We start from the raw sequence: 144,179 nt of genomic DNA, 5'->3' as shown, positions 1-144,179 counted from the left end.
TTAGTCCAGTCCCAGTTAGTTTTGGTCAAACTGACTTCACAGCACGTCCTTATTTTCATGTGTCCAGCTCACCATGCTAGAGGCCGGATGTTTCCGAGGCCTGGCGTCCTCGCTGCGCTTCCTGGACCTGTCGTCCAATCAGCTCTCGACGCTGGACCCGGTTGCGGTTGGGGGACTGCGGGCACATGCCAACCTCACACACAACCCCTGGCACTGCGACTGTAAACTACAAGTGTGTGTGTGTGTGTGTGTGTGTGTGTGTGTGTGTGTGTGTGTGTGTGTGTGTGTGTGTGTGTGTGTGCGGGCCTGCGACTCAGTTCAATAAAGGAGAGAACACACCAATATGGAATAAGCAAATGTTTATTGGAAAGATTTTGGCAGCAGTTTAGCAAAATGGCAAAGGCAAAATTATGGCAGAGCATTATTTTGGGGATTAGACTCCAATAGCATTTATTGAATAATTGAGACCTGAAATGAAGCAGAATATGGCAAATGAGACTTTAATTTAGACAGCATGAAGCAACAGGGGAAACTACGATTACTTTGAGCAACCACCACCAGCTATATGCAGAATGACGATTTAGGAAGCATGAAAGCGAGATGGTCGTCTAAGACCTGAGGTTAGCAAGGCTGGAATTGACCTTGCATTTAATGGCATGGGGCAACCAGCTATACTGTAGAAGCTGTATGCAACTGTTATAAGGCGTGAGCCACCAGCTATATGAAGCTGTATATGCCGATGATCTTAGGCATGTGCGACCAGCTATATGACGCTGGATATGCAACTGTTCTAAGCATGAGCAACCAGCTATATGACGCTGAATATGAAACTGTTCTTTAGCATGAGCAACCAGCTATACGACGCTAAATACGAAACTGTTCTTTAGCATGAGCAACCAGCTATATGACGCTGGATATGCAACTGTTCTAAGCATGAGCAACCAGCTATATGACGCTGAATATGAAACTGTTCTTTAGCATGAGCAACCGGCTATATGACGCTAAATATGAAACTGTTCTTTAGCATGAGCAACCAGCTATAGCCTATATGCAGCTGATCTTCGGCATTAACAACCAGCTGTATGAACTTGAAGCTGTATGTGCAACTATTCTTAGCATGAGCAACCAGCTATGAAACAAGGCATGTTAAAGCTGAGTGTGACGAATTTGGACTCATGAAGCGATATTTAGAAAGCAAGATAGCCGACTGAGACCAGAGGCCATTCATTATTTGAATCTAATGGCATGAGCAACCACCGCCAGCTATATGAAGCTGTATATGCAACTGATATTAAGGCATGAAGCTAGTTTAAACAGAGATTGGCAAAGTCAGACGCATGAGAGCCATCAAGGCCTGAAGCAAATTTAGCCAGAAATGACTTAATAGCATGAGCGACCATGATCAGCTATATGTAGCTGAATACGAAATTGATCTTAACAAATAGGCTATACGCTGAAGGCTTCGGTGAGATATGCAGCAAAGCCAACCATAGCAGGCTAACCTGAGAGATATCCCCCAAAAACCTATAAAAGGAGCTGCATAATGAGCAGCTGAAGACCAGAAACGGTCTACTAAATAACAGCTTGAGTTCCCTATGCAATCTGCCTCTATTGAGCAGATTGAGAGCCGATTTGAAACGCACCAATCTTGATGCGACAAGGTGCCATAAGGCTTGAGTGAGCCGAGACAGCATACTTGAATATGCAATACTAAAATAAAGGGCAGAATGGTAAACGGACACTGAAACCTAGAAGTTGCTGCGATTGAACTTTGTGGCACCAACAAGCAATGAATGACATACATGAAATACCAATGAGACTGATTGCAGCTGATGATTATAGCATTGACATGTACTGTATGCCACAGAGGTACTGTCGTTAATGCATTGATTAACGACAGACAAGGCCTGGCTGCAAACCTGACCAGTCCAGCATCCGAGATGAACGGCACTCATTTCCCATTAGCATTGATCATTCACCATGCAGGAAGCCAGACATGGAAAGGAAGCACAAAGCAGAATATCAAAGAATGCTGATGAATAAGCATTATTATGATCATTGAGTCCGGTAGCTAATTTAGTGCTCTGCTTTAGCATGGCCATTATGTTGGCAGCAGACAGTGACTTTATCTGAGGGCTATTAGCATTGACGTTGGCGGGCTGCATGACTAACCTTTTAGCAGTTTAAGCATTAGTTGAAGTGAAGCTGAAGGAGCAATGCAGTCGCCATGTGCTAGCAGATGCAGCAAAAGCTGAAGGAGCAATGTAGTCAGCACGTGTTAGCAGGCTCTTGACTAACCTTTTGCAGTAGTTGAAGCAATAGCTTAAGCTGAAGGAGCAATGCAGTTGGCAGTGTTATCATGACTGACCTTGTGGTAGCAGCATTAGAGGTTGATGAGATGTTTAGCAGGCTGGCAGCAGGCTGAGAAGACAGAACCATGGCAGGAGCAGTTGAAGTAGCGTAGCCGAGATGATTAGTGGGCTTGCGGCAGGCTCAGAAGACAGACTTCATGGGAGCAGCAGTTGAAGTAGTGTAACCGGGATGTTTTAGCAGGCTTGCAGCAGGCAGAGAAGACCGACCTCGTGGCAGCAGCAGATGAAGTACCATAGCTGAGATGATTAGCAGGCTGAGGAGACTCATGGCGGCAGCAGTTGAAGTAGCGTAGCTGAGATGATCAGCAGCCTTGCAGCATTGCAGCAGGCAGAGAAGACCGACCTCGTGGCAGCAGCAGATGAAGTAGCTGTGATGTTTGGCGGGCTTGCAGCAGGTTGAGGAGACTCATGGCGGCAGCATAGCGGAGATGATTAGTAGGCTTGCAGCAGGCTGAGAAGATGGACCTCGTGGCAGCAGCATAGCTGTGATGATTAGTGGGCTTGCAGCAGGCTCAGAAGACAGACTTCATGGGAGCAGAAGTTGAAGTAGCGTAGCTGAGATGATTAGCAGGCTTGCAGCAGGCAGAGAAGACCGACCTCGGGGCAGATGAAGTAGCTGTGAAGTTTGGCGGGCTGGCAGCAGGCTGAGGAGACTCATGGCGGCAGCATAGCTGAGATGATTAGTAGGCTTGCAGCAGGCTGAGCTGAGGAGACTCGGCAGCATAGCTGAGATGATTAGTAGGTTTGCAGTAGGCTGAGGACAAAATGCATTCTGAAATAAATAGCAGACCTGTTGGCACAGAGGTAGCATTAGCTGAGGATGCAATGTAGCATAAGCATGACTAACCACATGTTAGAAGCAATAGGATGAGTAGCATTAGCTGACTGAGCAAAGTAAAAGCATGCACATGATAGCTTATTTATATGGTTCACTTTTATCTAGACATCTAACCTGAAGCTGCATAAGCAAAGCAGACTCGTTAGTCGTTACCCAACCTAACCTGAGATGATGGCAGCTGATTTAGTGGCATCTGGAGCATGACCTGAAATGATTAAGAACGCATAGCAGCAGGATTGACTGAAATGATAAGACTTCATGAGAGCAGCAGCATTGCCTGAGATAAAACTACATGTAAGCAGCAGCAGCATGGCCTGAAATGATAAAGACTTCATGAGAGCAGCAGCATGGCCTGAAATGATGACATGTTAGCCGCAGCAGCAAGTGGAGCATGACCTAAAATGATAAAAACATGTTAGCAGCAGCAGCATGGCCTGAAATAAAAAACACGAGTTAGCAGCAGCTGAAACATGGCCTGAAATGAAAGATCAAGTTAGCATTGGAACATGTTTCCGTCAGCACTGACTGTGGCATGACCTCAAATGGTAAACATATTATGGCAGCTGAAACCTGAAATGAAAATATTTAATAAACAGCTGCACTTTGATAGCTCACAGGAGATTAATTGACTCAAGACAGACATGCATGCAAATCAATCATTGCCTCTGCTATCTCTTGATATAAAACTGGGGTTACCTTTGTAACCTATACTTTTAGAGCAGTAGCTCTAGCTGTGATATCATGTAAACAGCAATAAAGGTAGAATTGAAATTGCAGGCATGAGTTAAGAATTAGCTGAATTGTAGGCATAATATAGTGGCTATAGATAGCATTAGCTGCAGGCATGACAGTATTAATTAGCTGTATAATATTATGCAGCATGGTAGTTAGCATTAGCTGGATTGCAGGCATGATACATAACGTTGGCTGAAGCAGCAGTAAGAGCAAATGGCAATTTTTTGAATAATTCATGATAGCAGTAGCCTACAAACTGTTGAAAGCTGGAATTGAGGCAACCATTGCACCTGGGAGGAATGAAGTCAGCTTGTTGGATTGGAGTAGGCTGCAGGAGGCTGTTTGATGAGAGCAGGCCGCATGGAGGAAGTGAGGTAAAAGTCTTCGAGAACAGCAGTTCTGAACTTAGCCCAAGCTAAAAATATTTGAAAGAGGGCAGGCAGCTAGTGAGCTGCCACTTGTGACTGAGTACTGAGTGTGTACGCCACGGAGCACAGAGAGAGCACATCTTTCTTGTTGCAGACTGAAAGGAGAATGGAGAGGTGTCAGAGGCAGAGATATTTAAAGGCGGAGTCGAATCACCCGATTGGCTGCTGCAAATTTCTAGGATTTGAGAACAGATAATGATGAACCACGATAGTGCTGAAAGGCCGAATGAATGCGTTGGTTAAGATCTTCCTTATTGAACCTACGCTAAAAGCTACATTGAGTAGGCAATCAAATCTGTGTGCATCATCATGTATCTCTCTCCCTGCCAGTTATCGATGCCCCAGTTGGATTTGGACCCCTCCTCGCTGGCCGAGGTCATCTGCCTGACCTCTGACCTTCCTGATCTGGGTACATTATCAATCCTTAAGTTGTATGTCTGTCTCAATGTTAACAGAACTACAATAGAGGGTATGCGCGTGACATCATCATCAAACCAGGAAGTTATGCGGGAACGCCTACTGAGTGCCAGAAAATTACAGATAATTCCAATATGATTGCATTAAACTACGTTAAACGATGTTAAACTCACCTTGCCACTCGATTTGCCATTCGCTTTATGCATGTGCATACGCTCTATAAAATAGTGGCACATCTAGTATCGAATCTTTTGTGATGTCTACTTCACATAAATGAATACAACCAGTAGTTGTCCTCCCCATCAGCACCAGGGTCTACATTTCTTAATGAAAGAGTAGCGAGACCACCAGCAAATAAATATATTGTATTCAAATATACAACCATTCAGCTTGGGTAAAATTGCATTGTATTAATTTAAAAAATTCCTGTAGTGTAGGTTTTAAAAATGCTTTTGTGAAATAAAAATCGGGACTTGATCACCCCCCCCCCCCCCCCCCCCCGGCTGGGTCACCCGAGTGAGGGGTATGATGTTTGCGAGACCTGAAACCCCGATGACCTTGGGATACATCACTCAGGATACGTCCATGGGGCATCCAAGCGATGTATTTTCGTTCTCAATATTGATTTTGACTGGACTTGTTTCCAGGTGCAGTGGGAGTTCCGTTGGTGCTGCTGGCAGAGGACTGGGACCTGTGCATTTCTCTGAGGAGGACCACAGACGTGGCCATGCTGGTCACCATGTTCCTCTGGTTCTCCATGGTCATCTCCTACCTGCTCTACTATGTACGCGCCAACCAAGAGGACACACGGCGTCACATGGACTACCTGAAGTCACTACCCACTGGGCATGTTTAGAAACTAAACAGATTGCAAGGAGAGCTTTGGCGTAGAACACCATCCCACATCCCAGGTTTGCTGACAATGAGGTTGCACCTTCCACGTCCAACTTTGTTTCTCATTACCAAGAGAAAAGAACAGAAGAAAACTACTTGTTTTCGTAATAGTTTTAAACTAGGTCTCTTCCCTTATTGAGACGGCCCTTTATAGGGATGTGACCTGCAAGTCTGCAACCAGAGGTTGCATTATTTTTTACTTATTAAGTGTTGTGAGATTGCCAATTTATTTTAATTTTCCTTCCTTTTCTTTTCTTTTCTTTTCTTTTCTTTTCTTTTCTTTTCTTTTCTTTTCTTTTCTTTTCTTTTCTTTTCTTTTCTTTTCTTTTCTTTTTAAAAAGTTTCAAAACTAAGTTTTGAAAATGTTTGCCTTCCAGTGCCACAGGTGGATACCAGTTTTGGCCCTCGTTGCCACCGAAGCCCATTATAAATAAAATAAATAATTTGTTAAGGCTCATACATAGTCTGGATTTACGGTGGTTAGGTGACCACCGAACTACAACATGACGTCACGAGCCACGGTGAAGAGCAAACCACCGCCACCGCTCCAGCCCATCTCTCTGTTTTTACTCACCACCGCTCAATGTTATTTCAGCTCCGGTGGTCAGCTCACCACCGGAGTGGTGGTCACCTCATCACCGAAAATTCAGACTATGAATAGGCCTTAATTCTATTGTGCATGCATCACCTGAACACCAGATTAGAGGAATTTTCGAAATCTGCATGAAGTAAAACATTTTTTTCCCAAAAAGGCGTCCAAAGGTGCCAGTGGCAACGAGGGCGTCACGGGAAAGGTGTCCAAGGGCGGCATGTGGCATTGAAGGAGTTTTAATGGCATACCCAAAAGGCATACCCAAAATAGGGACATGATCTGATACAAACCTACACTCAACACTCTTTCTTGTGCTAGTCCATGTTGATGTGCCTAGTGGACTATTGGGGAAAGTAGCATCATTCTGAAAGCAGTGAAGCTACCCATATCTGGTAGTGTAACGACTCATGTTCCCTCATCTGTAAAGATGTCATGAGCTTGTGGTGGCTAAATAGAGGTAAAACAAACAACACATATTTTATTCGCTCCATTTGCCAGAAGTGTACCTCCCAGCCCTGGAACTACTCCAGAACTACTCAGTTCTGGAGTAGTTCCAACGGATTGTGTGCCCCTGGTTTTTCCCTAGTGGGACTGATTGAGGGTAGCTACTGGGACGTAAGTCGGGACTTGATCACTCCCGGCTGGGTCGCCTGAGTGAGGGGTATGATGTTGCGAGACCCGAAACCCTGTTGACCTCAGGATACATCACTGAGGATACGTCCCAGGTGCATCCATGCGATGTTTTTGTTATAGCTGTTCCCAACGGGTGGGATTCTCTCCTCAGATGATGATAATGTGGAAGTGTTCAGCACCGCCTATTGAAAGCCTTGAGGATCAGGACATAACAAACATGCTAAATGTTCACCTCACTTGGTAGTGTGAAATGTCCCTTTATATGGCATGCTGTTTTATGTCTTGGTGTTTTTGCGTGTGTGCAATTTGTGCATGCATGCAAGTGTGTGTGTGCGTGTGTGTGTGTGTGTGTGTGTGTGTGTGTGTGTGTGTGTGTGTGCGTGCGTGCGTGCGTGCGTGCGTGCGTGCGTGCGTGCGTGCGTGCGTGCGTGCGTGCGTGCGTGCGTGCTTGCTTGCGTGCATACGTGTCAACCACTTTCAGCGCAACAATCTATCCCTCATCTATAATTATAGATGTGTTCAACGAGCCAAAGAGCACAGTGGATTGAAGCTAGCTCTATTGATTTACAGATAATTAAACAGAGACTTTTATTTCACTTCATTAGTCTGTGTTTCTTCAGAAAATAATATTAAATAAATAGATAACGTTTTAATGACAGTCATTTGTGTTCCCTGGGGCATGTTTGCTAATGGGCCTGTTGTGCATAGATAGGCTGCCTGGAGTTTGAGTCCCATCTCATACTGCATGAGTAAAGTGTTTGTAACATTGGTGATGTTTATGTTTTTGGTAATAGCTGTCCCCTTTACACACAAATGTTTCCTTGCATTCCTTTCTTCACTTGATCAACAGCCTGTGTTCAAAGCAGAGCCACTGTTTAGAAACGCTCAGCTGTGTATAGCTGCTTCCCCCTAGCTGTCTGTCACTTTTCAGCACTGAAGTGGTTCTATCTGGAAGAACAGCAGAGATGTGGCTATTTGATTAAACAAAGATGCAGTGCATTTTCAAGTTTAAATTGTATTTGTCTGCATTTTTCGCCCCCTTCTTATGGTTCTTTCTGATAGTCTTTCTTTTTGGCCTCTGTCTCTATTGTTCACTTTAAATTCTGACCAATGTTCACTATCTGTCTTTTCTTTCTTTCTTTCTTTCTTTCTTTCTTTCTTTCTTTCTTTCTTTCTTTCTTTCTTTCTTTCTTTCTGTCTTTCTTTCAGTTATTTTATTCTCTATGTATCTCTCTCCTCTTCACTCTCGCACTCTTTCTCTGCCTCCCCTCCTATCTAATCACCCTAATGGTGTTGTGTACCACTATTATTCTACTGATTATCCTGTGTAATCAGCGCCTGATGGTCCCCGGCTGCAGCGTGAATAAAACATGTTTTTGACTGAAAAGGCACTACAGAAAAGAACAGACCTTTCACACAAGCCATATTCAGATGAAACAGTATGGAAAAAGTAAACGCATGTTACCAATGGCACTAATTGGTTCCATTTACTGTCTATGAATGGAACCATATTTAGTCAGGAACAAAGAGAGACCATTAGCATACACCTGGTTTACCCTAGCATTGCATGTCAAAATGGCTGTTATGAACAAGAACCTTCTGTGTTTCTTCCTTTTCTCATGAGTTGTTCCTCACCCAGTTGAGTGTATGCTAAACCAGAAACCAGTGGTTGGCTCCATAGTATCCCCAGATGACAGCGAAGTGACAATTTAAGAACTTTTAGACCCAAAGAAAGAAACTGAAAAAGACCATTACTGCATCAAAAGTAATCAACAAACTTTACTATAAACATTTCTAATATTTGCCAAATTGTCAAATAATATAAGGAGGCAAACATTTTGAAGGTAGCCGATCTACTAGCTCGAGTTGAGCTTGTTGTTGAACAGCTAATTTCACAATATGTGTCTGTGTGTGGGTGTGGAACTGAGTAAAATTAAATGTAATGCCTGGACGTTATTTTGGGGGGTTGCAGCCAGAGAAGGTTGAGACTGAGCCACGTGCTCTAAACTAAAGGACGGGGTGTTATTTATTTCCCTTAAAATGTGGGCCTGTAACCCTTTCAGACTGTATACAGAATAACACCGTGTCTGGGTGACACAGAACATATTTGTCTTCTCTCTACTCTACTCTACTCTACTCTACTCTTCTTGTGCCCTCTCCTACCCCTCTCCTCCTTTTCTCATCCACCACCCCACCACTCTTTTCCTCTGATGTCTCCCACAATTAGCACTTGTGTGGTTTCTATAGTAACCGGTGCTCCTTCCCTGGTGTATCTCACAAACTCAATCTGCTCATCTCATCACCCTCAACAGAGGTTAGAGTAGACAGTTACATAATGGTGTTAGGTCATTCCACTTCTGAAACTGACAAAATAAGATGGTTCAAGACCGTCTACGGAGACTGTATTTTTTTCAACTGACAGCATAGCCAAAGTAAAATATAATAAATACTTTTTTCTTTCTTTTATATTTTCCAGTTGTTGCAAAAGAGACTTGGACAGAAATATGACTCAACTCTCTACGAAAACTATTGATTGATTGATTGATTGATTGATTGATCATTTTACTAAATAGATTGATTATAGTCTAAATGTTATTCTGTATTGTTGTATTGTATTACAATTTTTTATCTTATTACACACGTATGCACGCACGCATGCGCATGCACACACACACACACACACACACACTCCTTTTTTCTGTGGTCTGGAGTTTTCTCTGGGGTTTGGAAGCCTTTTGAGCTGCAATGAAAACAGGCAAAACAGTGAAAAAGGTGACATCTGCTGGCAAATCCAATTGACATATAGGGATTTGCATCACAAACAGCAGAGCACTATATATATATATATATATATTAGTGTTGTAGTTCTCGAGACATGGTCTCGTCTCGAGACCGGTCTCGAGACCAAATTTTCGTGGTCTCGGTCTTGTCTCGTTCTCGCGTTTCTCGCCTTTTTTTGTCTTGTCGTCTCGTCTCGTTCTCGCTCCTCATTTGTCTCGGTCTTGTCTCGTTCTCGGACCAATTGTCTCAGGTCTCTTCTCCCACCGAGACCACTGGAGACGAGATGCAAAACGTTCTATTATATCAACCCGAACCCGATCGCAAGGACAGAGAGTGAGAGGAGCCCATTCAGGCATTCACATTAATTAAAGACAGCGCTGCATGACGTTCATATAGGTCCAAAGAAGAGCACATGTTGATGTTATTAATTATGATTGATTTGATTCATTATATCATGAAATTATATCAGCCTCAGGCAATGGGCATAAATAAATAAAGTGTCGGCTGGGAGGCGGAGAGTTCATGCAGCGAAGAACGGATCGTTCACGGAAGTGACCGGATCAGTTTCGTTCACCAAAAAGAACTACTAGCCAATCTACAACTCACAACGCGTTGCACAGCAGCGCGACCGCGACATTATGAAGATCGCCTCGGGTTAGTTTCATCATGAGAAGAATAAAGAACCACCACCGGTCTGACGTTACATCTATACCTAAAGAAAGTAAAATCCATCCATCGTCCACCTTATGTGATCATGTCAGCCTGTCAGGCTATATAATAAAAACGATCATGTGCAAATCCTTTGTTGTATAACGTGCATGCATGCCTCATTGTTGGTTCACTACCGATTTATTTACTACAAGGCTCAAACAGCAGCAACCAAAACCAACTAATAAACTATTGTTTTAATTTGAAGGTGAGCCATAGCCCATAGCCATTATTCTGAAAGGTTTTGGTCGGAAACTGTCAATCTGAGTGACAGTGATTATTATGCTTGATATTTAAAATAAATATTTGAATGAATCATGCTGTGTAGACAAGTATACCTAATTTTGAGCTGTTCCAAAGTAAAATCTATTTGCAGTTTTCAGATCAAGATTGTTATCTGTACCTAATAATACTACCTATCAAATAAGAGGGAAAAATGGTCTTGGTCTTGGTCTCGGTCTCGACCCTCCTAGGTCTTGGTCTTGGTCTTGGTCTCGGCCCCCTAGGCTAGCAGCGGTCTTGGTCTTGGTCTCGGTCTCGACCCCTCCAGGTCTTGGTCTTGGTCTTGGTCTCGGCCCCCTAGGCTAGCAGAGGTCTTGGTCTTGGTCTCGGTCTCGACCCCTCCAGGTCTTGGTATTGGTCTTGGTCTCGGCCCCCTAGGCTAGCAGCGGTCTTGGTCTTGGTCTCGGTCTCGACCCCTCCAGGTCTTGGTCTTGGTCTTGGTCTCGGCCCCCTAGGCTCGCATCGGTCTTGGTCTCGGTCTTGGTCTCGACCGTCCTAGGTCTTGGTCTTGTCTTGGTCTCGCTTAAGGTGGTCTCGACTACAACACTAATATATATATATACAAAGATTTACGTAAGTCTCAGGACTTGATCACCCCGGCTGTGTCACCCGAGTGATAGCCTTGGTCCCATACTTTCAAGGCCATCCATAACCTCACCCCCCCCCCCCCATCTGTCTGACTCATGACCTTGTCCACGTCGACATTCCCACCCGGTCTCTTCGGTCTGCCTCCTCCGTCAAACTAAAAGTCCTCCCAGCCCGTCTGTCCACCATGAGGTCAAGAGCTTTCAGCCGCTCTGCCCCTCACCTCTGGAACTCCCTCCCCCCTGACATCAGAAACATGGACTCTATCACCATATTCCAAACTCACCTCAAAACCCACCTGTTTAGGCAGGCTTATGACTTGACCTGTGTTCTGCTTTTAACTGTGTTTTGTACTGTTTTTAACCTGTACGGTGACCTTGAGTGCCCTGAAAGGCGCCTTATAAATAAAATGTATTATTATTATTATACACTTCTATATAGCCAAAAACAGGAAATCATCATCATAAAGGAGGTAAAAAAGGGTTTTATCCTCTGTACCTTCCTTGGACTGTACCGATTCTGCAATCTGTTATTAATACAATTTTAAATCAAGCATTCACTACATCAGAGCCAGGGGATTTACTAGCCATGGTTCATGACTCGCATATGAGTCATGGCTTAACTGCACCCTGTTTTTGGCGCTCGCTACATTTACAACTTTTACCGTATATATAAACATTCAGATTTCAAATATAAAGTACCGGTACTCACAATTTGTCCCACGGGTGTTAGTTAGTTGCAGCACCAGCGATTAGAATTTCTGCATCCCGCGTTGTTTAATAAAAAGCATTTTTATCCGAGCTGTTATTTTGCCATTGGCTTTCAACTACGCGCCCCTATCGGTCGGGAGGAGGGTGGCACTCGGTGTGTTCGATATATGTACGCTGACCGCCCTGCCAATACAGACTAATAGGCGAGTGCGCTCCCGGTGTGAAACTGTGAATTTCCCAAACGAACCCCGTTTGAAATAAGTAGTCGGGGCGCTCGGACAAAAATGCTTTTTATTAAACAACGCGGGATGCAGCAATTCTAATCGCTGGTGCTGCAACTAACTAACACCCGTGGGACAAATTGTGAGTACTTTATATTTGAAATCTGAATTTTTATATATACGTAAAAGTTGTAAATGTAGCGAGCGCCAAAAACAGGGTGCAGTGAAGTCATGACTGTCATGATAATCATCATGGCAGTCATGTTTCAGGGCTAGGGATTTACTAACAGAAAACATTAACGAGTGAACACAAAACGGCTGTTCTTGCAGCTTTCTTATCTATTTTTTTTTGTATTAAAATACATAGTTTTATTATGGTAGGCTGCCCACTTTGGCACTTTGACTGTTGAAAGTGATTTGGCTGCTATCAACATTTGACTCGTTTCGTCTAACGTTGAGCTCCGTCGTACGTTGGTGTCGTGTGTTGGAAGAACAACCCGATCTACAAGCTCACAGCGCGTCGCATACTGTGACCTTGTAGATCGGCTGTTTTTCAAAGAGCAGTGACGAATCAGGCTTTTCTATATCGGCTAGTACGGCCTTTTTCTCCCACCGTGCAGTGCGCGAACCACCCCACAATAGTTGCCAGTCATTCTGAGAGCCGAACAGCGAGTGTGACTTGCAGAAACAACATAACAAAAACTGTCAAAGTAGGTTTAGTTGTGTTATTTTCTTTTTTTTAATAACACGGTTTTTTAAACACAGTTGACCATGAAGGAAACAACCGCCAAGCGAAAGGAGAAACCTAAGGACTCCAAAGCCGACAAGACCAAAGATTCGGGCCCCGACCCGCAGGATGTGGACATGCCGGAGGAGGACGCAGCCAACGCGGTCAAAGCGCCCAAGGAGCTCGACAGCCTGACCCTGGAAGGTAAGCGGTCCCGCCGTGCGTGTGGTTGTTGTTGGCAGTTAACGATGTTAAAGACATGGTTATGGTTAACCATTATAGTGACCGAAAACTGACGTTCAGCTAGTTAGCCTAGCCAGCTAACGAAGCTAAACGAGTGTATTGGATGTAAACATTAAGTTGTCAGTAACGCGGCTAGTTGTCTGGTGCTGTTGACCATAACAGAAGCCGAGGCGAGTTAAATTGCTCGGCTGGCCAATGGCCATGGTAAGAGTCTTAGGTTTAATATTATGTGGACATACTACTTCTAAGTTGCAACAACGTGAACAAAATCACAATTTGTCACAGTTGGTACCTCTGCTCTGAGCTCACAGTGATTTGTGTTGTGCCAGTGACAGTGTTGTGATAGAAATATATCTAGTGTGTCTCTCTCGTTGATGTGCCACCTAATTTATTTTGTTAAAATAATACTAGTGATACAGATCGAAGCCCCTCCGTATCTTTAGTAAACAAAAGGCCAGCTACCAAATACCAATCTGGAGAGAGATACAAGATAAACACATTCAATTGCAAAAGATGTGACAACTCAAATGAGCACACATAATTTGAGCTGGAACACTATAAAATGGAAGCTGCTAAATGGTCATTTTGGAGTCTTCTCTCCTGATTGGATAAAATTGGTTTACAAACATTTATTTTGTTTTAAAATTAACATGTACTGTATTGCTTGACTCTTTAACTCTTATTTTTAGACGCATGATGTGTTGATGTTGTTTACCCAGTTACTTAGTTCCGTTTACACTATTTACATGACCATGCATGTACCCTCTTGATGATGTTTCAATAGGGTTCATGCAATGTCTATTGTCTAGGCCTACATTTTGGAGAAACATATTTTGTGTGTGTGTGTGTGTGTGCTAAATGCCTGGCTCTTTCCCTGTCTTCTTTGCGCTTGACCTTTGCCTCACACTTTCATCTAATTTGCTTTTCTTACTTGATCACAATTTATTTTCTCCTCTCCTCAACCCATTTCATTGTACATCGCCCTGTTTTTCTCCCCTCCTCCCTCTCTCCTCCTCAACCCATTCCATTGTACATCGCCCTGTTTTTCTCCACTCCCACTACCTCGCCAACACACACACCTCCTCATCCACCGTTCCTTCTTCCTTCCCCTCACCCTCCCTCTGTCCTCCATCAGACATCAAGGAACACGTGAAGCAGATCGAGAAGGCGGTGTCGGGGAAAGAGCCTCGCTTCGTGCTCCGTGCGCTGCGTGCTTTACCCTCCACCAGCCGCCGCCTGAACTCCAATGTCCTCCACAAGGCCGTGACCGGCTTTTACACCAACAACGCCACGGCCAAGGACTACCTGCTGGGGTTCCTGGAAGAGGTGAGGGGCGCCGCTGGATGGCCTACCCTAGAACCCCCTTTTTACACCTGCCATTTAACCACATGAACCTTGGCGCCCCTCTTTTGGGGGAGAAAATGAAAAATGAAATGGCAGCTCCAACAGATCAGACTGAAGACTCACCTTTTCAGACCCCACGTTAACCTGTAGTACTTACCCTAGCTAGCCTCAACGACCTTGCCAGGCTTATGCAAAGGCTAAAAATGTAATTTAGATGGCATGTTATGTTTGTAGACAGATGCCAGGTCATTGTTGACCCAGCATCCTATAGTGTTTATAGTTCCAATCTACAGATTGTTGATTTTCTTTGGATATTATACTGATTCTTATGATCCTAGAGGACAATTTCTATGCATTTGATATTACCTTGATATTACCTCTACATGTCATGCTCACTACAAGTTGCGATGCAACACAATACAATTCATCTCCATCAATTTGTCCATCCGTCCATCACCCTTTTTCAATCAACCTATCGCGCCACTTTTCACTCTTATATGAATCCATCCATGCTTCCTTTACTTCTACCTGTGTCTTTCTGTCCATTCATCCTCCTGTTTCTCTTCCTAGCCCATGGAGACAGCTGAAGGAGAGGTCCTGTTCCGTCCCAGGACGGGGAAAGCAGCGTCCACTCCTCTCCTGCCAGAGGTTGAGGCATATCTGCAGCTCCTAATGGTGGTCTACCTCAACAACAACAAGCGATACACAGAGGTGTGTGTGTGTGTGTGTAATAATTAGATAATCTGTGAACTCACAACGCGTTGTTTGCATGCCCAGAATCGGGAAGCGTGTGTTGTTCTCGTTAGCAGATGGTGTTGCACAGGCAGGAAACACTGTTTTAGATTTCAGAATACATGTCGGTATCTCCCCTCCGTAGGCCCAGAAGGTGTCAGACGACCTGCTGCAGAAGATTGGCTCACAGAACCGCAGGGCTCTGGACCTGGTAGCGGCAAAGTGTTATTATTACCATGCACGGGTCTACGAGTACCTCAACCAGTTTGACACCATCCGCAGGTACACACACACACACACACACACACACACACAGGATCTGGATCCAACATTGAGGTACTCTCAGACTTACATTCCTGTAAGGTTTCCTTTGGAACCCCTATTGGATTTGTTATGGGGAACTATTATGGGAAGGAAGGAACTGGAATTTCTTAAAATCCTAAAGGATACCAACCCTACACTGTACACACACTTTTCAGTGGAACTTTATAGAGCAGGGCACGCTGCGAGGGTACAGGAAGAATCCCCCATACATTTTTCCATAGTCGTTTCAAATGTCACCATTTGTCAAATCGGCTGTTGGCTTTGTACGAGGCTTACAGGCCTTTTAAATAAAAACTTTTTGAAAAGTCTATGGAATAAAGAATGGGGAATTATCTTCTGGTTCCCTCATCGTTCTGAAAGGGGGCGGGACTGCGATGCTCTATTGTAAAGAGTACTCTCTCTGACTGTCCCTCCTCTCTCCCCCTCTCTGTCATCTCCCTCCCTCTTCCAGCTTCCTTCACACGCGCCTGCGCACGGCGACGCTGCGCCACGACGCCGACGGCCAGGCCGTCCTGTTGAACCTGCTGTTGAGGAACTACCTGCACTTCAACCTGTACGACCAGGCCGAGAAACTGGTGTCCAAGTCTGTGTTCCCTGAGCTGGCAAACAACAACGAATGGGCCAGATACCTGTATTATACTGGTACGGGGGGAGAGGGGATACCTGTATTATACTGGAACGGGTGGGGGAAGAGGACAGATATCTTTATTATACTGGTACGGAGGGGGAGAGGACATATACCTGTATTATACTGGAACGGGGGGGGGGGAAGAGGACAGATCTGTATTATACTGGTACGGAGTGGAGAGGGAGGACGTGTATTATACTGGTAAGGAGGGGGGGGGGGGGCAGATATCTGTATTATACTGGTACGGAGTGGAGAGAGAGAGAGAGAGAGAGGACATGAGGGCAGGTGATCTATGCAGACGGACATATTGGAGATCTCCACCTGCCGATACATCTGCCGTAGGGCTAAGAGATACGAACAAAATAAATTTGACAAGATACCGTCATCATCAATACCGTCACTATATTGTATTTTTTGTGACAGTTGTCTTTGTACCGTTCCAAAATTGTCAGAAATAGTAGATCTATACGTGTGTTGCAATGTGTTCTGAGCTATTTCTAACAATTATTGAAAGTACAAAATGACGCTTATGTTAAAACTAGGAAAAGATTACACCTTTGACATATCATGATATTATGTGCAAAAACACATAAGAGGAGCTCAAAAGAGCTCAAAGGAGCTCTTGGCATGAGAAGCATGCGTTTAAATCACCAAAGCAAGTATCAAGAATGGCTGTCACAGAGGGGAAATACCTAAATTGAATTAATCAAAACAGCAGTGCGTGATGGATAAGAACGCAAGAAGGTAGCATATCAACAAATCTTTGAATATAACAGACCTACAAGCTCATGAGGTAAGAGCTTGTTTGATAACTATTTTTATAAAGGGCTTTTTCCTTCAGTGGTTACATTTCTTCAGTATTGGTACTATTTAATTCTCTCTAGGTCGTATCAAGGCCATCCAGTTGGAGTATTCTGAGGCGAGGAGGACTCTAACCAATGCTCTGAGGAAGGCTCCTCAGCACACCGCAGTGGGCTTCAAACAGACGGTCAGTACTATGCTCACTCATTATGCTCACGTTGCATGTATCTACAAGCCAGACTTTCCTTCACAGAAAATAACGTGATACCCTACTGAAAAACGGTCATGTACACTACAGTTAACATCAGCGAGCAACAAGACTGCACGACTAATTAGGTCATTAGGTGGCCATAAGTCTTTGAACTTGTCTAAATCTCCTAGCCTACTACTAAAACCACCCCCCACCCCTTTACCCTCTATCTGTATCCCTGTCTCGGGGTCTCTCCTTCTCTATTTCAGGTCCATAAGTTGTTGATAGTGGTTGAATTGTTGTTGGGGGAGATTCCTGACAGACTGCAGTTCAGACAGCCATCGCTCAAAAGATCACTCATGCCTTACTTCCTTCTCACACAAGGTACACACACACGCATACACACTCTCCATAATGTCCCAGCTACCCAGAATGATTTAATTGACAGTGTCTTTGTATTTTTGTGTGTGTGTAGCTGTGAGAACGGGGAACCTGTCCAAGTTCAATGTGGCCCTGGAACAGTTTAATGAGAAGTTCCAGACAGACGGGACATACACACTGATCATCCGACTGAGACACAACGTCATCAAAACTGGTAGGGTGTGTGTGTGACTGTACAGTGTCAATAGGTTTATGAAAATAGCAGTGTTTATAAATGTGTGTGCTTACCCATACATTTCATCAAAACCATGTAATCAATATAGCCATAACCAAGGCTTTGACTACTTTCACTGTAAACTATGAAATGACTATGACATTTGCAATAGCCTAATGGAAGCACTTTCTCTGTGTGAGAGAATGGTATGATTTATTGAAGGCCTAATGGATTAGTTAAGAGTTTGGTTAACCCCATTTTGGTGTTAGCATTATGTTATGCTTTAGCTATTGAAAAATAGCAGATCTACAAGCTCATAGAGCGCCACCGAGTGGCGCGCTACGAGCTTGTAGGTCTGACATAGACTGACATAGAAACATAGCTTTTTCAGAAAACTGTCAGGATGTAGAAGACATTTTTAGAATCTGATCTCAGGTCAGAATGGGTTAACTTGTCTTAAATTGAATCAACATTGTGTTTGATATATTCATTTGTAGGATTTCTTGTTGTAGAAAAGTCTTTGACCCTTATTTATGTCCAAATGTATGATAAATGTTCTCCCTGTTCTCTTTCTCTCTCTGTGTACATAGGAGTGCGTATGATCAGTCTCTCGTATTCCAGGATCTCGCTGGCAGACATTGCTTCCAAACTACAGCTGGACAGTCCAGAGGATGCAGAGTTTATTGTGGCCAAGGTAACGTACTCATTCACATGCAGACATCTTTAGTGACATCTTCTGCTTAATCCACGAATGCGTACAAATGTATTTCCCAACAACAATTTGGGTGACAAATCCATAACGTTTTTTATTTTGGGGCGCATTCCTGTCACAGTCGTACAAATAACTAGATTGTGCAAAAGAAGTATATTACTACTTACTACTCTGCTATCAGGACACATTCTAATTCTGAATCATCTCCCTCTTCCTCTCTCTCAGGCCATCCGTGACGGAGTAATTGAGGCCAGCATAAACCATGAGAAGGGTTTTGTCCAATCTAAAGAGACCATGGACATCTATGGGACCAGAGAACCCCAGCTGGCGTTCCACCAGAGAATTTCCTTCTGTCTGGACATCCACAACATGTCTGTCAAGGTCAGTGCTCGCTCTCTCTCTCTCTCTCTTGTGCTCTCTCTCTCTCTCTCAATCACGCACACAGTCACACACTATCTCATAAAGCCAAACGGACATGTAATTTATTTTCCAATATTCAATGCCAAAAACAATGAAGTCGTTAATCGCAATGTCAAATAATCGCCAAGTACCGTTTCATGATCATGGCAAACCTAGGTGTTTGTCCCCTCATGGTTATATGCACACTCAGGGCCCTAGCTTTCACGCCGTCTTATCCCAAAACTTGGTAGCCATATATTTTACTATTTTTAAAAGATTTTAACCATTTTAAAATGTTTTTCAAAATAGTAAAAAAAGGTAAGGGGCTCAGTGTCCCATGTCTTTTTATGGTTCGGATCCTGTCAGTCCAGTCTCTTTTCATGACCAAAGATAGTGGATTTAGAAAGATCGGCCACCCAATTGTAGGCACTAGAGAAATGGTTCACAAACTGCATACAGATACAGAGGGAAAATAAAAGTAGATTTTATCCTGATGTGTCTCTGGAGAAAAGAAAGTGTCAAAATGTTCAGAATATTATGTGGCTTGTGGGGATTGGGTGAGGGTCCAATATTTAGTTCAGTAAACATGGGGTTATTAAGAAACTGTATTCACGTTCACTCCCATCGGAATGAATACACTCACCTAATTCCGGTCTCCTAAAAAGGCGAGACGGCTTTTTATCTTGCCAGTATGCATGGATTAAAGTTCTCAGTTACTTGCCACAACTGATTTCAGTCATTTAGATTCTATGGAATCTTGTAGATTTATTATTTTCGGTTATTATTTTAAGATTAGAGGATTTTATGTGGTCAAACTAGCAATGTGTTCAGAAGCATTTTCCATAACTTGCATGTTTTGTATAAAAGCAAAGATTAAACCCTCAATATGGGATTTCTTCACCTGGGTGGCAGTATGTAGAAGAAAACATCATCATTTTTATATACTGTGTTAATTGTTTAGGAATCGGCACTAGTGCATGGGGCTCCTTTCATATTGTTTCACAAATGGCACATTTGGACATGGTCTCATTACAAACATGTTTAGTCTTTATTTTTGCTTTAATCCATGTGTTTCTCTGTGGCTTGAACGTTGTCTCCCCCTGCAGGCCATGCGGTTCCCTCCTAAAGCTTACAACAAGGACCTGGAGTCGGCAGAGGTGAGAAAGCACCATAATGATCCCACGGGTACAATGTAGGGCTGCAATGGTTAATCAAGCTAATCATTTTAATTGATTTAATAAGATATTGGTGTAGACCAGTGGAAAAATGAGGGGGGGGGGGGTGTACTCGTGTAGACCAATGGGGGACTCCACTTCATAGTGTTTAAGTGGTTAAAAACCGGATGTTGTTCTATCCAAGAATGATTGTTAGGGCCCAGGCCGTAGCGTAACGGTCTGGGCACCGGACTGGTAATCCAGTCGCAGTGTGCCGCGGGTTCGACTCCCGGACCCGACACGGCCTTTACTGCATGTCATCCCCCAATCTCTCTCCCGTTTCCTGTCAGCCTACTGTCTGTCCCTTCAAAAAAAAATCAATAAAAGGCGTAAGCCGCAAAAAAATATCTTAAAAAAAAAAAAAAGAATGATTGTTAGAGGTGAAAAATGTGTAACCTTCCCTAGCCCAGCAGAGCTCTTGATCATATGCAGGGGGTTTAATGGCAGATTGCCTTTTTATGGCGGCCCACTTGGGACAAAACACTGGAGTGTAGCGATCAAAATAAGCAATTTAGCGCTAAACCCCTTGCTTACTCTCGGACCTCCGGTAACGAAGCTCCGGCAACGCAGCTGCATCTGTTACAATGAATAGTGGGTGTGTTAGGTTTAGGTGTGCCGTGCGCAAAGTACTTTACATGGATTGTGCATTACAGTAATTCACACACACAATCATACACAAATGACGGAGGAAACCATGAAAGGCACCAACCTGCACATCGGGAGCAATTAGGGTTTCAGTGTCTTGCTCAAGGACACTTCAAGCCTGTGATCGTACTGGGAACCTTCCGGTTACCAAGAGTAAACAGCTGATGCTATTAATTAAATTAGTTGCTGCTGTTTTTACTCTCTGACACATCTGTCATAAGAATCCATCATGTCCGTCTGTCCCCCACCCACTGTTATTCCTATATGAATGTGTTTTAGCATAATGGAAGCAGCGAGAGACTGACCACTAGAGGGCAGTCTTGAACTTTTGACATGCAGGGATGGAGACTATTGGCATGCTTTTATTTAATTTAACTATGTTTAGTTTTTTACATCACTGTCATCTTTGAAAAGGAACAGATTAACAGTGAGGTTGAAATGGAACACTTTGCTGATATTTAACCTCAGAATTAGTTTACTCACAGTGGTGGTACTGTACCACATTGGCATTATTCTTAGTAACTTTCTACCTCTCGCTCTGGAGCACTTTAAAAGAACAATCTGCATAATGCTCTGTTATACTCCACACAACGATTAAAAGCATTCTGATCTGCAGAGTAATACAAGATGCTAGAAAAAAAGGCAGCGATCCGAGCACTCCAAGGTAAAAAATGAGGAGACGGTGGGTAAAAATCAAGGTACATTTATTTTTTGAAAAGTTAAAAACAGCCAACATGTTTCGACTTTCGACTCACACGAGTCTTCATCAGGGCCCATCAGTACCTTGATTTTTATCCACCCTCTCCTCATTTCTAACCATTTTGTTCGGATCGCCGCCTTTTATTCTAGAATTCCAGTGCCACGGATCTTTGTAGCACCAGTCCACTTTATTTTTTTACTTTTATTGCACCTCCATCGAGCACCTGGTTGACTCTCTGTCGCAATACAAGATGCTGTTGGGATTAGGGCAGGTGTCAACCTGCCTCTTGGTCCGATTTAATGTTTTCAAACAATCGCTGAACTGCTAAAACGGTGACTATGAACAAATTAAGTTAAGACCTGCTGTGTTCCTTGTTCAGTCAGGGCCAATGTTCTCACCTAAAACAACATATCGTCTGACGTCTGTGTCAGGTGGAAACCTCATATGTCCACTTGTAAAAAAATAAATGTATTTGAGCAAGGCAACAGAAAATGACCAACGCGTTTCGACCTACAAGGTCTTCGTCAGGGTCTACTGTTACTTTTCATAGCAAACGTAGCAGATCTACAAGCTCGAAACGTGTCGCTTCTCGAGCTTGCAGATCTGTTACTTTTGATGCTTCCGTGTGACGCTGTTGTATGATCAAGTAGGGCGTTCATTTCCAGGGAAAAAACTGTTAGAATATGGAGTTAAGATATCATTTTTTTTCCTGTGTTTGTGCACATGTAGGAACGCCGTGAGCGCGAGCAGCAGGACCTGGAGTTTGCCAAGGAGATGGCCGAAGATGACGACGATAGTTTCCCCTGATTTAGTCTGCCAATGTAACGTTCTCTTGGAGGGGGAGGTTGGGGGTGGTGTCACGATATGTGTTTCTGTGTCCGTACTCAACCGTTAGTAAACTACCCACAGTCCCTTGCTTCCTTTCACAGAGGTGTGTTTTATTTGGCACGTGTTCCTGCCTTGGTGCCTCACTGACAACCGTGCACCCCCCAAAAAAGAAGAAAAAAATGTATAAACTAAAACTATGTATTCTCCTCTCCATAGTATTTGGCAGAAAATAAATAAATGATGTTCTTTTCTTTTGTCTAAATTTGTTTGCCCCTTTTGTGATTATTAAATTTTTTATTCTACGTTTTCATACTAGACTTTGAGGACGCAATCAAAAGGTGATTGTAATCAAATACCAGGTAATTACATTGGATCACAACCATGGCCAATGAGCTATATGGCGTTGAGTCGTCATAATGGGGAAAAAGAAACTTGTCAAGAGAATGTTTATACAGTGGTGGTAGGTTGCAACGCTCATCGCTTTTGTAGTTCAATACTTGGGTCGATTTATGCCCACGCTGCACCAATTGTATGTAGTGTTATATCCAGGCCCATATTTAGCAAATATTTCAGAATGTTTGTTTGGAAAAACACTGAAGTTTGAGAAGAACTAAATTGGTCCCACTGCAGAGTAGGACATAAGGTACTTTATGCAGCATTACTTTTTTTTTATCCCTTTTCAAACCACTGCAGGACTGGTGCTTTTTTCTCAAATGTGGCTATTATCCAATGGCTTTGCAGAGAGTGGGACGGCTGTCATCACCAAGATGTGTTTGATGTCAATCAAACTACACAAGTAGGTCAAGATCAGGTTAACCTGTCACTCACTGTCTTTGCTCTTTACGCTATGCCCAACGGAGGGGAAAGTCTCACCTCAAAGTCGGCTCTAACAATGGGAAATTATTACAATGGTGTGAAGGTGATTCAGGAATTATGTTTTTACTTTTGAGAAACCTAGTAAAGTAGCCTATATTCTACTGAACTTTTAATATGACTATGTTTGATGGGAACAATCATGTTATCACATGTGGTGGAAGATAATACTGTTTATTACTCAGTTTTCTCTGTGATTTTACATACCTGTAGACGCTGACTGGCATATTTTAACATCTGATCCTCAGTTGCACAATTTTAAATGTCCCCGCTGGAAACCTGTGACGTTGAGTCTATTCAGACCTGCTTCCTCCAGAATGTACGTCACAGCGCATGCTTTCCCCAAGAGGGAAATTACCTACTATATGTGGCGTGTGAATCGTGTGCCCTTAAGAATTGTAGAACATGGTAGCCCCATAATGATGATTGACGATGTTAAAAGTAAAACGCTACTTGGTCTATCTATGCCATTACATATCACTGACTAGGATTTGAGCAATCTGGGAACCCATCTGCAATCTGTTTTGAGAGATTAGGATCTGAGCAACAAATTCTGTGCTTGTGTATGGAATGCCAAACTCAAACCCTCAAAGCGCATTTCTTTGAGGCTGGTCATTCCATTTCTGCTCCCTGTTGCATAGACTTAAAAAAGGTTCAAAGATAATGGGATGATTTCAACAGTTTCCTTTGGAAAAAAAGAGGATCACCGTCTTTTAGCGCTAGAACACTAAACTTTTGAACAATACATGGAAACTTGAGGTACTCTTTAATATTTCATCATGACTTTCCACAAAAACAAAAAGGGCCCTATCATGGGGGGCATTGGTAAATGTATCATTTAAAAAATGATAGATGAAAAGAAATGGAGCCGGAAACTCTCCTTTGATCCACCCATTCCTGGGACATGTGTGAATGGTGCAGTGTAAAAAAGAAGCCCATTGTGTAAATTCACCCGAACACCTGCATGTAGAAAGAAACTGGCATGTGGGCAGGGAAACTCACATTAAAAAATCACACCTATGTGAAATGAGGGGGGCGCTCTTATCATCTTACAACATGATGTAAAACTGAAACAAACATTGACACAAAAATTATCTTTATTGTCAATGGCGTTTTTAAAACGAACATTAATCCTGTATAGGAGGGAAAAATATTGACTCCTCATTGGCCGTGGGGGGTTGACCGGCTGTCACACGAGCAGTGCGAGTGTTTATTTTTATTTATTTATTACCGATGGCATTGGAAGTCATGTCTCTGTCAGTCCCTCCTGGTGCATGCAACACCACTGACCACATTTATTTCTAATCTTATCATCATTAGCCGGCACCCGGGAGCAGTATGGGTTGGCACCCCAGCCTGTGTCTTCTGGGGGAGGAAGCCCAAAAAACACCTTTAGGAGGGCCATTATAATCTAGCCTGGGTAAACTCACTCCCCCTGCTGGACAACGGAATGCAAATCTGGAGAAGGGGGAGGGGTTTACCCATGCTAATTATAATCCACTCCTGAATGAAGTGCCTGGTGCTGGGAGTCTGGTGCAACGCACAGGTCATGGGCCTGCTGAGAGCAGGAGTGCACCTGGTGAGACGTAGGAGGGGCCCGGACAGGAGTCAACCCACAGAGCCTAGTCCTGCCACGTGGCAGATTGATGCTCCTCCCAGTCCCGGTCGAGTAGTTCCGGAGCAACGAACTGTGTCATTGGTCTTTCCCTAATGGGATTGATCGAGGGTAGCTACTGGGACGTACATCGGGACTTGATCACCCCGGCTGGGCCACCTGAGTGAGGGGTAACACCCCAGGTGCATCCATGCAATGTTTTCTTTAGTTCTGCTAAATGTATTTCTAATCTTATCGTCAGTAGCCTGGGAAGCATTCCTTTTCGGGTTTATGTATTTTAGGGCCTACCCAATAAAGGCCTATAAGCGGCATATGAATCCGACACGTTTCTTCAAGTACGTCTTGGAATAATTTGTTTGGTATATCTATTTTATTCCAACTCGTAGCGTCATGCAAGTCTAAAAACAAACGGGCCCAAAACAAAAGTGATGCTGAAAAAGTCGGAAACCACAAACGGGTATAAGAGTTTTTACCATCCGGTCTAGACCAGATCACACGACGATTTCGATACAAACCAGGCTTTCCTCCAAGGCTTTCCACCGAGGTGATGCAAGGTTACAGTGTGCGGTTGGTTTAAAAATCCATCAAGATAGAATTGACAGCATTGATGACACAATGCACATAAATCACTTCTGACGAAAGAATAGCCAGGCCCGGAAGCAACCCACACACAGTGCATATAGAGCCTTCAACACCTGCTGCTAACATCTCACCAGCCGTCCTAAGCCCCCAGTGGGGCCAGTAGCAGCATGCCACTTGGACACAGGCCGTGATTCCCGTAAACAGTATGTGCATCTATGTATTATTAACAGTGTGTCTCAGCCATGGCAGACAATCCGAGAACTTGGATACATGAGGTTGAGTGACGGGTAAATGAAATAATCTGCATTGTATTGGAAGTGATGTGTGACAGTTGCCACACCCGAAGAAATAACAAACCGACTTGATAGTGCATGCCGAAATAATAGAAATGAGGGAAACGGGTGTACCTGGTGTTCAGTGTAGCATTACATAAATATTGTTCGGTACTCTAAGCACTTATAGGACTCAAAATAGGACTTATATATTATGTTTGCAAATTCTAATTTAGCCTAATGGATTGACTGCAATGCCAGGCGACTTGAAACTTAGAAATGGATGGTGAAATACTGCCAAAGTACTGTAGCCTACAAGTCACACACAGGATTCAATTTATCTGTAAATGCTTAGACTTGTTTTTGTATTCAATTTACAATTTAGGCATTTAGCAGACGCTCTTAATCCAGAGCGATTTACATTAAGCAAGAACAAAAAAAGCATGGGAATAGATCACATAAAAACATTTATCAAGAAGCATGTGTCAGCTAAGAAAGTAACAGTGGAATATCTATATAATGAAGCTATACATATAAACTATACATCTATACTACTATGCTATACATATGTACTATGACGTGCTATGACTACATACAATGCAATTATAGTGCTGTCTACATAACATGCTATAAGTCTGTATCAAATGCTATCTAAGTCTACAGAAATGCTATCTAAGGGGGTGGGGTAAGTGCTATGGGCCATGATGGAGTCTGAAAAGGTGGGTTTTCAGACTACGGTGGAAGATTGGGAGTGATGCTGCAGTTCTGACTGCAATGGGAAGTGCATTCCACAGTTTTGGAGCCAGAAGGGAGAAGAGTTTGGGACGTGTGGAGCGTTGTCCCGGCGTTTTTAGTGAGGGTACTTCCAGCTTCCCTGCGTTGGCTGATCTGAGTGCGAGCGAGGGTTTGTAGGGTTCGATCATACTTGCAAGATATGGGGGAGCCATACCTTTGGTTGCTTTGAATGCCAGCATCAGAGTTTTGTATTCTGTGCGGGCAGCGACCGAGAGCCAGTGGAGGGTGCGGAGCAGGGGGGGAAACATGAAACATTGGCTGGTTGAAGACCAAGCGAGCTGCGGCATTTTGGATCAACTGGAGAGGCTTAAGTGCACATGCTGGTAGGCCAGTAAGGAGGGAGTTACATTCTCATGCAACTCACGTCATTCGTTGGTTACTGAAACATGAGTTACTTCCTAATTTCTGAATTATAGCACAAGAATCACCTTCATAGGAAATCTACCAACGGAGCTTGCATTTTGTAATGAAATGTACCTATACGACTATGTGTTTGGTCTCTGAATAGGTAGGCCTACAATTGGTATCCTAATCAAATATTGTATACAATGTATATTCTGCCATTTAGACCTGAGTTAGATTCTACAAAATGTGTTCTAAATCATGACAGTTTTCTGAAAACCCTATGTTTCTATATCAGTGGTTCTCAATATTTCATGTCAAGGACCCCAAAACGTATATGTAATTCGCCGCTGACCCCCATCTGAAAATATGTTGTTCCAGGATCCCCTCAGAAGCAAGATTTGAGTTAAAAACGTTCGCTCTGAAAGAATATATATCCAAAGATTTGCGCCACATTTTCACGATTTTTCAAAAATAGCAGACCTACAAGCTTATAGCACGGCACACTCTGTGCCACGCTATGAGCTTGTAGGTCTGCTATTTTTGAAAAATCATGAGTATGTGGTGCAGGTAGGTCAGGTTGTGGCTTCCTGGTAGCGCTATAATTGACCATTTGCAGACCGCGGCCATGTTTCCATCAGAGTTTGGAAGCACTCGTTTTCAGTAAAGCAATGTTCTGCTGCCTCTTGCATTATGTGCTAATTCAAAACAGGTAGTACACAGGACAGTTGAGTGATATCTAACGAGCACTTCCAAACTCCAGCACATAGAAAAATAATCACCTGCAAGGACACAAAGTAGCTCATTTTTGAGTGGTGCAACCACTTCAAAGAACAGCAATGTCCGTGTTCACCTACCTATGTGGCCATGAGCACGATAATGACTATTAGTACCAGTAGGGGGCGCTGTTTGCCAGAAACAGAGAGAGAGATAGTGCTGCACGTGCTGTTGCCTGCTAATGAGAGAGAGAGAGGAGGGGGGAGAGGGGAGTTGCACCACTCAGTTCACACAGGTGTGATTTTATGAAACAAACACTTGTAATATAGTGTATATATAATATAGAGAATAGAAAGAGAATAATTCAAGCTTTCCGTACAGCTGCAATGTTGGTGAGTTTGATGTTGTTTAATACTATCAGATAGGACTTTTCTGTTTGGATGAATGGGCTGCCATTTGAAGTTGCTCCTATAGGTAGCACGGTGCACCTTGCCATTAACTTATATGGTAAGATGGCCTGCATATGGAGAATAGGCCAATGTGAAATGGGTGTCATGTCTCTTAGGCCATGGGTTTTCAACAGGTGGTCCGTGGACCACTGGTGGTCCGTGGAGGTATTGCATGTGGTCCCTGACCATGCATTTAGTAATGTAGGATTTGTTTTAAATCTTCTAGTGACCTGTGATGAGTCCATCCATGTAGTAATTTACTGACAAGTTGGAGTTCAAGAAATTCAACAGAATCTCAAGAAGGGGGAAGTGCACCGGATTGTCTGGTTGAGTCATTATTATTAGGACATTTTACCAGAAACAGTGGGATGTATACACATGGGATGCATAGCAAGTGTTAACTTGCAAAAGCACTAATCTTAGCCCATATCCCCAGTTCCCCACCCAACACAATAGTGGTCCCCAGGTTGATTCGAAGTCAGGGTGGTGGTCACTGGTTCACAATCAGTTGAAAACCCCTGCTTAGGCCTTGAGGCATTTTGTTCCAAAAATGTGTCTTGCAAAAATCCACCTGTTGGTGGCGCTATAACAGGCCAATGTGAAGAGGGTGGGATATATTCCTCAGCCTAGTAGGAAAGTCTGTGAAAGATTTCATGTAAATTGCACGCTGCATTCATGATTTGAGGCTTTTTGTTCAAAACGGGCCAATCCTGCAAACTTTGAATGCCAATGTTACCCAATTAGTATGGCATAAAATTATGAAATACTTTTGATTGATTGATTGAAATCTTTATTAACAGTTTGTAGAATTTACAGTACATTTTAAGCACGAACTCAATACAAAGACTGTCAACTGTGAGTGGACGACCCAATTAAGCATTACACTTGTTTACAACAGGGTCCACATTGTTCAATTCATCAAAACATTTAAAGACATACAAACATTTAGAGATGTACAAATAGACATTTCTCTGTAGGTAAAGAACAGAACAGGAATTCATCATATGGGAAGCAAAAAAAGGGAAAAGATACAATATACAGTGAGGGAAAATGGGGGGATACCGGACAGATCCGTCTTGAACACATGACTATATAGATAGTGTGTAACGATTTGCTGGATTTTTGGACAGAGTAATATCAAAAAATGTGTTTTTCAAAAGTCAAACTTATTCCTAACCTAAACCTCAGTAAAACGGTGCCAAAACCCTAAGCGTAACCTCATTAAAACAATGCCTAACCCTAAACTTATTGTACACATGGGCGAGCGTGCACTGTACTACATTTTTAAAGCACCTCCGAATATTTTACTACAATTACTCAGCATTTGTTTTTCTTATTGTGTTCTTATTTTGTTAATAATACTAATTAGTCCTATAACCATTTAGAAATAGAGGGATAGAAGTGCTGCAGGGATCTGTTAGTGGCTCTTAGATGGGTGCTCTTTGGTGATACAGGTAAAACCATATAGACAAAAGGTATCCTTCCTCCAAGTTGTACTGCTTGTCAAGGTGTAAGTTTCAGACTTGAAAAGAAAAGAAGGGAATCGAAGCCAAGGCACTCCGTCTTTGGTGAAAAATGTAATAGTTTATTTGATAAGCAAGGCAAATAAATAACAGGACCTAGGCCTACGCGTTTCGACCAAAAGGTCTTCGTCAGGGTCTATCTGCCAGCTTGGCTGATTAGTCACTGTACCCACTGCCAATATTCCCAAAACAAATAAATGCATTGATGTGTTCACCAACCATGTATACAAAATCAACCATTTTACAAATTGCAACACATCTTTCATTGACTATCGCCTCGAATGTCCCTGTGGGTGTTTCTATAGGCAGAACCAAACGTAGATTTAAGGACAGACTGGGAGAACACAAAACAGCTATCCGGCTGTCCATTATCATGAAAAAGGCCACGGGAGGCCCTCCTCTCTGATGTCCCAAGCGACATCAGAGGTGGTGATAGACTCAACAAACTTTTTGTATAGTAACTTTAAAAGCCACAATGTTTCCTAGCCTAAATGATGAAGTAAATCTTCTGCCTTTTCTCTGATGGTCCTGCATTTTTTTCTGTGATTTGGGTTACTGTTTCAATGTGTCAATATAAATATTTACTTTATTATTTTTCCTTTGTTTTCCCAATAATTAGTGTGGTTGCCCGAATGGGCAACCAGACTCTTGTAACTGTGACACTTTATTATTTCACTGGAGTAGTCTTTATTTTGACGCTTTATACCTCCCACACTGTACGCTGTACGGAAAAATCGGGAATCGTGTGCTTGTATTTTGTTAAGAGAAATGTTGTATAGTTTAATTGATATGAATTTATTAGTGAATTAAATTTCCCCATTGACATGAATGGGAAAAGGCAAAAATTCACATTCAAGTATTTGTTCCTCGGAGACTGTAATCACTATAGTTACAAAACTTTTAGGGATAATTCAACATTATCCCTAAAATTATTTAACCCTAAAATTTTATCGGTCGGCCTCATGGTGGCGCTATAACAGCCCACTTTACCTTTTGGCTTATAACTCTTGAACCGTAGGTCGTAAAATCAAAATATTTTTTTCCCCTGGATTCCTTGGGTCATGACGCATCTCCCCATATAGGCCACGCCCATTTCCGCCATGATAGATTTTCCGCCATTTTGAATTTTGTCCAAAACACACTTTTTGCTTTTCCTCCTACAGATTTTGTCCAAATCTCACAGAAATCGGCACACGTGATCTCTGGACCCATCCAATTAAAACTGAACTGCAGAATTTTGAAAGTGCGTATCATTCGGCCGTAATCGTCTTCCGAAGTTAGTAGGAGGGGCCTATATCACAAAAAATGCCATAAATCATGAACGGAATGTCCAATCCATCCCAAATTTCAATCACATGTCCGGGGTGGTTCAATCAACCAAGTTCTAAAGCAATTCCATTTTCATCCATAGGGGGCGCCGCAAATGCGAGAAATGTAACCGTTTGTCGCAAAAACATGAATTTCGGGGGTTAAATCCCCTCCGAATTACTTACGCATGAACTAAGGCGTGACTTGAAATTGTAATTGGCTGGCAATACTAGTGGGAGGGGCATATGTAAGCCACTGCGGCAACCACACTCTGCATTTTTTTTAAATTGCTAATTTTCTAGTTGTCTTTTACTTTTCTGTTTGTTTGATTATATATATAACGAAATTATGTAACTAAAATGAAATAATAATGATGTAATGACATGATTGGATCACACCCACCACCTGGCTGTATTTAAGGGTGATTAATCAGCCAAGCTGGCAGATAGACCCTGACCAAGACCTTTTGGTCGAAACGCGTAGGTCCTGTTATTTATTTGCCTTGCTCATCAAATAAACTATTTGATTTTTCACCAAAGACAGAGTGCCTTGGATTCCCTTTTTTATTTTCAAGTCTACACCTTAACAAGCAGTACAACTTGGAGGAAGGATACCTTTTGTCTATATACTTTTTTGCAGCAGCTGTATAGTGGAAATTCACTGGCTGAGTGTAATTGTCCTATTTCAAAATAGCGTGATGTCAGTAACTGTATAATTATTGTTGGTCACATTCCACTACTCATACTATACCAGTGTGTGTGTGTGTGTGTGTGTGTGTGTGTGTGTGTGTGTGTGTGTGTGTGTGTGTGTGTGTGTGTGTGTGTGTGTGTGTGTGTGTGTGTGTGTGTGTGTGTGTGTGTGTGTGTGTGTGTGTGTGTGTGTGTGGGGTCTGGAACAGATCCATTGAGAAAGAGAGAGTTACAACACTCCAAATGTCAAACAGCTCTGACATTCCCTCAAGGTTCAATCTGATTCTCTTCTCAACATTTGACAGTCATCCAACTGTTTCGCAAGTAGCCTATAGGCTACGGCTCAGTGCAACAACTGATTGAGAGGCATTTGCAACAATGCCAGGGTGTAAGCCTGGTATTCACACCAATGGAAAAATAAATGGTACTAAACAACAATGAATGCGGGTATAAAAGAAGCAAGACTAGTGTCTGTGACTAAAGCAATGAAGCATGCATGCAGTCCCCTGCAGAGAAAGGTCAGCGTGTTTGAATGCACTGGAAAATGTTTCCAAAGTATTGTGTTACAGTGCTGAATTCATGCAATGCATTGTTACCTGTGTGATACTGCCACACAACAATGTATAACACTCCCTAGACATATTCAAGTAAAATACTTATGCATGACCTGGCTTTAATCTTGTCTAGTCCATTTAAATAGGTTGACTTTTACTGAAGACTTTAAACTTGTTTAAAGTTATAAGCCTATACTTTCAACATCAATGAGCAGATGAAGGAAAACACATGGATTGGTACAATACTTATTAGTAGCCATCTTCTTCATCAATGCAGTGAGTAGGTTATTAGCGTAAGTAGGCTTAATTATTAAATAAAAATCAATAGACTCCAATTCTGTCTTCCTCTTGCCATTCAATAGGTGCAAACCACATCACACATTTCATATTGTGCTATAGGCCTGCTGCACACAAGCACGGAAATGATGTATTTATTTTCTGATTGACAGAGATAATAATCTGCAGTCATTCATCCACAACCCACCATGCCAATGTGCTGTGGTGTTGGGGAGGGGGGGGGGACTATACTTCATGCACTTAATGTCAAACTATATTCCTATGAAAGGTGGGTCTTCCGCCGTAGCCTGAAAACCCACCTTTTCAGACTCCATCATGGCCCATAGCATTTACCCTAATCCCTTAGATAGCATTTCTGTTGACTTAGATAGCATTTGACACAGACTTATAGCATGTTATGTAGACAGCACTATGATTGTATTGTATATAGTCATAGCACGCCATAGTACATATGTATAGCATAGTAGTAAATATGTATAGTTTATATGTATAGTGTATGTATAGTTTCATTATATAGATATTCCACTGTTACTTTCTTAGTTTACGCATGTTTCATGATAAATGCTTTTATGTGATGTATTCCCATGCTTTTGTTCTTGCTTAAATGTAAGTCGCTCTGGATTAAGAGCGTCTGCTAAATGCCTAAATTGTCTAAATTGTAAATTGTATGAAGGGAGTGTGCCTTTAAGAACAATACATGTACACTGTAACATCCTCATGGGTGTTTCAAAATAGCATATACACACCTGCAAATGAAGCTAATTCTGAATAGCATGCGCATCTGCCTTCACATACACTGTATACACATAGGGCTCCATCTTGCGCCACCCTTATCCCTAAACATTTTTTTTACTATTTTGAAAATAAATTTAAAATTGTTCAATAGCCGATCTACATCTACATGTTGTGAGCTTGTAGATCAGCTATTTGAACTATTTTAAAAGGGTTTTTTTATAGTAAAAATGGCAAATAAGTTTAGGGATAAGGGTTAAGGGGTGGCGCAAGCTAGGGATGTATGTATATATCTTCATGTTCTATTTCAAGCCGTTTCTTTTCTCATCTTTCCCTTTGCTCTCACTCTACCTCTACCCTCTCTTCTCAAAGAATATTACATGGATGGAGCATTCATGAAAAAATAAATAATAATGTCATACCCACTGCTTTACACCTGTATAACTATAATTATTATTAATATTGTTGGCATGGCATTATTATCTCTATCTATAAAAGCTCTTGCATGGGGTGTGTGTGTGTGTGTGTGTGTGTGTGTGTGTGTGTGTGTGTGTGTGTGTGTGTGTGTGTGTGTGTGTGTGTGTGTGTGTGTGTGTGTGTGTGTGTGTGTGTGTGTGTGTGTGTGTGTGTGTGTGTGTGTGTGTGTGTGTGTGTGTGTGTGCACGTGCGTGCCCTTGCCCGCGTGCGCGCCTCCTGCCTGCCTGCGTACGACCCGAATGTGCAGGCCCCAATTAGCTGACTGCTGACTGTGAATGACCCCAATGATCTGCAGGGGTAAATAGGTTGTGCTACAGATATTCTGAATTTCTGACAGACAGACACACATACACACACGGCTGTTCTTGGCAGCGGTTAATAGCACCGCTCAAAAACTCAACTAACAGTGAACAGAAATTAGTCTTGAGCTGAACTGTAAAGCTGTCTACAGATAAAAGTGTTTAAGGTGTAGAGTGGGAGTTTATTCCAAGCCATCAGCCTGCAGAGGAAGCTCCTTCATTTAGAGACGAGATATATGTCCTGGCATTTTTTTACATACGAATCACGAATGATATAGGTTTACAAATTAATTTACTTGTGCATGTCGATGACTGTTAGTTAACTATAACTTTTTATTGATGATATTGCACAAATGGTTGTATAGTAGGCCTATACAGGCTTCTGTTTAAATGTGTGCAATATAGGTCTACACAAACATTAGGCTACGTCAATCAAATGTGAAAATGTGAAGACAATAACAGTATTTAATTTTACCCTGCGTCTTTCTTAATCCATTTGTTATAATTAGTAATATAGTAGTAAAAGTTATTAGGCTAGGCAGCAGATCTAGATGGATGGCATTTGGGCACGTCTTTACTTTTTTCTCAAATATAGTTTGGAGAGAAAAAAATTGGCAAAAAAACCCACCTAATCCTATCCTGTTACCATTAGTGTCCCATGGTGGCATGGTCGTTCCATCATGGGAATACCATCCCATGCACTGGCATGCAGGAAGAATTACATGGAACGATACTTCACACCTTGGTGACGCCCTCGCTACCTGACTCAACCCCTCATATCTTCGTCACTCCGGGAATTCTCGGAGTCATCCGATGCTTCTTAGTTATTGCAAAGTAACGTTTACAATGCCTGTTCGCCGTCACTGGAAAATCCCACGAGAGAAATATTTCGGCATAAAAACTCAATTGTCGTGCAAATGGCGCAGAACAGAAGTTGTCCCCTCTACTGAAGGAACTGTAAGTGTAAGGGACCACCTGCGACCTCCATAGACACAGAATGAACCGTCTTTTCCGTAAGTCTACAGAGTCAGTTGCTTAATTAGGTCTATATATTATTTTGATAACGCATCCTAGCTATGTTTAAACATACGCCACTGAAGCATGTTTATTTAGGCAAGTGTGTAGGCTACTGTGTACACAACATGTGTACTAGAACTGTGTTTGATCTTGCATGCATTGCATTTGCAGTATATAGTTGTGGAGAATGGAGATAGTCCGGTGCGAACGTTGGAGCTTTTATAGTAAGCTTTTTGGTTACTTAAAAAGACACCATTATTATTATTATTATTATTATTATAGTAGAGTAAGTAGACTAGACAATAGTCTCTCTGTAACTGACTACTGCGCACTTTACGCACGACCTGAACGCGTCGGCATGGCATTTCCTATAATCTCTCTCTCTCTCTCTCTCTCTCTCTCTCTCTCTCTCTCTCTCTCTCATATACATATTCCAGTTGTTGCCCTGCAGTGCTGCATGGCCGTTTTGGTCCACTCTGCACCTGTTCGGCTGTTGGATGACCCAGAGTTCAAAAGGACCACGGAGCTCATGAAGACTCTTGTGCTGAAGATCCGCGTTGACATGGTCCCCGTGTATAGCGCCATTGTAATAGAGGAGGTAACTGTAATGCCTTTACATATAATTTGCCTATATACTCCAGCCTGGAGGTTCAGCCTGATCTTTATCAGCAGTGGAATCACTGTACGCACTGGTATTTGGAGAATCCCCATCAGTTTTGGCCTTTTGGGTGAACTAGGCCTACTCTTCAATTTAAAATTATCAGATTGTCTTGATTCATAGTGACACTGATAAGGAGTTGTGAGCATCGAAATGATAGGCTGTCTCAGGTAATCGGACTACAAGTCCGGGCAACTCCATAGCTATGTGGGCTGTTAGAGATCTAGTCATTTGCATAATATTGTGTGTTGCGTTTCCACGTGCGTGCATGCTTGTGAGACAAAATGAGAGACTTACAGTGTCAGGGAGTGCATGCAGTCATTCACGTGCACACATGTTTGTGTGTGTGTGCGTGTTCATGATACATCCGTAACCAGAGGCTCCTGTCTTCCTGCTCCCTTCAGGGTTTGAAGCTTGACCTGTCCAGCCTGCCAGCACACCTAGACAACATGAGGATGTCACTGGGCATCCGAGATGCTCCAATACTAAAACCACTGTCTGAAGACTTCACCCTGGTGAGTACTACCTAGCAGTGTGTGTGTGTGTGTGTGTGTGTGTGTGTGTGTGTGTGTGTGTGTGTGTGTGTGTGTGTGTGTGTGTGTGTGTGTGTGTGTGTGTGTGTGTGTGTAATTTAGCACAGAGTCCTGTGCGTGCAAGTGTGCGTGCAAGCGTGCCTCCGTCCGTGCGTCCATTCGCTCATCTGTATGATTATGACTGCACTCTGTCATTGTATAGTTTCTGTGGAAAATAGAGAGGATAGAGGTGAGAAAATGATTAAGATCACTTATTTTGCTTTTTTCCCCCTTCTATCCATATACTCCTATTTGTGCTTTTATATACTGTAAACTATTATGTTAATTTAGCACAGAGTTAAATACTTTTCCTGTTATGTTTTGTAGTGCACTGAATCAAATCCATGATGGAACATAAATCAAATTGAGATTGTGGGTTTGCATTGGAACGTCGTGATTCCTTTGTTTTTGTGTGAGTTGTGGTGCTGCAATGGCTCGGCTGACGTGTGATTCTGTTGCGGTGTGTGTGCAGGAGCGCTGTCTGAGCCGCATGTCAACAGGAGTCCGGCTGTACCACGACCTGTTGGGAGCCCTCGCTACCAAGCTGTCAGGACTCACATACCTCATGAATGACCTGCAAGACCTTCTGGGACAAATCCGTAACGTAAGTCTGACCGCTCACATGCATACACTGCACGGAGTGCACGCACGCGCACACACACACACACACACACACACACACACACACACACACACACACACACACACACACACACACACACATAATACACAGACATGGTATACAAGCATTAAGACCTACTAACTAAGATCTATACAAACTGACTAACACGTCATGATGCAACATGTTGTGACTTTGGTGGGGGGGTGGGGGGGGCGACGACAGGCTAACCTGTCCACCAGTGACATCATCGATGGGGAATCCAAGCTAATAGAAACTGTAGGCTTTCTATTCCTGAAACGTTACAATGCGATAATAGAACTAGAAGCCATCATAAAAATCTAATTATAAATTATAAAAAAAAACATCTTGTTAAAAAAAATGACGTCACTGGAAGACGGGTTTTGTAACTGTCCACAGCCCTCCTATGAGACACAGACCGAGAAAAGATTGTGCTATTTTATCATGAACATTAGTGAGGACCAATTATATGAAAAGACGTTGAAAACTGGTGAAGTGTCCTGTGGTTTATTATCAGCGTCTCTCTCTCTCTCTCTCTCTCCAGATGCAGGCGTTGGCTCAGCTGAGCGACATAGAAGAGTACCAGAGTCCGGACCTGGCATCTCATCTCACCGACTCCGGCAACTACGAGCTGCAGGTGGCCAGTCACCAGACCCTTGCCCGGCTACGCATCTTCTGCCACGATCTGGTACGTAGCCTGAGAAACATCAGCAGCTACAAGGCCTGAGAGAAACCGTACCGAACCCCAACGTCTGTACTAGAAATACCCGTAGGCACAGGGGGCGGCTCAGGATTGGACAGCAAGTGAAACACAGAAAGCCACCGTTTAGTGCTCTGAAAAACCCTTTCAGGAATCCATACAAAGCTCAAGGATGTTAGCATTTAATATTTAAAATAGCCTGCATGGAAAACTCACTACCTCTTCTGCTGAATATTTACATAACTGGCTGACCGCAACCTCACCTCCGCTCCGTCTGACTCAGCAGTTTGTAGAATTTACAGTACATTTTAAGCACAAACTCAATACAAAGACTGTTAACTGTGAGTGGACGACCCAATTAAGCATTACACTTGTTTACAACAGGGTCCACATTGTTCAATTCATCAAAACATTTAGAGACATACAAATAGACACTTCTATGTAGCTAAAGAACAGAACAGGAATTCATCATATAGGGAGCAAAAAGGGAAAAGATACATATACAGTGAGGGGAAATGGGGTGGGGGATTCAGATTTTACAGAGGCCAGTTTCGAATTGCAGCCATCCGTAGGTGCCCTTTGAGAGCGGTTTTGAAGGAGTCAAGGGATTCACATGTCTTAATGACTGTTGGTAGGGCGTTCCACATTTTGGTGGCATAGGAGCGAAAAGAATTTAGTCCCTTGTTTGTGCCGAATCTGGGTTGTACATGGTTTGTTGCACTCCCTCTGGTGTTGTGGGTGTGGACTTCGTTTACATTAAGGAAGTATTTAGACAGGTACATGGGTATCTTGGTGGTGTATCGAATCTTGTGGACCAGACCCATTGCAAGATGCTGTACTCTGTCGCCGACCCTAAGCCATCCCAGCCTGTCAAAGTGGGCAGGGGTGAGGTGGGTTCGGGGGGTGAGGCCAAGTAGGAGCCTGACCAGTTTGTTTTGGGAGGTCTGGAGCCTTGTTTTAAGGGCCTTTGAGGTGCTGTGGTACCAAGAGGTGGATGCATAGTCAAAGAAACCTTGTACGAGGGCTCCTGTTAAGGTCTTCAAGGTGTTTTTGCTGACCAGTGAGGAGATCCTGTAAAGGAATCTTGTTCTTTGATTGACTTTTTTGATTACGTTGGTGGCCATCTTATCACCGGAAAGATTGGCCTCCAGGATGGAACCTAGGTAGGTAATTTGATCTTTTCGTGTGATAATATTGTCACCCACTCTAACCAAGAAGCCATCTGCCTTGCTGAGATTACTATTTGATCCGAAGAGGATGGATTCAGTTTTTCCCAGGTGTAAGGATAGTTTGTTATCAGCGAGCCAGGTGCAGATTCTACCGAGTTCAGAGCTGAGGGTCTTTTCAACCTGCAGTTTGTTCCTGTCCGAGACCAGCAGTGCTGAGTCATCTGCGAACAGGAACAAGTTGCAGTCACAAGCTGAAGTCATGTCGTTAACATATATTAGGAACAGTAAAGGCCCTAGCATGCTTCCTTGTGGGACGCCACAGCTCACTGGGAGGGGAGGGGACAGTGTTCCGTTCACCTCCACCATCTGTTCTCTCCCCTCCAGGTAGGATTGCATCCAGCTCACTGATGTGCTATCAAAACCAATAGCTTTAAGCTTGTTAACCAGTATGGAGTGGTTCACGGTGTCAAAAGCCAACATGGAAGAAGTGCTGTATCGAGATTGCCTCACTGCACTGCAGCTTCCTTCCAAACTGGTATCTCCTTTTGTGGTTGAGGATTCCTCCTGTCAAAACCTTAGCGAGACCTACAAGTCACTACCTGCCGTGCACTGTGAAAGTTCCTTCACAAATTAGTGTCAGACAACCTCTATTTTCCCCTTCATCGTCACGCCATGTTCTAATAATGTATCTGTCCGTCCTGTAAACGTGAATTTATTTATTTGTAAACTGCTTATTGACTATGCTATTTATTGTAGGCTAGCAACAAACAGCCACTGTTCTTATTTATTATGTTGCACATGAGGTGTTGTTTATGTTATGCTATTGGTATTGGTTGCTATTTATTTATATTTTAAAGTACTTTTGTTTTGTTACGACGGCCTACTGTGCAGTGCTGATTCTTTTCCATGACACTGTTAGCTGAGACATGTATTTAAATGACATAGTGTAGGTCTGTAGGATGTGACACAGACAAATGAATGTACGGAGAGAGAGAGAGAGAGAGAGAGAGAGAGAGAGAGAGAGAGAGAGAGAGAGAGAGGGGGGGGGGGGAGGGTGGGGGTAGAGTGTGTGAGAGAGGGAGGGAGATGCGTGTGTAATACTTGCAGGCCCAGGAAGTGTGTGGCATTCTAAAATTGTGCAATGTTTGGAATGATATCACAGTGCTTAATGGGCAATTGCACTGCGTCACAAACCAGCATACGACAGAGCAATATCATTAATTCATTCATTCATTCACTCATTCATTCATTCATTCATGCATGCATGCATTCATTCATTCATAGCTTCCGTTGCCCGAGAATGTATGACGGAACGGAAGCATTTGAAAATTGTGAGAGGCAACAGTCTGTTTGATCAACAAGGCGTCAGAGCCTTTGCTGCTAGGGCTCCACTGCTGTGGAACCAACTACCTCTGGAACTCAGACAGACCACTTCAGTGTCCACTTTAAAACAACTTAATGAGTTTGAATGAACAGTCCCAGTTTCTGCTTTTTATCTTGTCTCTATATTATTATGTTTTGTATTTTGTATTTGACTAATTTCCATTGTTGATTTTAATTGCCTGTTTGTGTATTGTGAAGCACTTTGTAAACTTGTTTTTGAAAAGTGCTATACAAATAAAGTTATTATTATTATTATTAAAAACATAAAATGAAAATAGTGTCACCCACCATAGCACATATCGATCAGCTATCAGGTTCTATGTATTATTATTATTTATAGCGACTGTGCATGATTCAGGTAGATTTCATAATGCACTTTTAAACGTTTTCTACCCATTTTTCATGAAGAAAGTTTTTATAGTTTTTATTTATTTATTGGATATTTATTTTTGTAACTTTTAATCAAATATAGCTCACTGCATGTTAAATACTGGAAAATGTGTGGGCACATATTGTTTATATGTAATTTAAATCATGCATTTGGTCGTTTGTCATGGGGGAAAAGAACACTTTTGTATGTTGTTCATGTCTGTATTTGTCTCGTTTCAGAGAACGTTTTGTGTAGGCAAAAGTCTTACAATTAATAAAAAGATGAACTATGAAACAAATGCACAATTTTAATGATCCATGGTTATGATTAAACATTATGAGAGTAATATCATAGTGAGACGCATGATCTTGGGAGGTTTCCTTTTGGCGTCGCACTGTTGGGCAGAGTTATTATAGGTATTTTGATATCACATTTTCATTTAGTTTTGGTCATATAGTCTTTTGAATTAAAATTCCATTTAGTTTTAGTCAAATCTTTTGTCACCTGAAATGTTTTAGTCTAGTTATATGTAACCGGTGGTGTTTTTAGTGTTTTTGACACCAATTGATTGTAGTTCATTGTGTCATTGAATTCAAGTGTGCATGTGTAGAAATTTGGTGAGCAACTCTGACTCTGCAGCCATTCAATACATCTAGGTGTGTTTTTTAAAAGCAGGAAGTTGGCAATCAGGAAACCGATTTGTCATGGGTGAGTAGAGCACAACCAGGATGTGTGGTTTTAATTCAGAAAAACCTGTATGTTGTTTGAGGTCTCACTGACTGATTTAGCACAATTACGTGCATTACACATCACACGTGAAATGTTTTCTTCTCTTTTTTTCATGAACTGCAGGACGTGATCTAGTATATTTTAGTGGGAGTGTGGGACAGCACAGCATGTCTCACAGAGGTAGGGTATGGGCTACTACTCAGTAGCCATAATATCTCAGTCAAAACAGTTCAGAACCATTCTTTTGCAGAAGGGTTCCAGACAGTGGTGAAAAGCAACTACGTACATTTACTTAGGGATGTTATCTATCACCTTATCTCCCTTAGAGATAGGGTAAGAAGTTCAGTCACACGAGACAGACTCTGAGTAGAACCGCTGCTCCTTCGCCTGAAAAGGAGCCAGCTTAAGTGGTTCGGGCATCTGGTTAGGATGCCTCTCGGGCATCTCCCTAGGGAGGTCCTCAACACACGTCCCACTGGGAGGAGACCCCGGGGCAGACCAAGGCGCAGTTGGAGGAAACACATCGACTCACTGGCCTTGGAACATCTCAGAATCCCCCAGGAGGAAGTCACTAATGTTGCTCTGGAGAGGGAAGTCTGGAACACTCTGGTGGAGATGTTGCCCCCGCGACCCAACTACGGATAAGCGGTTGAAGATGGATGGATGGATGTTAATAGTTGATGAGTTAATAACTAATCAAATTAATCAAAACATCTGCTTTTGCATGTGATGTGACAGAGACAGCTAGTGCACTTTTAATTTAATTGAATTAAAGATGCCATTGCCTTTTCCATTCTTTCTGTAGATCAGCAAAGTGTAGATTTGTATGTTAGACATTGAAGGAAATTAATTAAGATTCTCCAATTGTTATTTTTTAAACACAACTAATCAACTAACCGGTTAATCAATTGATAAGCTTATCAAAACGTATCAATTAACTATTAATGCATTAATCAATAATTCCCATCCCTGTTTTTAGGTATTTGTTCTTTGCTTGAGTAAGTAAACATTTCTGTAGTTTCACACTACATTTCAGAGGCAAATATTGTACTTTTACTCCACTACAATTATTTGACAACTTCAGTTACTAGTAGTTACTTTTTTAGATTTGGATTATTTCAGCCCTATATACATGTCGGCCATTTTCAAGATATTTGTTAATACATTTGAAAACTTGAAATGGAACATTTCTATATAATCAATGAGTATACTTTTGGTACTTTAAATCGTTTAAATGCAACTGCAGCAAAGTGCATAGGCTATGAACCAGAGCTAGGTGGAGACTGCAGACAGCCACTGAGGATTTGCCTTGTTGGTATTGGTCGTCGTGGGAATGTTGATCCTTCCCTATCGCCGTCCGTCCACCGGCCAGGCAGGCTTCTCGGCCCTCCCCGCATCTTGAATCGCTGCTTCGTTCCCGCTAGAGCAGCTCTGACCCACGCGCTCTAATCTTAACTCCTTCCCCACCCACCCTGAGTCCTCTTCTGTTTTGGATCAACTCAACATGTCGGATTACAACGCGGCACCGCCGCCCTCCGGCCCCGGTGGTGGAGCTCCTCCGGGCGGCCAGGCAAACGGCGGCATCAAGAAAGACGCCTTCGCGGACGCGGTCCAGCGGGCCCGGCAGGTGAGTTGCAGCGGGAGTGGAGCAGAAAGAGAGAGAGAGAGAGAGAGAGAGAGAGAGGAGGAGAAAGGAACACAGCTAACCGGGTTAGCTTACACTGGCTAATAGCTATATGAGCTATATAGCGGTAGGCTTAGGCTATATTATCGTGTGCAATGCATACCAGATGCCTCAGCCTACATGCATTGATACATAAACAAGCCGTGGTGTTAAAACAACGTGCCACGTGTCTGAATATTTCGCCAATCCGCTCGTTGGGGAATGTAAATACCGTTGAAGACTACTTGAGCTACTAGCCCTCCTTTGCTCTGCTCCATAGCTCTAATGCGACCAGAGCTAGCCCTCTTCCTACTTTTGCCATAATAATAGCTAACGCCGTTGCTGCAGCAACTTGCTGCCGGCAACCATAATAACATCCGATCCTCTCATATGAAGACAAAAGTGGAGTTGTTGTTTTGCTGTTCTGTGCCAGCCTGTGTGTGATGATTGATGACACAAGACATAACCACGTTCAATGTTGTGCACGATTCACAAAACAGGCCTCAGGAGTCAGGACATAGCTCTGAGTTAACCGTATTGGAGTTGGATTTTGGTCTAGATAGCCTGCTATTTATGATGATGACTATAATAGTGCTGAAGTCTTTTTCAGCCCAAGGGGCCCCTAGCTGAGAGAGACATGATCTGCTGGATACACAGGGGTCTCTACTTGCCTCCCCTCCCCTCCCTTTATCCTTCAGCACCAAATAGCTCAGAAAGTAGCTCTGATCTTGTAGATCATCTATTTTCAATGTTTTTTTTTCCCTATACATTTTGTCATGCCCGGCCCCGGACACTAGGGTTCATGTGATTAAGTGGCTTACATGCCCCCGTGATGTGCCCTATTGTAGATTGCAGCGAAGATCGGGGGCGATGGTCCTCCCATGAACAACAGCAACACGTCTGACGTCTTTCCATTTCCTGCACAGAAACGTCAGCTGGAGGATTCAGGTAGCAGTTCAAGTCGTATTTAACGATACCTTGCTTTTAAGTGAAAAGTGAACACACACACACACACACACAGACACAGCACAGACACATTTAAAAACAACGCTATATGGTTGAATTTCATTTATGCAGTGTTCACACACCTGCTACAGCAACAATATGTTTTATTTGCTGCTGTTGTGACAGATCAACCAGATAGCAAGAAGATGGCCTCACAGAGTGACATGGATTCGGCCACATCACTGTGTAAGTGTTTTTTACTAGTGCTGTTAAGCTCTTTTTTTAAACTCATTCATTTGTTTAGAACTCGCACAGTTATTATTTAGTGCAAGACGAGCATGCACTGTATGTGTGTCATATCAATGCTTTTGTCCCCTTCACCCTGTGCATCTCTCCTACACTAACTGTGTCACATTCTCATCTCTCACACTATCTGTAATCTGAACTCTCTCTTTCTTCTCCTCTAGTCATCTCTTTTGTCTTTCTCACATTGCATGTTTTTCTTTCCAATCCCAGCCATCGGAGCCCAGCTTGCTGCTCTTGCGCAGCAGAGGTGAGGCCTAAATGCTTTTCAATCAACGGTACAGTCCATTTGAATTGTCCGCAGATAAAGTCACCTGTATTGGAGGTTTAACATTAGATGGTTACTTGCCTGACTGTCTTATCTGGATGATGTGAGCGGTCAGTGCGAGTGCGACACACTTTTCATTTTCTTTCTCTCATCTTCACAGTGCCAGGTCCTCCTCCAGCACAGAGGACTTCAGTGTTCCGGATAGCATGGTGGGACTTGGTGAGTAGATATAGCTCTTCTACCTCTGTTCATGTTTTGGAAATATCAGCTCCCCTGACTGCACAAAACCTCCTGAGCAGACCACTCACTGATTTTAATCCCTCTTTTCTTCCTCCAGTCATCGGCCGTGGAGGGGAACAGATTAATAAGATACAACAGGACTCGGGCTGCAAGGTTCAGATAGCCCCAGGTACTTGGATGTGTCCTTAGATCTTATGCTTATATCCAGGTAATGGTTTGCTTCTAGGGTCCCTGGAACAAAATAGTTTGAGATGGGGGGGGGGGGGGGGGTCTGTGGACAAATACATATAATTGTGGGGTCCTTGACATGAAAAGGTTCGAGCACCACTTATATAACAACATAAGTTTAGCAGAAAACTGTTGGGATTTAAAAGACATTTGTAGAATAATAAAACATGTGTCAAACATATATGGCGCTCTAGCTGATAGAAAATGTAGTTAGACATTCACCTGTGTGTTATGTCTCCAGACAGCGGAGGACTTCCAGAGAGGATTGTTACTCTCACAGGGTCCCATGACTGCATACAGTGAGTATAAGTACATACAAATGGGCTGTTCAAGTTAAAAATAGACATTTTTAAAGCAATGTTGAACTTTGTTAGAATTGCATAGCTACCAACAAAGTCCAAATAGTGTAGATTGTCTCTACATTCAAGCATCTGTCCTGCAAGAACAAGAAACCAGAAGTTGTGATTCTTTTCCTTCTCATTGTATTGCAAAGCACGTATCAAAATCAGTCTGCATGTATGGAATGGCAACAGACAATTTGACCACTGTGTATACAAAACTAGTCCATATATAATTTGGGGAAAGGTTGATCATTTCTACTGCATGGAAAATCCTACGGGCTGGAGCGCCACCTGTCAGCAGGGAGTGTTGGTGTGAGTAGTAGGACAGAGGCTCTATGTCCTCCCGGTGGAGGCTCCTCACTGGCAGGTGAGTCAGTAGGATACAAGATACAGTGTCAACGACTAAATTGGGCAAATCAAGGACTATAGGAAAGAATTTTGGTACCAGGACTAACATGCGCGATCACAGAAGCAACAGATAAGCATTATTAGCTGAACAGATAAACATGATGAGCTGTATTAAAGGAGAATTCCATGCTAGAAGGCTTTCTTACCTTTATTTGTACGTCCCCACCAAAGAGGTCCAGGACCAGGTGTTATTTTGTGTAAAAGTGCATTATTGGCTATTTCCCCTAATATAAGCCCTCAATGGGGGTTGGGTTTTTGTGCTAATTTGCTTATTTCCATCAAAATAAGTAGTAAAGTGTGTCGCTTGGGATACTATTTACATTATGAAGAGACTATATTTATATTTATTTGATTTTTGAGCGATGGAAATAAGCGAATTAGCACAACACCCCATAGCCCCATTCAATCCAATTCAGTGAGGTCTTATGGTAGGGGAAATAGCCAATAATGCGCTTTTGCACAAAATAACACCTGGACCTCTTTGGTGGGGACGTAACAACTACAAATAAAGGTAAGAATGGAATTCTCCTTTAAGGCTTCTATCATGGCCGGGTAGCTAGCTATCCATGTCGATTTAAATATTACTCCATCATACATTAGTGTGGCTGTGGCATTCATTGTCCCATATCAACGTGGCACAGTCAAATCAAATCGTCTCTTTGCTCCTCCGTGACCAGGAAGGCCAAGATGCTATTGGAAGAGATAGTGTCGCGGGGGCGTGGCGGGCCGGGGAACGACTCTTTCCACGAGTCGTCCAACGGGCAGAATGGAACGGTTCTTGAGATCATGATTCCTGCAGGCAAGGCTGGCCTCGTCATCGGCAAGGGAGGCGAGACCATCAAACAGCTACAGGTAGCGTGTAATGTTAACCACTTAGCCCTGCAGCTTTGTCTGACAAATAGACCATGTACAAGTTCACAACACATCACAATGGCCTTTCTTTTTACATTTTTAAATGTACTATTGACCATTTGTTACATTCCCCCTGTAATGACATGCCCAAAATAGGGACACCAGGATGTAAGTGGTTAAATAGGAAATATAAGTATTCAGGCTTGAGGTGTATGTGTGACGGACAGCGACAATGCAAGTTCTTGCTACTGGAACACCAGTGATTTTAGAAGTGCTGCTGAACACTATGTATGGTTGCTATGATGATGCCTGCAGGAGCGCGCTGGCGTGAAGATGATCCTGATCCAGGATGCGTCTCAGGGACCAAACATGGACAAGCCCCTCCGCATCATCGGAGACCCGTATAAAGTCCAGGTAAAGTGATCCATCTAAACAAATTAGCATCCACCTCACCTTTAACCCATTTAGACCCGAGGCCCATTGTTAGAAATATCTTCAGAAATCCTAACAGTTTTCTGAAAAAAAATCATGTTGCCATAGAGGGTATGCGCGTGCATAATGTGAGTGGCATATTGAGTAATTTAATGCAATCAGATAGGACTTGTCTGTTTGGATGTATGTGCTGTCAAGGCCAGAAAGTAGTTTTTTTGCCACTCAGTAGGGGTTCCCGCATAACTTCCAGGTGTGATGATGATGTCACGTACATACCCTCTATCAGTGGTGCTCAAACCATTTCATGTCAAGGACCCCTAAAATATGCTTTTGGCCACCGACCCCCATCTCAAAATAAGCTTCTCCCAGGGACCAGAAGCAAAGTTGGAGTTAAGAATGTTCTTATTCAAATATTTGCACATAATGTTCATGATTTTTTCAAAAATAGCTATTCAAAATATATCATAGCGTGTCACTTTGTACCACACTGTAAATCTGCTAAAGTGTAACTATAAAATAATACTCAAATCTAAAAGGACAGAAGTTTCAAGTGTGCACGTTTGTGTGTGTGTGTGTGTGTGTGTGTGTGTGTGTGTGTGTGTGTGTGTGTGCGTGCGTGGTCTTTTCAGCAAGCCCAGGAGATGGTGCAGGAGATTCTGAGGGAGAGGGAGCACGGAAACTATGGCGACAGGAACGACTACGGCTCCCGCATGGGTGGCGGAGGTGGTGGCGGAGGAGGAGGAGGAGGAGGAGGCGGAGGCGGCATCGAGGTAAGTGTGGGAGACTGGGAGAGGCGCTATTTCAGATCGGGACGTCTGTGAACTTGTGAAGTGAACCGAGCCTCCTGTCTGTTCTCAGATCCCCGTGCCTCGGCACTCTGTGGGCGTGGTGATCGGCCGCAGTGGGGAGATGATCAAGAAAATCCAAAACGACGCCGGAGTTCGGATACAGTTCAAACCAGGTTGGGGGGGGGGGAGATGTGCGCCGCTTACTGTTATCCCGAAATACTTAACTGTGCCTCCGCTAATTAATTCTCCATGCCGTTTCGGGTGAGTCTGAATCTTTAAAACTCTCTCTCTCTCACACACACAGATGATGGCACAAGCGCAGATAAGATGGCCCACGTCAGTGGACCTCCTGACCGCTGTGAGCATGCCGCCCAGATCATCAACGAGCTGCTGCAGAGCATTAGGGTCAGGGAGGACGGACAAGGGGTATGCAATGCATGCACCGCAACATGCACTTAAAACATAACTACTCGCATGTGTGCCTCACAGGCGCAGCCCACTGTGCATTCACAATGCTAAAGTGATCCCACTGACCTCAATATGTTAGAAAGAGCATCCTTAAGTTATGGATCGCTAAATTATGTTTTCTTATTCTTCCTACGTCCAGCTTTTAGTGTATGTGCTAACACAAACTTGAACCCAATAAATTCCATTTAAAAATGAATTAAACTGCATGCAACTTGAGGCCATTGTGCACTTTACAAAGCTTATGGGATATTGATCTCCACACTGTCTGCATCAGTTGAACATGGTAAAGCACTGAGTAGCGGAAATATTCTCTGAGCTTAACGGAGCCTAGAGTACAAAACCGTGAATGCTACACATTCATCACGTAGAGGGCATGGCACAACGCCACGGCTAAGGGTGTCTTAATCTCTTTCCCTAGGGACCCCAGGGTCCACCAGGGATGCCCCCGGGCGGCGGCGGCCGGGGCAGGGGCCAGGGCGGCTGGGGGCCCCCTGGCGGCGGCGGGGAGATGACTTTCTCCATCCCCGCGCACAAATGCGGTCTGGTGATCGGCCGCGGGGGAGAGAACGTCAAGGCCATCAACCAGGAGACGGGGGCGTTCGTGGAGATCTCCCGGCAGCCGCCGCCCGACGGCGACCCCAACTTCAAGATGTTCATCATCCGGGGGGCACCGCAGCAGATAGACCACGCCAAGCAGCTGATCGAGGAGAAGATCGAGGTACGTACGTCGTACACCCTGCCCCCCCGGTGTACGGTTACGGAACACGTGGGGTCGTCCAGTGGCTCTCAACCTTTTCAGCCAACAATGTTTAACTAGTTTCTTATTTCTTTTTTGGTATTAAAATGTCTTAAAAGTCCTTGATGTACGGTGACGCAAATACGATTCAGCAGCATCTGTTTGTATACAGACTGTACACGTGCATGCAGTGTTTTATGTGGCTGTGCTGTGTGTTCCAGGGCCCTCTGTGTCCTGTGGGTCCTGGCCCAGGTGGCCCCGGCGGCCCAGGTCCAATGGGCCCCTACAACCCTAACCCCTACAACCCAGGACCCCAAGGACCCCAACAGTGAGTAGCTGCTGCACAGATAGTAGTGCAAGTTGTGACTAATATATCAACCAATTTAGATCTGCTGACCAGTCTTCTATATATCCTAACTTATGTTGCTCAGTGTGGTGCTCAAACTGTTTCATGTGAAGGGCCCCCAAAAAGGTCGTAAATCAAAATGTCGTCTTCTTCTCGTCTCCAGTGGAGGTCCTCCAGGGCCTCAGCAGTACCCTTCTCAGGGCTGGAGCAACAACAGCTACCAGCAGTGGCCGTCCCAGGGACCCCAAGACCCCGGTGAGTCCCCATGTCACCTCTCTGACCTGCCCCTGCTGCTTGTCGAGCTCCAGAACATCAGAACATTGCTTTATGTAGTCATTATTGGTCGTATTTAGCACCATGGGGTACCTCTCTTCATCACTGCACATCACTGTACTTTGACTTAACCCTTAGCCTTCTATTGACGGATTTCATTAATTAATCCAAACCTTCCGTTGGTTGGGCTTGATTAGAGCTTAATTTGACTTTATATGACGTTATAAAAAAATATGATGATCGCTTAGCATCCCGGACATCTGATAGTGCTGCACAGGGTGAAACTACTGCCGGATGTTTTGGATTGTTAAACCGGAAGTGATCTCGCCAGAGTCCCTCTATTGGGTCAAAATCAACATAATGGTGACGTTACCGCCACCCTCAGGACTGAGTGTCTAATACTATAGGATCGCCCTGTCAGAATGAGATATAGTGTGCATATCACGGATGTTTCTATTGGCATTAAAATTATGAATTAAGAATATGAATACATGTCACTGAAAAGCTGCTATTGGGAGGGGCAGTCCAAGGGTATTTAGGTTATATATATTCCTTTCAGTCATTAGAGATAAGGTATGATGATAATTCAGTCTAAATCTGAGACTGGCGGAGCACTCATGGGACTGCTGTGAGTGATGAAATGGCTGGGCCATTACTAACCCTGCCTGTTTCCCTCCGGTCTCCAAGCCCGGTCTCCAGGAAACTAGCAGCCTCACCCTCAGCCTATGAGGTCCTCCTCACCCCCTGCATCTTTTTCTAGGCAAGGCGGCAGCTGCTGCTGACCCCAACGCAGCCTGGGCAGCGTACTACGGCCAGTGTTACCAACAGCCGTCGGGGGGCATGCCGGCCCAGCACCCTGCAAACCCGGCCGGAGGGGCACCCGCCCCGGCTGACCACCACGCCCAACCTGCCCAGACCCCGGGGGGCCAGCAGGATTACACCAAGGCTTGGGAGGAGTACTACAAGAAGATGGGTGAGACTTATTTTTCTGTTACTTTACCACTGGGGATAGGTTTTTGCTGATGGTGATTGCTATGGCCCCGCCAAAGCATTGCTGTCATATTACAATGATGTTGCACAATGAAATATAGCAGTTCTAGTTCGTTTTTATTTTCAGAGTCAATGATATGTTGTGGGGCGCCTGGTGGCCTAGTGGTCCAGGCGCATGCCACATAAGAGATTATAGGCTCTGGCCTGACAGCGATTTGCACGTTTGAGTCCCGTTCATGATGACCTTTGCTTTATGTCTCTCCCCTTCTCTCTCCCTCTTTCCTGTCAATCTTCACTTGAAACTATCAATAAATGCAGAAAAGCCAAAAACAAATTTAAAGAATAATAATGATAAATAAAACCTGTGCAGTGAGCTGTTACAATACAGTTGTACAGAGTATGTCTATAAAGACGGCGGTGAAGACCATAGAGCCATAGTGAAACAGCATAAACACGCAGCATAGACCTTTTTTATTGGCATTTCACTGAATGTACTGATCACATTACTGCCGAAAGGAAAAGACGAAGACTCTTAACTAAACGCTGCACGATCTCCATGGAGACCATAGTTAGTAGCAATAGATTGGATGATCTATGGCAGTGGTTCCCAAACTTTTTCATGTCAAGTACCCCCAAATAGAAACTAATTATCCCGCAGACCCCCATTTGAAAAGACAGGCCATGCAGGGACCCCCTAAGAGTAGACTTTTACGGCTCTAGCAGTGATTCTCAACCAGTTTAATTAACCCCCAGTTTGACATGCATTAGTCTACGGACCCCCATTTAATGGCATTTCTATCTCTGGGACCCCAATTTATATTGTAAAATCAATGTTAATTTTACTCTGAGAGTGTACAGATGGTTCCGTTTGTACACTCTCAGAGTTACAGACCCATTTGGTTCCAAACTATCATTTAGCTCTGTACCCCCTGGACCTCCCTCAACCCTCCCTCCACCGTGTGTGTGTGTGTGTGTGTGTGTGTGTGTGTGTGTGTGTGTGTGTGTGTGTGTGTGTGTGTGTGTGTGTGTGTGTGTGTGTGTGTGTGTGTGTGTGTGTGTGTGTGTGTGTGTGTGTGTGTGTGTGTGTGTGTGTGTGTGTGTGTGTGTGTGTGTGTGTGTGTGTGTGTCCTCTCCAGGTCAGGCAGGGGCCCAGGTCCAGGCCTCGGCCCCCACGCCAGCAGCTGGAGGCCCCGGGGCCGGAGCAGCAGCAGGCGGTGGAGGAGCTGCAGCCTCAGCGGGAGGCCAGCCAGACTACAGCGCAGCCTGGGCTGAGTACTACAGGCAGCAGGCTGCCTACTATGGACCCACAGGACAGGCCTCTGGACAGCCAGCCGCTGGCCAGCAAGGACAGGTTGGTACTAGCTAGGCTGCTCCTATTCTTAATGTAGGCCCGGCTTTAACGTGTTACTTTTCTTTCTGTATTGAGAGCTCTAGCAAGAATGTTGATGATTATTGTTTTTTTATTTTTTATGCTGTAAGTTGATGTGCTATTTTTGGACAAAGTGCTGTGCAAATGTTCCCATTCGTTATCTGTCTTAACACATTAAAACCAGGAAAGCATCTGGTATTTCAGATGTTTGCGTTGGCTATTCAGGCCTCAGGTCTTCATGGGTTTAAGTGTCCCGCTATAATAATTAAATGAGACCATCCTAAGTTCTAACTACCATCTTGCTTCTCAGCCCCAGTGAGAAGCTACGGTGAAAGGGGCTCCAGACTCTAAAGGGAACAAGAGGAAGAAGGGCTTCATGTTACAACCACCAACACTCTCCGCTAGCAGAACCGACGCCATATTGTTCCCCCAGGATGGCTGGAGAAGACGCGGCCGCTGATTGGCTGAGACGGGAGATAGGGCGAGTGCTCCTCTTCTTTTTTCTTTTTTTTTTTCTTTTCATGTGATGAACAATTCCGTCCGCTGCAGCTTGCCGACTCAGGCGGCGCGCTCATTATCGCGCACGGCCATCAGCCGCTTTGCCGCAGGCACTCGCTCACCTAGCAGCTCGCTCAGGAGCCTCACGGCCGCACTGCCTCTGTCAGCATGGCTGCCTGGTTGTGGATCGACGAGGTAACAAAAACAAGCGCTCCTCTTCTTCCGCAACCATGTAGCTACCACCAGGACGTTGGGTTTTGTCTACTTTTGTTGTTTGTTTTTTTTGTTTTAAGGTTTAGCGTTCTTTGTCATAATGTGGAGAGACCTGGGCGTGAGACTATGCCTCGCCTTCATCCATCACCTAGTAGTGGACACTGTTAATAAAAATGTGAACCGTTACAAAACAAAGACACTGACGCATCGCTGCTGAGACGTCTGGCATGCAGTTTAGCTGCTATTTTCTTATTTTAATCGTGACACTCACTCATACGTAGCTGAAATCTCAAATGACACGGGTGCTCTTGTAGAGCGGTTTTGAATGAGGGTAAGGAGTCACACTTTTTTATGACTGTTCTTTATTTTCTTTTTCTTTTAAACAAAACGAGTTGGAAATCCACACCTATTTTGACATTAGTGTGCCGAATTATGAACTATCCACAGCCCACCTCAGATCCAGAGCGAGTTAACTGAAATTGTGCCATCACTGCCATGCCATCTTATGAGGTGAGCATGAGTGAGAACCAATTATATACGGTTGAAAATGGGTGACGTGAAAAAATGTCAAATCACCATAGTCACAATTCGAGTCTTCCTATGTGTTGGTTTGGTCATTGGATATTGTTGGTTTTGACTCGGTAATGTAACAATGTTATGTATCATCAGGTAGGATTATTGTATTTTGAAAAAACATTTAAAATTGAATAAACATAAAGTTAAAAAAAAAATGATTATTGTATTTTGAATGGCAGCTTTGAGCCTGCCTATGGCGGCACAGTTAGATCATTGTGAATAATTGACCACCAGCAGCAATACTCTGTTGAATTAAAAAGGGCAAACATCAATTCATTTTCAAATGTGTCCTTTTCACTTCCATGAACAGGACATGGCACAGTTTCACTACTTTACCACTAGGTGTCACTATTAGACTCTGATTAGCCTAACCAAGCATGGTATTCAGTGTCTGGTTTCAGGTACAGTCCCTTCTAGCTCTGATTCATAGCTCTGTGTTTCATTTAGAGCTATGTTACTGTCAACTTCCGGAACTCACATGAATGCAGACCAGCCTCTCCCCTTTAGCGTAAATAAAAATAATGTTTTTGCTACTCAGAGTGCGTCCACTAAGGAAAGTAGACACAACCCGCCTTTGTTTTGGTGAGTAGCGAAAACGTTATTTTTATTTACGCTAAAGTGGAGAGGCTGGTCTGCATTCATGCGAGCGGCGGAAGTTGAGAGTAACATAACTCTAAATGCAACGCATTAGAGGTATGGATCAGAGCTAAATCCCATCCACTGGGGGAAGAATAGCTCCTGTGGACTGCAGATTAAAACATGTAAAGCTGGCTCCCTCCAGTTATTATTCTGTGCCATTTTGTTCAGCCTTTTCATAATTTTAAGTTCTGAATATACCAGTATATTATGTGTTGTTTTAACTGGCTGACATGAGTGGACTCTTAAGCAGCAGACATTTTGACACATCATAGATGGGTGTTTTCATTAATGTGTGTTTTGTATTAATAATCTAAATCAGCAAAGTATCTAAAGCTGTCTCATAATAGGAGTGATACAATTAATTGAAAATGGTAAAATAAAAGTACCTAATGGATTTCACTACAGTACTTGAGGAAATGTGCTTAGTTACATTCTTACTTTCTTATTGCAACTTATTGCCCCCTTCCACTCATTTTGTTCTGTATATCATGATGGTCATCATTATTGCTGGCATCTTATCCAATTGACTTGGAACTTTGAACATAGATTCTGTGGTGGTAAGGGGACTGCGCCCATAAGTCCGACCTCCCGTTAGATCGAGCTACGTGGCTGGTTAAGGGCCGATTCATACTCTTATTTTACAGCTGTTTTGGCACTGTAGTGCCGAAATGATTTCTGCTCGTCAGAAATTTTCAGTAGCTCCGAAGAGCCGACTTTAGGACGGTACCCGCCCCCCCGAACCTCAAATGACGTCAAATTGTAGGCTCTACAGCGCCGAAACGACTTTTATTCGGCTCTAAAATAGGAGTATGAATCGGCCCTAAGAGTAGACTGAGGTTTGGGTAGCGATCTGCATGGCCGGTTAAGACTGAGGCATGGCCGGTTAAGACTGAGGTTTGGGTAGCGATCAGCATGGCCGGTTAAGACTGAGGTTTGGGTAGCGATCTGCATGGCCGGTTAAGACTGAGGTTTGGGTAGCGATCTGCATGGCCGGTTAAGACTGAGGTTTGGGTAGCGATCTGCATGGCCGGTTAAGACTGAGGTTTGGGTAGCGATCTGCATGGCCGGTTAAGACTGAGGTTTGGGTAGCGATCTGCATGGCCGGTTAAGACTGAGGTTTGGGTAGCGATCTGCATGGCCGGTTAAGACTGAGGTTTGGGTAGCGATCTGCATGGCCGGTTAAGACTGAGGTTTGGGTAGCGATCTGCATGGCCGGTTAAGACTGAGGTTGGGGTTAGTGATCTACATGGCCGGTTAAGACGGAGACAACTTTAGTTTTTTTCAACCACTGTTCATGTTTTAGGTTGTTATTAGAGAAAGTAAAAGAGGAGTGATTTAATTATTTTTCATTTTCTGCTTTCTTTTGTTGTAGGGATTTTAGCTGTTTTTGACAGGGGGGCGGGGGCATTCGAACATGCGGCTAAATATGTAAGTTTTATAGCGTTTATTTTTTTATTTTCTATAGTCCTACTAGACGCCAAGAAATTATATTTGACCACAAAAGATCACGGGATCTACTGAATGTTTCACACTGACATATTGAGCCTATATGACACACAGTGTGGCTTCATCCCCAGTAGACTACCTTCACATTCAGTAGATCCTGTGATCTTTTGTGGCCAGATGTAATTTCTTGGGGTCTACGGTCTAGTAGGACTATAGTAAAAAAATAAATCGCCATAATATTTTGTAAATAAAGACGTATTTAGCCATATGTGCGAATGCCCCCGCCACCCTGTCAAAAACAGCTAAAATCACTAAAACAAAAGAAAGCAGCAAATGGAAAAAGAAATGAACAATCATCTTTTACTTTCTCTAATAACAACCTAAAACATGAACCTTGGTTGGAAAAAAAACTAAAGGTGTCCTTTAAGGTTTGGGATAGTGTTATTTCGGAATTATGGGAGGTCGGAATATGGGAGGCAGGCAACACTCAAGGTAAAGTGAGAAAATACAGCTGAGGCAAATAAAGATTTTATTAAAATACTGGAGACAAAAGACGAGAGGCAGAACAAAACAGCATCTGTGTTTAGACTGAAACAGAAGGCTTTTCTTTACTGTGGCGAATGGAATCCATAGAAATCGAGAGATGTGGTCATATTTCAACATATTTCACTCAACCGCACACGTCTCTCACACCGAAATAAGTAAGTAGAACATTAGCAGGACCTCCAATCCAAACATTATGATCAAGTCAAAGAAAAGTGCTAAAGATCAGTACTGAGAATGACAAGTAGGCATACTGTGGAGGGGGAAAACACAAAGTGAACATGTTTGTGCACCGCATTTGTGTGTCTGTGTACTGTAGACCGTGTGTGTGTGCGCGCGCGTGTCACTGTGCGTGTGTGTAGGGGGGGGGGGGATATGTCTCCATGGCCTTTTGAGGCAAATTCTCAGCAGAGGGAGCTAATCTCGCTCTTGCTGCAGCCCCACTTGCAGCAGGCGTTGGACAGGCCCACCACCACGTCGCGGCCCTTGCGGTCAGCCTTGCGCAGCGCTTCCAGGATCTCGTCAGAGATGATGGAGCGGGTGCGCCTGCTGAACACCCCTTCCTGGGCATTGCTCGAAGCGCTGTGGAAGCCAAGATCACTGGTCACCCCCTCCATGCCTGCGGCAGAGTCCTCAGTCCAGCCCTCGGATGACTCGTCTTCAGGGGCATGGCTCAAGGTGAACGGGTCTCCTGAAACACAGTAAAGATTGGAGTTGGTAAGTTTCAACATCTACTTAGTTTTTCTAATGTTTTAATAGCATTGGAGTCAAACTAAACTGCTGCACTAGGCTACAATTCTTTTTGCCATTCTAAACGGTTTCAATACTCAACACCTGCCCCTTATGGGACTCCAAAATATTGCTAATTCTGTACTACAATCTTCAATCTCCAGTTGAGAGAATTAATTTGAAAAGGTATTGCAAAGCTCTGCATCAGAGACTGGAAGAGGTGGGGGCTGAGGCATCTAGGTCAAAGGCCCATTATTGCCTGGTTCCCAAAAACCTTTAACTGGCATCCCTATAGGGTATGTCATAGTGCAATTAAATAAAAGATCACAACAGTATGATCTGAGATGGTGTGAGCTTGTAGATCCGCTTTTTTTGCTATTGTACAATGACCTAGTCAAATTCAAGTTAGTTGGCATTGTTCCAACAAATGTTTTTTTTAGTACACACTGTCTGCCACTCCCACTAAGCAGTGAGCACATACAGAAACACTCCTTGCTTTATATCACCCATGCCTGATGTTTTAGTTGAGGGACAATTGCATAATTCTTTACAAAATACAACTCTTATATTAAATCTTTATCTTAGGGACAGAATCATTCCTCCTTTACAAGTTGTAATCTAACCAGCCCTACCATGCCAGAAATGAATGAACATTATCCATTATACTTCTAAATGAATGTAATAGTTAAATTTACCTGTTATTGTTTATAATCAAGATTTTGCTGTGTATGCTTGTCTATGCAAGATATGGAATTACAACCACAAATTAATAGAAATGTAGAACTGTACAGAACTGCAGGAGATGGACAAATATGTTATACTTGATTCATCCAAATGTGTCTGTTTGCATTTAACCTATTTGTAGAGAAGAAATAATCCCGCACACACCTCAGACCTTCATCAGGCATGCATGCCTGATGAAGGTCTGACGACCGAAACGTTGCTCAGCACTGAACAGCCACTGACAGGAGCAGTGGCAGCTGCTCCTGTCAGCTGCCACTGCTCAGCTCCTGGGAAATAAACCACTTGAACACAGAGAAAACAGGCAAACTCCACACAGAAAGGGCCAAGGCCCTAGTTGGGTTTGAACCGAACCCATGATATTGTTGCTGTGAGGCAACCTATAGATAAACCAAGGAACACATGAAGTAATAGCTTTAAAGACCTCTCCTCTAATCAATATGCAATAGTCTAGAATAACTGAATACTAAGAAAGTCATTGAGTTAAAAAAGAAAAGTCACTTGAAGTTAACCTGTACTTACTGGCTGTGATTATAACATTCATCAGTAATATAACATTCAACTATCATGGGATACACACAAACACTGATGGTCAGTCATAAGCTAAGGTTCCATTGGTCTCTGTCTCTCACCTGAACTTCCAAGGGACCGTTTCCACCGCGATCCTCCGCAAGTGAATATGACCGCCCGGATGAATTCACGACCACAGAGCTTCACACCATATGTTGGGCCATCCATGGCGTGCACTGAAGCCACCAGAAGGCAGACAGCTAGTACCGTGGCTTTCCACATAGTGAACCAAGGAGATGAAGTAAGAGTGATGTTTGAAATGAGAGCAGATCCTCAGCGCTGTTGTGATGGGGTTGTTAATTCTCTCTGACGATTTCCCTCGGCTGTGTTTCTGTTTCTTTGCAAGAGGTTTGACTTTACAGGTGACCCAGGTTTGGTTTATAAAGGAGCTTGGAGCCCTGCAAAAGGCGACGTGCAACGTGCGTACATAGTTCTCCCCCACCCACCCCTGCACCTCCCAAAGGGAGTCATTGATTGGAGGGAGTGATAGTACCAGAGACCTTTATGGAGACAAAACCTGGACCAAAAGGTGGCATAATTAATGAGTACAGCTGATGTCAGTGGCCCCTGTAATCTGATTGCATTTCACATGCCTTTTCTATTTTTCATCCCCTTTTCAAGGCAAATATCCCTCACACAAATATCCCTCATACTTTGACGTAGCACACTTAAATCTATTCATGCAAAACGTACAAACAAAGAGTGAATATGAGAAGCAGTATACTGTTGTGATGAAGTTTGTCCAAAAGGGCATCTGAACCTTGCTATGTAGCATTCATTCATTAATAATTATGGCCGCTGTTTATGCTATTATTCACACATTTTCTGTCAGCATAAGGCATATGCAATTCACAATCACAACCAGCTGACAAGCTTTCAAGTGAGTGCTAAAGGTAAGAGCAGTGACCAAAAAGTGTTCTCACTGTGAAACAACTAGAAAAGATGGGCTAACTGGGATACTTGCTGTATAACTGTTTTTTTGTTTTGTTTAATACCACCATCTTTTTAAGCATCAAGACACTGTTTCATTTGTTTGGAAATGGACAGACAGGGTTCAATTATTTAAATTTATACAGTACTGTACCCTATTAATACAGTACAATACGGTGCAGTATTTTGATACTGTACAACTAGTTACATCTAGTACATCTGCGGGGGTTGTCTCCCTATTCGTCCATTGAAGAATTTAGACCCTGGTGTTGGGTATGGGTACCTGCTGGTTCACACACAGACTGGTGTTACGGTACCTTGCAGACTGGTGCGTTTTGTGGATTTATTGCAGCGTTTCTCTGCCGTTTAAAAATAAAAAAATAACGCACCCAGTCTGTAAGTACCGTAACAGTTGCAATTACCTCGATGATGATAAATGGTAAATGGTGCATTTATATAGAGTGTATGCATGTGACATCATCATCATACCCGGAAGTTATGCGGGAATGCCTATTGAGTGACAAAACAAATACTTTCTAGTTTATGGCCTTGACAGCCCATACATCCAAACAGAAAAGTCCTATTTGATTGAATTAAATTACTTTAAACATTAAATTCACTTTCTCACTCAATTTGCCACTCGATCTGCCATTCACTTTATGCATGCTCATACCCTCTATAGCGCCTTTATCCAAGGTGCTTTACATAGATTGTGCATTACCGTACATTCACCCATTCACACACACATTCACACACCGATGCAAGGCACCAACTTGCACATCGGGAGCAATTAGGGGTCCAGAGTCTTGCTCATGGACACTTCGACACTAACTCTGGGGTAACCCGGGAACTGGGATTGATTGATTGAAATATTTATTAACAGTTTGCAGAATTACAGTACATTTCAAGCACAAACTCAATACAGGACAAGACTGTTAACTGTGAGTGGACGACCCAATTAAGCATTACACTTGTTTACAAGAGGGTCCACCTTGTTCAATTCATCAAACCTTGCGGTTTCCATCCGGTCACTCTACCCCTGAGCCACTTACTGTTATAACATGTGGGTCGGTATACTATAGTAAATGTATATGTATATAGTTATTCATACATTCATTTTAATAGTTAAATTGTTTCTTGCAATTAGATGACACAATTGACCCCATTTAACCGGAAGCACCCAGACGAGCTCTCATCCCTCCCATTATGTCCACAGAACCCGGAGGTGGGTGACAGGGGACTGAGACAAAGCCAGTGACATTTTCAAAATGAGATAGCATGGAAGTCCTATTATGGTCGAGGCAAAAGCCCACGGCACTATCTGTGCATGCACGTATAGTCAAAGGTCGTTCGTTTAGGGATGACAATGGGGGGGGGGGGGAACAGTGAGTGAATTCGTAATTAATGTATTGATAACAACAACATGGCATTTTTGGTGACGCTGTTAACACAGTGATTCACACGCCGTCAGAGTGGTGGCCAGGAGGGGTCAAGCTTGAGAGCAATAGCAGAACACTATTATTGATTATATACCTTTTTTTAAAACAAATATTATGTGTATGGTTCAAGGGCATCTATTGTCACATACATAGACAATACAGCTGGTAGCAACATAGGCAGTGGACTTCTTATACTTTTAAAGCTTCCTCAACCGTAGATAACCATAAAATAAAGATAATAGGAACATTTTAAGAATAAAAATAACAATGCAACAAGCCTTCAATAATCATGCAATATCATATATTATACAGTATGTACTCATTGTACTGTATATCTATGTAGCACATTGTACAATTTTGACCATGTACGTAAACGTGTCACGCCATCAGCAATTCCCTTTCTTCCAAACTGGCCTGCAGGGCTCAGTTAGCAACCCTTACAAAACACTCATGTGGCTGCTAACTGAGAGACAGCTCTACAAAGCTATATATACCTTCTCCTTGCACAGCCACGTTCTAATGGACTGTATAAATGTTTGTCTACCCATGCCAGCAAGGAGGAATGAGATACTAAATAAGTAATACCGATCTTCTACTACAACTACGTTGCAATACGTGTGATGAGCTTAATATGTATCTTTCCCTTGTCATATTGGCTTTGATGATACTGTGCATGCTTCATCCGTCAATGACATGCATGACACATGGAGGGCAATACCTTCTCTATCAATAAAACATCTCCATTGTAACTATCAAATCATAGCCTGTACAATTTCAACAACCACTGGCTTGAGCCAATCACTGTCTGTGGAAGAGCAGCTGCCTTTACTTTAAAAAAAGGGAAAAAAAACTATTGGTGTGATGGACAAGCATTTCCCACAAATGGGAACGGGATCCTTTGTACTCCCAGATGTGGCGGTCCACTGCTTCCCAACTTCAGGTCCTGGGACCACCAAGGGACCACATAATTAATGGACCCCACCACGGGCCTGCCTGTATCTCTGACCGTGTGAACACAATGCAACCAAATTGACCCCTATAACGGCCCACCTGGTACCGGTGTGTACACTTTCAGGGTTAAATAAGTCCAGTCAGGGTAGATTGGCTTGATTGATAGATCGAATACTTTAACAGTATGCAGGGGGGGGGGGAAGCACAGGAAAGTACAGTTCAATACGATTTTAAACCTGAGAAAGCCTATTTCTTGTTTCCATTGGGGTCCTTCATATTCAATTCATCCGATAATTGGTAATTGGTTGATTATTGAAAAATAAATTCACAAAAGAATGACATCAAACTAGAAAACGTGCCCTTCTGGGCACAGGTCTCCACCAGGAGGACAGGAGAGTGTGTGATGTTTGGCAAAATGTTTAGGAGTAATTTTAACATGTTTGTGTGTGTGTGTGTGTGTGTGTGTGTGTGTGTGAGACGCAACTTGGCCTGTTGTAGCGCCACCATGAGGCTGATTTGAAAACTGTCAAGTGGCATTTCTTCTTCATAATAAGCCATTAAAGTTTTGAATGCAGGACTTGAGTATTGATTTGCTACACTGTGGTATTTCTGAAAGTAAAAGAAAACATCTGTAAGTTTCTCTGTATATTTATTCATCTTTTTCACTGTATGGTTTCACCATACTGTATGTGTGTGGGTGATTCATTCATGCCTTGTTTAGCCTAGTGTATAATCTGTATTATAACATTAGATCATCAAAAAGAGCTGATCTACAAGCATCTATATTATATTAGGGGTGGGACGATATTCGATACGATATTGATACCTAGGGTGCCGATTTGATCTATATTGCGTTTCGAAGTTACTTTGCTTTTATTATAGGCCTATACTTTGCGATTCCATTTTTATATTGTGGCATTAAAAATTGCGCTATATCCATGAATCACTTCTTTTTTTGCCCACAGCTAATTTATATGGCACCTTTTTTACCCAAAAGCTTTACACCGTCCGACGGCCAATGGAATCGACGGAGATTAAGGCACCAATCTGCTCAAGAGAGCAAATGAATCCATTCTGGGCGGGAACCCCTGTTGGTGTTTTAAGGATTATGTTATAGTATAGCTATTGAAAAATAGCAGATCTACAAGCTTGTAGGTCTGCTATTTTTGAAAAATCGTGAAAATGTGCCTCAAATCTTTGAATATTATTCTATCAGAACTAACATTTTTAACTCAAATCTTTGTTTCTGGGGGGGTCCCTGGAACAACATATTTCCAGATGTGGGTCGGCGGTCAATTTCATATATTGTTGGGGGTCCTTGGCATGAGAATGTGTGAGAACGAAAACATGGGGTTTTTCTCAGAAAACTGTCATGATTTAGAAGACATTTGTAGAATCGTTCCCAGGTCAAAATGGGTTAAACGAGGGTTAAGTGTCTGGCTCAATTAAGGATCACCTCGACAGTGGGGGAGTCCCACAGGGATGGAACTGTGAACCTTACCGTTTCCCAGGCGACCACTCTACCTCCTAGAGCCTCTGCCATGCATGCTTGTCCCTCACTATCAACTGAACACATTCCCTGTGAAGTTCCCTTTGAAACCTTTCCTTTGCTGTCAAAATGGCTGACCTGACATCAATAATAATAACAAAAAAGAAGAAAAAAAATAAAGAAGTTGATTCACACTGAAGACAATGATGTATTTTTTCCCCTTCTCAGGTTGCAGCATTTATATTTGGTGCTTTGGTGATTTAATTATTGCTTAAAATAGTCCATGGGCTCAGACCAGGATTTTCACTAGTGAGGGACATTCAAGGTGGCAAATGTTTTATTTTATTTAAAAGGTCTATATCCATAGATAATATTTCAACATGATAGCAGTTCCCAAGTGATAGCTTAGTTGCTGTTATCAGCCTTCAAAGACACCAACTATGGATTCACAGAATGAAAAATCGCCTAACAGTTTTTTGAACAAAACATGCCATATATGGAGCGTGTCTTGAGTGTGTATAGGGTTTCATTAGGTCAGATCAACATAATGGAATGTCAGAACGGGTCATCTCCATATATGGAGATCTAAGGGTGGCAGCGGGGGCAGTGTCTTTACAGGGTTTGGTGAGGTCTGGCCATAATATGGAGCGTATCTTGAGTGTACAGGGTTTGATGAGGTCAGATCAACATATGGAATGTCAGAACAGGTCAGCTCCATATGTGGAGGTCTAATGGTGGTAGTATATGCCTTGTTGTGGTAGGGACATTATACTATATGTGTCTATTTCCAGGCTCCATCATCAAGCCAGTTACAGTTATTAAAATCGAGTGACAGACATAATCATAACACCAGAATTGCAAGCCTCTGTCATTTATCACTCCCTGCTCCAAAAACGAACCTCCTTAAACAAACAGTTATGTATCGATCAATATAATTTTGGAACATGTTACCACCTCACATTAATATAACACAACCTAAATTATCTTTCAAATATGCTTTTTAAGGAACACTTGCTACAGCTGACCACATGACCATAATGTTATTCTCATTATGTTGCAATTAATTTTATAGAATAAATTGTTATGTATTTTCATGAATTTACCTTTGTTGAATGTATTTGTAATTACCGTATGTATTTTTTGTATGTATTTTATATGGACCCCAGGAAGACTAGCTGTCGCCACGGCGTCAGCTAATGGGGATCCATTCAATAAACAATAAACAATAAACTATCTTCTATCTGTGTTGGGTCCAAGCTTATCGGTATTCCAGTGATCATGCAGTAGGCCTACATCCGTTGTGTCTGCTTCAAGTGTTTGCCATTCATAAGGTAGAGCTGCAATCAAATCACAGTAGGCCTACAAGTACAGTAGGTCTACAGTGAAAAGTATTTTTGGTGAGATGCGAAAATACTTTTCGCTGTGCTGTGCTGTGCTGTGCTGTGCTGTGCTGTGCTGTACTGTACTGTACTGTACTGTACATTGACAATACATTGAATCTCATCTCATCTCAAATGCAAAGCACGAAGACCTAGCTGTCAAAGGCTTCTCAAATGCCAGTATTGAGTTATATGCTGACCAGACAGGGATATCCGGGTGTGGTACAGTGGTGGAGGTAGGACTGCTGTTTCCTCAGATCTTTCAGAGGGCAACTGGTCATTTCAATAAGTAGTGACTGCCCTAAGCCCTCACGGACATCTTTCTAGGAACCCCAAGAGGGTGACATCTGTCTGACATCGGTCATCTGTTGACATTTTTGTCTAATAAAATAGGCCTGTTCTGTTCTTTAGCTACATATAAATGTCTATTTGTATGTCTCTAAATGTTTTGATGAATTGAACAATGTAAAAAACAATGAACAAATTGTAAACAAGTGTAATGCTTAATTGGGTCGTCCACTCACAGTTAACAGTCTTTGTATTGAGTTTGTGCTTAAAATGTAGGCCTACTGTAAATTCTACAAACTGTTAATAAATATTTCAATCAATCAATCAAAAAAAGCCTATTCATTTAATCAAACTGCATTAACTATAACAGAGATACTACTAACCAAGCTATCCATGTCAACATGCTCTATAGGAGTCTCAATAACAGGTATAAGTAACGTTTAATGTTTAGTAATGTTTAATGTAGCAGAAGAGGCCATTCATTGAACAGAGTTTTGCACAATGTTAACATCCCAGATCGATTGAAATATGAATCTACTGTGCTGTGCTACACCATGATATATTAAGAGTATACAATAACATTCCATTGTGAATAAAAACGTATTAACCACAGTGTAATGCTAAAGGTTCCATCACAGGGCTGTCTGCTTCATGTAATAAATATAATTAAAAGTGTTGTTGGTGACAGTTGGGTCACGTGGTGTTGCGTGCTACTATAACCTACGTCACTCATAGTAAAGTCAGCTGTTCGCGAGGCGGCATTTCATGAATGGAAGGAGAGAGGGGTTAGTTACTACTATGCTGTGATTCACTGTGGTAATGTTCTCTAACTTTAATAAAACATAACAAAAGCAGCACCCTGGCCTGGAGCAGTGGTTCTCATGCAGACAACGACTAAAGCAAGCGAGTCTGACAGCTAAAACGTTTCCCCGCTTTAGCCTCTCGGCGTCATACGATATAGACGCCATACAACTTGTGTATTGTGAATCAATGGATGGAGTGCTATCCTTACTTTCATGCAAAGCACCAACTTCAGTGTTTACGGACTGACCTACAATAACAATAGGCCTATAGCCTACAATAGCACAGTGAGTCACAGACTGGGGGGTCCGGGGAACATGCAGTACCTACCTGTCAGTTGCTGGGGTCCGGGGACCCCCAGTAGGCCTATCTACCTGTCAGTTGCTGGGGTCCGGGGACCCCCAGTGTAGGCCTACCTACCTGTCAGTTGCTGGGGTCCGGGGACCCCCGTTAGGCTACTGGCTGGGGGTCCCAGAGATAGAAATGCCACTATAAATGGGGGTCCGCAGTCTAATGCATGTCAAACTAGCCCTAACCATAACCTCACAAAAACAAGTAGTCCGTGTTGTAGGAAAATTACCAACGGGGTTTGAACAGGCAAAGTTACGACGTTAGGACTCCAAGTCCGATGACTACTCCACTAGACCACCGGGATGCTGCCTATTTAGAGATCAGGCTCTGTGTGTATTTAAGCGTGACGTCAGCCACTTCCGGGGTTCTATTCAAGGAAGTTCCACGTCATCTATTTTCTTTATCGTGGACACTTTACAGTTACATTAATAATTCTACTCGAGTTGGAAGCATTAAGACCCATTGTAACCCTCAATGGCTTCCTTTCTGACTAATAACGTTATTGTAAAAAAATAAAAATAAAAGATTCACGCGTTCATATGTAGCTATTTTGTATTTACAGTGAGACGCGGATGGGACCCGGATGTAACGTAGAAGGACTACAATATGACTACAAGACATTCGCGGTTAAATCTCGCGGGCGTGGCCTCACCCTTTGACCCCGGAAGGAAGTGACGGACGGAACCCTCAAATACGGAAGAGATGCGTGGAGGTGAGTTTGGTCAGTGTTTGTTTGGAAGTGCCACGTCACCATCCGGTCCCTCTTCGGAGCAGGTATGTTATTTAATACTTAACGCTGTTGTTGTTTTTGTGTTCAAACGTCGATCACTTATGAAGTTACTTGTTATGATGTTTATATATGATGTTTCTACAAAACTTTAAAACAGTGTTTCAGTAGCCGAATGGTTAGTGTCGACGGTCTTTAAACATCGGGCCCGAGTTCACTTCCCGGTCGAGGACCGAGAATGTTTTTCCTTTTCACCAAACAAACACAATTGTTTTTGCATCTAGTCGAGGTCCATTATTCATTCAGTATTTGTGCTACGGACCACCATGTTACATTTATAGACTCACAATGGTGGTCAGAGGCTCAGATACTGAATGGATCTCGACTAGATGCAAAAACAATGTTTTGCTTTGTAAGAAGAAAACACACTCTACGTCCTGGACGGGGAGGAGATCCCCGGCCTCGATGTTGACTAACCGCCGACGGTACCCACTCGACTACTGAAACACGGCTTTAAAGAGTAGCAGTATTTACATATATAAACACATCAAGTAACTTCAAAAGTGATAACATTCTTGAGCTACCCACCATTTCACATTAATAGACTCTCACAATGGTGGTCAGTGGCTCAAATGGGTCTGACTGAGAGACTAGATGGGCTCAAATGGTGGTCCGTGGCTCAAATGCTGAATAAATAATCGACTAGAGGTGAAAAGAGTTAAGGCCTATTCATAGTCTGGATTTTCGGTGGTGAGGTGACCACCGCTCCGGTGGTGAGCTGACCACCGGAGCTGAAATAACGTTGAGCGGTGGTGAGTAAAAACAGAGCGAAGGGCTGGAGCGGTGGCGGTGGTTTGCTCTTCACCGCGGCTCGTGACGTCATGTTGTAGTTCGGTGGTCACCCCACCTCCGTAAATCCAGACTATGTATGAGCCTTTAGCGTGCCCGGGATGGCACTCACGTTAACAAAGCTCAGTCACTAACCACTATGCTACAATCAGCATTATATAATCGAAGGATCAAAAGTAGCAATCTTATACATTCTCTAATTGTGTAGTTTTTTGGAAATTAAGCATACGCTTAACAACAATTGAACTATTGAGAGTGTAGCCTGGGCACCATTTCATTTCGGTATATGATCCGGGCTCATGATATGCTTACGTCATGTTGTAGGCAATGGTTTGCCTACAACAAACAGGAAGAACAGGCGGCGACAACTTCCTTTTCCCTCTCAATAAAAGCTCTCGCTTACGAGAGCTTTTATTGAGAGGGAAAAGGAAGTTGCCGCCGCCTGTTCATCATGTCTGGCAACTACAAAACAATACTACAACATGACGTAACCACATCATCCGCCCCCAGCCCGGATCATACAGACTTTTGAAACAGAGACCAGGCTTTCCTCCGAGGCGGTGGAAAGTAGGCCTGGCTCTCTGTCTGCCTGGCCCGGTCTGCCCTGCCCTGCCTTGTAGCAACAGAACCAGCCTTTCTGGCAAGCCAGCCAGCTCAGAATGCGAGCTGAGCAAGCCAGTGCAGCAACAAGCCCAGACTAGGTTACTGCAGCCTTACTGTGCAGCCACAGCCACTCAGCCAGATCAGCAGGAGCAAGCCAGGCTCCAACCCTTGCAGCGCAGCCTTAGGCCGGATAGTCCCCCTGCCTGCACTTTGTTGCCTTCCTGGCCTGTCTGCCTGCCTAGGCGCCTCGGTCTTCCTGTCTGTCTGCCTTGGCCTGCCGGTCTGAAACTGGTTAAGACTAACTGCGTGCTTGCCAGCTGCGCTGGCTTGCTGAGCTCGTATTCTGAGCTGACTGGCTTGCCAGCAAGGCTGGTTCTGTTGCTGCAAGGCAGGGCGGGGCAGACCGGGCCAGGCAGACAGAGAGCCAGGCTTCGAGAGAGGCCTGGCTGAGCTGACTGAGCAAGGCTGGTATGGCTACAATGGTTGACTGCAAGGGCTGATGTGCGCTGGCTTGGCAGCCTGACTTTCTACACTGGCTGACTGGCGGAGCTGGCTGGCTGCGTTGGCTGACTGGGCGGGCTTGCTGTCTAGCTGGCTTGCTGGGCTCCCTGAGGGAAGCTTTGGTATGGATCTCCAGGGGCATCGGCTTGTGTTGAGCCTTCCAACGGCGTCTACCTTGATCTTCGTCCTAAGAAAGAAAGACAGAAAAAGAAAGACACACACAAACTCAACTACGCAGCTTCCACATGAGGAAGGCAGGCAGGAAGGCACGCAGGAACGCACAAGCTGTCTGCGTGCTTGCTTCGCCCTCCAGTTGCTGCTCCAGTTATTTGTTTTCCCTCAAACCCATCCTCAATGTGTTGGGTGAGGTTGAGCTCTGTCCAGCACAGGAGCGGCCGGGACGGAAACCAGCTTGGTCTTTAGTCAGCTTGGTGTCTGAGTGGCATGAGGCGTTGGAGTAGCAGCCTCTCTTGTAGGTGATGCAGAGGAGGGAAATGGGTCGGTAGCTCTTTGGGGATGATGGGTCTTTGCCAGGTTTGGGGATTGCAACCACTGTGGCCTTTCTCCAGAGAGAACGGATGGTTTTCTGTGCCATGCATGTATTCAGCATCCCCACGAGCCAGGTCTTTGCGTTAGGTTCCAGGTGCTGTATAATTTCTGCCAGTATGTCATCAATCCCTGCTGCTTTTCCGGGTTTCAACTTTCCCATTGCAGTTTCGAGTTCTTCTATGTCCAAGGGTTTGGTTTGAGGGCTGGCTGATTGTGGTTGGTCTGATACCACTGTGCGATGGTATTCTCCTGTGGGTTGGCGGCGGTGTTGGTTACGACTGTTGGCCACCAGTTGTGATGCAACAGAGGTCGCTGTGAGCATTGTGAATTATGGGTGGCTCCCAGAGGTCCTTGATCCCCATGGGGTCCAACAGTGGTCATTAAAGCGTGCACACACACATGCACACATGCACCTACACACGCACAGGCGCACATGCGTATGCACACCTGGACCTGTAAATGAACAACAACACAAAAACTAAGGCACTGGTGTCAGACTTCTCGTTTACCGGAACGGGGTTCAACTCCCTGCAGTGCCCTGCTCAATGTGTTGTATTTACATGGTTCATTGGTCCATGGTCTCAGGTCATTGAGTGGCGCGCTATAGTGCGCGATTCTTCATCATTGTTGAGGATTTCTTTTTAAAGGTGAAAATCAAGGAAAAGCGAAAGGCTATAGTCCATGGTCACGGACCGCATACTGGCCAAGGTCATTTATACTGGTGAAGATCATTTACTAGTCTTATGAAGGTCATTTATACTGGTCAAGGTCATTTACTAGTCTCATGAAGGTAATTTATACTGGTCAGTCATATACTGGGCATGGTCATTTATACTGGTGAATGTCATTTATACTGGTCAAGGTCATTTGTACTTGTCAAGGTCATTTATACTGGTCAAGGTCATTTACTAGTCTTATTGAAGGTCATTTATACTGCTCAAGGTCATTGATATTGGTCAAGGTCATTAAGTGGCATGCTATAGTGCGCGATTCTTCATCATTGTAAAATCGCGGAAAAGCATAAGGCTATAGTCCATGGTCACGGAGGGCATACTATAGTATGTTGTTTTTCACGATTTGAAAAAAAGGTGAAAATCACGGAAAAGCTAAAGGCTATAGTCCATTGTCTCGGAGGGCATACAAAAATGTGTGGTGCTATACAGGCCGTTCTGGAAAATTTGGGACAGAGGTTCATCGTTGCCATCCAGGGAGTGTGTGTGCAAAATTTGGCATCGACCGGGTTAATGGTGCTGGAGATTAGCTGTTAACAAACTGACGGACACACACACACACACACACACACACACACACACACACACACACTCAGAGTGCAAAACATACTCTCTCCCCATGGCTTTGGCCTGGTGCCATACCGTTATTAATTATTGCCTACAATGTCAATTGTGAAATAACTTTACCGTTAAAATGCAAAATTTACATTTCAACGAATGGACCTCGTAAAACAAAACAAAAACCAAGGCACTGGTTGTGGTACTTCTGGTTTACCGGAATGGGGTTCAACTCCCTGCAGTGCTCTGCTCAATTTGTTGTATTTACATGGTTCATTTTTATTTTCTGCTCATTGTGTTGCCTTTTCATAGATGATAACCCCCAGGTTCTTTAATGTGTTTGCACTCCCTACAGTTAGGTTACCAAGTCTATTTATTTATTATTTATGTTCACTAAAACTAGAACCAATTACCAAAGTAGGCTTTCTAATGACACAACTCGCCTTTGTTTTGATGTGTAGCAAAAACGTTCTTTTTATTTACGCCAACGTGTAGAGGCTGGTCTGCATTCATGCGAGCGGGGAAGTTTAGAGTAACATAGTTCTAAATGAAACGCATTAGAGCTAGTATGGACCAGAGCTATAGTAGTCATAGCACTTCATGGTATATGCATAGTTTATATAGTTTCATTATATAGATATATTAAACAGAGAGGACTGGAGTCAATTGGGTTATATTATGTTTAACACTAGGCCCATGCCTTCCTGCTGTTATTTGTCATTTTGGTGTTCTCTATATCTTTTCGTCCTGGGCATGACGTTAAACTGTTCCGTTCGAGAGGACCGGCGACCCTCGAATGTAAACAGGTGTTGGGACAGGGACAGGTGTTGTCTTGATGCATCCCGTGATGAATCCACAGGTGTCATTTAGGGCTGTGTCGACCAATTTGGTGTGACGTGATCGGCTCCAGCTTGAGCAGGCATACTCTGCTGTAGAGAAAGACAGGGCCATGGCAGTTGCACGGATTGTTTGTGGCCCACTTGGAGTTCACTAGTTTTCACAGGATGTTATTGTGGTTGTTGACCGTGGCTTTTGTGTTCTCCAGGTGTTTTTTGAAGAAGAGTGTCCTGTCCAGTGTAAATCCAAGATACATGGGGTGGGTATGGTTTGAGAGTTTGTGATGCTCAGTTCTTTTTTTTTGCGTCTCGGTTCCTCAGGTGGAAGCTGCATAGTTGGGTTTTTGATGGGTTGGGTTTCAGGTGGTTGTATTGTAGTAGCTTGACATTTCTTGGAGGGCACTTTCAAGGACAGAGCTGGTCGTTTGTGTAGATATTGAAAAGGAGGGGGGTGAGCACGCTACCTTGTGGGAGGCAGTTCTTTTGGGCTTTCCATTTACTCCTCTGGTCATTTAACTGGACATAGAAGCGCCTGTTGTTGAGGAGGCTTTTCCTGACCATTGTGCGGTTTTGGACAGTGTCGTAGGCAGCAGAGAGATCTCTGAATGCTGCTCCAGTTATTTGTTTTCCCTCAAACCCATCCTCAATGTGTTGGGTGAGGTTGAGCTATGTCCAGCACAGGAGCGGCCGGGACGGAAACCAGCTTGGTCTTTAGTCAGCTTGGTATCTATGAGTGGCAACGAGGCGTTGGAGTAGCAGCCTCTCATAGAGCTTGTAGGTGATGCATAGGAGGGAAATGGGTCGGTAGCTCTTTGGGGATGATGGGTCTTTGCCAGGTTTGGGGATTTCAACCACTTTGGCCGTTCTCCAGACAGAAGGGATGGTTTTCTGTGCCATGCATCCCCACGAACGAGGTCTTTGCGTTAGGTCCCAGGTGCTGTATCATTTCTGCCAGTATGTCATCAATCTGCAGCTGCTTTTCCGGGTTTCAACTTTCCCATTGCAGTTTTGAGTTCTTCTAGGTCGAAGGGTTTGGTTTGAGGGCTGGCTGATTGTGGTTGGTCTGATACCACTGTGCGATGGTATTCTATGTGGGTCGGCGGCGGTGTTGGTTACAACTGTTGGCCACCAGTTGTGATGCAACAGAGTTCGCTGTGACCGTTGTGAATTATGGGTGGCTCCCTGAGGTCCTTGATCCCCATGGGGTCCGACAGTGGTCATTGAAGCGTGCACACACATGCACACATGCACCTACACACGCACAGGCGCACATGCGTATGCACACCTGGACCTGTAAATGAACAACAACACAAAAACTAAGGCACTGGTGTCAGACTTCTGGTTTACCGGAACGGGGTTCAACTCCCTGCAGTGCCCTGCTCAATGTGTTGTATTTACATGGTTCATTGGTCCATGGTCTCAGGTCATTGAGCGGCGCGCTATAGTGCGCGATTCTTCATCATTGTTGAGGATTTAAAAAAAAAAAGGTGAAAATCAAGGAAAAGCGAAAGGCTATAGTCCATGGTCACGGACTGCATACTGGCCAAGGTCATTTATACTGGTGAAGATCATTTACTAGTCTTATGAAGGTCATTTATACTGGTGAAGATCATTTACTAGTCTTATGAAGGTCATTTATACTGGTCAAGGTCATTTACTAGTCTCATGAAGGTAATTTATACTGCTCAGTCATATACTGGTCACGGTCATTTATACTGGTGAAGGTCATTTATACTGGTCAAGGTCATTTGTACTTGTCAAGGTCATTTATACTGGTCAAGGTCATTTACTAGTCTTATTGAAGGTCATTTATACTGCTCAAGGTCATTGATATTGGTCAAGGTCATTAAGTGGCATGCTATAATGCGCGATTCTTCATCATTGTTTAGGATTTGAAAAAAGGTGAAATCACGGAAAAGCGAAAGGCTATAGTCCATGGTCACGGAGGGCATACTATAGTATGTTGTTTTTCACGATTTCGGAGGATTTGAAAAAAAGGTGAAAATCACGGAAAAGCTAAAAGCTATAGTCCATAGTCTCGGAGGGCATACAAAAATGTGTGGTGCTATACAGGCCGTTCTGGAAAATTTGGGACAGAGGTTCATCGTTGGCATCCAGGGAGTGTGTGTGCAAAATTTGGCATCGACTGGGTTAATGGTGCTGGAGATTAGCTGTTAACAAACTGACGGACACAAACACACACACACACACACTCAGAGTGCAAAACATACTCTCTCCCCATGGCTTTGGCCTGGTGCCATACCGTTATTAATTATTGCCTACAATGTCAATTGTGAAATAACTTTACCGTTAAAATGCAAAATTTACATTTCAACGAATGGACCTCGTAAAACAAAACAAAACAAAAAGTGCCCTACTGGGCACAGGTCTCCACCAGGATCCACAGATCCGTGCAGTTAGAGGTAAAAACACTTTTGGGCCAGTTATAGCGCCACCTTGAGGCTGAGTTGAAATTGTTCATGTGGCATTTCGTCCTCGGCCTAGTGGGAATGTGGGTGCACACTTTCACGGAAATCACGCGATGTGTTCATGATTTGCAGCATTTTGTTTGAAACTGAGCAGTCCTGTGAATTTTGGAAGCCAATCTTAACCAATCAGGATGGAGTCTGAGAAATCTGAAAGACCGGTTTGGTTGAATGGCTCTAGAGAGACTGTGTACCAATTTGCGTGATGTTTGGACAAAATCTGTAGGTGTACTGTGCAAAAACTTGTTTTGCACAAAGCGGCCTCCTGGTGGCGCTATAACAGGCCGTTCTGGAAAGTTTGGGGCAGAGGTTCATGGTTGGCATCCAGGGAGTGTGTGTGCAAAATTTGGCATCGACCGGGTTAACGGTGGCTGAGATTAGCTGGTCACGGACGGACACACGGACACACGGACACACGGACGGACGGACGGACGGAGTGCAAAACATACTCTCCCCATGCCTTCGGCTGGTGGAGACAATAAAACTGGTCCTTGAAAAAGGTTGAGAATCAGTGTGAGTGACTAGTGAGAGTGGGGAGTGGGGCCCTGGCCTGGCGTGGCCCCTTTAAGAGGCATCGGGAGCGTCTCGGCCAATGGGAGCCGTGGGAGTGGGAGGAGGGAGGAGAGGAGGGTGGGTAGCAACAGTTGCCCTGGTGAGGACGAAGCTCAGCGCCATAGCCACGGTAGCCCTGGCGACAAGAACCACAGCAACGCGAGTCAACAACAACAACCAGCCAACCAGCCCAATCCTTCAAGGAAGAAGAAGAAATAATAAATAATTAAAAAATAAAATAAAACTACCCGGAGCCCAGAGGCCGAAGGCAGCTCTCAAACAAAACAAAAAAAACGTAAATATTTTCAATTATTTTTTAAACATTTCAATAGAATTTTATTTTGAAGCCAAGCTGTTTCATTTTCTTCTCCCTCCTTGTTTGATCGGTAGCCATGATAACTGGAGGCTAGCGCTAGCCGGCTAACTAGTCGCCTGTAGGTGCTTTTAATGAATGGAGTGTGTTGTGTTTGTGGTTGGTTGGCGACGCGGGTTCGAGCCGAGGCGAGCCAGGGGACGTTGGTGTTGGGGTTTGTTCTCTCCTGCTTTGCCATGACGACGCAGGCAGGCCGTTGTTATGGCGATGTCAAAATGCAAAGGGTACAAAATGGCGGTTGGGTTGTTGTAGAGACCGATCTTGCTTTGCCTCACTGCTAGGCTACTTCAGCTGGCTGGCATCAGAGTAGCCTAAGATTTATTTTAGACTCTTGTAGATGTAGGCTATTTGATCGATTCTGACATTTTCAATCTTTGAAAATGTCAGAATCGATCAGATCGATCAGAATACATCAACGATAGTCTAAATATTAGGCTAGCATCAGAAAGCAGCAGCTCTCAATATCTCTCAGGAATGTAAACCGACGTGGATTCTCCTCTGACTGGAGATCATGGTTTTAAAAAAATGGTTTGCATTTTAAACGAAATGCCAAACCAACCAACCAACGTGCCACCACATATGTCGTTATTTTAACGCACACAAAACTGATCCATCCACGACAGACAGCAGGCTGTGAGGCTTTCAGCAAAACCAGAGCCTTGAGCGAAACATAACCAACGTAGTTAACGCTCACTCACTAACAAGGCGTTCTGTTCTGTCTGACGTAAGGTTAGGGCAAGTTTAAAGTACAGTTGTGTCCGTGGGTTAGGGGGGTAGTAGTAGTTGCGTGCACAGACAGTGTCGTGCTCAGTAAATGGCAGACCCACAAGCTCACCACGCGTCACGAATATGACGCGTGGTGAGCTTGTATATCTGCAAGAACACTGCATGCAACCAAGTACAATTTAGAAATGAGGCTTTTAGTGTTATTGTGGCGTTTACTGTGTGGTTGAATGCTATATAATAAACGTGGAGAGTCGGAGACAGACGGGCAAGGTCCTGCAGTTGAAACCGTTATAAGGCACCATTCAAAACATGAACCAACTGTCCCCGAATAAATGAAAGTTTAGTGAAAGACAGGACTCAGCCACGACAGCAAAGAATGTGATATCCGTTGGCAGGAACTGAAGTGAAAAGGGGCGCGGCAGTTAGGCTACTGGTGATCACAGGTGCCCACGGGCTATAGCAGTGCCAGTTAATGTCATGCTCTTTTGCTGGTGTTGTAACAATGTTGTTATTGTTAATTTCTTATCCGTTTGAGGCTTCATTCACAGAATCTATGAAATGTATAACAACACAGACTAGACATGTTGTTCTACTCTTTCAATGTTCTCTTCCTCATTCAAACGTGTGTGTGTGTGTGTGTGTGTGTGTGTGTGTGTGTGTGTGTGTGTGTGTGTGTGTGTGTGTGTGGGGGGGGGGGGGGTTCAGAGAGTGCATGCATGAGACAAAGTGAAATAGTGTGTGTGTACACAAGTCATCGAGACTGCTGGTCTGGTGCTGTGTAATCTGATGTAAAGAGTGTAATCTACAGCCAGACCACACCAATGCAACTAGTCGCAACTCCTTGCGACAAAGCAGTTTTATAATGGATAATGGTTGCAAGGAGTTGCATTGGTGTGGACTGGCCTTTTAGACTACATACAAGGGAGAATGTGGGACTATACTGTATAACATGTACTGCTAACATGCTTTGTCTAAATTTACCATTTATGTGAGCCGGGAAAAGCACTCCCTCTCTGAGGACAATAAACACCATCTCATCTAAATCAAAGTTATATTATTTAGGTGTCACATCACATGGAAATGTCCCTCCATTATGTGTTAGTATACAGACAGTTGAATAGGAAATCTATCTCGTGCCCTTCCTTCAGGGAAGGAACGGAGGTTAGGCAAGTATTAAACCAACAGTTTTTGTTGGTGAGGCTTGTGGCCTATAGCCACGTTCCTGCCAGTTAGCTGTAACCTGTAACCGTAGCACTGCAGGCGGCTGAGCGATCACATTACAGTCAGCGGGACACTGAATGCTCTTTCCTTCCCACACTCCTCTGCCACTGCTGTCTCGCAGGAGCTCGTTCACACACATAAACGATATTACTATTGCTCATACATGTGAGGAAGTAGATTTTGTCTGCCTGCTTTGCGTATTAAATTGACTGACTCGATGCATGCGCAGTCAAGTTCAGGATGAGTTCCAGGGAGATGTCGGTAAAAGCTCTGCCAGGTTGAACATTTGAGCAGTCATGTCTCGATATATGTTACTTATAAGTAAGTAGTAAGCCTTGCCGAGCCATGAGGCCCATAGGGCAGGAGCCTATCTCCTGGTTCTGGTCCTGTAGTGTGAGAAAATGTCAAAGGGAAACCGGCGGAAAAACGCTGCTAAAATCCGAAAAACGCAGCAGTGTGCTGCAGTGTTCCATTGGGTCCCATTTTCTTTGGTATGACTCGGCCGGATGTCGAACCCCGACCTCTCAGTCTCAGGGCGGACACTAACCACAATACATATGAATGATTATTTACCTTTCTTTCATTATTTTGCCCTGGAGCAATTGAGTATTGACTTTCTCTTTTTTTTTTGTGCCCGTTCAAAGTGTGGAGTCCGCATTTCATGATGGCCACCTCGGGCTATGTGGGGGAGCTGCAGCCGACGACCCAACCGCAGGGGGTTGTTACCGTCACGGTCGGGCAACCCGTGTCCTCCTCCGCCCCTGCCACCGGCACTCAGTTCCTGGCTGAGATCCAGACCACTGTGGCCTGCACCCCCACTGTGACCACACCTGTGGGCCAAAGCGCTCCCACCGAGCAAGCCACTCCGACGCTCACGATAATCACCCAGAAGCCTGCGGCAGGCGGCCAAGCCCTGCAGCCCACAGCACTGCAGGCCCTGCAGCCAGCTCAGACCCAGTATGTGACGGCAGAGATCCAGGGCTCCCCCACGCAGTCTGGGAACGCTCAAAGCACACCGCAGTATGTCGTGGTCACTCTCACAGGTAAGGTCTTGAGCATCTCATCATGCCAGATTCACTGCTGAATATGTAGCTAGAACTGTAATGGACAAGTGGTTGGCTATGCCTGTCCTTCTCTGTGCGCTAACGTGCTTCCCCTACATCCGTTTCACATATAGGTCTTATGCACGTTTCTTTTTTTTCTTTCAGCAAATTAACCCAAATGAATATGCTTTGTACTGTGTATTGATATAAACTGTTGTTATAGACCTTTCTTTCACTTGAACACTGGACATAAAGTGGGCATACTTCGTCCATGAATGCTTTGTGAACAATCAGGAATTTAAATTAATTCACTCGGGATGACTTATTATTAAGCATGATCATGGTTGCTGGTTTCCAACCCCACGCCCCCCATACTAAAATTAGGAATGGTGACATTTGCAGTTTTCTATTTGCACGTTATGCCAAAGATATGGCGTCACCGTGTGGCTCAGTTAACCTTTTCAGAGTGGGCACCTTCTTTCTAGTTTCTGTGAGCTAGACGGACTACTGCCTGGCAAGGTCTCACACCCACCCAGAGGTGTGAGATGGGGATGTGGTGCGTGGGAAGGCCTGAAGGTAGGGAGAGATAGCCTGGTAAACCACCAGGGTAAGGGAGAACATGAGGAATCTATCAAATATGTGCAGCTTGAACTTTGCACAGTACTAATGCAATTATTAAAATCTGTCAACGAAGACTCAAATGCTATTAGGTAATCCTCAATTCATTCATAATACCATATGTTTCTGTATCAGTGGTGCTCAATTTTTCATGTCAAGGACTCCAAAATAATTATGTAAAGCCCATCACACACCGTCTGCGACCGCCGCGCGTCAAAACAGCCGCCTCCATTATTTCCAATGAACCTATCGCACACCGGCTCCGTCTGCCGCGTCGCGCCGCGGAACCATGGACAAAAAAGCCATCCCACCACAGTACGGAGCACATTTTTGATTGTATGTAACGAATGGGGTTACATTTTCACCTCATTCCGTTTGTCTTTCTGTTGGCCGGATAAATCCAAAAGTTAAGATATTTGCCAAAACCTAAATTTTGTGTAAGTCATGGTCCATGGAAGAACGAGAAGGAAATGAGCAAGAATGAACTGTTTCATACTGATTGGCCTCTCATGATCTCTCTCTTCATCATTCAACAATCAACACAGCATAGGGAATTAATGCATTAAGTAATGCATTTTCATACATGAATTCATGATATTTCATAAATGATATGTAGTAGTTCACCCTAAAAAAAATACTTGTTTTCTATCAATTACACTGAAGCCTTGAATTCATGCAGATTTGTTTTAGTTTTTGTCTTATTCTGAGCCAATAATTCGATCATCGGTCAATAGAGGGTGAGAGAACGCCTACTGAGTGGCAAAAAAACCCGACTTTCTGGCCTTGACAGCGCCACAGCCCATACATCCAAACAGAAAAGTGAAAAGTCCTGTCTGATTGTATTACACAACATTAAACTCACTTTGCCTCTCACTTTCCCACTCATTTCATGAGTGGGGACTCAGTAGCTCACCAAAGTATTGGCTTAGGAATGCGACAAAAAACCCAAAATCCCTTGAATTCAAGGCTTCATGGGGTGAACTACTACTTGAATATGACATTTTATTTGTGCTGCGTGCTTTGTAGTTGATAGGTTTGTCCTCTATATTCCCGTGTTGCTTGCACACAGTGAACTCCTGAGTGTATAGGCATTTGGGTGGTGCATGTGTAAAGTACTCACACAACACTGTGAAGACGAGGGTGAGTTCGGCTGGCATTTGGCAATTGGCAGTGCCAGCGTTCGCCGGTGGGAAAGCTAGGGGATTGTGTCCTTGTCGCTGCACTATAGAGCGCCTCGCCACCTCCCATTGGCCAGCCAGGCTGCCTGGTCAGCGGGGAGCGGAAACTGGGAGAGGCAGCGTTGTGCTTTCCCCGCCCCGGGGAAAGTCCTCATTGTCAGATGAAAAGCAGCGGCTGCCTGGCGACTCCATGTGTGTCTTACATAACATGTGGTGTCCTACACCGGTGGTTCTCAACCTGTGGGTCGGGACCCCCAGGGGGGGTCGCCACATGACAGTGTAGTTACAAATTACGATTTTTACGACTTTTTACTAATACTTAAACAAAATACTGCATCAAAAAGAGGCAAAACATGTGAAAATAGCAGATCTACATGCGCACAACGCCCAGAGCACTATATCTGTTTTGAGAGATCAAACTAAAACATAACTTGAACAAGTAAACTGTCATGTTTATCTCTTATGTTTTTAAACACAACTAAAGACCTTTCTGCTTGCCACTGCCTTACTTGCCACTGTTTATTTTCTTCATTCCTCTTCTGTACTGTAAAGGTATCTAATATTGTTGTAGTTATTTTGTTTTATGCAACCTAATGTCATTGTATAATTGTGTTCCCTTTGTTTGATGTTCTGTGCACATTCAATTGCCTTGTTGTTATACAGATAAAACTGCCTTGCATGGCCTTGCCTATCTCAACAGTCTTATGTTGGACCCACAAGGCACACAAATGCCAAATAAAGTTGCGAGCACTCGCAAAAAATATATAACAAAAGAAGGAAATGGATGCGTTTCAGCCCTTAAGCGTTTGAGGAAGTCTGTCCTGCTGATGTGCAGAAGTATAAAACACACACACACACACACACACACACACACACACACACACACACACACACACACACACACTACTCAGTGGTTTTGATGTGTTATGTGTACAATACTCAGTGGTTTTGATGTGAAAAAAATACATATTTTATCTGTGCTGTTTGAAACAAAGTGAACCGCAGAATAACATTAGATAAAGGTTACACTTTGTGTCCTTCAGAGGGTTCCCTCCATTCCAATGACAGCATATCAGACTCCAGCTCCCCACCAGCTGTGGTGCAGACAGGAGTTCCCACACAGGTCGTTCAGCAGGTGCAGGCAGGCCAGCAGGTAACGCACACGCTCACACACACACGCATACACACAGGCCTTTCACAATCAAGCCCCTAATTGCAATTATTGTAGATAATCGTCATAATCGTTTCCATGTTTAGAAATGTCCGCACACTTTTAAAAAAATAGTGGAAATAGTCACTTAGTGGCACGTGGGAAACTTGTAGATCTACTTTTTTGGATTTTTCTTTTCCATATTTGAAAATGTATATTGTATTAACTCAAATGTGGGTGATTGGGGAAATTGCAAAGTGATGGGAATATTATTGAGATCCACTGGTCTAACCCATTTTGGGGCGGGAACCCCTTTTGGTGTTAGCATTATGTTATGCTTTAGCTATTGAAAAATAGCAGATCTACAAGCTCATAGCGCGCCACCGAGTGGCGCGCTACGAGCTTGTAGGACTGCTATTTTTGAAAAATCGAAGAACCACTGACATAGAAACATAGCTTTTTCAGAAAACTGTCATTTTCAAACAGACATTTTTAGAATATGATCTCAGGTCAAAATGGGCTAAAGCGCATTTGTAATCATGCTGTTGTGTATTCTTTCATCAATCAGAGGTCTGTGGTGCAGGCCACCTCTCAGATCGCCAAGACTGAGCCCGGTACCCAGCTCAGTGTCACCAGCCTGCAGCCCGTGCACATCAGCCAGGAGGTAATGCACGCACGCACGCACGCACACTAGAGATGGACATTTTCGTCACCCGAATCTGCGGCATGCCGCCTGTTCATCATCCATCCGTCATCCAACCGCATTAATTATATCATCCTATTTATAAATCCGACCCCTTTGCCCGCAACGTGTGGTTGGCGTCTAATTTGTGCCCAATGGGAACTGACGTAGTGTTAAAATACTACTAACAACGCACGCACGGCGATATTTCGTGCTTTTTAAAAGCTATAATAGGCCTGTAGATAGATGCCATTAAGATATTTAGACCTGAGGACGATTCTACAAATGCCTTCTGTTTCTATGTCAGTGGTTCTCAAACAGTTTCATGTCAAGGACCCCCAAAAATATATGTATTTGGCCGGAAAATATGTTGTTCCAGGGACCCCCCCGAAGCAAAGTTAAAAACGTTCACTATATATTCAAAGATTTGCGCCATATTTTACGATTTTTCTAAAATAGCAGACCTGCAAGCTCGTAGCGCACCACTCGGTGGCGCGCTATGAACTTGTAGATCTGCTATTTTTCAATAATGTTTAAAACACCAAAAGGGGTTCCCACCCAAAATGGGTTAAGATATTTCCCACATTATTTCACCCGTAGTTTATCCAATGTTAATTAATAATTGTATTTGATTGACCCAAATCCACACACACACACACACACACACAGCTCACCATTGCGGCGTCGCTGCTGGTCAGGTAGAATGACCTTTTGAACACGATAGGCATTAGCATTCACTCAGTGAGACACTGATACACATTAGATACACACACACACAAGTAAGGATGCGATATGGAAATTCTTGGCCGATACTGATGTTTAAAGTAACAATTTAGCCGGTAGCCGATACTGATACAGATATTAATTTATTTAGTTTTGCTGTTATTATTTCCCTATTTTGTGCAGGGAAACAAATACATCTTCATTATATAAAAGAAATACTGTTCAGAATCTACAGCTTAGTAGGTTGCAGATAACCAACACACCAACCTAGCCAGCTGAAATTGAATGCTTATCAACAACAGATACATATCGGCTACTACCATTGTTTAATGTCAGCTTTCTGTTTATGTGTGTGTGTGTGTGTGCGCGCGCGTGTGTGTTTTCCAGGTGCAGCAGCAGTTGACACAGGTGCCCGTGCAACACGTGTACGCCAACCAAGTGCAGTACGTGGAAGGAGCAGACGGCAACTACACAGCTAGCACCATGTAAGGCTGGAGTCACACACAACTACACAGCTAGCACCATGTCAGACTGGAGTCACACACAACTACACAGCTAGCACCATGTAAGGCTGGAGTCACACACAACTACACAGCTAGCACCATGTCAGACTGGAGTCACACACAACTACACAGCTAGCACCATGTCAGACTGGAGTCACACACAACTACACAGCTAGCACCATGTCAGACTGGAGTCACACACGACTACACAGCTAGCACCATGTCAGACTGGAGTCACACACGACTACACAGCTAGCACCATGTCAGACTGGAGTCAGACCGCCGTGCGCATGGCGTTCTCGCGCGCAGGCGGTTTTGTAATACTTAATTCTTAGTCCGCCACACAGCTGATTGTTAAGCTCACAACGTATCGCAAACTTGTTTTCGGCAAGGAACACCAATGTAATTATTAGAGCTGCTCCGATCGATCGGCCACATATTTAAATTGTCCCATTTTCACTCCAAATAACGGTGATCGGCAATTTACCATTTAAGTGGTATAAAATATAAGTCAACCCGATATACAGTATAATATAGCTTTGCATCTTTGTGACAGGCCTAAACATTCTTCCCTTCCTCCCCACACACAGGAACAGTTTTGACATGGGGTTTGACATACAACAATTCTGGAAATATTCAAATACTTTGTGAAAAAAAAAAATCACACGTGTGAACTGAGTGTTGCAACTCCCCTCTCCCCCTGCCTCTCTCTCTCTCTCTCTCTCTCTCTCTCTCTCTCTCTCTCTCTCTCTCTGTAATTAGCACTAGGCACCAGTGCAACACTATCTCTCTCTCTGTTCCTGGCACAACAGCGCCACTTTTGCATGGAGCACCCCCAATGTATGAATCTTACGTAATGCTGCGTTCACACTGGCAGCTCCAAGGGTACCAGTCATTTTCAATGGAAGCCAGCGACATGAAGGCACATACTAAACTGAGGTTCCGACACAAAATAAAGTGCTGCTGTCTTCAACTTCGCACCAGCAGCTGTAAAGCTACAAAATGAGTTTCCACCATTTCCACTCAACCTTCTCTCTCCAAAATTATTTCCATCGGCTACTTCCCTGTCCTTCCTTAACCCCCGAGCCCCCGAGCACGCTCGATTGCGTTAACGAGCGCGACGCGCAACATTTAAACAGCAACTCGGCGACAGACGTCCCGTGTTGCTTTGTAGTGTCGTATGGTTTGTTGCAGCTGCCGGTGTTGTGAACTCAACATAAGGACCCTTTGCTTCCTAATCATCTCCCTAACCGCTCCCTCCTCCCCACCCCTCTCTCGTTGCAGCCGCTCCGGCAGCTTCTCCTACACAGACGCGGCGCTGTACACACAGACCACGTCCGCCGCCCAGTACTACGAAGCTCCATCCACTTCCGTCTCACAGGTACGGCTGTCACCCATCACACGTTCTAAGTTGCACAAAAATAATTGCGATTCAACGATTCAATTGTGTGTGTTTTTTTAGCATTGGACATTGGAACATTATGAATAGAAATCAAAATTCGGTTTGGCTTTTACGCTGCGTAATAACGGTAGAGAAAAGCTTTCGCTACACCTAGAGCAGAGGCTTAGGAACAGGTGCATAGGCAAGTGCACATCGATAATGATATAGAAAAATCACTCCCGTTTGAAGTGAGGGGCGCTCTTATCATCGTACATCATCCAATCATTGTCAATGAATGGGAATTTAGTCTTTGAGTAGGACGAAAATAGCCGATTTGCTCGTCCACATATGACGTAAATTCTTCATTCATTGTCAGTGGGAATTTATGTTTGTATAAGACGAAGATCTACACTATAGCTGAATATAGCGCCCCTCAAAAATACGCCCGCACACTGTAGATCTGCTCGGTACAAGAGAACAAATGTATTATGAAGGCAGCGTCCCTGAACTTCTTCAGGCTTCGTAATAAAAAAGTGCACAAGGCAGATATGACAATAACTGAAATATACCAAGAAAGTATATAGAAAAAGGTAAAAATCAGCATGCAGATCTGCCATTTCTCATTTTTGTCACGTACGGAAGCGATTATGACAAAAATAATTGCGATTCAGATGTAATAATTCAATTGTGTGACACCCCCTATACTCACACAGGCCTCCACCCCCGGCACGCCCCTCACCGTCTCGGTCACAGCCGGCGCGTCGGGCGGGGTGTCCATGTTCGTGGCACAGCCCGCCGGCGCCACGCCCCCGGGCGGCGCCACAGTGGTGACCTCGGCGGGGGTCACGGCCAACGGGTCGGGGGAAGGGGCGGGCGCCAACGGCGGCGGCGCGGCCGGCAGCTATGTGATCCAGGGGGGTTACATGCTGGGCAGCGGCGGGGGCGGCGGCGCCGCTCAGAGCTACTCTAACAGTACGCCCGCCCGAGCCTCCCCGGTCACTGTGAGTATTACAGAGGGCGAGGACAGTAGCGTGCCGTCGGCAGACAAAAAGGTATGCAGAGGCGCCAAGCGCGGGAATCTATATACCCCTTCCTTCCTTTTTTGTGTTATCACACGCACGCACGCACGTACGCACGCAAACCCAACGGCGGCGCACGCTGATGATGATGATCATTTTTTAAGTTCTGTTCAAGTGGAAATCACAGTTAAAAACTGGGCGGAGCTCAGGTGCTCCGTTTTTTCTTTTTTTTTTACCATAAACGCAGTGGTGGAAACTTAAGTAACTAAAGTACTGTACTATACAATTTTGAGGTTTACTTTACTTGAGTATTTCCATGTCTCAATACAGTATACTACATCTCAGGGACAAACACTGTATCTTACTAGACTACAATTATTGGACAGCTTTAGTTATGTTGTAGATTTATATTAGGAATACAAAACATACATCATGAACTGATAAATGATCATGCATTACTAATTTAATATAAGTTAAGCTACCCAGCAACACATTAGTTATTTTTGTGATGCACGCATTAATGCATTACTAACTAAAACCAATATTATGATTGTGATATGGACCATTCTGCAAGTAAGTATTATTTTGATGCCAATACCTTCAATACCTTGTAATCTTTCTCAAGGAATATTTTGAATACAGGACTTTTACTGGTAAAAGAGTATTCTACATTGTAGTATTGCTATTTTGCCTAAGAAAAACATCCGAGTACTTCTTCCACCACTGGCTGTAGATTTTTAAATTTTTAACATGTTACGTCACAGACAGTTCGAGCCCTTTTTAATTCACAGGGTGCAGCCTTGCAGGTAAAAATTGACTCGATAGTCATTTTTTACCTGCAACCTGTGAATTAACCCATTGTTTGCAGGAACCCATTTTGGTGTTTTAAGCATTATGTTATACTTTAGCTATTGAAAAATAGCAGATCTACAAGCTCATACTGTAGGTGCCGCACTACGAGCTTGTAGGTCTGCTATTCTTTTTATCGTGAAAATGTGCCGCAAATCTTTGAATATATGCTTTCACAGTGAAAATCTTTAACTCAAATCTTTGCTTCTGGGGGGTCCCTGGAACAACTCAAATGGGGGTTGGCAGCCAATTAAATATACATTTTGGGGGCCTTGACATGATATTGAGCACCACTGATATAGACACATAGGTATTTCAGAAAACTGTCAGGATTAGAAGACATTTCTTCAGGACTAAATGGGTTAAAAAGGGCCTCAAACTGTCTGTGATGCTCCACAGTGTCTTCCTATTCATCAGTCCTGCCTCTGAGACACAGCAGACTATAGCCTACCTCAGGTGTGAGGCGCGGTGGAACTGCCTTTTGCATAATATATTCTTTCTTTGCACAGGCACCGCTAAACATGTGATGCAATGCAACATGCATTGTATGTTTTTTAACTGTGATTTCCTCCACATCGAGAGCAAAGCCATGACCTCATCACGTTTCACATCATTACAATGCATGTGATATGGGACATCTTCCTTTACGTTTCCTTTTTTTGCCTGAAACAATTGCAACCTCGTATTTTCTGCATCACAGATGTCATCACACCGCCACCACATGATACACCAAATCACAGTTTTGGATTCCATCAATAGCACGGCTCATGAAGTCATTGCATACCAGTGTTGTATGCCACGGCACGCAAATTAATGCGCATTTTCATTTGTGTGTGTGTGTGTGTGTGTGTGTGTGTGTGTGTGTGTGTGTGTGTGTGTGTGTGTGTGTGTGTGTGTGTGTGTGTGTGTGTGTGAGCGTGAGCGTGTGCGTCTGTTAGGCTTGGGCGATATGACTTGAAATTGACATTACTTAAACAAATGGTGAACATAGCAGGTATACAAGCAGTTCACAGAGCACACATGTTGTGAACTTGTAGATCTGCGGTTATTTGCCCAATCAGTTTAATACAGTTAAGTGGTTAATCTGACTAATTACTAAGTATTTTATAAACAAATCTATTCGATTTTATACGTATAAGAAGAACAATATATATATTTCTATATTTACGTTGAATTGCCCAGCCCTAGCACTCGCGCGTGCATGTTTGTTTGTATCTCAGACCACTGTTTCCCAAACAGTGGGTCAAACGATTATAATTTATTTTTATAATAATAATAATTAAAATAAATGTAGAACAAACAAACCAACAAAAAGATAAAACCTTTTACCCTTGATACTGTAGTATTATTTTGATGCCAATACGTTGTAATCTTTCTCAAGGAATATGTATACAGTATATTTATTTTAAATACATAATTAAGAAGTAGTAAAAATAGCCGATCTACAAGCTCGCAAAGCGACGCGCCGTGTGCTTGTAGATCTGCTATCTTGAGTATTTTCACTAGTTTGGCTCCCCCGGAGCAAATCAAATCTCCCCTTTTGGGTCTCGACCCCGAAAAGTTTGGTAACCACTACCTCAGACGTGGTGAGTGACCCTTACAGCAGCCGTGTGCGTGTGTGTGTGCACGCGCGTGTGCGTGTTTTGCCTGTGTGTCAGGTACAGTGTTTGCTAACTGCTCCAGCCTGTGTGTGTGTCAGGTACAGTGGTTGCTGGACAACTATGAGACCGCTGAAGGCGTGAGTCTGCCGCGCTCCACCCTCTACTGCCACTACCTGCTGCACTGCCAGGAGCAGAAGCTGGAGCCGGTCAACGCCGCCTCCTTCGGCAAGCTCATCCGCTCCGTCTTCATGGGGCTCCGCACGCGGCGCCTGGGAACGCGGTAACTATGCACATGCACAAGCGCGCACACACCCACCCACACACACACACGTGACGTTTACATTGCTATACTTGCGTTGTGAGGACATCAGCATTTTAGCATAGTGATTATTTTGTGTTTTGTATGCGGATATATTTTTTCAACGTAACCCTGAGTTACGTAGCCGGAGTGTAACGGAGGGTTACACTGTAACCCGGGTTCTCTGAGTGGAGAGACTGGCTCTCCACTACATATTGTTCAATATGTACGGGAACTGACCCTACGGGGCAGTGTACATGGATACCTCTTTAAGACACATCTTCCATGGTGGCCCTGCCCAGATGCCCATCAGCAGGCTATTTAAGCCCCATCTGCGCAGAGCCACTTCGATTAACTTGATTGACACGAATTTCGGAGCGGCTCTTTCGTGGAGAGCCAGTCTCTCCACTCAGAGAACCCGGGTTACAGTGTAACCCTCCGTTCTCTATCGTGTTCGAGACTGGCTCTCCACTACATATTGTTCAATATGTACGGGAACTCTCTAAGACACACCGCGAGGAAATAAGCAGACCAGCTGCCCCCGCGGCAGCCCGAGGCAGTTTACCCTGAATTCAGTCAGAGCCTATAAGTGGTGAGCGCCATGAGTCACAGGTGCTCGCCAAAATGCTCCAAAACTTCAGTATTCATACCAAGTAAGTAATACTCGTGGCCTAGGCGCAAGACGCCACCTAGGCTCAGCTGGCCCAGCACGATGCTAGGCCAGTGACCACCGGGGTGAAGGGCTGCTCAAGCCAGCCCGTCAGATGCCCGGCCGACCTGACCGGTCAAGGTGCCGGTGACCCTACCGCTGAGTAGCACGCAGGAGCGACTCCCACAGGGGGAGCGGATGCCACCACGTTCCATCGGTAGGACAGGGTGAATGTAGGCAGAGTCGCCCATGTCACTGCTGTGTAGATCTCTGTCAGAGATACACCACTGCACACTTCATCCGTCTGCATGTAAAGAGAGGACAGAGCTCAATCACCTGATTGAGATGTGCCCCTGAGAGAACCTTGGGGAGAAGGTTGGGTCGAGGTGTAAAACTACTCCATCACCCGGCCGAGCGTGTCAGGGGTTGACAGCGCTCACAACTCCCACATTTCTCCTTGCAGACGTGACTATATAATACTGCTGTCTTGAGTGACAGCATGTCAGGCTCACTGACTAAACGATTTTAAGGGGGCTCATCATAGAGCCTCCAGGGCTAACGGCCTGGCCCCCAAACAGGACTGGTGGGGCCCTAACCTGAGCTCCTCTGAGCACCAGGGTGCCATTCGGGAAATGTAACCAGGTTACTGCAGTCTGCCGTCATGCACTCCCGCTCAAGTCAGCCCTTCGGACAGTAGGCCAACAGACTGTTGAAGCCGTGTCCTGATGCGGAGCCCAGCCCACTCAGTGAGGAGGGTGCTGGCTGTCACATGGATACCACACTGGTATAACCTGCTAAATGCGGACGGCATCGACGCAGAGTCCGTCACACAGATCTCAGATAGAGGGACATCTCGTCATCAGTGCATGGGCCACAAGGCCCTGCACGGATTGTGCCCACATCCCTGCCCACCTATATGCCTGCTAGATTGTTTCACAACAATTTACAATTTACAATTTACAATTACAATTTACAATTTAGGCATTTAGCAGACGCTCTTAATCCAGAGCGACTTACATTTAAGCAAGAACAAAGCATGGGAATACATCACATAAAAAGCATTTATCATGAAACATGCGTAAGCTAAGAAAGTAACAGTGGAATATTTATATAGTCCACTGTTACTACACTGTTACTACAACCCAATGAGGGAGCCCAGTCTTGGAGACCATCTGCTTAAAACAGTTTGGCCCATTAGAGGCCCTGACAGGGCCCAACCGTGACTGCAATCCTGCTTTACCACCCTGCTTAGGAGGGTGGTGAGGGTGCAACTCAACAGGCTGACTGGCTCGTACTCTGATCAGGCCGTTATGGTATAGAATGCAGGGATTGGTGCCAGCACCACCTAACCAATGCCATGCAGGAAGTGGCAGCATCCTTCATGCACTCATAGGGACATTCTTGTGGCTGACACTGCTAACAGCAAGAATGCTGTCCTGCGAGAAGCCACCCAAGTGTCCCCGCTTAATTGGCTCATGCCGCAAGGCAGACAGTACCACCTCCCGTGGGGGGACTGCCGACCTAATGTGCGAGCACCCTTCAGTAACTGGGTGATCCTTGTGTTGACCTTGTGTGGGACAGTGGTCCGCCGTGTCACAAGGTCACCGGCATAGCCCATTACCCCCGGACGAGGAGGGAGCTCACTCCGTGGCTCCGATAACCGGTTTCCCCCACACAATTACACCCAGGCGCTTAACGGCCATGCCGTAATACGCCCTTCTGGTGGTTCTGCTCCCCCATGACAGTCTTTTCACACTCACTCTGCTGTGTGAACCGGCGTAACTATACACGTTTCATACATGTAAACTGACACTGTCAGCAATACGCCTGCATAGTGCCTGACCGTAAAGGACAGATAATGCACTGGCCGCATGTTCAGGGGAGCCGGGGGGACGCAGTGCACCGTGGCCGCCCTCAGCCCTAAGGGGCGGAGGCACCAGCTGGCTCAACTGCCAAGAGATGCCAGCCAGCAAACTAGTGCTGTGGGATCCAACAAACAGGCACCGGTCACGAGGACGTCCCACGCTAACATACGTGGATGTACTCCAGAATGACGCCGGAGCGCAAAATACCAACAAACTGACCAGATGGAGAACCAGGATGACTGGAAACGACGATGGAGGGCTCGTCTGAGGACGACCTCGAGAGTGATACAACCCTTGACATGGTGGAACCTACTCAGGGGTCCACCTGAATTGACCGCCACTGTCTCGAGAGACAGCATGTGGGGGCTGGGTTCCCTGAACTGTCAGGACTGAGGAGTGGGCTCGGTGTGCTGAGCACATCTAGCCATACCCCGCCGGTTGGCCTCCAACCGGACCCGTAGGCCCCTGGAGCTGCCAAACCTAACTGGGGTTGCGCAGCCTGAGGAGCCGTTGAGGCAAGTTGCTCATGATGGAGCATTCCTGCCATCACCTCCTGCATCTGTTCATCTGCACAAGCCTTCTTAGCTTGTTGGAGCAATGCACTGATCTCCTGGCCTAACAAGGCCAATGGCTAAACAGGCAGCTTCATTGGACGAGCTCGGCCTTCCTGCTGCAGCTCGGACTGTGGAAACCGAAGGCGCCACACCCGAATAGTCTTGCCCGCTGCTACTGCCTGGGAAGCATGAAGCCAGTCGCTGTAGCTCCTCAATAAGGTCAGGGCCCTTATGGTCACCGAAGCGCCGTGTAAGCAGGTGACGGTGGCATTGACAAAATAGCCCTGTGTTGGCTAGCTGCGCCTAGATAGCCATGACTTCGTGACTTCTCTGGATGAGAAGAGCTTTCTCTGTGGTTTCAGACCGGTAACCGGATTCTACCCCGCAGAGTCACACCCAGGTGCGTAAACGGCTCGCCGTGACACACTGTATACTGTATCGTGTGCTCTGCGCGACAGCCACAGCACGCTCTGCTGTGTTACTGAGCCCGGCTTCACCGTGAAACTACACCACGGACGCATGAGCTGACCCCGTCAGCAATACGCCGTATAGTGTGCCAATGGCTGAGATTCAGGCATACTTCCTGGCAGACCCAGCATGTCATGTCTGTGTCACTGGGGAACCAGATCCACAGACAGAACTACACCACGGTCGCGTAAGCAGGCAATACGACAGTATAGTGCGCTATAATGCCTGCATAATTTGCCTTCAACCAAACGTCGGACAGACACAGCACGTCCTGTCTGTGACAGAACTACACCACGGACGCATGAGCTGACCCCGTCAGCAATACGCCCTATAGTGTGAGAATGGCTGAGATTCAGGCATACTTCCTGGCAGACCCAGCATGTCATGTCTGTGTCACCAAACATCGGACAGACACAGCATGTCCTGTCTGTGACAGAACTACTCCACTGTCGCGTGAGCTGACGCCTCGCCAGAAATATGACAGTATAGTGCGCTATGATGACTGCCCAACATAAAGGGAAACATTCGACTGACCCAGCACGTTCTGTTTGTGTCACTGAATCCAGATCCACAATACCGAACTACATCACAGGCGTGTAAGCTGGCGTAACACCAACAATACATGTATTCATGTACTTTTTGTATGTCCGTTTCATATGGACCCCAGGAAGATTAGCTGTCGCCTCGGCATCAGCTAACGGGGATCCATTCAATAAACAATAAACCATACCCTGTAGTGTATAGTGTGCTCTAATGGCCGTCTGACCCCAAGGAATTTTGTTAGTCTCACCTTCAAACGAGACAACAGCTAACCCGAGAGGGCGAGTCAACGCTCGCTCCCTAAACTGCACACTGTAGTGCATTAATAGGCTGCTGACACTCGTAAGTAGTCTCACAGAAAACTTTCACTAAATCCTTCTTTACAGACCTGTCCATACCGGGCAGGGCAGGAAAGAGGTGGAGCTATAGCCTGAGCTTAGCTCACCCAGCTCTGCCAACCTGGGACAAGGTTCAAGGTAGTCTTTATTTATCTCCCTTGAGAAAAAATTGTCTTGGAGACAGAGTCACAGCTGTATACAATTAGCATACATGTTCACATAAAAATGACATTTCTATGGGACATTTTAGTCTGTCAGTGGAAACGACTGGTCTTTTGCCTCTAAAAACAGGCCCCCATGGCCCCTCCAGCTTCAGCTGGAAGGATGAGACCATTCGTACCGGGGGCGGGGTCCTCATACCAGGGCCCCCGCAGGACACACACTGGTCATGGCCATCCTCTGTGGGCATGTGAGCTCCACATGCAGCCTGAGAAACCCCTGCTGTTTCCATCTCCTCTTGTCTCTATATAGATATATTCATATACCTATATTATTTATTATATGTGTACCTATATATACATATATGTATACATCTTGTATTGTACACCATATTTTAACTCGGACTGTGCTCAACAGGGAGTGGGCACATAGTAATTGCTTGAACGTGAGGGGTCATAATCTACCCTTTGCAGAATCTCACAATGCTGCATAAACGAATCAAGGCAACATGGTACCCTAAGACATCCCCATGACACGGATTCTCAGTGTGCTCTCTCTTTGTTAGGACAGAGTCCATACCAAATCAATGTCCACAGTTTGTTTTGTCTCACCAGCAGAGTTATGGACCTCTGGAAGAGGTTGAACATAAACTGCTCAGCCGCTCTGAGGCGCTCTAGCACAAAACCATCTGACATTAAGCACACTGGAGCTTTTGTATATCATTCCAGTAGGCCTACACGTACACATGCATAGTGTGGTGTTGTAGCCATTATCATACTTATAAGCATATAAGTATATATTAACCAGAACCAAAGTGACAGAGTAAGCGATTTAATTGCAGCGCCTGACATGGTGGGTCATCGGGAGTTTTTGTCTCCTGATCTTTGAGCCACACCGCCCTCTTGTGAACCATGAGGCACAGTGCAGTCTGGGCAGCCGTCCCTGACGGGAATCCCTCCTACACTATGACGCTCATGTCAACATGTCAATGAGGAAGTGGAACACGCTGGAATTGTTTGTTTACACTCTCTGCCGTGTGGTCTGGCCGGACCGCGGCGGCAACGATCAGCGACTGTAGATGGCCTCAGAGTACGCCGACTAGGTCAGCTCCTCTGGGTTCTACCCCGCTACCCGCCGCAACGGTGTACAGCCGCGATGATCAACCAGGAGGTCCACCGACGAGGTCGGTTTCGCTCGGGGTCTCACAGCGCTTCTGCAGCCAGGGAACCAAGGCATCGCCAACGTGGTCGGCTTCGCACTTGGCTTTGGCCACACCGAACGCCGTCCCAGGGAGCGGACGCACGGACAAGACTGAGGCTTCCTCCACTGTCTAGCGGATTCGGCACTGAGCTTGTTGTTGCTGCTGTTTTATCAGTAGAGCTACGCGGCGCCCTGAGAGGAGTCGTCGAGACGACCGGCTCTCTCACCGCTTCTGCAGCCAGGGAACCAAGGCGTCGCCAACGTGGTCGGCTTCGCGCTTGGCTTTGGCCACACCGAACGCCGTCTCCTAGTTTCCCCCAACGTGGTCGGGTTTCACTAGGGACGGACGCACGGACAGGCTGAGGCTTCCTCCACTGTCTAGCGGATTAGGCACTGCAGCTTGTTGCTGTTGCTGTTTTGTTTGATTTTTCGATGGAGCTACGCGGCGCACTGAGAGGAGTCGTAACGACGACCGGCTCTCTTCTTACCTCCGGTAAGCGGACTGTGTGCCACGCAGCTGTATGTTCTAAATATATATATATATATATTGTTTAATAAGTGTCAAAACTGCTGAGATACACGTAACGTCTGCTCTCGTGGAAATCAAAGGATCGAAGTGGCTCTGCGCAGATGGGGCTTAAATAGCCTGCTGATGGGCATCTGGGCAGGGCCACCATGGAAGATGTGTCTTAAAGAGGTATCCATGTACACTGCCCCGTAGGGTCAGTTCCCGTACATATTGAACAATATGTAGTGGAGAGCCAGTCTCGAACACGATAGAGAACTGTTGCTCGGCACACTCACAATATCAGATCTACAAGCTCAGAACATGTCGCACTTTGATCCATTTTGAGCTTCATGCGTACGTTCATAGAGCTTTGCCTGTAAAAGAAGCATGATGATATGGTATAAATCAAGCCTTGATAAAACATGTGTTTCTTGTGACATGTTTCTTGCGAGCAGGAAGCTGGTCCTCACAATGTCTATTTCTCAAATGCTACTATAATTCTGGGGGACGTTTGGCCCTCACAAGTATAGTAATACAAGTACACACACACACACACACACACACACACACACACACACACACACACACACACACACACACACACACACACACACACGATAACACCACTGTCATGACCTTTCCTGCCTTTGTGAATTTCCTGTTTGGAGCCGTTGTCCTAGGTGACGACGTAAACCATAAGAGAAAGGCATGTTAGAATGTTAGATTGCTATAATAGCCTTCACAAACTTGTCTTATTCATTATTGTTATTAGTATTACTACTATAATTTAAAACGTCCTATGGTGGTGTAAGATAAGATCCGCCTTTGAAGCCCTTCGGCTTCAAAGGTTGGTTAAAACCACATCGCAGTAAATCACAGTGAAACATATACCAAGACAACATGCAGACACACCATGCAGAAAACAATAACGGACATTGTTCCAGCGTGGACGGTGTTCACGAATTTAGCAAAGTTTGCTATGAAAGGCTTTTTTGTAAACGTAAGCAGCTGACAGGATGTTGACACAGGTTTTCACGTTCCTCCTAGCATCAATGGCATGTGTGGAAACCGTCTTCCACACGACACAATCCTCAGTGTCGATTTGTCCATCTGTAACTATGAGAGCGTTGCAACTGGAACCGGACAGGACCACTTAAGACTTAATTAATTAATATGGCTCCAGTTGTACGCTCTCTCAGAGTTTAGAGTTTTACTGTGTGGTTCCAGTCAGAGTAACCCTGTAACTGTGTGGTTCTTATTCCTCCACAGAGGGAACTCCAAGTACCACTACTATGGGCTGAGGATCAAGGCCACCTCCTCCCTCCTCCGTCTGATGGAGGATCAGCAGCACTTGGCCATGAGGCAGCAGCCCTTCTCACAAAAACAGAGGTATATACATAATAATACACGCGAGTGTATGCGCGCGCCGCAGCACTGTGCACTTTGCATCAATGTGTTTCCTTCGAAGGTCTTTCGCCGACCTCGCCTCAGTCTCTTTCACTTCCTTTTGCGCTCACCACTCCAGTGTTGTTCTCAGTTTGTCAGAGCTCGTGAGATACTGTTAAATGCATCTTTCATCATTATGCCTTATTGCGTCATTGCAGCACTTCCCAATTCCTCCCTGTTCGTCTCTCTCTCACATGCATGCACGCACGCTTGCACACACACGCACGCACGCACACACACACAACACACACACACACACACACACACACACACACACACACACACACACACACACACACACACACACACACACACACACACTCTCTCTCTCTCTCTCTGAGCTTATCTTACCAGTCCTATATCTGCACAAGCTCCATATTATATTATTAGTATGTAAACATCTCACGCGCTGACTAACATGAGCCATGAGTTGTACTATCTGGAGGAGTCTGACAGCGGTCGACAGCTGGATGAATCTTCCGCAAGTGCATTATTTGTCATCGGGACCCGGCAACTACTGGCGATAGCAGGCCGAGGGTCGAAAAGTGGGCGGACGTCGCCCCGAAAAGATGAAAATAATTCATCTTTCGGGGCGACATCTTCCAGCGATAGCGGGTGATTGGGCGATGATGGCCAACGAAATTCACGCGTCGCTCGCCGTTGTTCTCCCGCTATTACGACGCACTGTGAGAAACTAACCCCCTGCTCCTGATTGGTGTGCCGCATGTCCCGTCAGGCTGAAGCAGGTGCAGAAGGTGGAGGGGATGACCAATGGCACGGCGTCGGGGGCGGGGCAACAGCAGCAGCAGCAGCTCAGTGACATCAGCGGCCAGGTGCAGCAGTACCAGCAGTTCCTGGGTCAGTTGTTAGCGGTCCACCACAATGGAAAACGAGCCGTTAGCTTTTATTACGCTCAATAATCAATTAGCCATTACCAGTGGTGTGAATTAACATATGTGCATTTATGTAAGTGCAATTTTGAGGTATTTGCACTTTACTTGAGCATTTCCAATTTTCACTCATTTTACTTCTACTCCACTACATCTTAGAGGCAAATATTGTACTTTTACTCCACTACAATAGGCGATCTACAAGCTCATAGATCTACTTATTTTCAAAAGATATGAATGGGACATTCTACATAAGTACTTTTGGTATGTTACTTCCAACTGGTTCAATATTTGGCGGAAAGAAAGAACCGAACCGGTTCAACCCCGGTGGAAAAATGGGTTGCAAAATCGTGTGATAAAAAGGGGTAAAAAAAGTTCATGTTGAATTCCAAACATTTACTTAAACAAAGTAACAAAGTATTTATATATTGCAGTATTGATACTTTTACTAAAGTAAAACATGTTCATACTTTTCCATCACTGGCGATTACCTGCTGCACCGCTAATGCAGTGATAAATATATCCCTTGTGTGTGTGCGTGCGTCCGTGTGTGTGTCTGTGTGTGTGTGTGTGTGTGTGTGTGTGTCCAGATGCATCCAGAGCTCTGCCAGAGTTCCCCGACATTGACCTGCAGGGGAAGGCTCTGCCCGAGGGCATCGAGCTGGAGCACATCAAGAGCTTCCAGCTGCTCTACAGGGAACACTGTGAGGTAAGTCCTGTTTCACCGCAGATCTGCAAGCTCACACAACGTGTCACAGTGGGGCGCTGCCTTGTGGATGTGTGCTGATAGATCCGCTAGATCGGGTATGTTGAGGTTCCAAGTGAGCTGAGGTGATAACCAAAAGGTGATGCGAACGCACAAGTATGGAATCTCCCGAATACTGTTAGCAAACCTTTTAACTACCGTAACCACTGTAAATGTGGAATGAATCAATATTGTGCAACTATTTCTTGGCTAGGAAATTCATTTTTTTTGTTGAACTATGCAGATGAAATAGACATTATACATGATTAGAGATAGCATTACCTTTAACTTTAGCATTGTGTAAGTAGAGGGTACTTTACTGTCTGTAGTGGAAAGTGGGTTCAAGTCGAGTGGAGACGGTTCTAAGAAATGGAAAAGCGCCATCATTCTGAGAAAGACCAGTGTTGGTTTGAAACATCGCTAATAAATGAGCTTCAGTTCTGCCTTTTCAATCACACCATCAGACCAAATTATTGCTGTGGTGTTACCGATGATGGGAATTAGCAGTGCAGTTTGCCTGGGGGGAACCATTTTGATCGTGATGGGATTTATTTTCCCCTGTGGGAGTGCAGGCATGGGACAGGAGTGAAAAAAAGTCAGTCTAGTCAGCATGTCCGTCCACCGTACAGCCCGGCATCCGTTGCTCATGTGGTGTGGTTGATTGTCGTCCTCCAGGCTATACTGGACGTGATCGTCAACCTCCAGTTCACCCTGGTGGAGACGCTGTGGAAGACCTTCTGGAGGTTTAGCCAGAGTCACGTTGGAGACAGCGCCACGCTGGCTGTGTGAGTATGCATGCGCACACGTGCGCAAGCACACACGTACGCACACACGCACATTTTCACTCCATCATTTCATGTGCTAATTTATGTACACTGGGATATTAAAAGAACCCTTTAGATGGTTTTAGCTTTACACCGTAGAGGCATAGACAGACTCTTAACACGTATAAAACAGCCTTTACACTGTACACGTGCACTAAACACACGGAACACGGAACCAAGTTGGTTGCAAGTTTAACCCAATCTGTGCCCAAGACGTCTCCAGACGTCCTAGGAATTATCCCATGGTGTGCCCAGGACGTCTGTACACATCTTAGCAAAAAATAAAATAAAAAAGTTATGCCCATATATGGGGTTATTTTAATTGTCAGGCATGGCCAAATATGGAGTATATGCAGATGTCAGAACAGCATTGTGATGTCAGAATCAGGCCAGCTCCATAATGGAGTAGATGTCCAGAGCCCGGGAAGAGGCTTTCGTGCTGGTTCTGAACGACCGGCCACTGCACACCCCTGTGTTGGTGTGGACCGCGTGTGTCACATTTTAACTCGAGTTATGTGGATTACAGACGTATGTACACACAGAGTCGTGGGGCATTTATATCAGGATTTCCCCCGGTGTCGTATGTTGGGCACGTTTTCGAAACAATTCAAAGCATTTTCCAAATAGTAGATTAAGGAAAAGCATATAAGAAGAACGTCGGCCAATTATCGAAAAATCACACCCGTGTGAACTGAGCGGTGCAGGCCGCTCAACAACACCGCTGCATGGCTGGCTGCAGTTTCAATGTGACTGGCCCTTTAGGTCTGCTCAACAGTGACACTTTAGGTCACCCAGTGGTATTGCAGCTGTTGAGGCCTCATACTCAGACAGACATACAGACATACACACTCGGTCACTCATTGGAGCGGTTTGGCACCGCTCAAAAACACAAGCTCAGAAGGAATGACAATGAGCTGTGATACCGTTATTTATTATTTACGAGTCTCTTTATTTTATTCTTTGCCTAGTCATGACGAGTCCGAGAAGCGGCTGCCCAAGTCGTGCCTGGTGCTGCTGTGCAAGTACGACCCGGTGCTGCGCTGGAGCAGAGACTGTGACAACAGCCTCTACCAGGCCCTGGTGGAGATCCTCATCCCCGACGTCCTCAGACCCATCCCCAGTACGTATACAGTATACCTGCATTGACAGAACTAACCTGACTCTGCCAGATGGGGGCGGTATTGAGTAACCATGTTCCCCAAATAAGCTGTGAAACAAATGTGTGTAGCAACTTAGGGATGTTGAAAAAAGTTGAAAATCGACTCGATTTTCGACTAGTGCTCACGGCGACTCAAAATGGACGAGTCGAAAAATCGTCTTTTTATTTTTTTTATTTTTATTAATTATTATTTTGTAATGGCTTTTTCAAAAACGTTATAAAGTAACCGTTTTCAAAATGGGAGCGGGAACTGTAGGCCTACAGGCTATGGGTGTGTGTGTCTGAACATGTCTGTGCTGCGCGCGTCTGTGCTGCTCTAGTGCATGTCTTCTCAGTCCTCTCGTGTGCGCACTGCGCATCTGCGTTTACTTCCTGCTTGCCCACAGCAAATTAAATAAATACCGCGCATCGTGAAATATGGCATCTGCAGGTAGGAGTGTTGTGTGGGACTTTTTTGTGAAGATTGATGACAACAAACGTGTACAATGCAAACTGTGCGGCAAAAAATATGCATATCACTCATCTACATCGGTGATGTCAACTCACATGCTCAGCAAACATCCACAGCCAAAGAAAGCCCAAAGCCACATGGACAACTTTACAGTGCAGCCTCGCCACTGTGACCCTCAGCGGGCTGAAAGGCTCACACAGTTGACAGCAAAGATGATAGCTGAAGATACCTTGCCAGTTAGCTTTGTCGAGGGTAAAGGCTTCCGTGCCCTGATGGCATTCGCAGAACCAGAATATACCGTGCCCTGTCGCTCAACAATGACAACCCGATTGGAGGGATCCTATCATCAGGTGGCCGCCTCACTCCGTGAGATTTTGACCAAAGCCACAAACGTCTCTCTTACCACTGACGCATGGACAGGTTTGACTACAGAGTCCTATGTGACAATTACCGCTCACTATTTTGAAGACTGGGAGTTGAAGAGTGCTATCCTGCAGACACGAGCAATGCCAGAGAGACATACTGCAGAAAATATGTCCAACGTCCTAAAGGCTGCAGTTGAGAGTTGGGGCATAGCCGACAAAGTTGATGTCTGTGTCCATGACAACGCAACTAATATTGTGTTGGCACACACTCGTTACCTGGATTGGGAGTCGCATCGGTGCTTTGCACACACGCTCCAATTGGCCATCAATGACGGCTTCAAATTGGCAGCTGTCTCTAGTGCTGTTGGGGCTGCAGCTCGTCTCGTATCCCATTTTAATCACAGCACCGTGGCGACGACTGCGCTCAAGGCCAGGCAGCAGCCGAGGGACATAGTTGAAAATGACCACCGTCTCATCCAACACTGCAAGACTAGATGGAATTCCATCTATGACATGTTCGAGCGGTTACTGGAGCAGAGATGGGCCGTGTCCTCGGTACTGTCGGACCGTGACGTCACTTCACTCTCCGATGCGCGCACCCTGGAGCTTACTGATGCAAACTGGCACCTTATCGAGGAGTTGTTGCCCGTTCTACGTGCCCTAAAGATAGCCACCACAGCAGTGTGCGGGAAAAGGAGGTGTCAATCTCAACCGTGTATCCAATCACAGCCACTCTGCTCTCCAGGTAAAAATGTGAAATGTGAAAGGTGCAATTAAAATACTAAATCAATAGCATTATTTTGTATAGGCCTATTACGTATCCATTCTGTGCCATTGCAATTTGCAAACTGTTAATATTAATATTAATAAAGTATAATTTAATCAATCAGGGATCTGCAACTGCAAGCTGATGAAGGTGCGAAGGTGCGGGAATTCAAAACCAAGGTGGCAGAGTCTCTCCGCTCTCGCATGGATCTCGACTTGCCAGACAAGGTCCACTCGGTGTCTAAGAAAGCGGCTATGATCGGTTCATTTTTGGATCCACGTCACAAACATCTGAAGTTCACCACCGAGGAGATGAGAGCAGCTGTTCATGAAAATGTCAGTGCTCTCTTGTCAAAGCTCCCGGACTTGGATGCTGCTGGGCCAGCTGTTGAGGGGGAGCAGGACGAAGATGTGGCGGAGTCGGTCGCTGCTGCACCCACCGAAAAAAGAGCTAAACATGTGGACGCAATGATTGACTTATTCGGGGAAGATTATTTCGCCGCGGATGCCGCTTTGTCTGTTCAGGTCGAAATGGAGCGTTACCTGGGGGAAGACGCCATCTCTCCCGCACAAGACCCAGGTCTGTGGTGGGAACTACACGAGAATAGGTACAAGAAACTGTCACGTTTAGCAAGAGGTTACCTGTGCGTTCCCGCAACATCTGTGCCGGCAGAAAGAGTTTTCTCTGCTGCGGGATTGATATTAAATAGGCTTCGCACTCGCCTTACCCCTGAGCACGTGGACATGCTTGTGTTTTTGAACAAGAACAAGTCAGTGGTTTAAGCTAGTCTACTCTAAAATGTTGAGCTGCTATTTGTTAATCTCCAGGCCATATACTGTATAGCGTACATTATAGTGAGTGTTGGCCTCGCAGCGCGGCCTTGGGGATGAATCATTTCATTAAAAAAAAAAGATTAATAAGTTGTACTGCACAGTGTTGTGCAGTGTTGTGTATGTGTAGCTTATAGTAGTCTACCTATTGGTCTATTTTATATTTTGAAGGCTATTTGTTTTATGTCCGGACAGTCCGGTATGTAGGGCTAATGATTTCCAATTGATTTGGTCTGCAATGTGGCGTGATGGAAAGTTGGAAACGATAATTGCACAGAGTTCGTGTTTAATTGCACAGATTTTCACTGTTAATTGTTACTTACTGTTGTTTAACTGTTAGGCCTAGAAGAATGTTTTGGATTTAAAATTTTAATGTTTTGCTGCTACGAAGTATAGTGCCACGCACATGCCTCTTATTTTATTTTAAGCCTATAATAGGCCTATTTTAGGGCGCTATGTGTCCATTTATTTTGGAACAGCTGCAAGTGTATTACTTTTCGTTTATTTTGTAATAAATGTTCCAGGCCATATAGCTACATTATGTTTGATTTGCCATGTTTACTGACTGTTAATTGGCACCGGGAGTCTGACATTATTCTAAGTTTGTCAAACGTCGGCTTTCTTATATAGGCTGATGCAGCCTACGGATTACTGTTCCGTGTTTAATAAACACATGTTTATTGGTTACAAAATGAAGTTTAATTTGTATTGATTGATTGATTTGATGCACATTCTAAATACTATGGGTACAGCTGAAGAAGTTGTGGCGCTTCAAAGGAATGCATCGTTAGTTGCGCTGTCAACTGCTGCGCAGCAAAAAAAAAAAAAAGAAGGAAAAAAGTCGTTCGACACGTCGATTTTAGGCCTCGATTCGTCGATTGGCCACATATGAGTCGTTTGGCATCCCTAGTAGCAAGCTTCTTGGATCTGGCAGCGTCAGGTTATGACAGAACAAGTACTCGCATGTTTTACTCAAGTAAAATCATACTCTCACTCTGTCACAAGTATAGTTAGAAGTCCTGTATCGGCCACAAAATGTAGTTAAAAGTACCACCAAGTATAACCCATTCTGACCTGAGATCAGATTCTAAAAATGTCTTCTACACATCCTGACAGCTTTCTGAAAAAGCTATGTCTCTATGTCAGTTGTTCTTCGGTAAAAGAAAAATAGCAGATCTACAAGCTCGTAGCTATGAGCTTGTAGATCTGCTATTTTTCAATAGCTAAAGCATAACGTAATGCTAACACCAAAAGGGGTTCCCGCCCCAAAATGGGATAAAGCACTAATTTTGCAGAATGTCCCATTTCACAAGTTCCAAAATGTATAGGATTTATTTTTTAGAATTGACCAAATTGATTAGTCTGATGTATGTACCCCGGATTTGAACCCGTTTCAATCCTGTCTGCTCACTCAGGGAATTCACCCTTTGTCGAGTCCCGCCCGTGGTTGTGCCCCTCTTCGCACCCATTGGTTGCAGTTTCGTGGTTGGACAAAAATCCCCTCCATCCACTATACCATTGAAATAACATGTTTTTCAGTTGCTTCATTTTGATATTCTGTGCACTCGATTGTTATTTTAAACTTGGTGTCAGTAAAAAGGAACATCACAGAATTTGTGTCAGATGAGGTGAGGATGCCAGTGAGACATGGCGTATGACACGATGTAAATGTCTCAGTAGAAGTGCTTAGAAAGGTATATAGAGACACGTTAAGCCCTTATTTTATACCGCATCGTACAACAGTGATGCACAAAAAGACCGGACATGACAGACATGTTGTCTTTTTGCTACCAGGTGCCTTAACGCAAGCCATCCGAAACTTTGCCAAAAGCTTGGAGAGCTGGCTGACCAACGCCATGATGAACATCCCAGAGGAAATGGTCCGCATCAAGGTACACTATCTGTGTGCGTGTGCGTGCCTGCGTGCGTGTGCGTGTGTGTGTGTGTGTGTGTGCGTGTGTGTGTGTGTGTGTGTGTGTGTGTGTGTGTGTGTGCATGCGTGCGTGTGGGGCAGGGTGTGAAATCATTTTTGAAAATGCTTTGTTAAAATGTGTGGGAACCCTGGTGTGTGTGTGTGTGTGTGTGTGTGCGCATGCTCCGATAGGTGACGTCGGCCAGTGCGTTTGCCCAGACACTGCGTCGTTACACCAGTCTGAACCACCTGGCCCAGGCGGCCCGTGCCGTCCTGCAGAACACGGCCCAGATCAACCAGATGCTCTCCGACCTCAACCGGGTCGACTTCGCCAACGTACAGGTCTGCCTGATCCCTGCGTGTATCGTATCACCTAATGTAGCATCTGTTGTAAATGTGATGCATGTGACGCGGGAACTGGACATGCTTGATGGTTTTACCAGCAGCAGCACCACCGTATTTGACACTTTTAGGTAGGTTACACACATTCACACCTGGCAGTCATTCACTGCTTAACTACTTTCATGTGATGAATATCGACAACGTCCGATGTACAAGCTCACTGACAACACGTGACATTACCATGTGAGAACTATACTATAAAAACTGGTCAAACAACAAATCACCTCAACTACGATTCCGAGAGCTTGTCAGGGTGAATCTAGTTGATTTAGTCAACTAAAATTCATTTTGGTGGGCCTAGATGGCGTCATAATGCCTGATTTTACACTCGGTTGCATTCTATTTTCACAAAATGTTAGTCTAGTAGATTTTCTTGGTTTGACGAAATTGTCAACATATTTAGTCTCGGTTTTAGTCATCATAGCTTTGTTTTTGAGTGGTGCAACCACTCCTACAACCAGCAATGTCCGTGCGTATCTATCTACAGTATGTATCAGTGGCCATCATGAGCATGAGTATGTGACTTATTGGTACCAGTAGGGGGCGCCAGAAACAGAGAGAGAGATAGTGATGTGCCTGCTGCCTGCTAATATGAGAGAGAGAGAGAGAGAGAGAGAGAGGTGGGGGGGGGGGGGAATTGCACCACTCAGTTCACACGGGTGTGATTTTATTTTGCTTTCGTCAGTGGGGAAAAATGTAGTCAGTCGACGGACATTTTTCGTCATAGTTTAGTCGACAAAATCAACACTGCTCCTGACACACACACACGTACCCTCCTCGCCACCCCCCCTGTCCCGTGCAGGAGCAGGCGTCGTGGGTGTGCCGCTGTGAGGACCGCGTGGTGCAGCGTCTGGAGCAGGACTTCAAGCTGACGCTGCAGCAGCAGAACTCCCTGGAGCAGTGGGCCGCCTGGCTGGACGGCGTGGTCTCCCAGGTGCTCAAGCCCTACCAGCAGAGCCCCGCCTTCCCCAAGGCCGCCAAGCTCTTCCTGCTCAAGTGGTCCTTCTACAGGTGAGTGAGAGCCGAGAAAAACGCATCCGTGGACATGATGATGATGATGATGAGAAAAAAGTACGCTTAAATCTTCAGGGTCCGTGTTTAACCCCACTGAAACCGGGAAAGCACCTGTGTCATTTTAGATTTTATACATATTTTAATACTTTGTCTAATAGGAAAAAACTGGAGTCCTCTGGAGTCTTCACTTACATTTTATTTAAGCAGCAACGTTTCGGTCGGTCAAACCTTAATCTTTGGTCAATTTTTTTCTTTTTTTTCTTTTTTTTTTACCTGTGATGATATTGAATTCTGTGGTTATTCTTTTGCATAGAGCCTAAATGGAAACAAGACCGCTAGGACTTTATTTTGGTGCTATCCCTTTTGGACTGAGTGTTTGACTGTACTCTGTTTCTGTTTTTACATTTCTGTCTAATGAACTATTCAATCAATCAGATGAAGGTCTGACCGACCGAAACGTTGCTTAAATAACATTCTGTAAGTGAACTCCAGTTTTTTTGCGGGACTTAGGTGTGCATAAGGTATTTTCCTTTCATACTTTGGCTAATCAAAAGTAGCAGCGCGTAACTTCTTGAGCTTGTAGTTCTGCTGTTTTGAAAAATCGTGTACATTTGTGCAAATCTTTGAATATCTATATACCGGTATTTGTTTTCTAAAAGTAGGACAAGGGAATGGGATTTCTACTCGAGTCGTGACCCATAAAAAGTGGTCTGTGACCCACAAATTGGTGATCTAACACCAATCGCGTAGCCAGCCTTCATCTGCCTTTGCAAGGCAGATTATGTCTGGCACCTCTCAATTGTGAGAGGACTTCATGGCCGAAATGGTGACGGCCAACCAGATTCGTCTGGAACCACGCTATATATAACCAACCAGTGCCCAGTATGCAAATATGGGGCGGGACATTGCGAAAGAAAATCTTAACCTTATGCACTGCCCTTTCCTGGTTGGCATCCTACCTCTCCGATCGACAACAATTCATCTCCATCAATAACTTGCATATCTTCCACTGCCCCAGTTACCCATGTTGTCCCCCAGGGTTCAGTACTTGGTCCCCTCCTCTTCATCATATACATCCTCCCTCTAGGTCAGATCCTCCGTCACCATGGACTTCAGTTCCACTCCTACGCCGATGACACACAGCTGTACCTTTCCACCAAAGCCATCACCCCAACCACACACTCCACTCTCACTGCCTGCCTCACAGATATTAAAACATGGATGCAAAATAACTTTCTCGAACTAAATTGCAATAAATCGGAAATCATCATCATCGGTCCCAACTCCCTCACCAATTCCACCCAAGGTTTTTCACTGAACATTGATGGATCCACTGTTACACCCTCCACCCGCATCCGCAACCTTGGCATCATTTTCGACCCCACCCTTTCATTCCTCCCCCATGTTAACCAAGTCACCAAAACCGCCTTCTTTCACCTCAAGAACATTGCCCGTCTCCGACCCTCTCTGTCATTTTCCGCAGCCGAAACACTCATCCACGCCTTCATCTCATCCCGCCTTGACTATTGCAACAGTATCCTCTACGGCACCACCTCCAAAGTCCTCAATAAACTGCAATATGTCCAGAATTCAGCTGCCCGCCTGCTCACCAGTACCCGTTCCAGAGACCATATTACACCTGTCCTCCGTGACCTTCACTGGCTACCAGTTAAACAAAGAATCCACTTCAAAACACTCCTGACCACCTACAAAGCACTAAATAACCTGGCTCCCCCATACCTCTGTGACCTCCTCAAACGCCATGCCCCCTCTCGCTCCCTCAGGTCTGGTGATGCAAACCTCCTCGACGTCCCCAAAACCAAACGCCGTACGTGGGGGGACAGAGCTTTCGCCTTTGCTGCCCCAACCCTGTGGAATGCCCTCCCTAAGGCACTCAAACCTTCAAATCCACCCTCAAAACCCACCTCTTCAAAATTGCCTTCCCTAGCTAACCCTTTTAACTGTCTTTTAATGTTCTTTAGCTTTTAGTGTTATTTTTCCTTTTTCTATTAAAGTTGTTTTTATTTTGTTGTTAACTCTGTATAGCCCCCCCATGTAAAGCGTCTTTGGGTACTCAGAAAAGCGCTATATAAGTTTGAGATATTATTATTATTATTAGCACTGAGAGGGACGAGACTTATATCCACACAGTGATATTAGTATCGCTATACGCAAGGCTAGATCTAAATAATAATATTAACATTTGTGGTTACATTTGAACACACGCACGCACGCACACACACCCGGGGCACGGTGGTTTCATCCAGCCTCTGCCCTCCCTCTGGCCTCCTTGCAGCTCCATGGTGATTAGGGACCTGACTCTACGCAGTGCTGCCAGCTTTGGTTCCTTCCACCTGATCCGCCTGCTGTATGACGAGTACATGTACTACCTGATAGAACACAGGGTGGCTCAGGCAAAGGGGGAGACCCCTATCGCCGTCATGGGAGAGGTACACAGTACACACACACACACACACACACGTGCGCACGTCACGTCACGTCACGAATACAAACACCAGAATTATTACATATGATCTGTACCTGGGGCGGCTGTGGCTCAGGAGGTAGAGCAGGTCGTCCAATGACCCATGGGTCGGCGGTTCGAATCCCGACTCCTCCTGTCTACATGTCGAAGTGTCCTTGGGCAAGACACTGAACCCTACATTGCCTCCAATGTGTTGGTCAGTGTGAGCTCGCCACCATTGGTGTGTGAATGTGGGAAGTGAGGACGCTGGCGTCGACTGTTCGCCGCTTCACCTCCCAATGTATGAATGAATGAATCATTGTAAGCGCTTTGAGTGCATAGAAAAGCGCTATAAAAATGCAATTCATTATTATTATTATTACCTGACCATATTGCGTTGTGCGATACTACTTATGCCTAGTCTCGCGTAGCCAGACAATTCTATTGTCAGACTATTCCACAATCTCTGAATGCTATATATTATATAATATATTATACAGTCTGGAACTACATGTCCTGTAAGCCGAGAACGGAAGCTTCTATTACTTTGGTTTATATTAGGACGAAAATGAAGGATGCGTCACATCCGCTTTATACTTTTCCGAGCTTCCGTTGCCACAGAACTGTATGACAGAAGCATTTGGAAATTGTGGGAGGCACAAGGCTCGTGATAGTAAATTAAGCCCTACATTGTTGTGTGATGATGAATAGTTTGTAGATCTGACAATTTTGTATATTTTTTGATGTTTATTTTGGTTTGCAAATTTTGCCTATAATGAAATTCCCATAGGAATGCCAATTTGAAATTGGCTAAAATATTGGCTAACATATTTTCCGCTCTTGTCTAGTTTGCCAGTTTAGGCCGGAGCTTAAACCCACTTGATCCCGACAAAGGTAACTTGACATTTGATTGGTTTGTTACTGTGGCATGGTTATTAGATGGTACTATATTCTTTATTTTTTTTTACGTTCTGTTTATTACATTTTAAATGTATTCTTTTTTTTTACAAATTCATAAATAAATTGAGAGAGACACAAACAGAGTAACAAAAACAAAACAAAACACGCAAGAAGAAAACAACGCAAATCAAGACAACCAAAGAAACAAGGAAATATTAAAGGGGAAAGAAAGTACTCCAATACAATCAGTATATACAAATCAGCTCATGGTCACAAACATCATCCAGGCAAGACAGGCAGGCTAGTCAGGTAACAGCTAAGCAGGTTCAGTCGGGGGCATGAGCATAAGGCGATCAACATGCAACAGAAAAGGCTGCCATACTTAACTGAATTTGGAGATTGAGCCACACAATGTCTATCTTTTCCCAATTTTGAAAAGTATAGTAGTCTACAATACTCCAATACAATGTCCAGTGTCCTCTGGACATACTAACAACAACTAGTACTTTCCCCTTTTCAGAGGGACAAGATGATACTATATTGAATTCTGTAGTGTATGTCGTCACTATCAGGCAGAAACCTTATGGGTGCGTTCGGAAAAGTTCACCGGGAATGTGCTCAGCTGGGCGGTCACGTCACATTTCGAGTGCGGCTTGTTACGAACGACCAGTTATAACTACCGGTAGTCGTTTTAATCAGTTCAAACATGGGCCAAGGTAAACGATGAACACTTGTATGATGATTTACTAAATGCTCGCCTTGCTAGCTTAGCTATTGCCCCCAGGGAGCGCTCCAGATACCGCAGTGAAGCACTCACACTGATCATCAACCCCAACTTCTGAGTAGTAGGGTCAGTCAGCACACCCGCGGCCCATGCAGCGCACCAGATTTTCGAAACGACAACACACCCAGTGCACTGAATAAACAAACGAGAAGAGGGCACACCAGTACAAAAATACAAAAATAATGTTTCATTTGACTGCCCCTGATCTCTCTCTTGTCTGGCTTCCAGAAGAGGAAGACGAGGAAGAGGACGAGAGCGACGACGAGGGCCAAGAGTTGTCCCTCCCCTCGGACGGGGGGGCGGGGCTGGGGGAGGAGTCCCTGGAGCCCCCCGCCAAGCTGGCCAGAACTGACCAGAGAGTTCTGTTCGCCACCAGCCCAGTCCAAGAGGACTAATATAAACTAGAACACTGCTAGACACGCATTCACGATGTGGTTATAAATATATAGATAAATAGATATATAAATATATATATATATATATTATACATATATACACTTATGTACAAAATACACTAATTTATACACTTGATACTACATGTAGATCTTTGCATATTGTCTGTGAGTGTGCGTATATGCCCACACGTGCACACACAAGCGCTGCGGTCCCCAAGTAAAACGACCACACACACACACAAACCCTTTCAGCAGCACCACTTCAGCCTGGACAGCCTTCACATGTCCACCGCACTGCTATAAGCACAGATCTGACCTGGGCTGGCACAAACAGACCAGGCACTAGAATACTCACGTGCGTGTGTGTGTGTGTGTGTGTGTGTGTGTGTGTGTGTGTGTGTGTGTGTGTGTGTGTGACCCTAACCCAAAAAATGAAATGATTGTGGTTGTGTGTCTCGTTGTGTGGTTGTGTGTTTAAATGTCTCGCTGCATCTCACTACGGTCGCTCCCTCTGAAACTGTCACTGCCTTGTCGAAGTGGTCCTAAAATAGGTGAAAGAGAAGACTTTAAATGTTAAAGGCTTAACAGTGCGGACTTCCCTCCTTCCCCGCATTTGTCTGACGCATATCACGCTTCATTTGTCAATCAGAGTCTGTGCGGGGTCGTCTTGCAGAGAAAGGTGTGAGGGTGACTGGCGTCAGGTTGGTGGGATGAAGTGGTCTGTGTGTGCGTGGTTGGTACACCATGGCCCCCATAGCCTGATTTTTATACTTTTTATATTTGCGTGCCAGTGTGGCATGTCAAACATAGCAGATCTACACAACCCCCACCGCATGGCGATGTGACCACTCTGGGAGCTCGTAGATCAGCTATATTCATGCACGGCACTGGCACACAGCTATATGAATCATGCTGTGTGTCGTCCCTGCGCTCACGTGTGCACTGAGGTCTCACCGCTGTGCTGTTATATCTAGGGTCCAAATGAACATGGTCTTTCATGATACTGTGTGTGTGTCTGGGTTATGTGGTTCATCACCACAAAACCAGTGCCAAGTGTTGACTGTTTTCTTTTTTTTTCCAATCATGAATTTTGGGAGAAGTGTGTAGATTTCCGTTTGATTTTATTTGCCTGTAAAGAATAGCTGTCGTCTTGGGGTACCTGACACAGCTACTATACTACACACCCCCTAGTGGCTGTGGAGTAAATGTTCCCAAAATAATACAAAACATATATATATCCTTGATAAGAGAGAGAGAGAGATGGCTCATATTCTTTGTGTTTTTAAAGTGCTTTGTTCCTTTCTATTTGATTGGTTTTCTATGTGGCCTAATCATTTTACCTTTTTTTACATACATACTTAATCTATTATAAAAGATGTATTTCCCATTTATCACGCCAAATTTGGCAGCTTTATAAGTCCTTGTTTTTTCATTTCACGTGCTCCAAGGAGGGGGACTGTGCCGTGCCTGCCTGACTGAGATATATAGATTAGTTGTAAACATTAAATATTTCCCATGTGTCACTAAAGTGAATCTTTTTGTGCAGTGTATGGTGATGTGTCGTCACACATTGTAAGCATTCTGTCTGTGTGCGTTTGTATTGACCTGTGGACTACGGTGATTAGCCCCTTACCCCTGCAGTGAACGGTCACCACATATCGAGCTTAACCCAAGCCAAGGAACGACAGGTTACGTTTTAAGCACTATAACCCCCTGTGCCAGGACGTAATTCTGCGTCTTTAAAAAAAACAATAGAAACGTTGGCACCTGGTCTGCGTTTCTATTGTATTGTACTGGCATGGATTGTGTTTTAAGGGTCCGGCTTCTTTGCACAGATTGGCTATACTCCAACACAGACATCTGAAATATAGGGGGTGCAACGTTTAATCAAATAAATCGATGTAATTGATACAAAAGGAATCTAAATTGATCTAAATGTCACCCTTTTTCTCTAGCGGATAGGGAAAATCTACAAGCTCACATTGCGGCGTGAGACGACATGTTGTGAGCTTGTAGATCTGCTTTTTTCAAAAAAGAAGAAATAATCGACCGTTGCAGCCCTACTGAAATGTTCTGTCTTGTCTGTCTGCCCAGAGATGTTTCATTTCCTGGATAGTCGGGTGTAGGTTCTGTATGTAGGCTGCATGGTTGGAAGTCCCCTGAGTTCAGGTGCCATTTTTTGTGCGTTTCAAAGGGCTTGGTGGGTAGACAAATCTGATGACTCTCTGCACAGTCCTCCGCGCCTCTCTGCCTGTTTTCATCTGCCCTCATCCTTCCTGCCATCAATCTTCGTTTTGCTTCTACCATTCAAAAGACATTGTCCATCACCATGGGTTGCTGTAAGGTATACAATATAGATATCATGCATCTATGTTTTGTTTATTTTAACCACTTGCACCCTATTTTATGCTTTGGTGTACGGTGGTATCGCACAAAGAATAGCTGATCTACAAGCACACCATGCATTGCGGTGCGCCGTGTCATGAGCTTGTAGATATGCAGTTTATTTTCTTTTTTTTTGCTGCTTTTGAAAATGTTGCCTAATGCCAGAATAGGGATGCCAGGTGGTGTTAAAGTGGTCTGTGTCTTGGAATCTTTTATTTATTTATCAGCTGCAATGCATGTGTCCTGGACATGCATTGTTTGCTTTCGAACCAGCATGTTACCCTCATAGAGCCTACTTTATGCTTTTGCAGGACGGTGTCACTCGCCGGAACGAAATGATTATCAAGTGGAAGACGTCAGCGTTTTTGGCGAGAGACTATTGTATCGTGAAGTATAAATTAGCTTCAAGGGAATCCTGCTGCTGCCACAGCAGCGAACATATCACTCCTGTCTTTTAACAATCTACACAGCATATAGAATGGCCATTCTTCATCCAATACGAGGGGGGGGGGGAAATGAAATGTTTTGTCAATTTTATAGTGCTTGGTTTATGTAAAAAAGCAAAAAAGAAATAGGGAAAAGAAATGTTCTGTGGCAGTGTTTTATGAATTTGGTCAGCAACAAGTATGACTGTGCCTTTGGAGGTGGTAGAATGCAATTCAGATGTTTTTAATTTTAAAGATGGAAGAAAAAAAGATTAAAATAAATTTTAAAATTGTCTCCCCGGGTGTCTCAGGTTTCTTCCTCTAGAGGTGTTCCAGCAAAAGCAAGAGCAAAAGCATTCATATCTTGTTATGAACTAAATGTAAACCACCATTGCATCATTTTAAACAGAAAATGTATTTTCAAGTCAGGTTACCAATTTGATCCAATCAGGATAGGGTCACAGGGACCCCTGTATACTGAACACTACAGTCCACTGTCACTGACTCACTGTAGGCCTATGTGTGTGGTGTGTGCGTGTCTAAAATATAATTCACCACTGACTTTAATCTATGAACTGTAACGATTAGAATGATATAGCCTACATTATTATACTTTTCATACTACTACATATTACTTTTATATCAATGGCTCTTTAGGACTCCATGCAACGCAAGGGTGCCGGAATTTCTTATCATGTGCGCCGCCTACATAAACATAAATCATGGTAGACATTCCGGAAAGGGGGCGGGCACATGCTGAGCAACACGCACGTACGCACCACGCACACGGTTTTATTTATACTCCATTGCGCAAGAGCGGAAAACCGAACAGATCTGCAAGCTACCAACCGCGTCGTCCAAGACGAACAATCTTTGGCGATAGATTGTAGATCTGTTTTCTTTTGACAAGCTACTGGGGAGTGTACTACTTTTTCTTGTTTGTGCTCTGCGCGAGTGCGCGCGCGAGAGAGAGAGACAGCGGGTACTACACCGTACACATTTCTCATTATGAGGTACAGTAAACGCTACAATTCTCAGCTGTATATTCAGAATAATTTCGTCATATGTGGATTACTCCTGGAGAGAGTTAAACGAGGCTCCCGCCGCCTATCACACTAACTAGTTTGAATCCCAAAACAAAAGTTGTTGTTTGGGGGACAGTCACATAGGGATGATGACCCCGTTGTCGTTGTTGTTGTTTTTTGGCACAGCTGTCGTTCCACTTCCATGTGTTTTGTTTTGAGAATTATAAACTGCGTGGATTATTGTCATTCGATTAGTTTGATTTTCGAACATGCGCCAGTATACTTTTATTGTAGGCTAATTGCAAGCATACCGTTATAGCTACCGTTATAGCCCATAGACTATACATCAGGAAATTGCATGTGAATGATGTGAGTGGCAGTGCCATATTCTTCAATTTGACTAAAGTTAGTTCAATCTGTAGACATTGATGATAAAATACTGATTGCGCGCGCGTGTGTGTGTTTTGTGCAGACAGTCTACTCGTAACTCCATAGTGTCATTGTACAGATCTTCTTAGGCAGATATTAGGTTCTTAGCTTGCTTGATCCTTGATGACCATTTCTATGCATTTGATGTATTATTATTATTGTGTGTGTGTGTGTGTGTGTGTGTGTGTGTGTGTGTGTGTGTGTGTGTGTGTGTGTGTGTGTGTGTGTGTGCACGTGTGTGTGTGTGTGTGTGTGTGTGTGTGTGTGTGTGTGTGTGTGTGTGTGTGTGTGTGTGTGTGCACGTGTATACCAGGTGCTAAAGCCTGTGTCCAATGTGATGGCCAGGCCTGGATCCAGATGGCTGCTGATGTCCATCTTGCTGGTTCACCTGCCAAGCAGTTTATCTTCTCCAGGTGAAATACAATCCACCGCCTTGATACAAGACTGTCATATATTGATATTCATATCGATAACCGTCTTCTTGTGAGAGAACCCCCTGCGGTAACCGGAAGGCTCGACCCAAAACACACAAGCCACCATTTGTTTTGTGGACGGTGGACTGCTCGCTCCCCAGCGGTTATATTTTCGATTAGTTTTACTGGTTATGTTCGGGAATAAGGTTAGGGTTGGGCATACCTGGTGGCGACCGTTTTGACATCACCGGATTTGACTCCGGGGTGAGTGTGTTTTGGGGCGAGCATTCTTGTATTTCGCCCTGGAACCAAGGTCTTGAGGCTATAAATCCCTATTTTGGTTTATGGGCGGCAGTGGCTCAGGGGTAGAGTGGCTGGTAGAGCAGCGGAATGGTGAACCATGAGGTTCCTACATATAGTTCGATCCTCTGAACCCATAATTGCTCCCGATGTGCAGGTTGGTGCCTTGCATGGTTTCCATCAGTGTAATGCATATAAATGCACCATTTACCATTTTATGTCATGGGTGTGAAAATTGTCTCTCTCACACACACACACACAACTTTGTCATACAACAGAATATTTAGGATTAAATGATTAATGTTTCCTTTAAATGCTGTTGTGATCGTGAAGAGAAACTAGCAACAAAGGACAAAGTGAGTCCATTTATGCCATAGAAAGGGCTGGTTTCCTTCCTGTTTAATGCACAATATCGTGCTGCTTCCTCCTCTGCACTGTCTTACTAGAAGTAGGTGGTGGAGTCAGTGGATTGATGTGAAATGGTTGGCAGTGTGACAAAATGAGTCTGTGAGACTTCTGTCTGTCTTGAGCAGTGAATCTCAAACTTTTTTTAAATTTCATCAAGAGAACAATAAAAGATCAATCCATGCAATAGCCGGCATAAAAATACAAAACATACATAATAATACAATAATGACAGTTAGGAAAAGGCTTTAAGATAAAGGTGGGTTTTCAGCAGAGTTTTTGGATATTGATTTTGTGCATCTTAGGTCAGTAGGTAGGACATTCCAGAGTATGGGGGCCCTGGTTGCAAAGGCCTGGACCGGCTGCCTTAGTCATATCCTGTGAACGTGTGCTACGCTACTACAGTGCAGTGTTTGTGTATACACATGTGTGCATGGCGGAAAGAGATTATATTTTTGGGGAGCATTAAATCAGCCGGCTGACCTAGGAATCGCTGTCAGGCATTAGAGCCTATAGAGCCTACTTGGAACGATGCAAATTGGGAATGCATGCCCCACCCAGTTATTATGTAGGTGTCCGTTTTATGCCCATAACCCATATATGGAGATCGGTGGGACGAACCCGTATACAGAGTACGACCTGGTCCAATTTGTATTCTCTCAGAGTTACAGATGAGGGCATTGAGGGTTCCTAACTCAAATGTTTAGATGGGGAGTCAGGACACCCTGGGACCTCCTCAAGGTCTTGACTCAAAAATAATTACTGATTTTATTCTGTTCTAATTTAGTTGAGGTAATGAATTGTGTCGTTTTTAACAGCCATTGCAGTGTAATTTTGTCATGCTGCGCATCTCTGACGTGTAAAGTTATGAATGACAATCAAGAAGAACTTGAACTTGAACTCTCCTCACCTTTTCCCATAGGTCCTCCATGGTTCCTATCTCCTCCCCGGTGCCATATCCACTGTGAGGCTTATGATAGGGTTCACTGTGAATGGGAGCCTGACCCTGACCCTGACCCCTCCACCAACTACACCCTCTACTGGAAGTCAGCCCACGACGACAAGTAACCAACACTCCTCTTACACAAAACACAGTGTGGTCATGGCCAGTGCCCCCCCCCCCCCCCTGATAAACGAGAGCTTTCTGCACCTGGCAGTTATATGACTGAGTCATTACTGTTTCATTATTACACAGCTTGGTTGAATGCTTGAGTCCACTCCGGCCAATCGCTGAATTCAGTGGTCTGTTATTTCTGGATAATGATTAATGACCGCTCCGCTCTATAACAGACCGATGTCTAATCCCAGTCGGAGCACCTGCTGTGCCCCGCTGATTTACTGCTGTTTCCAACATGACAGCCATGTAAACACACACACACACACACACAATGTCATTCACAGCTAAACATTGCTCTCAAAAATGTTAGACGATGCAGTAGCCGGAAATGGATTCTATTTGATCAACTCACTTCCTTGTTTTCCGACACCAAGCAAGGAAATACCTCGTTTTGTTGAGTCAATGTATTAATTCATGTATAAAGTAGCCATGCAATTAGCGGGATAATGTATGGCTGAGTGGTCATTGTTTATAGATAAATCACCGACAGGCTGATTAACCACCTCCGCTTTGCGTCAGTGGTTTATCAGTCTGTCGGTGATTTATCTATAAACAATGACCACTCAGACATACATTATCCCTTACATAAATTCAAAGACCCCGATAACTCTGTTGTGCACTCTCAGAGTTACAGACCTGTATAACCCCCTTTTTGAAACTAGTTCCTCACCACTCGCCCTACACACTTGGTCGCTATATGAGCATAGAGTTATAAATAATGGCACCGGAAATCCCCTCCCATCCACTTGCATTGAGTGTTTCGAGCAATGCTTGAATACTTTATTAACAGTTTGCTAAGAGGATGTTTAATCCAATAATTTCCAATCAACACTCAATGCAAGTGGATGGGAGGGGATGCTCTACTATGCTCATACCGAGTTGAAGTGTGTAGGGCGAGTGGCGAGGAGCTAGTTTCAAAAAGGGCCTTAGGGTCCATTTGGAACCCCCTTGAGGAACCCCAAGGGTCCCTGGACCGGCTGCCTTAGTCATATCCTGTGAACGTGTGCTACGCTACTACAGTGCAGTCAGTGTTTGTGTATACATGTGTGTATGGCAGGAAAACTGATCTTCTCTTGATAGTCAGTGGAGAGGTACAGAGGGAGATTATATATTTGGGGAGTGACATGCAGCATTAAATCAGCCGGCTGACCTAGGAATGGCTGTCAGGCATTAGAAGAGCCTACTAGAGCAGTGCCCATGGGGCACTGGCCTACTTGGAACGATGCAAGTTGGAAACGCATGCCCCACCCGGTTATTATGTATGTGTCCGTTTTATGCCCATATATGGAGTTCTTTGTCAGGCATGCCCAAATACGGAGTCTATGCAGTGATGTCAGAAGTAATGTCAGGTGTCCCCTTTCATGCCCATATATGGAGTTCTTTGTCAGGCATGCCCAAATATGGAGTCTGGCCCGGGCAGAGGCCTTTCGTGGCGATTTTGGACAACCATGGGTCCGAATGACTCGACACCGGGCACTATACTCCCAGTGGGGGTGTGGAAAGCGTGTCTCGAATTTGAAGTCGACGGGGCGAATGCGTGGATTACAGACGTACAGATGTACGTACACACACGCATAGACTTGGTGCATTTATACTGTAGTTACAGTAGATATGCACACTAACCATCAGGTTGCCCCTTCCTCAGGTTTTTGAGGGGCGCTATACAGCTTTTGTCCCCACACGTCTCAATATTTAACATTGACAATGAAAGGAGAAATTAGGTCAAATGTCTGCCAAATATGATGTAAATTTAACCAACCAATCACATGAATTCAGTTGTTCATGAGATGATGTATGATGATGTATATGGAATCTTTTTAAGGAAATTAATAAAACCTTATACTTTTAAACAATGCAACTTTGAGTTGGTGTTGTGACTTTAGATAATGTCAATTACTTGCATGAGAAGGAGAGAGGTGGTGGAGTTAGCTGTTTTAGTAGACAGTTTGAGGGTCCAATGGAGTTAAGAGGTTATGTCCAATTTACTACTTTCCATTGGTTCAATATTTTTTCAATAGCACTGATTATGGAATAAAATCAAAAACCAACGACATCACTCACACATGCCACAAATTAGTAGTGTTTTTCTGCTCAGCCTTGCTTGATCCCTGGCTGCTCCTCCTGTGCAAACGGTGATCTCATGACAACAAATAATGAACACATCGTGTGATTTCCGTGAAATTGTGCATGCACATTCCCACTAGGCCGAGGAAGAAATGCCACATGAACATTTTCAACTCAGCCTCATGGTGGCGCTATAACTGGCCGAAAAGTGTTTTACCAATAACTGCATGGATCTGTGGATAACTTTGTATGCCAACTCCCTAGAGGCCAAGGAAAAACATTTGCCTGGAATTTTTCACATCTGCGCTTTATAGCGCCACCAGGAGGCAGACATATGTAAAACACATTTTCTAATATTACTCCTTCAGATTTTATCCAAATTTCACGCGAATCGGTACACATTCTCTTCATAGTCATGTGATCAAGACGGGTTTGTTTGATTTCACATAATCCACCCTCATTGGCTACGATTTGCTTCTAAACTTTTCAGGAGTAGCCCGCTTTGTACCCGTTTTGTACAAATCACCACAACTACTCAACCCAGCGTCCGATTGTGGTGAAACTGTGCATGCATATTCCCACTAGGCTTTGGAAGAATTGCCACTTGACAGTTTTCAAATCAGCCTCATGGTGGCGCTACAACAGGCCAAGCCGCGTCACACACACACACGTTTATATTGCTCCTAAACATTTTGCCAAACATCACACATACACTCCTATCCTCCTGGTGGAGACCTGTGCCCAGAAGGGCACTTTTTCTAGTTTTTTATGTTTTCGTTAGGAGATGGGCGGCTGTGGCTCAGGAGGTAGAGCAGGTCGTCCAATGATCCCTGGATCGGCGGTTCGAATCCTGGCTCCTCCTGTCCACATGTTGAAGTGTCCTTGGGCAAGACACTAAACCCTACATTGCCTCCAATGAGTCGGTCGGTGTGAGTTTGCCGCCATTGGTGTGTGAATGTGGGAAGTGAGGAGGCTGGCGTCGACTGCTTCACCTCCCAATGTATGAATGAATGAATAATGAACCAATGTAAAGGGCTTTGAGCACTTGGAAAAGTGCTATAAAAATACAATTCATTATTATTATTATTCATTATAGATGACATACGGGGCCATCATCACTATGTTACTAGTGTCCTGTTAGGTTAGGTTTGGGCTTAGGGTTGAGGGGGCATAAGACAGAGGGAACAAAGGAACACTGGTCAAGTGGGCATCTAAACATTGTGAGCATCTCCTTTCCTTTTCTCTCCTCTCCGCCCCCTCACCTCCCCTCCCCCTCCCCTTCTATAGGTCAAGGCAGGTTAAGGCGTCCAATGGAAATGGCTCCATAAGTCGGCCTGACATCTTTGGCCACATTGAACTTAGTGTGTGGATCCGTTCAGAGAACCAGCATGGTTCTGCCACTTCTAATGTGACCTCGTTTATTATATCAGACATCAGTGAGTCCTTTGCAAACACACACAAACTCAACCCTGCACCACCTATACTCGCCATTCACACGCTCACCTTAACCTTGATTAACCCTTGCTAAGCTTGCATTTAACTAGTTCTATTGGCCTTGTCGGCGTCCTGTTTGCTTAAGTTTTTTTTAGTATAGCACATTTCATATACAAAGGCAAGTCAAAGTGCTTCACACAGTCCATGAAAGGGCTTTCAATATATGTGACAAAATCAGTGGTGAAATAACTAAATTTACTTAAGTACTGTACTTAAGTACAATGTTGAGCTGTTTGTACTTTACTTGAGTATTTCCAATTACTTTTACTTCTACTCCACTACATCTCAGAGGCAAATATTGCACTTTTACTCCTCTACATTTATTTAAAAGCTTTAGTCTTTTACTTTATAGATTTTGATTAATATTACAAAACATACATTACCCACTTCAGCGCTATATACATTTTAGCTATTTGAAAATAGCTGATCTACAAACGGCACATCCCGATGTGACGCATTGTGAGCTTGTAGATCTGCTGTTTTCATTTTTTTTTTAGACTTTCTGCATAATGAGTACTTTTTTCTTTCTGTACATTTTGATGCCAATACTTTAGAATTTTGAATTCCAGGCCTTTTCTTGTATTGGAGTATTTCTATATTACAGTATTGATACTTTTACTTAAGTAAAACATTTGAATACTTTGTCCACCTGACCACTGGACAAAATCAGTCCAGCGGTTTGCAAGACTATTCCCAGAAATGTACAGCTACAGACACACCCTCTTCTGTTTTCCTCAGTGCTAAACCCCTTATCCCTAAACCTTTTCTTTACTATTGTTTTTACTATTTTGAAAAACATTACATTTGTTCAACTAGCAGATCACGTTGTGAGCTTGTAGTTCAACTATTCAAAAATGTTTTTCAAAATGGTAAAAAAAAAAAAGAAGTTTAGGGACAAAGAGTTTAGCACTGATGAAAATTGGGCCCTTAGCCTCCTACAGAGCCACGGCGTACAAAAGCATAATATAAGTTGCACTTTTTCTACTCGGTCAAGTTTCACACTTGTTTTATTATCTTTCTTTGTTCAGGGAAAACAAAAAGCAATACAAATGTGTGCTAACCGTTCTCCATAACATGTGTTGTGGGTCCCCTTCAGTGAGGTGGCCAGTGCCTAAGGTCACACGCCACAGTGCGGAGCCTGATGGAACACTGGAGATCCAGTGGGAGTCCCAGTGTGGACCACAGCTTCACTCTGAGGGCCACTGTGAGACCCGGCATCGCATGGAAACGGACCACGGTTGGCCTGAGGTGAGAGAGAGGGGTAGAGTGTGGCTTCATTGCCGGTGATTTTATTTGTGTTTGTGTAATTACCAAATGGTCGAAAAGACCATTTGGGATTTCAGTGTGGGATTTTTGGTCTATCTTACGTACTGTAACTCTGAGCTTTAAAAGGTATTATTCAGTGAATTCACTTAATTCAAATATCACTTTTTCCCCCTTCTTTTGGATCCTCCCTGCTATAGAGTGTGCTGAACATATAAGGAGTTCCTCCCTGTCCCCAATTAACCCCTGGGGTCAAAAAACCTTAGGTTTATTTTTTGGCTAGAGGGCCTTGGTGCACGTGCTGTTGGCCTGTCGCGTGTCACCCCACTGTAGTGCGTGTGCATGTGCACATCTTGTTACCGGGGCAGACCGGGAGGTTTCCCAAATCACTGAATGCTCCTTTAACTTTGAGAGTGTTCAACTCATTTGTACACTCAAAAATTGTGCTACAAAATGTTCATGTCCCCCAAAATTCTCAAAATGTCTAGGACCCCCAGAAGCAAAGATTTGAGTTAAAAATGCATGCTTTAAAATAATATATATTCAAAGATTTGCACAAACGTTCACGATTAAAAAGAATATAGCAGATCTATAAGCACATACAATTAATAATATTAATATATTAATAATGTCTGCTATTTTTGAATAGCTAAGGTTTAAAATAATGGTTAAAGTGGCTAAAAGCTGGCCCCGGGGCGGTGGCGTGGTGGTGCCTGACAGTGTGTTGTGGGTTCGAATCCAGATCCCGACGAACTTTGCTGCGTGTCACTCCCCATCTCTCTCCCCATTTCCTGCCAGTCTACTGTCCTATCATTAGCCCAAAAACAAATATTAAAAAACAAAACAAAAAAGTGGTTCAAAGCTAAAGTGACACAGATGCGTTCCCGGTCTTAAATGGGTGAATCTGTGGCCAGATTTTACTTGTGGTTGCTGAGTAGTGTGCAGTAGTTTTAATTTCAACCCCTCCTTGTTGTGCCTCAAGGGAGACGGGGGATACCACGGCCTTTATACCATAGAAGGAACCCAGCCATACACCTGGTATGAGTTCCAGGTACGCTGCTCCTGCCAAGGCTACTGCAGCTCCATGAGCGACTGGAGTCCCGTCTACCGAGTGCAGAGTGCAGCGGCTGGTGAGTCCTCTCAATGGAACCCTGCCCTGTGAAATACTGTAACAAGAGTGTTCATTTCACTCTGGCATCCTAGCCTGATTATCAGACTGTAGCTTTCTTGAAGCTTCAGTCTGACATTGTCTCCTGTCTGAGCGATTTCAAGGGGGAGGGGATTAGAATTTTCCTCAACCAATAGCCATTGTTGTTGTTTTTCCCTCCTTCCTCATGTGTGTTGCGCTGTGTGATGATGCTGAAAACGGACCTCGGCGCTGATTGGTTGTTCGTTAGACCCACCCCCACCACCGATTCTCATTGGATAATAAATGTTTGCACAGAAGAAATTATAGGTTCACAGCACAACACCAGACCAAGAGATGCAGTCCACTCAGAGAGTGGGCGGGGTCTTTGGGCTGGATCCGGGCTACTGGCATCCACAACCAGATCCAACATTGAGGAACCCGGGAATGGGTTCCATCCAGTGTTGTTTTTGGCAGCAAATTTAGATTTTAGTTTTAGTCCTAGCCTCTTGAATAGTTTTCATTTAGTTTCAGTCACATTTTATTCACCTGGAATGTTTTAGTGTTAGTCTAGTTTTAGTCGACTAAATATCATAAGATTTTAGTCGACTAAATCTACAGTTGATTTAGTCGAACAAAATGTATTTTGGCGGGCCTTGATGCCTTCGTAATGACTGTTTTTTTCACATGCTGAAAATAGCCGTTCTACAAGCCCACAACGTGTCGGGCTGCGACACGTTGTGAGCTTGTAGATCGGCTATTTTCAGCATGCAACTAATTGTAAAATGGCTTTTACTGGATCTCTTGTCCACCAGTCCCTTCCTAACATTTTAGCCAGGGGAAAATGGTAGTCGACGAACATTTTTGTCATAGCATTAGTTGACGAAAACAACACTGGTTCCATCACATTTGGAACCGTTTCCGGAGCCGGTTTGATCACACTGTCAGAACTGGTTAACGTGGCTAATTCGTACACTATAACGGTTGAGGAATAAGTATTGCAAAATATGTCCCAAGTGGTTCAACGTGATATTTATGTATACGTATATGTGGATGTTAGTTGACAGATGTGCTCGTGGCAGGATCTTCAAACAACATGACATGAGAAAGGAGAATACAAGTATTATATTGTCCCAGTTCAACGAGAGAGAGAGAGAGAGAGAGAGAGAGAGAGAGGTGAGGGGGGGAGAATGAGGAGAGAGCAAGAAGAATGCAGGGAGGACCCAACGCTATCTTTGCGTGAAGACCTTGACAAGTTTCCCAGAGTCGGAGAGAAAACATTAATATAATTGCACAGGATAATGATCAACCTTTATATGAAAGAATGCTAAATCTTAGTGATTGTGATGGTTGAAGACATACACAGAACTAACACAAAGTAGACAGGCCCTCGAATAGCCATTCTGGGGTCAACATGACTTGATCACCCCGTCATGGTATGTGGACTTCACGTCTGCTATATAATTACAATAGGCCTACTAGCGGTTATCAAACTCCAAGGACCACCGTAACTCTGAGCATCGCTCATCATCGCCCGTGTCACGGGGCAACCCGTGCCCTATATACAAAGACACATGAACCTGCCTTCTATAACATGCAAGGACTAATGTTTTAAACTTGTGTATGGAAAACTGTGTTCACTGATTGTTTGCTAATTGTCTCTCGTGCACTGCTGGTGGCATTGCCCTTGATTTAGGAAGGGGCCAAGTGCTAGGCAGGGGAGGGGTGTCTCCTTATGCTTTGAGTAATTGTCATTGAGTTTTCATTCTGATTTATACTTGTTTAATTGGAACACATTATTGAGAATGTTTAGGTTACTGTTTATTCAAGGTGGTTGTTAGTATTTATATTAGTGAAGTATTGGAGAAGAAATGTGCTAATTACTTGCGCAAGCAGAGCGCGCAAGTAATGTCAAATGACCATATTTCTTACGTCATCATTTAGAGCTAGTCATACACGTATTTCTTACGTCATCATTTAGAGCTAGTCATACACATACGTGTATGACTAGCTCTAAATGATGACGTAAGAAATATGGTCATTTCGTCATCATTGGTCCAGCAATACGGGCACAGATTTGATGTTTTTCTGGGGGGGTCCTGAAATGGCGGAACGGCTGTCACGGTTTTTGGACCAAAGTGACCACAGAATACCGCTAATCAACTTACAACTACACACTTTATACAGTATAGAGTATAGAGTATATATGTATACATATATATTATATGCCTATATACTATATATATTTCTTACGTCATCATTTAGAGCTAGTCATACGTATACTATATACATAATCAATAAAAAATAATTTACCAAATTGTGCCTGATCTGCTGGGACCAGAGTACGTGGTGTGTATGTAAGAAATATGGTCATTTCGTCATCATTGGTCCAGCAATACGGGCACAGATTTGATGTATGACTAGCTCTAAATGATGACGTAAGAAATACGTGTATGACTAGCTCTAAATGATGACGTAAGAAATATGGTCATTTCGTCATCATCGATCCAGCAATACGGACACAGATTTGATGTTTTTCTGCGTAAGCCTCAAATGTGTGTGTATGTGTATGACTAGCTCTAAATGATGACGTAAGAAATACGTGTATGACTAGCTCTAAATGATGACGTAAGAAATATGGTCATTTCGTCATCATTGGTCCAGCAATACGGGCACAGATTTGATGTTTTTCTGGGGGGGTCCTGAAATGGCGGAACGGCTGTCACGGTTTTTGGACCAAAGTGACCACAGAATACCGCTAATCAACTTACAACTACACACTTTATACAGTATACTATATATATACTATATATATTTCTTACGTCATCATTTAGAGCTAGTCATACGTATACTATATACATAATCAATAAAATAATAATTTACCAAATTGTGCCTGATCTGCTGGGACTAGAGTACGTGGTGTGTATGTAAGAAATATGGTCATTTCGTCATCATTGGTCCAGCAATATGGGTACAGATTTGATGTATGACTAGCTCTAAATGATGACGTAAGAAATACGTGTATGACTAGCTCTAAATGATGACGTAAGAAATATGGTCATTTCGTCATCATTGATCCAGCAATACGGGCACAGATTTGATGTTTTTCTGCGGATGAGGAAAAGATATAGAGAAAAAGATATAGGTGGGGGAGTTATGTTTGCTATAAAAGAAGATATTTCCATTGAAGAAATTCCAACTGAAAGCAGGATATTAGAGAAAGTAGAACATATATGTATACATGTAAAAGATAAAAATCTATATATCATTCTTATGTACAGATCACCTAAAACAGAGCTTTCAAACACATTTCTCGAATACATGGTACAGTATATATCATCTCCGACTTCTGCAATTTTGATAATAGGAGATTTCAATGAAGACCATAATACTAAGATAGAAAGAAGTATAAAGACCTACATGTCAAAATTAGGCTTTAAACAATTAAATACAAATCCAACTACAGATTACGGAAATATTTTAGATCATGTATATTTTAACAAATGTGAAAGTATTATTATAGAAATTGAAGTTAGAGACACATATTACTCTGACCATGATTTAGTATTAATATCACTATAGTCTAACATGAAATAGATTTAAAATTAAAATTAAAATTCTAATTCAGTTTATATACTTTTTTTTATAGGCGTTTACATACATAAATTAGATAGGTAGTAAATAGTTACACCTAATAATTACACATTTCAAATGTTCCTTCACAGAGATATTGAGATTCCACCGTTTACAGAAAAAGTATACTGTATAACATATTTTAATTCAGTTTATATACCTTTTTTTTTCAACACATATAAGTGATTTATTTTTCTCTGAAAAAAAAAAGGGATCCAGAATATATCTACAACGATAAAACAGTATTTCTTATATAGATAGAAACTAGAATCATACTTAATACTAAATGTTTACATGTATAGTAGGTAGCAAATAATTACATCTAAACATTAATCATTTCAAACATTCCTTCACAGAGATACTGAGATTTGGCAGTTTACAGCGGGCGAAAACATTACATGCGCGCTCTGCTTGCGCACTAGTTGGCCATTTATGGCCTACTAGTGTGCAACAAGCAAGTATGCACTCGACAGAGTGCAGTTCTAGTTGAGTCTGTGCCCAGTGGTAGGATCCACTCCTATTTGAAGGAGGCTGCAGGGACAGGCTAGTTAGTTAGAAGTGGGCAATGACACAGGTAACATCCCTGATAGTAAGGCAGCTTAGCAAAAAAATGTGGACACGGCTGACAAAAGCGCCAAATCTTTTCCACATGTTCTCCATAACCATACGTTTCATTTTGGAAGGGGAGCCACGTCATCAAGATGTCAGAAGGCGGCCATCTTGGCGTTCAAAGATGGCCGCCATGTAATATCTATAAGTGCCACTATCTCAGCTTCTAAGCCACTTAGAAGGTCAATCTTGGTGTCAAAATATACATTATCTGGGTCAAGGAATGCAATAAGGTCATTGAGAATATCACTAGATGTTTATTTGTGCCAATATCAAATAAATAGGTCATTCTAGCAACATATTTACATCATCTTCAACTCTTTTAGCAGTCAGATACATTGAAAAATGGAGCATGAAGTGAATGAATTATCTGTTACATTTACAACTGCAAAGAGCTGTGCAATTCCAGTGTGCCTTTTACATGAGCACCTGTAACCTGTCACAGGACTGGCTCTCCTGTGAGAGCCAGTCAGGGCAAACCCTTACTGGCGTCACACTTAAAGACACATAAGGTTGTGGCGTCTTTAAGTGTTCTTTAAGACCTTCTCAGACTCCTCCCTGCCAGTGGCGGGAGGTTTTCGTTCCGAAACCGAGGTACAGAATTTCATTCATGAACTCAGCACAGGGCATCATTAATGTCCTGTGGGTTTAAGAGTGGTGACGTCAGACGCCCAAAGCCTCAGGGTTTATAAGGCCTGTGTCTGCGTCACCGCCTCACTCGAACACTTTTCCTTCTGCCAAGAGCAAGACAAAAGGGTGTTCAGCAAAATATTTCGCTTACTTACTTAAAGAACCATGGTTACTAAAGTAACCTTCGTGTTCTTTTAAGTTGTGTTGACCTATGGGACCTTATGAACTCCCGTATCCTGAACTAGCCAGTGAGTCCTAGGACTTGAGGATAAATAAGGGCTGGGGATAAACGTTAGGTTTGTAGCCCGGTCCCACAGGGTGGAAAGGTGAAGTCTTAGACTGTCAGTGTCTTCCCGGAGCGGCTAACTGGGGTAGGACGGAGACTGCCCCAGGCAGCCTGGGTTTTATAGAGGGAGGAGGGGCGTTGCCTCATTTCCTCTAGAGCTCTTGTGGGATGGACTTGATCGGAGTCCATTTATGGTGCGGCAGCTCCCAAGACCGCGTGCGCTAAAGAGGGCACTGCCACATCTAGGTTATAGTATGTGGCGAAGGTCGAGGGGGAGGACCAGCTTGCCGCTGTGCAGACATCCTGGATTGAGACACCCTTGTGGAGTGCCCAGGATGCTGCCATGCCTCTTGTGGAATGAGCCTTTAGCGTTAGCTGGGTGTAGGCCAGGCGAATGGCCTGCACTATCCAGTTTGAGATAGTAACCTTTGTGACAGGTTTTCCCATGGTTCTGTCACCCCAGGATATGAACAGTTGATGACCTATCCTTGAGGGGCCTGTTCTGTCCATGTAAGTGCGGAGCACTCTCACTGGGCAAAGGCAGTTCAGCCTCCTGTCCTCTTCAGTAGCGAAGGGAGGGGGGTGGAAAGCCTGTAGAGGTCCACCGGTACGCAAACTGAGAAAGCGGGTCATTGTTGATTGGGCTCTGGCCTTCTGAATTGTTGCGACAACATTCGGAGGGAGACCGGCCTCAGTCAGCATTAGCCTCTCACGGGCCAGACCCATAGGTCTAGGTCCTTGGGGAAGGGGTGGAAGATTTCTCGTCCCGCCTGCGTGAGAAGATCCGCCCGTAGAGGGAGCTGCCATGGTTGGCTGTAGAGGAGGGGGGCTATCTCCGTCCTCCAGACGCCCCAGGCTGGTGCTACTAGTAGTACCGTCAGACCCCGAGTCCTCACTCTGTCCAGAGTGGGAAGAATGAGACTCAGTGGGGCGTATAGGAGGGACCTGGGCCATTGGTGTGCTAGAGCGTCTAGCCCCAATGTCGATGGTCCTCCCATGGCGAAGAAGAGAGGGCACTGCTCTGAGTCAAAAAGGTCCACCTTGGGTGTCCCGAACCTGTCCCAGATCTGGTTCGCTACCTGGGGATGTAACGACCAGTCTGCGTAGCGGAGGGGTCCTCTGGACAGCAGGTCCGCCCCTGTGTTTAGAACACCCGGGACGTGACACGCTGTGATGGATAGTAGACGAGCGTCGCACCACATCGTGAGTCTCAGAGCCAGCTGGTGTAAGCGAGGGGACCTGAGTCCCCCTTGCTTGTTGATGTAGCACATAGTTGTTGTGTTGTCTGTCCTGACCAGGACGTGACAACCTCGGATGCGCGGTTCGAAATCCCTCAGAGCGAGGAATACCGCCATCAGCTCCAGATAGTTGATGTAGCAGGACCGTAGTTGTTCTGTCCACATCCCTCTGGTTGTAGTGCCCTCCAGTGTGGCTACCCAGCCAGTCATGCTGGCGTCTGTGGTGACGACTTTCCTGGTCAGAGGTCTGCCCATAGAGACGCCCTCTGAGAGAGCCCGTCTGTCTGCCCACCATTTCAGGGCCAGCACGCATTGTGACGTCACTGTTACCCTCTGGTGGCGATGGTGCATAGGTATGCGTCATCCAACGTTGAAAAGGTCTCATATTCAGCCTGGCTAGGCGGGTTATGTGAACCACTGAGGCCATAAGCCCCGCCATCCGGAGGCATGCATGAAAAGGAATCGAACGATCCCTCTTGAATGATGCCGCGGAATGTATTATTGCCTCTATTCTCTCTTGGCTCGGGCGAGCTGTGAAAGAGATTGGTATAGTGTTATACCGATGAAGTCTATAGACTGTGTCAGAGTTAACATGCTCTTCTCCTGGTTGATTTGAAACCCGAGAGAAGTTGGTGGCAGACGCGGGTCCCTCTGTAATCTGTCCACCATCACTTACATGAGCACCAAAACCAAACAGAATAGGAATACATCAAAGTAAAGTCCAAAAACGAACCATAATTGTGTACATATATTGCCAGAATGAACAAAATTATCTATTATTGGCAGATTTAGTCACTTATTGATATTCCCTATAGTTATATTGCATTCCTTGACAAAGAAAATGTATACATTGACACCAAGTTTGACCTTTTAGGTGGCTTAGAAGCTGAGATAGCTGCACTTATAGATATTACATGGCGGCCATCTTTGAACGCCAAGATGGCCGCCTTCTGACATCTTGATGACGTGGCTCCCCTTCCAAAATGAAACGTATGGTTATGGAGAACATGTGGAAAAGATTTGGCGCTTTTGTCAGCCGTGTCCACATTTCTCTAAAATATGGCCCTAAGCTGCCGTACTATGAGGGTGTGATCAGGGTACAGCCTGTAGAGAGCTCTTATCCAGTTGGGGTTTGTTCGTAGTCTTTGCTCAAGTGTTCATTTCATTTCTCAGTATTATTATTATTATTATTGTTATTTTCCTGGTTTCACAGTGTTGAATCTGTACTGGACTTTGGTGGAGGAGTTTGTGGAAAATAAACGCCCTTAACTACAATTTCTGACTGTTCTTGGAGCCTTGGCCGTTCGGGCAACTTCACAGCCCGAAAAGATGAATTATTTATATATATTCGGGTGACGTTGCCCTGCCCACTTTTCGACCATCGCCCGTTATCGCTGGTAGTCGCCGGGTCCAATAGACAAATAATGCACTTCCGGAGAATTCGTCTGGCTGTCGCCCACTGTTAAAACGTACTGTGAGAGGAACTTCCAAGGGTCCATTTGGAACCCCCTATAAGACCGTTTAGGAATCGTTAAGGAACCGGAATTGTTGATAGTACAAAGGAACCAATTGAACCATTTGTTTCCAGTCGTACACTCTCTGAGTTAAATTAGCACTCAGGATTTTACAGAGTCTGATAGTTGCATGAGCGATGAGCCTTGGATGTGAGATGATCAAGTCTGTGTTGGAAATGGATTAGAAGAACTGCTATTTTCTATTTGTTTATTCCTCACGACTGTGTATGCCTGACTGAGTTTCTTCTTGTCTCTCAGCCCCTCTCGGACAGCTGGACGTGTGGCAGGACTGTGGAACATCCTCTCGAACTTCTGAATGTGTTCTTATGTGGAAGGTATGTGTCAGGTCATTAGAATCTGAATGTGTTCTGATGTGGAAGGTATAGTGTGTCGGCCCATTAGAAGAATCACGATCAGATAAGATAGACCTTTATTGATCCAGCGGGGTCAATAAAGATACAGAGGAAATTCCGTGAGATGGGAAGAACCGTGAGATACAGCTACGTAAAGAGTAGTGACACAGTAGCTATAGCAGTACAATTTACAATTTTGCACGGACATTGCTGTTACTTGGAGTGGTTGCACCACTCAAAAAGAAAGAAGAAGAAGAAACAATATCAAAGAAAACACTCAGCAATGAACAACACTATACACCAGAAACAGTATTCTGAACTATGCAGAAACAAATACAATCAAATCACATCAAGTGTCAACTGGAATGCACTGATATCAATACAGAAACACCATTGGCAAGTATTATGTACATTTCAAGTACGTACAGGGAATTTTCTCTGGCTCGTCAAAGCCAATATAAAACACCACGACTTAACGCAGGACAGGGCTTACATTGGTGCAATGCACACTGCTAATACTGACTGCCTGAACGGACATTCTGCAAACAGCTTTGAGTTGGGACAGCTTTTTGACAACACATTTTGCATAATATATTTGTCAGTAGGATAACAGGACGACCCCCACCCCCACCCCCCAAAAAAACGCACTCGCACACCCTCTTTCTAAATACAATAAATAAAATTAAAAAACTTCCATCCTGTGTGTCTCACCCAGAGGCTGTCCAGATGGCAGGCTCGTGGCTGCATTCTGGGATACGAAGTGAAGTTATCTTACGCTGATAGCAGAGAGGCGCTGGTGAAGAATGTGTCCGCGGCCGCGAGTCAGCCAGACCACCGGATGAAGTGTGACTCCGTGCACTGCCACCTCGTACAGGATGCTAACAACTCGCTGACGGGCGTTTCTGCAGTGACTGTATCAGCCTACAACACCTGTGGGTTTACAACACCAACGTTTCTGACTCTGCCAGTGCCAGGTAATGGTTGTTGGAGCGCCTAATAGAAAAGACTAGATATATATATGCAGAATGGAATTCAAGAGGTTATATTATAGCGTGTACAAAATGAGTATATGGATTGGTATAGCTGCTTTGGATTGTGGATTGTGATTGTGATTTGGAAGTCGTTTAGACTTATGATATGGAAAACTTGTGTTCATTATTCATCCATTTATTTGCTATTTTTATGTGAAGCACTTTGGACTGCATGCATTGTATGTATGATGATAGATGCTTCATGATTAGTTTTATCATTTTTAATTATAATGGTGATCCTATGATTATATGATCGTTGTCTTATATTGAATGCCAGTCTCTCTGGCATGTCAGTAATTCAATAATTGATCTCTTGCATACAAAGGAACGGAGAATGATAAGCTAAGACTTCATCTGAAGATGGATTTCGAGACCATGAACGTATCCTGGGATCCGTCCTCCCAACCATGGGATCCGTCCTCTCAACCCTGGGACGACCTGAAGGAGTATGTGCTGCAGTATAAGCAGGCGGGGCTTCCTCCAAGCCAAGGTTTTGATTGGCTGAGAGTCAATGACACACATATGTCGGTCACTCTGACAGGTAGGTTTGGCTTGGCATGGTTTTCGTACTCAGCACATTAACCCATTATGACTACCCCCCCATCTAAAAGCCATACAAGGTATGGCTCCCCCATATCTTACAAGTATGATTGAACCCTACAAACCCTCCCGCGCACTCAGATCAGCCAACGCAGGGAAACTGGAAGTACCCTCACTAAAAACGCCGGGACAACGCTCCACACGTCCCAAACTCTTCTCCCTTCTGGCTCCAAAACTGTGGAATGCACTTCCCATTGCAGTCAGAACTGCAGCATCACTCCCAATCTTCCGCCGTAGCCTGAAAACCCACCTTTTCAGACTCCATCATGGCCCATAGCACTTACCCTAACCCCTTAGATAGCATTTCTGTTGGCTTAGATAGCATTTGACACAGACTTATAGCATGTTATGTAGACAGCACTATAATTGTATTGTATATAGTCATAGCACGCCATAGTACATATGTATAGCATAGTAGTGAATATGTATAGTTTATTATGTATAGTGTATGTATAGTTTCATCATATAGATATTCCACTGTTACCTTCTTAGCTTACGCATGTTTCATGATAAATGCTTTTATGTGATGTATTCCCATGCTTTTGTTCTTGCCTAAATGTAAGTCGCTCTGGATTAAGAGCGTCTGCTAAATGCCTAAATTGTAAATTGTAAATTGCAAAGTAAAGAAAATCTCAAATGTATTTCTGTTAACACACACAACCCAAGGACCCCCCCCCCCCCACACGCACACTTTTCTTCTTTAATTTTCTATTTCTGTTTGCTTTTTAATGTTTTTAGTTATCCTTCTGGCACTGATCTAAATGTTGTCTATATTTGTTTTGGCATACTACGACCCAATGTTGGGATAGTAGACACTTGACACTTTTAAGCCTGAGTCATACTTACACACTGCATACTTACAACTAACACGGTAGGCTACTTTGTAAAGGGACGTGGGGGGATTATTGATGAGAATCTTTATTTAATTCTGAAAGAGTCTGTTCTGTCATTCTTCCAGATGTTATTTCCTCACCATCACTGGTGTGACTATGGTGTGATGATTGTGTTCCCAAAATGGCAGATTTCCTCATGTCTTTGTCTCCATCTACAGGTCAATTTAAGAACTACACTCCCTACCAAGTGTCCCTATTTGCAATATCAAAAAACGGTGACATACACAACCTTTCCTCTGTGATTGGATATGCACTTCAAGGGGGTGAGTATTTTGGCATGGAATTATTGCAGGTGGATCATCATACAATAAAAGCTTTAATCTCTATGGTTTTATTTGAATAATAAGCTATGGATCATTGTCTTCCTCTTAATCACTCCTCAGTGCCAGCTAAGGTGTCCTCATTTAGGGTGGCTTCCATCGAGTCGACCAGTGTCACCCTGTCTTGGGAGTCCATTCCACTGTTCCAGAGGAAAGGGGTGATTCTGTTCTACCAAGTAGGAGTGGAAGGTCACGAAGGTATAGTGAAATGAATGTAGACTAGACACGTTAATGAAACTCTGCTGTATACAGAGGCGAATACGTCTTTTAAATAAATAATATTTTGATCCTAGACATTTGTTCTCCCAGCAGTGCACAATGTGAGTGGGACGCAGCAGCTTGAAAACGGCACCTTTGTGTTTGTGCTGGAACAGCTGAGTCCAGCCGAGGACTACGAGGTGTGGATCAGGGCCGTGAGCGAGGCTGGGCCTGGAGCTAACGCCACCTCCAGGTTCAAGACCAAGGACCAGGAACACTATGGGGGTACTCGCCATTTAATTTGTTCATTTACAGCTCATATTCAGGTACAGACGTCAAATTATATTTTCTGTTCCTCAAGATCTTAGTAACAATTAGGGGATTTCTCGGTACCTGACTATTTGATTCCGATTCAGAGGGCTACGATTTGATTATGAATTGATTGCCGACGCATCTCGATTCCAGTACATGATTTTTTCCCCCCCTCACTGTGTGACCAATGAAGTGCTTTTTTTTTTTTTATCCCACGATTTTGTAACACATTTTTCACCCCTGTATCTAATGTGATCCTGGGCTCTACACACCCTCCACCAACCTGGGGAGAGCAACGGACTTGAACTCATGCTTCCTTAGTTCCTACATGCATGAGTGTCCAAGTTGCTCCTTTACACCTGACAGGGGGGAGTTTCCCTGGTTGGACGTAGTGCGTGGAAGGAACACGTTATTCCAACCAGTTCCTTTCCCCTCCATCAGGCGCCCCGGCTGGCCACGGGGAGGCAGTTTAGAGACCAGGATTACTGCATGTTTTTTGTGAGGGTACGGGGAGAACACGCGTTCATGTCCACATCGTGAGTGAATCTTTGAATCGATTTTATTTTCCACCCCAAGTAACAATAGAGTGGCGTAGTCCGATTATCAGAGATCTGACATTTTGCACTTTATTCATCTTTACTTTGTATAATAAATAATTCTCTCTCTCTATATATATCTCTCTCTCTATATATATATATCTATCTCTATCTCTATCTCTATCTCTATCTCTATCTCTATCTCTCTCTCTCTCTCTCTCTCTCTCTCTCTCTCTCTCTCTCTCTCTCTCTCTCTCTCTCATAGGCTTCCTGATGCTGCTACTCCTGGTAACTGTGCTTGCGCTTGTGCTTGTAATATGCACACCATGCATAGCAGTTATTCTCAGCCGGTGAGAGAATAGTCTTGTACGATACTACTACAAATAACTTATTTTTTCCTCTTGTGTTTTCCAATGCATGAAATCTTGCGGTCAATAAATGAACCCATGTTAATACATTTTGAATGATGTGTATTATATTATCATTACATCAGTTTATATTTTATACCCTAATGTGTGTCTCTATATAGGGTTATAGAGAAACGCTGTCCCCTGGCATTTCGGTGTTGCTTTGAGAAAGTCCCCGACCCTGGCAACAGCCAACTATTCTATCACTTTAAACACCAGGTGAGAAACTGCCTGGCTGACTGGCTGGCTGACTGACTGACTGGCTGACTGGCTGGCTGGCTGGCTGGCTGACTGACTGACTGACTGACTGACTGACTGACTGACTGACTGACTGACTGACTGACGAGCGCTTTTAATTAAAAATCAGTTAAATGTAAAGACAGAACACAGCAGCGTCCACTGCCCTCACACACTCTTTGCTTCCCCCAGTCAATAACAAACCGTGTGCGTGTGTGTGCGTGTGCGTGTGTGTGTGTGTGTGTGTGTGTTATCCTTTGCAGTTCAACGACTCCTGGCCTTGGATCTGTGTGCCAGTGCCAGTGCCAGAACCACATCCGGAGATCAGCCAGGTGGAGGTGGTGGTGGAGCATCAGCCCCAAGGGAACATCCCCCGTCTCCAGGGACAGACTGAGGAGGTGGAGGGACACCCACAGACGGACCCCTGTCTCCAGGGACAGACTGAGGAGGTGGTGGGGTGCTCTCAGGCGGACGCAGAGAACCGTCGGAGGGATGCCGCTGTCAGAAAGCCGGAATGGTGGGAAGGACCGGAGCGGAGGGCAGGGTTTAGGAGAGAGGATTACAGTAAAATGGTTGACTCTGAGGAAGAGAAGGAGGGGGACGAGGACGAGAGGCATGAATCCTCCAACTCGTCCGAGGACGATGAGTCTTGCTCAGGCTACGAAAGGCACTTCATGCCCACTGCCTTGGAAGTGTTGACGGTCTGACTGTGTATACCACCTCTATTCCTTAGAGTGTAAATGGTGTAAGAGTGTAAATGTTGTAAAAATGTATATATTTATGCATGTTTTTTACTGTCCTTTTCTTTTATTGTATATTGGAAGTCAATGGGGCTCTGACTGGACTGAAACCATGCCCACAGATTACTGTTACAGTCACATGGCGTGGTGCTGGTTATTTATATTTTTCTACTGCCTGACAAGGTGCAAACAACTCACAATATAAAGAAATGTTTAAAGGGATATTTCACTTTCAAACATTAAAAGAATAGGCCTATATAAAATGTATAAATGAAAACATTAATGGAAAAATCTCTGCCCCCTCGCACATTAGAAGTATATTCTATTTGAAAGTGAAATATCTCTTTAATGCTATCTTTAATGAGTTTACATATTTGCTATAATGATAATGATAAAACGCATTATAACGTGCATAGTAGTAATTTCAGCTTCATCACAATGATGAACCGCCGACTGAGACTGACGACTGAAAAACAATGCTGTATAACTGGATGTGTGTGAGTGCTCTTGCACGTTGTTTCCCCAACTGTTCGCGGACCACAAAAAGGGGGGGGGGTTTATGTGAAATAGGTTATGATATTAGAGCACCCCTCTGTGGTTGTAAGAAGGGTTGGCCAGGGTGACGTGTGCCCAGAACAGAAGACATGGTTTTATTGTTATGATAATGTATGGACACTGTGATTTGTGGAATAAAGCCCCACCACACCAGTGGGATTTGATACATTTTCCTCCCTCCGTCTCCTCACTTCTGGTCGTGACCGCTCGGTCAATCCAACAAATGATTAATGCATGTTTTAATTTCCACAAGTATCGGTAGGCTACGCAGTATGGGAGTAAATGCACTTTACACTTAATATACCACTGGAGAAACTGGGCAGGGTCACCAGTGTTCTTCACAATTCAGGGATGATGGCATTATAGGCTGTTGAATAATCTGTCGCGTCTGTTTCAGTTTACCAGGAAGAACCAGAACAGGTGAAGGAGTTTTGTGCTGAGCCTGTGTTTCGGGTTGGCATTTATAGGTGAATCTATGCCAAACGTCTTCACCATAGCCAGGTCCAGTTAGCAGTTCTCTGGCAACGCTCAATACGAGAGGATCCAATGGAGATGTTGACCTCCCCGGTGGCCTGCATGGTAGCATCAAGGTGAAGGCATACATGAGGAACTCAACGAGGTAATAAGGTGACCAAAATAGCATGCATGCAGGGAGTGACCACAAGGGGTCAGCAGTAAGCAGTTTGTCACTCAAAATTCTCATTTATTGTTTTATTGAATACTTTATTAACAATTTGAAAAACACAAAGGCATGGTGGCACAGATTTATACCAAATTATGCTAAAAGGATATCCCAAATAAGTCCTAGTCTGGGCTTGTTTAAAAAAGATGTTTGACTGCAGTCTGCAGTCAATGATTTATGTTGTAGCTACATGCTCACCCTGAATGCTGCATGAAACATTTAGTATTTTAAGTTATATATTTCTGTAACGCATTATTATAACTCTCTCATAGGCATACTGGCATAGCTTAATTAGTGTGGTTGCCCGAATGGGCAACCAGACTCTTGTAACTGTGACACTTTATTATTTCACTGGAGTAGTCTTTATTTTGACGCTTTATACCTCCCACACTGTACGCTGTACGCACTTGAGCCATATGTCAAATTGACCGGAAAAATCGGGAATCGTGTGCTTGTATTTTGTTAAGAGAAATGTTGTATAGTTTAATTGATATGAATTTATTAGTGAATTAAATTTCCCCATTGACATGAATGGGAAAAGGCAAAAATTCACATTCAAGTATTTGTTCCTCGGAGACTGTAATCACTATAGTTACAAAACTTTTAGGGATAATTCCACATTATCCCTAAAATTATTTAACCTTAAAATGTTATCGGTCGGCCTCATGGTGGCGCTATAACAGCCCACTTTACCTTTTGGCTTATAACTCTTGAACCATAGGTCGTAAAATAAAAAATATCTCTGGACCCATCCAATTAAAACTGAACTGCAGAATTTTGAAAGTGCGTATCGTTCGGCCGTAATCGTCTTCCGAAGTTAGTAGGAGGGGCCTATATCACAAAAAATGCCATAAATCACGAACGGAATGTCCAATCCATCCCACATTTCAATCACATGTCAAAGCAATTCCATTTTCATCCATAGGGGGCGCCGCAAATGCGAGAAATGTAACCGTTTGTCGCAAAAACATGAATTTCGGGGGTTAAATCCCCTCCGAATTACTTACGCATGATCTAAGGCGTGACTTGAAATTGTAATTGGCTGGCAATACTAGTGGGAGGGGCATATGTAAGCCACTGCGGCAACCACACTCTGCAATTTTTTTAAATTTGTGATGCCTTTGACAGATGTTTGTAGAAGTCGTTCAGTTATTGTTACATCATTTTGTAATTAACCTCTTAAGTCCTACATAATATATACACTTAGTCGCACAACAATGTTCAATTGTAAAAATGGCTGATCTACAAACTCACAACACAGCATTGTGAGGCTGTTTTTGAACATTTGTAAAGGATAATTTCACATGTTTCAAGTGATTAAAGGATGGATGGCTTTGCTGGCATTTAATGTGAATCACCACCAGCCCAGGTGAAATGTATGCATAGTTCTTGTGAGGCTGGAATCTATTTTACAGTATGGCTCTAGATGCGGAACATAGAAATGTTATGTCAGATTTTCACATTCAGAACCGTGTTAATCAGACCAGTGTGTGTCCATGTGGAAACCTCGTATGAATCTGATCTCAGGTCAGAATGGGTTAATCAGACCAGTGTGTGTCCATGTGGAAACCTCGTATGAATCTGATCTCAGGTCAGAATGGGTTAAATACTACTGAAGTTTCACTTGTATAAGTTTGGGTAAGAAACTGTTTTTTTTTTTGCAGAGACTTTTTGTCTAATCACGTGGTCTGGTTCTTTATTTTCTTTACTTTATACGATAAAGCGTCCAGTACAGGAGTTATGTACAATTTGTCAATTTGCAGGTATTTAGAACAAAATTATAGACTCAAAATCTATACATGCTGCAAGTGCTCCGTCTTCCAATAAATAAGGTTTATCAAGTAGAAATACATGTTTGGTTATGGTGACATACATTTTGTGCGTTGTACATTTACATGACATTGGCAGTTATAAATAAAATTGATATAAATTAACATGTTTTGAGTACTGAGTTATTTCACTGAGCTGGTCAGTTCAGGTGAAGAAGTTTAAATGGTTTAATGTTTGAAATTATGTTAATTTATTTATTATTAGCCAAATTTGTTTGATACATATCAAGTAGTGTCTAATGGGGGTCTAATGGGGGCTCAACAAATGTGGATTTGGGAACAACTGCAGACTGCAGTACAGTATTACGTTATTAACAGATCCCTGATTGATCTAAAACGAATCCACAAATCACCAACAACACAGCAATAAGGCATTAAAACGTTTCCTTTGGAAAGTCAGAAAGTGACGTGCAAAATAAAAAATAAAATCTGCCAATTTATACACACTATGTTACACGTATACCGACGGTAGGATACCGTGTCTTTTAGGGGCGTTTCTGTGGTCAAGATAGGGCTTTTTTTTGGTACTGTAGCCTACCTGTCAGTTCTGCTGCTGGAGTCGGGTCTTCATGTAGGCTATAGCCTATGTGGTCTTCAATGTATAGCCTATGTGGCGTGAACACTAAATCCAGGCTAAAATCGCGAGATAGTCAGCAAGTCATTAATTACAGAAGTATTTCACACACCTTTGATTCGCTGTAATAAAGGAACTAAAAGGTGATCATGAAGCAGAGGGAAACACAAAAGTCAGTTGGCAGCGCCACAGCCCAGCGACACCCACGTTGTGGCCAGAAATGTCACTCCGTTTGTAAGCTAAAGGATCCCACATAATGTAGGTTTGTAATAATGTTGTTTTTTGATGAATTGAACAATGTGAACTTTTGATGAATTGAACAATGTGGACCCTCTAAAACAAGTGTAATGCTTAATTGGGTCGTCCACTCACAGTTAACAGTCTTTGTATTGAGTTTGTGCTTGAAATGTACTGTAATTCTACAAACTATTAATAAAATATTTAAATCAATCAATCAAACCAGAGCTAGACTACACCATGATATATTATTAGGAGTACAATAACTTTGCATTGTGAATAAAAAGGTATAGCCACAGTGGGGTTGCAGTGTAATGTAATGCTGAAGGTTTAATCACAGGGCTGTCTGCTTTATGTACTATGATTAAACGTGCATTCTGGTATTGTGAATCAATGATTGAGAAAAACATCAGAGGGGTTTGAACCCGTGAAGTTATATAAAGTTTAATTCAAAGTCGGGTGTCTAAACCGCTAGACCACTGAGGACGCTGCCAGGAAGGGGACTCATGTCTGTATTGACTATTTATAAGCCGTGACGTAACCCGCTTCCGGGTCTTACTCAAGAAAGCTCCACGTCCTCGCGGGCGTGGCCTCACGTCATACCCGGAAGGAAGTGCCGCCCCCCCTCAAATCAAGAAAGCTCCACGTCCTCGCGGGCGTGGCCTCACGTCATACCCGGAAGGAAGTGCCGCCCCCCCTCAAATCAAGAAAGCTCCACGTCCTCGCGGGCGTGGCCTCACGTCATACCCGGAAGGAAGTGCCGCCCCCCCTCAAATCAAGAAAGCTCCACGTCCTCGCGGGCGTGGCCTCACGTCATACCCGGAAGGAAGTGCCGCCCCCCCTCAAATACGGAAGAGACGCGTGGAGGGGGTTTTGCTCAGTGTTGTTTTGCCACGTCACCATGTCGGTCGTCGTCGTGTCCACAGCAAGCAGGTACGTTCAATGTTATTTAATACTTAACGTTGTTGTTGTTCATACATCTGTGATCACTTTATATGTTAACTTGTTGTGATGTTTATATATTATGTTCGTGCCACTCTGTAAAACCGTGTTCCAGTAGCCGAACGGTTAACGTCGGCGCCTAGTAGACAACGGCCAGGGCCCGGGTTCGAGTCCCCATCGAGGACTGAGAGTTAGCTTCATTCTTACCAAACTAGCACAATTGTTTTAGCTTTTCTCGTCGAGGTCCATTATTCATTCAGTATTTGAGCCTAAAAATGGTGGTCCCGTGGCTCAGATACGGAATGAATAAAGGACCTCGACTTGATGCAAACAAACAGTGTTGTATTTGTTAAGAAGAAAATAAACTCGGTCATCGACTGGGAAGTGAACCCGGGCCCGGATGTTCACATACCATCGGCTTAACCATTGGGCTACTGGATCATGGTTTTATAAAGTAGTAGTAGTAACATATATGAACACAACACAGTAGGAACAAAGCATTCTGGGATGCACGCTAGTTCGTTAGCTAGCTAGCGTGCTGCCGTCGTGAACGTGCACAATGATAGTCAACGGACCAGCGCGTTCATGTGTTTGGGGCCAGGCTGCAATACCTTCATTCGGCCACTATGTCCATTTCGCCTCAGGGTTTCCTCTGGGTGCCTTCTCTATTCATAATATACTCTATACTCACAATGGTGGTCCGTGGCTGAATAAATAATCGACTAGAGGTGAACAGAGTAGTGTTTAGATGGTTCTGCTATGACTTCTCCTCTGCATGTTGTAGTGTTTAGATGGTTCTGTTATGACTTCTCCTCTGCATGCTGTAGTGTTTAGATGGTTCTGTTATGACTTCTCCTCTGCATGTTGTAGTGTTTAGATGGTTCTGTTATGACTTCTCCTCTGCATGTTGTAGTGTTTAGATGGTTCTGTTATGACTTCTCCTCTGCATGCTGTAGTGTTTAGATGGTTCTGTTATGACTTCTCCTCTGCATGTTGTAGTGTTTAGAATGGGGGTGGGCAACTTTGACGATAGACTATATTTCCACAGTCCACTATATTTCCACTCTCACTCCAGAGGGCCACGTTGCATATTACTGTTGTAGCAAAAATAGCCGATGTACAAGCTCAAAACGCGTCGCAGTGCAACGCGTTTGGGGCTTATTGATCAGCTATTTTTTCCCCAAGACGGTGGATTGTGGCCCATGCCTTCCTGCTGTTATTTGTCATGTTGGTGTTCTCTATATCTTTTCGTCCTGGGCATGACGTTAAACTGTTCCGTTCGAGAGGACCGGTGACCCTCGAATGTAAACAGCCACGAAAGGAAACTATGTGTGTGTGAGGTGTTCTCTATCATTTCATTCCAGTACTACTACTTTGGGTAGTGGCTGGACGTTTGTGTAGATATTGAAAAGGAGGGGGCGAGCAGGCTACCTTGTGGTAGGCCGTTCTTTTGGGCTTTCCATTTACTCCTCTGGTCATTTAACTGGACATAGAAGCGCCTGTTGTTGAGGAGGCTTTTCCTGACCATTGTGCGGTGTTGGACAGTGTCGTAGGCAGCAGAGAGATCTCTGAATGCTGCTCCAGTTATTTGTTTTCCCTCAAACCCATCCTCAATGTGTTGGTTGAGGTTGAGCTCTGTCCAGCACAGGAGTGGCCAGGACGGAAACCACCTTGGTCTTTAGTCAGCTTGGTGTCTATGAGTGGCAAGAGGCGTTGGAGTAGCAGCCTCTCTTCTAGGTGATGCAGAGGAGGGAAATGGGTCGGTAGCTCTTTGTGGATAATGGGTCTTTGCCAGGTTTAAGGATTGCAACCACTTTGGCCTTTTCCCAGACAGAAGGGATGGTTTTCTGTGCTATGCATGTGTTCAGCATCCCCACAAGCCAGGTCTTTGCGTTGGGTCCCAGGTGCTGTAACATTTCTGCCAGTAGGTCATCAATCCCTGCTGCTTTTCCGGGTTTCAACTTTCCCATTGCAGTTTCAAGTTCTTCTAGGTCGAAGGGTTTGGTTTGAGGGCTGGCTGATTGTGCTTGGTCTGATACCACTGCGCAATGGTATTCTCCTGTGGGTCGGTGGCGGTCTTGGTCACAACTGGTGGCCAACAGTTGTAACCAACACCGCCACCGACTCACATAGAATACCATCGCACAGTGGTATCAGACCAACCACAATCAGCCAGCCCTCAAACCAAACCCTTCGACTTAGAAGAACGTGAAACTGCAATGGGAAAGTTGAAACCCGGAAAAGCAGCAGGGATTGATGGCATACTGGCAGAAATGATACAGCACCTGGGACCTAACGCAAGGACCTGGCTTGTGGGGATGCTGAACACATGCATAGCACAGAAAACCATCCCTTCTGTTTGGAAAAAGGCCGGAGTGGTTGCAATCCCTAAACCTGGCAAAGACCCATTATCCCCGAAGAGCTACCGACCCATTTCCCTCCAGCATCACCTACAAGCTCTATGAGAGGCACTAACATTTCTGAACAGACTATATTTACATCAATATGTCTGGGTCCCCACCTACTCACTCAGGGTTGACGTGTCACACCTGCAGTGATGGGAGGGGCACCAAAATGTGGTGTTTTGATTGGTTGATGGGGGCACTCCCTTAGTATAAAAGTGTATGTTTTGTGTACACATGACCTGATGAAGATCAAATAGATCGAAACGTTGTCAGTATTTCAATACAGAACGTTTTTTTTATACCTGTGAAGTGCGGGCTCCATCCAATACCTACACCAGTTGTGATGCAACAGAGTTTGCTGTGACCGTTGTGAATTATGGGTGGTGTGGTTTTTGCCAAGACGGTGGATTGGGGCTCATGCCTTCCTGCTGTTATTTGTCATGTTGGTGTTCTCTATATCTTTTCGTCCTGGGCATGACGTTAAACTGTTCCGTTCGAGAGTACCAGCGACCCTCGAATGTAAACAGCCACAAAGGAAATTATGTGTGTGTGAGGTGTTCTCTATGGGTTGGGTTTCAGGTGGTTGTATTGTAGTAGCTTGACATTTCTTGGAGGGCACTTTCAAGGACAGACTCAATCTTCTGGAAGTCTGCTTGTTGGGTCGTAATGCAGAGGTTGTCGGCGTAGATGAAATGCTGGCATTAGGCATTGGGTAGTGGCTGGTCGTTTGTGTAGATATTGAAAAGGAGGGGGGCGAGCACGCTACCTTGTGGGAGGCCGTTCTTTTGGGCTTTCCATTTACTCCTCTGGTCATTTAACTGGACATAGAAGCGCCTGTTGTTGAGGAGGCTTTTCCTGACCATTGTGCGGTGTTGGACAGTGTCGTAGGCAGCAGAGAGATCTCTGAATGCTGCTCCAGTTATTTGTTTCCCCTCAAACCCATCCTCAATGTGTTGGGTGAGGTTGAGCTCTGTCCAGCACAGGAGCGGCTGGGACGGAAACCAGCTTGGTCTTTAGTCAGCTTGGTATCTATGAGTGGCAACGAGGCGTTGGAGTAGCAGCTTCTCATATAGCCTTGTAGGTGATGCAGAGGGAAATGGGTCGGTAGCTCTTTGTGGATAATGGGTCTTTGCCAGGTTTAAGGATTGCAACCACTTTGGCCTTTTCCCAGACAGAAGGGATGGTTTTCTGTGCTATGCATGTGTTCAGCATCCCCACAAGCCAGGTCTTTGTGTTGGGTCCCAGGTGCTGTAACATTTCTGCCAGTAGGTCATCAATCTCTGCTGCTTTTCCGGGTTTCAACTTTCCCATTGCAGTTTCAAGTTCTTCTAGGTCGAAGGGTTTGGTTTGAGGGCTGGCTGATTGTGCTTGGTCTGATACCACTGTGCAATGGTATTCTCCTGTGGGTCGGTGGCGGTCTTGGTCACAACTGGTGGCCAACAGTTGTAACCAACACCGCCACCGACTCACATAGAATACCATCGCACAGTGGTATCAGACCAACCACAATCAGCCAGCCCTCAAACCAAACCCTTCGACTTAGAAGAACGTGAACTGCAATGGGAAAGTTGAAACCCGGAAAAGCAGCAGGGATTGATGGCATACTGGCAGAAATGATACAGCACCTGGGACCTAACGCAAGGACCTGGCTTGTGGGGATGCTGAACACATGCATAGCACAGAAAACCATCCCTTCTGTTTGGAAAAAGGCCGAAGTGGTTGCAATCCCTAAACCTGGCAAAGACCCATTATCCCCGAAGAGCTACCGACCCATTTCCCTCCTGCATCACCTACAAGCTCCATGAGAGGCACTAACATTTCTGAACAGACTATATTTACATCAATATGTCTGGGTCCCCACCTACTCACTCAGGGTTGACGTGTCACACCTGCAGTGATGGGAGGGGCACCAAAATGTGGTGTTTTGATTGGTTGATGGGGGCACTCCCTTAGTATAAAAGTGTATGTTTTGTGTACACATGACCTGATGAAGATCAAATAGATCGAAACGTTGTCAGTATTTCAATACAGAACGTTTTTTTTATACCTGTGATGTGCGGGCTCCATCCAATACCTACACCAGTTGTGATGCAACAGAGTTTGCTGTGACCGTTGTGAATTATGGGTGGTGTGGTCTTTGCCAAGACGGTGGATTGTGGCTCATGCCTTCCTGCTGTTATTTGTCATGTTGGTGTTCTCTATATCTTTTCGTCCTGGACATGACGTTAAACTGTTCCGTTCGAGAGGACCGGCGACCCTCGAATGTAGACAGGAGTAGCAGCCTCTCTTGTAGGTGATGCAGAGGAGGGAAATT

At 44.2% G+C, this 144,179-nt stretch overlaps 7 protein-coding genes across 11 annotated transcripts in view; 6 read left to right on the top strand and 1 right to left on the bottom strand.

Annotated features, from left to right (window-relative positions):
* The window catches only part of LOC310868562 (leucine-rich repeat-containing protein 3-like), a gene marked incomplete at both ends in the record, with an annotated part of 6,515 nt that extends 869 nt beyond the window's left edge, over positions 1–5,646 (top strand). Inside the window, 3 exons of the mRNA XM_083779020.1 lie at positions 68–232; positions 4,704–4,782; positions 5,438–5,646. Coding sequence (XP_083635146.1) covers positions 68–232; positions 4,704–4,782; positions 5,438–5,646 — 453 coding nt within the window. The remainder of the gene's footprint in view (positions 1–67; positions 233–4,703; positions 4,783–5,437) is intronic.
* Positions 5,647–12,815: 7,169 nt separating this feature from the next.
* psmd3 (proteasome 26S subunit, non-ATPase 3) lies at positions 12,816–22,542 on the top strand. The gene is made up of 12 exons (XM_083779603.1): positions 12,816–13,127; positions 14,302–14,492; positions 15,081–15,221; positions 15,388–15,524; positions 16,018–16,208; positions 17,079–17,182; positions 17,455–17,569; positions 17,661–17,780; positions 18,371–18,474; positions 18,718–18,873; positions 19,998–20,048; positions 22,180–22,542. Exons 1-12 carry the CDS (start codon positions 12,968–12,970, stop codon positions 22,255–22,257), a joined length of 1,548 nt encoding a protein of 515 aa, XP_083635729.1. The 5' UTR covers positions 12,816–12,967; the 3' UTR covers positions 22,258–22,542.
* A 12,123-nt stretch (positions 22,543–34,665) lies between these two features.
* On the top strand, positions 34,666–37,640 carry LOC310868793 (uncharacterized protein). The gene is made up of 5 exons (XM_083779262.1): positions 34,666–34,815; positions 35,257–35,417; positions 35,882–35,992; positions 36,522–36,653; positions 37,234–37,640. Exons 1-5 carry the CDS (start codon positions 34,800–34,802, stop codon positions 37,414–37,416), a joined length of 603 nt encoding a protein of 200 aa, XP_083635388.1. The 5' UTR covers positions 34,666–34,799; the 3' UTR covers positions 37,417–37,640.
* A 4,733-nt stretch (positions 37,641–42,373) lies between these two features.
* Positions 42,374–53,253, top strand: LOC310869203 (far upstream element-binding protein 2-like). Its single transcript, XM_083779819.1, has 18 exons — positions 42,374–42,667; positions 43,552–43,651; positions 43,835–43,894; positions 44,165–44,201; positions 44,380–44,438; positions 44,557–44,628; positions 44,929–44,986; positions 46,114–46,288; positions 46,604–46,702; positions 47,350–47,490; positions 47,579–47,681; positions 47,813–47,934; positions 48,395–48,694; positions 48,934–49,040; positions 49,222–49,313; positions 50,092–50,304; positions 51,458–51,672; positions 52,001–53,253. The coding sequence occupies exons 1-18, from the start codon at positions 42,545–42,547 to the stop codon at positions 52,007–52,009; spliced, it is 2,085 nt and encodes a 694-aa protein (XP_083635945.1). The 5' UTR covers positions 42,374–42,544; the 3' UTR covers positions 52,010–53,253.
* Positions 53,254–56,009: 2,756 nt separating this feature from the next.
* On the bottom strand, positions 56,010–57,867 carry rln3a (relaxin 3a; the record flags this gene model as incomplete). The annotated part of the gene is made up of 2 exons (XM_083779630.1): positions 56,010–56,296; positions 57,708–57,867. 2 exons carry the CDS (start codon positions 57,865–57,867, stop codon positions 56,010–56,012), a joined length of 447 nt encoding a protein of 148 aa, XP_083635756.1.
* Positions 57,868–73,781: 15,914 nt separating this feature from the next.
* Positions 73,782–111,550, top strand: rfx1a (regulatory factor X, 1a (influences HLA class II expression)). Of its 3 annotated transcripts, none has more exons than XM_083780144.1 (19): positions 73,782–73,960; positions 76,630–77,028; positions 79,868–79,977; positions 80,543–80,638; positions 81,767–81,864; positions 83,167–83,263; positions 83,977–84,315; positions 86,831–87,012; positions 94,581–94,700; positions 95,494–95,615; positions 96,238–96,356; positions 97,068–97,177; positions 98,185–98,336; positions 102,582–102,679; positions 102,892–103,041; positions 103,904–104,112; positions 106,412–106,565; positions 107,428–107,473; positions 108,492–111,550. In XM_083780144.1, exons 2-19 carry the CDS (start codon positions 76,647–76,649, stop codon positions 108,656–108,658), a joined length of 2,751 nt encoding a protein of 916 aa, XP_083636270.1. In that variant the 5' UTR covers positions 73,782–73,960; positions 76,630–76,646; the 3' UTR covers positions 108,659–111,550. The 3 variants fall into 3 exon arrangements, with proteins under 3 accessions (XP_083636270.1, XP_083636269.1, XP_083636268.1); XM_083780143.1 differs by having other exon boundaries at positions 79,847–79,977; positions 86,837–87,012; XM_083780142.1 differs by having other exon boundaries at positions 79,847–79,977.
* An 880-nt stretch (positions 111,551–112,430) lies between these two features.
* Positions 112,431–135,364, top strand: il12rb2l (interleukin 12 receptor, beta 2a, like). Of its 3 annotated transcripts, none has more exons than XM_083780146.1 (15): positions 112,431–112,481; positions 113,236–113,335; positions 114,963–115,104; positions 118,509–118,657; positions 119,812–119,963; positions 120,961–121,108; positions 129,273–129,349; positions 130,083–130,341; positions 130,724–130,939; positions 132,050–132,154; positions 132,275–132,409; positions 132,524–132,694; positions 133,523–133,607; positions 133,787–133,883; positions 134,165–135,364. In XM_083780146.1, the coding sequence occupies exons 2-15, from the start codon at positions 113,260–113,262 to the stop codon at positions 134,606–134,608; spliced, it is 2,256 nt and encodes a 751-aa protein (XP_083636272.1). In that variant the 5' UTR covers positions 112,431–112,481; positions 113,236–113,259; the 3' UTR covers positions 134,609–135,364. The 3 variants fall into 3 exon arrangements, with proteins under 3 accessions (XP_083636272.1, XP_083636271.1, XP_083636273.1); XM_083780145.1 differs by having other exon boundaries at positions 132,521–132,694; XM_083780147.1 differs by lacking the exons at positions 112,431–112,481; positions 118,509–118,657 and having other exon boundaries at positions 132,521–132,694.
* The last annotated feature ends 8,815 nt before the right edge of the window (positions 135,365–144,179 follow it).

Source organism: Protomyctophum parallelum (assembly GCF_964188405.1).
Source record: "Protomyctophum parallelum genome assembly, chromosome: 13".
Taxonomy (NCBI): domain Eukaryota; kingdom Metazoa; phylum Chordata; class Actinopteri; order Myctophiformes; family Myctophidae; genus Protomyctophum; species Protomyctophum parallelum.
This window is presented reverse-complemented; position numbering and strand designations above follow the sequence as displayed.

Bases quoted from the DNA above. Each gene is read 5' to 3' on its own strand.
- psmd3 (XM_083779603.1), top strand. From the start codon at position 12,968: ATGAAGGAAACAACCGCCAAGCGAAAGGAGAAACCTAAGGACTCCAAA. The intron at 15,525-16,017 runs GTACACACACAC...TCCCTCTTCCAG, and splicing joins CAGTTTGACACCATCCGCAG to CTTCCTTCACACGCGCCTGC. The intron at 17,183-17,454 runs GTCAGTACTATG...TCTCTATTTCAG, and splicing joins CAGTGGGCTTCAAACAGACG to GTCCATAAGTTGTTGATAGT.
- LOC310868793 (XM_083779262.1), top strand. The intron at 35,993-36,521 runs GTGAGTACTACC...GTGTGTGTGCAG, and splicing joins TGTCTGAAGACTTCACCCTG to GAGCGCTGTCTGAGCCGCAT. The intron at 36,654-37,233 runs GTAAGTCTGACC...CTCTCTCTCCAG, and splicing joins TTCTGGGACAAATCCGTAAC to ATGCAGGCGTTGGCTCAGCT.
- LOC310869203 (XM_083779819.1), top strand. From the start codon at position 42,545: ATGTCGGATTACAACGCGGCACCGCCGCCCTCCGGCCCCGGTGGTGGA. The intron at 47,935-48,394 runs GTATGCAATGCA...CTCTTTCCCTAG, and splicing joins TCAGGGAGGACGGACAAGGG to GGACCCCAGGGTCCACCAGG. The intron at 49,314-50,091 runs GTGAGTCCCCAT...ATCTTTTTCTAG, and splicing joins CCAGGGACCCCAAGACCCCG to GCAAGGCGGCAGCTGCTGCT.
- rfx1a (XM_083780142.1), top strand. From the start codon at position 76,647: ATGATGGCCACCTCGGGCTATGTGGGGGAGCTGCAGCCGACGACCCAA. The intron at 79,978-80,542 runs GTAACGCACACG...TTCATCAATCAG, and splicing joins AGGTGCAGGCAGGCCAGCAG to AGGTCTGTGGTGCAGGCCAC. The intron at 102,680-102,891 runs GTACACTATCTG...ATGCTCCGATAG, and splicing joins AGGAAATGGTCCGCATCAAG to GTGACGTCGGCCAGTGCGTT.
- il12rb2l (XM_083780145.1), top strand. From the start codon at position 113,260: ATGGCCAGGCCTGGATCCAGATGGCTGCTGATGTCCATCTTGCTGGTT. The intron at 118,658-119,811 runs GTGAGTCCTTTG...GGTCCCCTTCAG, and splicing joins GTTTATTATATCAGACATCA to TGAGGTGGCCAGTGCCTAAG. The intron at 133,608-133,786 runs GTGAGAGAATAG...GTCTCTATATAG, and splicing joins ATAGCAGTTATTCTCAGCCG to GGTTATAGAGAAACGCTGTC.